Source organism: Eutrigla gurnardus (genome assembly GCF_963514095.1).
Source record: "Eutrigla gurnardus genome assembly, chromosome: 6".
Taxonomy (NCBI): Eukaryota; Metazoa; Chordata; class Actinopteri; order Perciformes; family Triglidae; genus Eutrigla; species Eutrigla gurnardus.
In genome coordinates this window covers 13,090,010-13,234,188 of record NC_139920.1, presented here as the reverse complement: position 1 = coordinate 13,234,188, position 144,179 = coordinate 13,090,010, and the positions used below count along the sequence as shown (strand labels likewise).

Here is a 144,179-nt window from a genome sequence, read left to right as displayed (position 1 = left end):
TCACGCTGCATGAAGCTTTAACGTCAGCACACAGCAGCATACACGACACACACACACGCACGCACGCACACACACACACACACACACACACACACACACACACACACACACACACACACACACACACACACACACACACACACACACACACACACACACACACACACACACACACACACACCAACAATTGGAACAACTGACTATGTCTAAGACAGAACAGGGTCTCTCCCAAGGTCCTGCTTATAAAGGGGATAACAGCTATAACATTAACAGACGTTGCACTCACTTGCATTGTATTGCTTTGGTGTGAGAAAAGGTAATTTTAATTTGATGTATGTGTTCAAATGTAATCTTGTAAAACTTTGTTTTTGGCAACAACAAAAAAACTTGGATAAATACAGTTATTTGATGGAGACGTTTTCACAGAAATATCAAATGGATATTATGGGAATTATGACCTGTTAACTTCCTAACACTTACTTTGAACATTTAAACTACTAATGACATGTTTTTGAGTCAAAGCAAACATCTAAACAAAAATACAATTATTTATTTCCTAATGTGTGCTTTTATTGAAATTGCAACAAGTGATGATTGTCAGGTTACTATTAAGGCACTCTTTTAATCAACCGGGTAGTCTCCCTAAAACTGTACCCCTTTCAAATTCTACCACAATATACAACTCTATAGCACAGACACAATATTAACTACAGATACAGACGAGAAACATGTCTGGTCTGAAACTACTTTCCCGCATGTGTCAGAAAATGTGCCCCCGCCTCCATTTTGCAGAGAGAACTTTTTTGCTGAAAGCAGGTTGGACTGAAGCACCGTGAGGCTGATTGCAGGTGAAGAGGCCTCTTGGTATGCTGGGTAATTTACAAGACATGATTACTTCAGCAGCCCGTTCTTTGTGTGTGTGTGTGTGTGTGTGTGTGTGTGTGTGTGTGTGCGTGCGTGTGTGTGTGTGTGTGTGTGTGTAAGTGTGCGTGTGTGTGTTAGTGGAAGATAGAGAGAGAAAAAAACATGTAGGAGAACAGAGTTTAGTGGTAATATGGTGCTAAACATCTGTGAGCTTGATGACACTCACTTAAAACAACGAGAGGAAAGGTGGGAGGGAGTCATGATTGAAGGGGAAAAAAGGAGGAGGACGGGAAGTAGGAAGGGAGGGAGAAGAGGGTTGCAAAGAGAACGATGAAGACGGGAGGAAATGAAAAACAGCAACATTTCGAAGAAAGAGGGAGCAAAGATGAAAAGTAGCATGACATTCATCAGACGCCCCCAAGATACCGAAGCTAAATGTACAAACATCAAAGACAGAGAGAGAGAGACTGTGCGTGCGTGCGTGCCTGCGTGTGTGTGTGTGTGTGTGTGTGTGTGTGTGTGTAGGGGGCAGACAGGGCAGGCTGCATGGTCTAACTTGCTGTAAAAAGCACCTGAAGAAACAACACAAGACTGGCACGATAACATCTACCCTGACTGCCCCTCCAGCTGTGTGTCTGTGTGTGTGTGTGTGTGTGTGTGTGTGTGTGTGTGTGTGTGTGTGTGTGTGTGTGTAGGTGTGCTCAGATTTATGTGGTTTTGTCATATCGTGCACTGCAATGTTGTAACCTTTTAAACCCAGTTTTCTTTTCTTAGATTTCAGCTTTAAGTTACTTTAAAGTAAATAAAATTAACCCCACGTCTTGATATATAACACTATATTCTGCATTTGCTTATTTCGTTGGAGTTTATAGTGAGTGTAATACACATTAGTATCCCTGTTTGGAGTATCTGGTTTTGAAACAGCGTGCATGATTCCATAATTAGGAGTTTTTGATCATCTGCGTGCATACGTGTCTTTGATCTTTGATTGAAGGAGCTGCCTGAGTAAATATAGCTTCCTCTGCATTACTTTGAAAAGACTTTCACTTTAATGTCAGCATGTGGGACACCGTTATACCATTCAGCATCATTTTAATAGAGTCGAGGTTTCAACTTTGATGACTGTGATCGCAAATCCAGTATAGTGTTTACATGCCACAGTATCCCAGTGTTTGCTGGAGTTCTCCAGCTAGCAGTGGTTTTTAAAACCAGGATATAATGTCAACATGTGCACATTAATATGTCAACAGCCAGGTTTCTATTTGGCGGTCAAAGCGTTTTATGGAGTAAATTATTAAAATGTATCATTACATCACAAAAAATGTTTTACGCCCCATTTGCATGTGTTTTTCAAGTGTGGCATATCTCATTTACATTTAGTCATGTCATTGGGTGGGTGTGTGTGTGTGTGTGTGTGTGTGTGTGTGGGGTGGGGGGGGGGGGGGGGGGGGGGTTCATGCATGCACATGCCCGGGTGCGCAATGTGGACATGACGTTGGCTTTAATCGATGGGCTGTCACTCAACTTATCGCTCAGTGTTCAACTCAGATCTCCCCCCGCTATCGAGTCTAGGCTTCAGACCCGTGGTGTGAGCGGTACCAGAGCAGATCCGGATCAGTACTTTTACAATAAAAACGCCGCTGTGTGTCTCCGTCTAAAATCGTGCTGCACTCGCGCTCACATGCGCCGATACAGGCCGAGTGTACACTAGAAATATGTGCAGACACGACATGTCAGTAAAGTTTCAGTCATGTTCTCTGTGTTGTTCGCTATTGTGATGAATTTGAGACAGCGCTTTTTGAAAACATCAAGCCTGTCGTAATACGACACACGCATGTGATGTATGGGCTGCAGCAGTGTGAGTGCAAACCGGCTGGGGACCCCCTGTGGGGGGGCAATCGTGCTGAGGCACGGCACGGATCGAATGGCCCTGGTGTGAGTGCGCCCTAAAAAGCTAAACAGAGGGAGGGAGTAACATACATCTCATTTCTGCATGTGCAAATAATGCTTAATTGCACAAAATAAATTGGTAGTGACGTGTCATTTAGTGCCATTTTTGTGTTTGAGGGAAAAAACACTTCTTCACTTCACATTACTGTTTTATCTTCCCTTCTTGCTCTCTCTCCCAGGCAGAGGTGGATTAGCAGAGTTCTGCTCCGTTTACCTCCACCTGTCAACGCTACAAGGCCTCGTGTGCGTGTGTGTATGTGTGTGTGTGTGTGTGTGTCCTGTGCATTCAGCCATGAGAAGCTAGCGCTAAGACCCTGCATCATGGGTTCTATGTAGGTGACAGCTAAACAGTCCCACCCAGAACACACACACACACACACACACACACACACACACACACACACACACACACACACACACACACACACACACACACACACACACACACACACACACACACACACACACACACACACACTTAGAGTGATGCTTTTAGACAGTTAAGCCACGTAAATGCTCTGGGTATCAAGTACCATTAGCGGCAATGCACTCAGAATATGAAAACCTGACGCTGCTTTTAACTTTCTGTTTCCACTTTTGGCAGCTGAGAAGAAAACACGGTGAGACTCGGAGATGGAGAGGGAGAAAGAGAAGAGAGAGAGAGGGTTTGTTGTCTTGTTGTGTGGTCCCGTGGGACTGTGCGGGAGCTGCACCTCCACGCCTCACTGCCATCCTCCTCATCCTCCTCCTCCTCCGCCTCTCCCCCCAAGCTCTTAGAGCCTGCTCTGGCCTGTTAGCAGGAAGTGTCCTTCCAGCTGACACACACACGCACACTCACACACACACTTTTCAAAATGTTGGCAAAATTCCCCCGGACAAGACCACAAAATGCAAACATCTCCCTGAAACTTCACCACTCACAGATGTGTCTGAATTCGTTCTTGTAAGACGGCCTGAATGAGTAATACGCAAAAGCTTTTTTTTTTTACAAATCAGTAGCTGTTATCTGGCAACACTCAGTAAGTATTTGATTGCGACAGATGTCAAACAGGAAAAACGTGTTTGGAAAATGTCAGTGTCTGAATAGATATGAGGAGATGGCCCTACAGATGCAGAAATATTTTGTGGCAATAGAACCTTTCACAGTTTGAAGCATTTAATGGATGTGGAGGATATTCATTATCTAAACATTCTCAAGCTTCTCAAGAGTGGTTTTCCAGTCAAGAGTTTGTTATTTGTATTCTCACATTATTTTTAAAAGAGTTGAAGATTTTTGCTTTTAACCTGCAGGAAGTTATTGTTTTTTTTTCATTGAATTACTCTATAAAGCAAAAGGAGTCATAAATATTTTTGGACGCACGATGCATCAACTAACTCTTTACGAACCTTTTATCATCTTTTCGCTCATTATATTGAGTTTCACTGCACTTATCAACACACTCAGCCAAACAGGCTCATTTTGTCCAAAAAGAGTCAAAGATAAGCAGTTGGTGAAGAAGCTCCACCATCTACTGACATCGACAAACTTTTTATCAAACCACAACGTGCTGTTAGTGTCTAAGCATAAAAAAGGTTTGATGAGTGGGTATTCTATTGGTGGAAGCCAAATAAAAATCATTATCAATGTACATTTAACTGAAGTGACAACATTGTTGCAGCTTGCCAAGTGCATACATTTTCTTGTTATATGTCCTATAAAACATACCAGATTATCTATTTTCACTTACACTACTAAATATTTTTGCCACAAAGCTTTCTGGCAAACATATAACATATATAGTTATATTAGTAGCAGTATAAAGAGACGGTGTACATGTGGAGAGTAGGTTGTGGTTGATGAATGGGTCAAACTCAGGACGTTCACCCAAGAGACCAGGGTTTTAGGTAGAGCCCGACCGATATATCGGCGGGCCGATATTATCGGCCGATATTAGGCATTTTCCAAACTATTGGTTACTAATCGGTATAGGCATTTATAATGGCCGATAAATGAATATTTTAAAAATAAAATAAAAACGGACGAAACACCCTTATAGAACAGAATTTGTCTCCAGTCTTGTTTGAAGTTATATTTATGAAACTTACAAAGTCTTTTAATACTGGTAACTTTGTGTTTGGTTGTTGTTGTTCTGTTTTTGTTCAAAGGACTTTAAGTTTTATATCTAAAGTTTGTATTTTTATACATTTTATTTTTCAGAACTAATATGTTTTGATGTTCCTCTGTGACAATAAAATAAGCAAGTTTATTTTTAAACTGCATTATCATATAATTTTAGTGAAGACTCATAAATAACTACAAATAACTAATGTTTTGTTACGCGTTTCTGAAATTAAAAAAAATATGGGCCGATATATTGGAATATCGGTATCGGCCTCCAAAATCCTTTATAGGTCGGGCTTTAGTTTTAGGCAAACTACTTGGTTATGTTTATGAAAAACATACATAGCCAACAGCGGGCTACATACATATCTAATGTGTAGATAGACACAGGTCGGGTGCAAACAGCATTGTTGTCTATGGACATGTGGGTGTTTGTCTCTGCCACGTTACACTTTCCACCCTGTAGCCCTCATTGCCTTCTGATACCTGGGTGCTAATAGCATTTGCCAAAACATAATCCGTCCGGCTTTGCATTTCCTTGTAAACGTATTTGCTGTTGCAAGTTACTGTAATTGTCTGTAGACATTATTTTTAGGTAGGAGACAGAGTTGTACTGCTACACCTGGACAGGAACATTTCTTCCAATCTCTAAATAAAAATGTTAACTTTTTATTTTTCAAATAAATTGCACAACTCTAAACCCCTTTCACCCTCTACATATACAACTCGTATTCCAATTTCATGTTTCAAGTCACAATGGGAAATCAAAGAATGGGACACTTCCCTTTTAATATTTCAGAGAATTTCCTGACTCATTTCGATCAAGACGGTTGAAGCTCTGAATGACACAAAATAAATACATGTCTCAATCTGGGAGGTGCGATCATGTTTCAGCAGACTCTGAGGTTCTTACGCCAAAGCTGTTTTTGTTTTTGAAAGATTTCTACTAACATGAAGAGCGATGGGGAGACGGGGAAAACAAACAAGCACCAGATTTTCTGCATTGCCAGCAACTAGTATAGTGTTGTCATGATACCAACATTTTGGTACCGGTACCAACATGTATTTCGGTACTTTTCGATACTTTTTCAAATAAAAAGCAATGCAAATAATGTAATTACTGACTTTATTTTAATAGAAAATTTTAGAACAATAACATATTAATCAGTAAATAAAATAAAATACCACAAAGACAAGCTTTTCTAAAATAATGCATGTATGCATTTTACAGCTCTGGAAAAAATTAAGGGACCACTTCAGATTTATTGTAAATCAGCATGGCTACATGTATGGCAAAAAGTTTAAAAATCATTATTATGCTTCGGCGTTAATTGCCTCGTCTTGCGCATTCGTTTTTAAGCTAAAGTACGGCCATATCGCACTTCGCGCCCCTGGTTTGTCCACAAGTTGCGGTGTGGTGACGGTTGCAGCAGCCATTCATCTCTCCGTGCTCCTCTCTTTTCCCCCCTTCCTCTCTCTCTTTCAGTCTCTCTCTCTCTCTCTCTCTCTCTCTCTCTCTCTCTCTCTCTCTCTCTCTCTCAGGAGTTTTCCTCCTGCTCCGTTTGTTGCTCCAGTCCACGCTGCTCGCTAACTTGCTAGCTGTTTCCTCCGGCTTGCTTGCTTTTTCTTTTTATCTCCCCAAGCTGCGGCTCGCTCCTCGTCCTCTCAGCTGTAGTTACAACGCAGTGACGTCACATGGCGAGTTCGCCGCGCTGTTGCGGGCGCTGCCGGCGGCGCTGCAAGTACCGGTCCCGTCCAAATGCAATATAGTACCGTTTAAAATGCCTCAGTACCCCGGTACCAAATTAGTACCGGTATACCGTGCAACCCTAGCAACTAGTGCCATTAGCATAACAGAAGATAAAATCAAAAAGTATCACACGTTAATAGTTTCTCATGTTATTATTAATCCATGATATTTATTTCTGCATGAAATGTTGAATAATTCCATCAAACCATACTATAACATCATCACTAATAGAACATGTTGTATCTGATTTGTGGTTATGACAGATTATTCAATCATCATATATAATATTATATTGTTTGAATCTGCTGCATCAAGTTTGAAGCTGAAGTGCTCTAGGATGTGCAGTTGTCAAGTTAGAAATAAACGGTAGGCATGGAGCCATAAAAGGACCTTCCACAATTACTATTATTATTCTACCAGTATTCCTCCTTTCATTAACAGTGTTATTTTGTGCTATAATCATTAATAAATATTTTTCATTGGTGGAAGCAGGCGACATGCGATCAGTTCAGTCGAATAACGCACCAAATACCGTTCTTTTGTGGGAACAAGCATAGAACCTGTAGAAGAAACTGGGTCGACAAAGCAAGTTGATGACCACCATCCACCGTAATCTCTGATTTAAGATTTGTCAAACGAGCTAAGGTGACGGAAGCCTGGCTCTTTCAAACCTGCTTCACGGTACACCCATGAGGTCAACGGAGTTTATGGGCCCTAGTTTCGTGGCGCAGCACAGGGCGGCGCAGGGTGGCGGAGCCGGTGCAAGTTTCGACCCGCGCAGCCTTGCGCACGGTCAGTTTGGTGGATCGCCTGCGCCAAGATGGGTGTGGCGGCGCAGCAGGGGGAGGCGTCACAGATTCAGCTTGGTGCAGCGGAAGTTTCGTGGCAAAAAGCCTCGCCGAGACTGCGCTGAAAGCTCGCCAGCTCCAACCTGGTCTACTCTCGGCGCAAGGCGCAAATAAAGTCCATTCATTCAATACAAATCACAGCTGGCGAAGTTTGGCTGACCGGCGCGCAGTGTGCACACGTCACCGAGACCTCACAGGCAGGTTTCCACAGTTCCAGGCACATTTAAATGCAATAAACAATCACAACAAACAATATTTAATGCAACTAATTGAATCAACACGTGAATTTATATCTATATAGATTGTCCTGTCACATCTGACGTCAGATCAAAGGCGGATGGCACGCGTAACGGAAACTCAGCCTCTAGGACCAAAACATCTCCCTCTCTCTCTCGCGTGTGGTGGGAGCGGCGGCGCTGCTTCTGTCATCGGGTTGTCAAGTGACGGATCTTACACTGAACCTCCCCTAACGCATTAAAGGAGAGGAGAGGAGGTCATTTGATTGGTGAAGATCTGAATCGGCTGTATTAATCCCAGTCCACGCATCGTCTCCTCCTCGTCTCCCACTCACGCCTTCTTCTCCTCCCTCTTTCCCACTTGCGCGGGTGGGAGTGACGGGAGGTGTGCCTGCGCGAGCCTGCGCGGTGCACGAAACTTGCAAAGTCCAGGCGGACACACCCCGTCAGCGTGGCGCACGTGCGCTGAGAGCTGACTGCGCCTGGTCTACGAAACTAGGGCCCAAAGTGTTTAACTGTAACTTTTCCCCTGTAAATTCAGTGACGGGTGGTTTGTCTAAGTACCTGAATTAGAGAGAGACATAGAGAAGAGACAGAAAGAGAAAGCGACAGGGAGGGAGGGAGGGGCGGTAATTAGAATCCAGTGATTAATGTTCTAATGAGTTTATTCTCCAAGGGGATTAACATGAAGGCTAATAGCAGCTGTGCTAAAAACATCCCAAAAAACCCAAAACACAAGAGACAAAAAAACAGGCGCAGGATTTACTGGTCCAAGAGAAGAAAACATTAGTTTGTTGTTGTTGTTGTTGTTTTTAGAGAGTTCAATCAGTTAGTTTCCCTTCGACTGATGCAACCTTGGAACGACCTTAGCTCAACCGGAGGAGTTTATCTTCAACGCGGTTCCAGCATGAAGGCAGCGATGAAGCAGAGGGTAAAGCTCTACTTTTCACATTCATCCACATTTTATGCGTGTAGAAATAAGTCTGATGAGAAGTAACTGACATTCGGTTTCTTCCCTGATGTGGAAAAACAATGGTTCAAGCAAATCAGACTCAATCTGGTGCAATGTCTCCTGCAATTCTGATAAATGATTAGATGTTTTAGATTGGTGTTTAAAAAAAGGGGGTGAGACCTTGACGTGAGAGGTAGGAGAAACAGATATGGAGGCAAAGAGAAGAGGAAAGAAAATATACCCATGTAACCATTTGGTTTTTGGAATGATAGGGAGAGTGACATTCGGGTTGGCTTAGCTCTTTTCTGAAGGAAAAGGAGAGATTAAGACAATCCGCAGCGAGCCACCTTCGCTACGCCAAGGTGCTTAGGGACCTAGGGAGCAAAGAAGATTGGGGGGGGGGGGGGGGGGGGGGGGGGCTTCTGGGATAGCATTGCAGGGATCTTAGAGGGCATTAGCAGTACCCTACTCTACCTGAGATCCACAGAGAGGAGAACACACCACCACCAGCACTGGACCCTTTTGTTGACTGGCTTAGTGGTCCTATCCCACACACACAGCGACAGACACACAAACACGCACACTCAATCCTTGTCTAATAAAGACGGACATGAATGCACACACACTCTGCATACTACATAAATACTGCCTCATAAGATTCACACTTAAACATACTGCACTGTATGCAAGGCTGACCCAAATGTTTTTACCGTTGCCACGGCAATCAGGGGAGGGAGGGGGTGTTATTGCATTATCCAAGAAATCCACAAAAGCCCATGAAATAAGGAATAGTAATCTCACATTATGTATTATACATCAACATCATTATGAGTTATTCTCAGATGGACAGCGCCGTTTGTCGTGAAGGCTGATGGTGTTATATATTGGATGTGTTATTGCACATTTTGAAGCCATTTTCATTTCAATAAAAGGAGAACTCCTTGAAGCCTGTATGGAAGAGAGGGTTCACAACAGGATGCTCTGAACGTAAAGACATAACAGCAGCGAGGGTTTTTACTCCGACACACGAGAGAAAAGCATCTGTATATCTGCATCTCTACATCTCTATTTCGATTAACCTAACAATTTATTTTTCAGTTATCGATTATTTCACAGGGCTCCAGACTAACTTTTTGCATTGGTTGCACTGGTGCGCCTAACTTTTTTTTTTAGGTGCACCAGCACAAAATTTAGGTGCACCCACATTTTTCATCGCGTCGCCTTTAACGCCAAAAAGTCACCTTTTTATCGCTCTCCTTTTACATAATGACACCCCTTATGGCCTAGGTTAACTGCAGCACCATCAGCACCCAGAGGAACCGTTTTCTCCAGCCAATCTGCACACTGATGCCCAAGCGCAGTAAATGCTTGCTTTGTGGCAGCATAAATTCCTCAAGAATAAAAAGAACATACAGGTCACTAGTCTATAGATTGCAAATGGAAAACTGTTTATGTGATCTTAGCCTAGCCTAATTATATTTTTACTTAGGCTATTCATTTTTAATAATAATATTAGGAATAGGCTACTATACAGTTTCCTATTCATGATCTCTCATGCTGTAATGTGGGCCTTCAAACACTGTGTGTGTCCATGCTCCACCGGACATGTCCAATTAACATGTTGACCGGCCTCCCTTTATGCAAAATGCGGCGGTAGACAATAACGCACTCCTTCGTAGAGACGTCTGTGTCGCCGTCAATCATGAATGACGTGTACGTGGCGTTTCCAACCTCAGCAGCTGTCTTGTTCTTTAGTGTGTCGGCATTTTTTTCATCAGAATAATTTCGGACTTAAATTTAGTGAACGGCAACTCCTCCTTTGCAATATTGTATGCGACGTTGAATTTTATAATCATTTCAGATTCCTCAGCGGACGTGATTGATAGCCTACAGCCTGACGCTGAAATGCAGCTGGATGAGGGGCCACTTTATTAACACACTTATCACGGCATGTAGTATGCTTTTTGGACATATTGCGCTTTTTCAACGTCTCGATGCGAAATGTTGTTGACTCCTCCACAAACGCACTATTACTGGCCAAATGATGACCGCACTCCCGACAATAAATGCAGTGCATTGAGTCCCTTTCTTTATCGTACATCAGCCAGGGAAATTGCTTCAACCAGTCCTGTCTGAAGGCATATTTTTGGGCTTTTTAATTAGTCTCGGGGCGAGGCTTTCTGACTCTCTTCACTTTCAAAGAAAATCGAAGCGCTCAGCGTCGAACTGACACAATTTACAGCAGTGAAAAGGACCACAGCCAATCAGAGGCAAGGACCCGCCCGAGCTCTGTCTCTTATTGGTTTAGACCACGATACCGTCAGGAGAACATAAAGAGATGCTGCGCTTATGATTTTTTTTTTCACCCGAGCAGCGTTAGGTGCACCAGTGCGACCTACAATTTTTTTCAGTCGCACTCATAAAAATTTTGGTCGCATATGCGACCAAAATGGTCGCACTCTGGAGCCCTGTTTCACATTACTTGATCAATATTACTATTCACACAATATGGATATCAAAACATTTCTCGTTAACATTTCAATATTTAAACATTTCTTTAACATGGCACTTGGCACAAACTAATGAGACCAACATCTGTGTAGTGCAATGTACTGTTATGAACCTCAAATAAAACAGGTACACATTAAAGAGGGAGACATCAAAACAGTTTCCTTTTCTGATGCTTCTTATTTTTTATATTATTATTATTATTATTATTATTATTAATAATCAAAAGGTATGGCATACGACTATGAAGGATTGGGTCTTATGCAAATCAACACATTCATTTCCTATAAATTATTCACAATAGCAGTACCCCCTTACTTTGTTATTTTAAAGCTTTTATTGTGAAGCGGCAGAAACCGTAAATGTCCGGTTTCCATGAGCGGTTAATTAACACAAGTCCTTTTCAGCTGAAAGAACACGAAATGGTAAAAAATAGACGTTTTCTGAAAGTACTAACAGAGAAACTAAACTTCAGAGTTTCAGTTAGAAGCTACGAAAGACCTGAGAGCAGAACAGAGAGACTTTTAAAACGTCTTTGCTGCTCAGACGTTATGAGTCTCTCACAGAGGGGAGAAGGGGGGCTGTCCTGGGACGCAGTCGCCAGGCCGCTGTCACTCAGGCCCACAGGACCTGCTGCTGACCGACGGGCAGAGACGCTACGAGTCGGTTTGGATTTAATGATCTCTATGATGGTAACTTTCGCATATTACTTCACTTCCTACAAGTCCTTTATATTTTAACACACTACCCAACACACTACTCAAACTTCCAGGCAATCATTGCTTTCCATTGATTCCACTTCACTATAAAAATCAATTTGAGACCGTTGAAGAAACACACTGCATTAGAATACACATTGTTGCCTTTATTATTTGTATGATTGTTTTAGTGTGCTTACACAGCTTGGAGTATAAGCGACTCGGGGTTAATTGGCTAAAATGTGAACTTCCAGGAAAGTCCGTTATCCACATCCACAACACAAACATCCTTAAGAGCTGCAAATAAAATGTTTGCTGAAAATATCCAGATAATATTAAGTCATCTATAGCACTTGGAGGTGCTGTATTTGTGAACGAACTCTTCATTAACATACTCCCAGGCTGTAGCAAAATCTCTCTGCTGAGCATCAAACCGGTAAACTTGATTTGTTTGCTAAAGAACTTACAGTCTATTTGTGCTGTCTGGTACTTTTCTTTGCATGCAGAAAATATCACATTACATCCCTGACACTGTGTAATCACGTCGGATTTACTTGCAAATCTGATGCAAACGGTTGACTCAATATTTGGATTTCTTCTTTTTTTTCTGTACGTTGGTATTTTTTAGCTGTGCCACGTTGTCAGAATACAGCCTTAATCTAATCTGGGTTCTGCTGGCTTGTACCTTTGCCTGAGACATTGAGGAATTAAGGAGGAGATTAAGGTGTGTGTGGTAATCTATAAGGATGTGTTGATTTGTAACGTGGAAATAGGGATAAGCGCGTGCATGTGTGTGTGTGTGGATTTGAGAGTTACTTAAGAGTTTGACTTTAGGAAGCGATCCATTCCTTCTGAGTCAAGTTATGTTTCTGACTGACACTGCACACACACACACACACACACACACACACTGTACGTACACATACATGCATATTAATACACACAGATGCTCACTAGTGCACTGCCACACAGTGAGCTGTCTCGTTCATTAAGATTAGTTGTCACTATCTTTGTTAAGAAAGTGATTTATGTGTTAGTTGTGAGGTCTAATTGCCCCGCCTTTTGTGTGTGTGTGTGTGTGTGTGTGTGTGCGTGTGTGTGTATGTGTGTGTGTGTGTGTGTGTGTGTGTGTGTGTGTAGCCTCGGGGTAGAGCAACACGCCAGCTGCAAGAGGCCTCAAAACGATCCATCCTTCCTTCTTTTCTCTCTATCAGCCTCTCTCATCCTCTCAGTCCAACATGGCAGCGTGATGATAATGGAGGCCTATGAAATCTGCTGCTCTGTTTAAAAGCGTCTGGTTTCAATTACATCAATTCTCTGAGTTTTATACAACTTAACAAGGAGACCTCCGTCTTCAATTATTATTATTATCTTTAAAAAAAAGGAGAAAAAAAAGAATGTCACTGTCCACGGTGCTGATTCTGGAGCTATCCAAGATAACCTATGTGGTGGCCAGGTGAACTGTGAACACTTTTGCTTCCCACTGTTAAACCACAAGGTGATTTTTTAATACTTCAATTTTTCTGCAGATTAAACAAACAAGATGTAACATGTTAATGAGTGACCTTTAAATTTGCTGGCAGGGTGATTCTGCCCTTTAGTTTGAAGGAATTGTCCACATCCTGGACAGGTTATTGACTTTTTAAAGACCCCTGCGCTAAGCAATGGCCGTTTCAATCAGTGGCGCTTCTGTGTCCCTATACATTTCTCTTATTGTCGACTTCCTCCCTGCAGGCTTCATGCTGCTCTAACCCTTTCTCACTTCTTCCTTTTCTTTATGTACCGGTCTGTATTGTCCTACCACTGTCTTTCCTCCGACATGTTATTTCCCCTACCCTCCCCTCAACTGTCTCCTCCCCTCTACAATCATGTTTTATGTTTATGTTCGCTACATCCAAAAATGACAGCCTCAAAGCAAAACCTTTCAGCCACAACTCCCTAGAAATTATCTATGGTGTACTGCACAAAATGTGGACCAAACCCCAGTATGAAAAGTCCCAAAACATTTATTTTACAGCGATGAGAAGTAAAAAAGAAAGGACGCTAAAACCTGATTCAGACAGAACAGACAAGACCATGTACACATCCTCATGTGCTGGTAAAACAATGCAGACACTTATAAAAAAAAATGTCTCTACAGCACCACTGGAATTAAAAAACTCCACATCTTGAAATCCTTATGGACTGTAAAGCAAAACTGTATCTTTTCCACAATGTTTGTTTCTAGAGAGTTTTCAGTTATTTACATGCTGTTATATCCACTCTTATTTAACTGTAACAGGTGGGCATGAAAGGGGTCCCCACAGGGAGAGAGAAACTAGTATGATGGATTGATAGTGGGTACAACTGATGCCAACCTCTCTGTGACAAGAGGAGGCAGCTGAAACAGACGCCCCCCTCCCCTTTATTTATTTGTGTGTGTGTGTGTGTGTGTGTGTGTGTGTGTGTGTGTGTGTGTGTGTGTGTGTGTGTGCGTGTCTGTGTGTGTGTCTGTTGTCACGCTGCTTTGGCAGGGGTGGTACAACCATCTGCCTGGTCAGGGCGGTGTGTGAGTGTATGTGTCTGGAGGAAGACAGGCCGAGATAAACGGGTGATTGAGTGTTCGATGGTGCCTCGTGTAACTGAATGGACCACTGGCACTGCCAGCAGAACACACACACACACACACACACACACACTGTCAGCTGTATGCACAAGACATTAGGCTACAGTTGACCTGCTTGGAGACAGACTGGGCACAATGTTTGTTTACAACTCGGTGTGTGTGTGTGTGTGTGTGTGTGTGTGTGTGTGTGTGTGTGTGTGTGTGTGTGTGATATTGTTCTTGCTACTGTACATGCATCTCTTCCCAGTTTATGTGAATATTGTGCATGTGTTTTTTGTGTAAAACTACTACAATATTTTACTCTGGACCTAGTAGAGATGTAGCCCAAGTACATTAAAATGACTTGTAAAATAAAAGTAGGTCAGTTAAAATTAGTAGTATTGATGTACTGAGTGGAGGGTAAAGGTGTGTGTGTGTGTGTATATATATGTGAGATGCAATTGGTAAAGAACTTATTTTAGGCTACAAGATAGAGAGCATTTACATGACAATGTACACACATCACAGTCCAAACAACCACATCGCTAGTCCTTTTCTATAAACACTTTGCAGCCTGTGCACGCAGGAGGACCGACCATACAACCACGTCACCACGGCACACAACAGAGATAAACAATCAACTCCCGGCTGCAGCACACATATCACAGCTAAAAAGGGAGCCGCAGTGTTTGTGCACGCAAGCGAAATTTCGCCACGTTACCTAGCAACGTTGACGACCGTCACACAATTAGTATGATGATGCACTCACCAGTTTGAGCGGCCTTCTGCGAGTCCTTGCTCCAGGTTCAACTTCCCTGACGTTCATTTCCGATAGAAGTCTCTGTTCCACTCCTGGACGTGGTTATCACAGCAGAATCACAGCGGGGCTCATTGCCACGAACAGCAGGAAGTCCTCACACATCTGACCGGACGTAAACTTTTCTCCGTGGACGCAGACATGACCGTGAAGCTGCCGCGAGGATTTTAGCATGTTAGCCAAACATTACACATTAGCATGCACCTGCGTCACGCAATGTTTGATTTGGGTCACTTGCCTGCTCGCGCATGAAACCAGTTATTAATTAAGGAGGCATTAATTGTATGAGGTACTTTTTCCATCCAGTGCCAAGATACTGCTCACATAAACCCGTATTAAGTACATTATTTATCGTTTCGTCTTGCTTTTTGTTGACATAGCCCCATTGGCTAGTTGTGAGCAACTGAACCCCCCAGAAGGACGTTATTTTCGGTCCCGCCCTACTGTGCTGTGATTGGCTCATACTTGCTCGAAGCTTCATTGTGATTGGATGCTAGCTCCAAAGCGCGGCAAGACCCGGTCCACTGTTCTGGCGTTTACGCCTGTAAACTCAGGTATTTGGATGCCTGTGGCCGGATGGTCGTCTCGGTCCTCTGAAAGAGAAAAAACCTTGAGACTAAGCTTAATACTAACAGCAAAAATATGATTATAAATAATTTGATCAAAAATAAAATAGTCTCCAATGCATTTTACAGTTGAACTTCACTTCCTATCTGTCCTTGAATGTGCCCATAGTGATCCAGGTGGTCCCAAACCTGTGGATTAATGCTTGAATATTCTATTCTCTTTTTATTAGGAAATAGGAAAGATATTATGAGTCAATAGACACTAATAGTCCTGAGGGGCCTACATTAAGGTAACAAGCAAAGCTTATTCACAAGATAATATAATACATGTTATTTTAAATTAAATCCTTTCATTTTTAATAATTATTAATTACTACAATAAATACAATTATTATCTTATACAGTTCTGTGATCCTTTTTTTCAATGGCAGCAGATGGTTGAAGATTGAGTGTAATATGTAATAAGTTCACTGAATAAAGTTGGTTATGAATACATGATTAGCTGAGAAGTGAACAAGGGGTTAAATTGCATAGTTACATTGAGTTGCATTCCCTCTGTGTAATACCTTATTAACAACTGAAACACAGCCAGAACTAGTAGTCTTGAGGTTGTAAACTATGTGCGTGTGTTAGGTGTTGTGTGTGTGTGTGTGTGTGTGTGTGTGTGTGTGTGTGTGTAGGAGAGAGAACGAGAGATCGTCCAACAGGCCAAAGGCAAAATGTGGGAATGTGCCTCGAATCTTTATCGCTTTTATCAAATCCAATCAGCGCCTGGAACACATAAAGAAGTCAACTGATGTTATTTTCTTAAGACCTTGAGTGGAAAACAAGTAATGGTGTTTGATTGGAATTGATAAATGTTTGCTTTTTCTTATATTATTAACTATGATTACTTGACTATTAGTATTTTGAGGTATCAAGGAAAACATTTATCAAGGTGCATATTTTACCATCAACATGATAAATGGATCAAATAGTGACACAATGGATTAAACTGGACACAAATTACAAGGACAGGACAACCGATTTATCTGTAGTGGCTCCAACTAATTCCAAATATGAGGAAATAAAAAAAGAGGAGTTTTTGAACATTCAAATTCAGTTTGACAAAAAAAAGTCATGGCTTTTGAAGTAACTGTAGTTTTCACACGTATAACAAAATGACCTGTAAGTAGACCTGTACCACACTTCGATGGAGCACAGTCACAGTAGGGCCATTTTTGTTGTGCATCGCATGCTCTTTTTAATACCCTCTTGCTCATAATGGGTTTTTCTACCTGTTCAACATTAAAAACTCTGGAAAAGTATGCTTTTCTCATTGTTTCTGAGCAACATTGAAATTTGCCTTGAGAAATCTCAGGGTGAAAATTGTTTCAACAGGAAGAAGACTAATACTTTACTCCACCATGAGTGTGTTGATAAACCTTTTCTTCAGGAGGCTTTAATACTTTGCATTGGAGTGATTATGTGTCTAAAGATCAGAGAGACACTTAACAGCAAGTCTGATGTTTGACATTGTTCTGTAAGTTGACAGCTCACTAGAGACACGCCGACCGAAGAGCACAAACAACTAGACTGTTCTGTCTCTTCCTCTCTCTTTCTCCCTCCCTCATCCTTTCGCTCTCCCTCTGTCCCTCTATCCCTAAGAGAGAGAGAGAGAGAGAGAGAGAGAGAGAGAGAGAGAGACCACTGAGCAGTGAGAGCAACAGTATCTGCTGTAATCACACTTGTCTGTCTGCAGCCTATTGACTCTCTGGTTAACTGAGACCCAATCTGTGTGTGTGTGTGTGTGTGTGTGTGTGTGTGTGTGTGTGTGTGTGTGTGTGTGCGTGTGCGTGTGTGTGTGTGTGTGTGTGTGTGTGTGTGCGTGTGTGTGTGTGTGTGTGTGTGTGTGTGTGTGTGTGTGTGTGTGTGTTTGAATGTCTACAAGTCTATAAAGAGAAACAATATAGGGACAGTTTATTTTCTGGTATTCATGACATTATATTATTTTATTTCTTAAGGCCTCCTAACAGTATATTGTATTACAGTTATTGTAGACATTACTGCTGAACACTTTCATCATGCTAAAACCATATTAGTTATACTCATAAGTGTCACTGACACATTGGTGATCATAGCTCCACTTTGATTAATACTTTCTGTTCACTTTAGTATATATTTCATAATATCATATTCCTACTTTTATTTAACTATATCTTGTCAATATTTTGTTGATGGGATTACCTATTATCACCTTCTTCACATTTTTCCAAACAAATGTATTGCAGTAATACAGATGTAGCTATATGACTTGAGAAACTTCCTGGCCTCTGTCCCCTCATCCCCTCTACTCACTTCACCTATCAACCCATTCCCCCCCCCCCCCCCCCCCCCCTCTCTCTCTCTCTTTGTCCGACCTCGCTCACTTATCTCCTTCCTGACTCCCTCCTTCCCTCCCTCCCTCTCTTCCTACCTGCCAGCTGCTGCTCAGGGCCTCCTGGCTCTTACAGTTCCCCCCTCAGACAAAAGAATGGATAGAACTACAAAAAAAGAAAGCGATTGACAGCTATGAGCCCCTTTGTTCCCTGTACTGTCTCCCACCATTACCTTGTTCCAGACTAGCCCCCCCCCCCCCCCTTCTCTCTCTCTCTCCCTCTCTCTCTCTCTCTGTTTATCCCTGAGGGAGTCTTCATGGTCTCTGGTGCCCCAGTCTTGTGTAACGGTCACTCAGACCATCTTGTCTGCAGAACTTGAACTACAATGAGTCCTTCTCTAACGCAGGGCCAAACACATCGCCAGCTGGGGCTTCATCTTCAGTCTCGTTGCCACTACAGGGCTCAAACAAGGCTTCAGGGTTTATCCCTTATAAGCCTGGTTTCCATTACAGGGCCAAACAGGGCTAGCCAGGGCCAGGTCCACTTCAACTTCCTCCAATGACGCTTTATCTCATTTCACTCTCATTTTCAAATTATGTTTAGGTTTGCTCTATTAACTTGAAGCCTGATCAAATTGGTAGCATGTTAACATATTTTTAGGAGACAGGGTGGTTTATCCATGTATAATGTATAATAGTTTACTTTTTTCCACTATGATTTCACTGATATAAATCAACTGACAATATATATATATATATATGAAAATATAGCTTATATTACAGTCAGAAGCAGATTTTGAAAATGTTCAATGATGTAGTAAAATATTAAATTAAGACTTGCATTGTCTCGTCATCATTTCCATTTAATTCTATCTTCTGATTAGTGGACGAGCCACAGCTGCCCAAAACAAGGCCGCTATTCAAAATACAGCTGTAAAATGTAGCGTCCGTATGATTAGCTAATTATTTTGGCAATTAATTGTTTGAATTGTGTGTTTATGATTGACAGAATCAGTCTGATATGATACAGTACAATACTGAATGTCAACATTTTTTGTTTTTGTTTCGTTTGTATGCAGCAACATAGACACTAAGTTGCATGCCGTCTTATCACACTTTTCTTCCACAGTAGGCTAATGGCCTCCTCTGTCCCTGTTGAGAGAAATCAAATGTTAGACCCGACCGGCTGTCTGATTTTGGTTTTAACACATAGTCAGAGTAAAAGAAAATGTCTGTGCAGTGCTGATGTTACATCTTTTTGTCACAACAAATCACGACAGTCCAGACTCAAATATCTAAACAACTATTGGATGGGTGGCCATTAAAGTGTTCTCTCTACACAAATATAAATGTGTGTGATAAGTCTATATTTTTTTACAGCCCATGAGAATGTTTTCTTCCCGACTTCACACCACCTCGAGTGAATCCACATCCGTTTGCATCCACTTGCACAGCCGTATCACATACTGCCTGATTAACAATGCTTATTAACCCGATGACTTTAATAATATATCACAGCCTTCATCTCCGTGTAATCAGATTAATGGAATGAAATCCCACTGTACGCGTAATCAGCTTCACATGTCTGTCTGACAGGCCGATGTGCTATATGTATGAACAAACAGGGTGCTTTGTGACAAAGTATTTAGAGGCAGGGATAAGTGGTGTGTCTGTGAGCGCCTGTGTGTTTTGTCAGCCCTCCACCAAGGGACATCTGACTGCATTCCTCACAGGTGAGATGAAGTGCATTATGGGAAGTGTTAATGTTTAACAGTGTGTACATATGAGGCAACACTGAGGTAAGAGAGGAAAGAATGAAGATAGATCTACCTATTTATCTGTCTGCCCGTCTGTCTGTCCGTCCACCCATCTATTTATCTATTGTTACAGAGTTCCTCTTATTAACCTGTTGCCCTCAGGGACGTTAATAATACAGGAGGAACTAATTTTGAATTTGACACCAAGGATTGCTGGCCTTTAGCTTGACAAAATACCGCCTCCATCAATTATTGAGAGAGCAAATCCAATATGGGAGGGCAGGCCTCACTGACGGGCTGGCAGAGGGACAGAATGAAAGATGGACTGATGTGGAAATAGGCCGACGCTCAAAGAGGCAGACAGGCAGGTAAAGGGAACACGGACTGAAGGGATTTTCATGAATTTTATCAAATCAATGACACATGTGTATGTATCTACTCTGAATATTAAGTACGTGGAGTGGTGCTTATTCTCCAGTCGCGTACCATTAAACCGTCTAGAAAACATGACAGAAATATGGCTAAATCATTTCACTTCGCTTTTTTTTTTTTTTTTTGTATCTATACGCCAACCTACTTCTCTTGAATTTGTTCCCCCTAATTGTTGCATCTCTACTCTTCTAGCATGTACTTCACTTGCATGGGTTTGGATTGAAGAGCCCACTCTGCTTCAAAGGAGTAAGAATGAATGTTACTCAGCAGGAAACGTACACATGTTCCTGCAGCCAGTGTTCCTCTTTTCTGCCTGACATTGACAAAGTCTAACTGTGACCTGCTGAACCTGACCCACCCAAACGAAAACACACTACATGCAAAATACAGGGAGCAAAAGCAACCACAAAAATCTGCCCCATTCAAAAACGTGTGCGATTTGTTGTCTAACATCAGTAGTGGAACTTCTGTACGGGTGATTTACTTGAGTACAACCAGTTCCTGCACATTTCATGTGACTTGACGTTCTTTTTTCACATTGCGGTATTTCTACTTTTACCGGGCCTATTTCTTCCATCGCGGTCTATCTATCATGGCTGCCAGCAAGAACACGTTGTGAAACACTTCGAGGCAGGACAGTGGTGGAGCTGAATGTGATCTGCATGGCACTGGTGCGTGAGTATGATGTGGTAGGAGGATTACTGGTGCTAATACCAGGTGTTAGGGAGCAATCACCCGACCAACACACACACACATACACACATACACGTCACAGCCCGTCTCCAAGCACCTCCAGCTCTCCATCAGCACACAGATAAGACAAACACAACACCCACACACAACTGTGTGACTCACCGCACACAAACACACTCACACAGGTGTGCACGAAGAATATGCACACCTGCGCAGAACCGCGCTCGGAGAGGAAAAACATGTATACGTTGTCCTCACACACACACACACACACACACATATCACACACACATATCACAGTGCATTTACAGAGCTGGCTGGCTGCCTAAGCTGCTAATTACAGCTGTGTGTGTGTGTGTGTGTGTGTGTGTGTGTGTGTGTGTGTGTGTGTGTGTGTGTGAACTCACTCTCACTGACTGAAGGACCCAATATTAAACACCAGAGAGAGAGAGAGAGAGAGAGAGAGAGAGAACCTCAGGGTAGTTCCTCCATAATCCATATTTAATGGGTTATTATTATGGTATAGCCTGTGGTTGTGTTCTGCTTGTGTTTTCATTAGTCCGATTAAAGGGATATTTACAGAAACCATCTGTTCTGTAAATAGTGTGTGTGTGTGTGTGTGTGTGTGTGTGTGTGTGTGTGTGTGCGCGTGAAGATGCTCCTCTCATACAGTCTTTGACCTTCATGGCCTTTTCCTTGTTATACAGAGTCAAGAAGCAAGTTATTTGCTGCTAAAAGCCCTTAAGCCACAAAGTACAGCAGAGCAGCTCAGAAGGCTTGTGGAGACACATTTGATTCTCTGGATTATGCAGCGTGCACAAATAATTCAATTTAACCTTTCATTCCCGTCAGTGACCAGTCATTTGTAAATGAAGGTTGGGATCAATTATAAAGTGAGAAGCATAATAGTGAACTAATTTAAGATTTCTAGTCAAGTGTTTGATGGTATAACAGCAGATAAGCAGCCCTCATCAACCATACCACAACCTCTAAAATTATCTGTGTACTACCTGTTTTATTCTTGAAAGCACAGGTCTCAAACTGGCGGCCCGTGCCACATCCGGCCCATCCCCCCTCTCTATCGGCACACGGATGTAAAAAGTTTTTACATTCAACTATTTTATTATTTAATACGTCTTGTAATAAAAACCCAATTATATTTGTTTAAAAAAGTATTTTGTTCACGCAATGCAATGGCAAAGGTCAGAGGTCGTGGTGCTGCGCATGTCCAGCCTTGACTTTCTCCAAAGAAGCGCGTGGGGCTGTCGATTACTTTGTTTTGCAAACAAACAGCAAAGATGTCGCTTTCCAAGTAAAAAAGAAAGGTGGACTGGGAACACAGACTGTTTCAATAAAGTCGGACGTTGTAGTATTCTTTTGTGGAGTTCAGTGGAAATGCTACATGCCTGATATGTTAGGGAAAAGTCGCAGTTCTAAAGGAATACAACATAAAACGAAGTATTAGCGACGCAGAATGTTGACATGGCCCTCCTATGAGATGACAATACCATCAGCGGCCCTAAGCCAATTTGAGTTTGAGACCCCTGCCTTCAAGCGTCGTTTTGCTCAGTGTGTTACACCCAATAGGTCTTGATTTCTTTTTCTCATTCTTTCCTGTATTTCCTGTATTATCAGGATGATAATGGTGATGTGGACAAACGCAGATGCCTCTTAATGATAAAACTTCTGAGCTGCTTCCCCCAAACCCTGACTCTTGATAATTAAATGTCTTTTCCGTCCAACCTGTGTGACCTCCATTGTGGAAACAGGCTTTCATGAGGAATCATCAGAAAATGGGCAGATGTTGAAAAGCAGAGGAGAGAGAGAGAGTACAAAAAGTGGAGTAGGCTAATTAAATGTGGAGCAGGAGAGAGGTTTATCCTTGAAGTCGAGACACAATAGCAGCCCGTGCCTCTTCTGACACCGCGGTGCTCAATAGGCAGTCGGTTCAGGCAGTTCTAAACTATTTCCCCTGTATTCTGTTAAATTCATCAAATCAAAGCTGAAAGCGTTTTGGACTTTACTCGCAGTGTTTAGCCACGTTTGAAATTCTCACATTAGGGCTGCACAACTAATCCGATATTTATCGCAGTCACGATTTTGTCCTCCCACAATCAAACCAACATGAACGAGAGCGACGGAAGTTTCGGCTGTGTGCTCCTCTCGTAGAAAAACTGCTTCACAGTAAAATCAAGTGCCTCCTTAACTAACAGCCAGCCACAAGGGGGTGATCAAGATGTTTAGGCTTCACTCAGTGGCTGCGCCAGGGAGGAGCTAGGTGGTGCTGTAGCTCCCCCTATAATAGCCATAGCAGTCGCCCAGCACCCCCAAGAAATGTCTGTAATTTTTTAATATTTATATTTTAATGTCATGTTTGAATAGTCTTTTTCATTCACATATATGCTTATAGTCGCGGAACGAGTATAGTTAATGCGGGCGTGTACGCGTGTGTAGCTATATATACCAAGGGTGGTCCGATGTGACCGCAATAATGAAATGCCCCGAAATTCAAAGCACCTTCTCTTAAGTGTTGAGCATCCCCATAGCACCTGCAACAGAAAATCTCTGGAGCCGCCACTGGCTTCACTATTGGGGGTGATGAGAATTCATTCATTCTCTCTAATTTCTCACAATCCATTCCCGGTGAAATCGCTGGCTGTATTGTCCTCAGTCAGAAAATCTGCCCACATTTCTTGTGTGTTGAGGTTATTATTATTGAATAGAGTTGTGCTCAGACAGCTGTTGTCAAAGTTAGAGAAACAGCTGACCAATCAGAGCTCAGTGGGCAGGATAAAGATGGGGGATGTCATGTTAGCCCATCGCTAGCTAGCCACCTAGCTTTCAATACGTTGCTGTAAGTTGATATAGAAACTAAAACATCACATTTATGTGATCAAAGTGAAACATTTCAAATGAAAATTATGTCTATAGATCCCCAAGTAATTGGTTAGGAAAAGAACAAAACCTTGCTCATAACAGTTCAGTATCATGAACATGTGACACTGAATGAAATGAACAAAATGGTAATTTATCTAAAAGCGCTGTATTTAAATCTAAAAAGAATTCAAACTAATAAATAAAAATAATATACAACATGATTTCTCTCCATACATGACTGGGGAGCTTACCATCAACTTATTATCCATGTGTCACTAATCTGATTGGCCATACGTTTTTAAACAACTGTGGAGATATTTAAAGCAATTTTTCACAAATGATTTGACTTGCAGGAAACTTTTTGAAGCAAACACTTAAGATAATAATGAATTATGTATCTTTGATATGTAAATGTTTCAGGGGATTATGGATTTAAAGCAGCATGGTTTAGCTGTCGTTTGTGTTAGCATAAGTTAGAACCTTACTCAGGAGCACACCTTTAGGTCTGAGTGGAAACTTTGGCTTGCACTCACTCATTCACTCCTCCACTCCAGTATTTCCTAACGACTTAGTCAACACTCAAGCTATCTGCATGCCTCGGTTTGTGTGTGTGTGTGTGTGTGTGTGTGTGTGTGTGTGTGTGTGTGTGTGTGTGTGTGTGCATGTCTTGCTGTGTCCTGGTGAGCCAGCTAAGCCTTCACCTTGCCTCAAACGTGTGGAATTTTCCCTCTTCATGAAAAATTGTCTTGAGGAAAATTAACCAAGAGGAGGTCTCTTTGTGTTGCAACTGTGGCGTTTCTATCGTATCGTAAAAATGATTATGTGATGTGTTACCGCTCCCACAGCTCTTTCAGCAAATTATTTTGGCTTTAATGGCCAGCAGCTTATCTACTTCGAATCATTATTATGTATGTTCTGATAAACCCACTGTATGCCACCTGCTCAGCATCATTGCGCAGACAAGTAGGTAACGTTCATAAGAACAGTGGGGCACTTAGGAGGTGAAGAGTCAGATATTTCCATATGGAGTTGGTGGAAAACAGAGCTAAAAGGAAAGTGAATGTCGGCCTTATATTTGCAATGTCGTCATAAAAAGGACCAAATGGACCGGCCTCAAACCTAACCCCATCTCTAGCCAACACATTCTCAGTCTTACTCGTCGATGGCTGCCGCTCGCTCAGTGCCCCTTGGCATCAGACACCAAGTTCACCTTTAAATTACCTCTATCCATCCCGAATAGTTATTTGGCTGAAATAGGATATAGAAATAGTTTTTGTTCACACTTGTTCACACACATTTATAGAATCGGTCAGAGGCTGGATCCATGTGGGTATGTATTCATGGAAGGACAATAATTAATAACACACTTTTGCAGTGTGATGGAGTGTGTGTTCATATGTGTGAAGGCAGATGTGTCCTCCCTTTTTCTTATACTCCGACCTGTGTGTGTGTGTGTGTGCAAGCATGCATGTCCCCCGATTATGCCTGTCCTGTCTGTTTACGTGTGTGTGTGTGTGTTAGTGTGTGTGTGTGTGTGTGTGTGTGTGTGTGTTAGTGTGCACCCACAATACTGTTAGGTTGAGGTGTTGACAGAGGAGGAAGGTAAGAGTTACAGCATTTTCCAGATGACTGCAGACACTGATGGCTGAGACAGATATAATAATATAATGACCAGACTGAACAGGCCAGACAATGTGGTGGTGTTATCTGCAGTTATGAAAAAGGCGACAGAACTTCTCCATGCAGGTCTGGTTGTTAAAAAATACAGTTTCATTGACCTTGACAGGTTTGAATACATCTGAAGTCTGTTCTGAACACGTGCCTCAACAATTCCAAAGCAGTCTTATTTACATGTTATATCTTGTCACCTGGCAGGCTATTTCCCAATACATCCAGGCATCCTCTACATGAAAACAATTTAACACCATCTTTGTTGTTAAGTGCACTAGACATAGTACGTACATCTTCAGCAAGCTTACCCTGACCGGAGAGAAGGTCTGAACTCTGCTGTGCAGTAAATCTACAAACTGCAATATGTGTCGGTATCACAGGAATTTTCCAACTTCGGAAAAGTGTAACCTGCCAATTAAGGATTGAAGCTTTTGTGTCAAGTCTGGGCCAGCTGCTGTGACTGTGTGTGTGTGTGTGTGTGTGTGTGTGTGTGTGTGTGTGTGTGTACATGAGGAAGTGGTGGAGATGAGGCTCTGTCAGCAGGCTGGATTAGACCCTGTGCAGCTTCAACAAGAAGAACCCTTTCAGTAGTTCTCATCAAAGAACCGCAACACACACACACACACACACACACACACACACACACACAACCCTCCCGTGCAGTTTCACAGTCTGTACCAGCAAATCAGTGTTCACACTGGGTACAACACACCTGTTGGTATGTGTGTGTGTGTGTGTGTGTGTGTGTGTGTGTGTGTGTGTGTGTGTGTGTGTGTGTGTGTGTGTGTGACTGTGTAAACCCTCCTCCAAGCAGCAGGGTTTTAGCGAGTGCATTTAGAGATCAGAGGTTTCTCAGGGCGATAATACAGCAAACTCCACTCCCTCCCTCCCAACCAAACCAAACCAAATACACCTGAAAACACTCACACAGGTGTGTGTGTGTGTGTGTGTGTGTGTGTGTGTGTGTGTGTGTGTGTGTGTGTGTGTGTGTGTGTGTGTGTGCATAACAGGGGAAGAGGAGGAGAAGGGGTGTGGAGGGGAGGGGAAAGTGAACACACAAGCACTTGCTCTAATATATGAAAACAAACACACGTAAGTTTGCTCCCATATCTCATATTCTCTCTCTCTCTCTCTCTCTCTCTCTCACGCACACAGACACACACACACACACACACACACACACACACACACACGGATCCAGGGCTGGCAGGCAAAGGATTACGGCTCTGTGGTGCAGCTTAGCTCTGATGTGAAATGTGAGGAGGCCTTGGATTGAACTTTCAGACTAATTCAATAATTACAGCTGTTATGAGCAAGAAGACCTGACAACCTGTCTGTCTGTCTGTCTGTCTGACTGTACCTGTCTGTCTGCCTGACTGTACCTGTCTGTCAGACGAACCTGTCTAACAACCTGTCCGTCTGTGACTGTACCTGTCTGTATGACAAACCTGTCTAACAACATGTCATCTGTCTGTACCTGTCTCTCTGACGAACCTGTCTAACAACCTGTCTTTCTGTCTATGTCTGTACCTGTCTCTCTGACGAACCTGTCTAACAACCTGTCTTTCTGTCTATGTCTGTACCTGTCTCTCTGACGAACCTGTCTAACAACCTGTCTTTCTGTCTGTGTCTGTACCTGCCCCTGTGACGAACCCGTGTAACAACCTGTCATTTGTCTGTACCTGTCTCTCTGACGAACCTGTCTGTCTGCGTCTGTACCAGTATGTCCTACCTGTCTGTCTGACATGTCTACTGTCTATCTATGCACCTGTCTCTTTGTCCATGTACATGTGTCTGTCTTACCTACCTGTCCATCTATTTGCATCTGTCTGTCTCTTTTGGAACTAGGTATCTGTCTTTGGATGTGTCTGACTTACCTGTCTGTCTCCGTATCCGTTCTTCTCACCCTTTCTGAATGACCTGTCTGTCCTTTCTGTCTCTCTTTGTATCTGTCTGTCTCTGTCGCTGTACCTGTCTGCCTGATCTACCTGTCTTGTACCTGTCTCTCTGACCCCTCTGTATTCATACCTGTCTGACCTACACATGTACCTCTGTATCTTTCTGACCCACCTTTCCATCCTCTCTGTCTATCTGCCTTGTGTATGTTTGTACCTGTCTGTCTTTGTAGCTGTGTGTCTGACTACTCGTCAATCGGCCTGTTGTCCCTTAAAAGTGAATCAGTGAGGAGAACGGAGATCTCTTGGTCGCTAACAGGTCTTTCTTTGTCTTTTCAAACAGCAGATTGCAGCATAGTCTGTGATCTGTACCTAACATATCTGGTTATCACATGTGTGTGTGTGTTACCTGGTTATTATCAGGCCACACAGGCTTTAGTGGTTGGCTGCTAAAAACATAAGCTTACTGTAGTTGCCGTGGTAACATAACATGTAGAGCATGCTGAAGGTTCCCACCTCATTTGATAAAGTTTGCATGAAGATTTCTGGCCGACCAGGTTCAAATAACATTTAAGTATATATATATATATATGTATATATATTTGCAAAGCCACATTCATTTACTACATAGGCAGCACATGCAAGGAAAGCTTTAGACAAACAAAGGAAGCCTTTTAAAATGACGACTGATGGCTGATCTGATAGAGTAAAGGTCGCCCACCTGGAGCCATAAGGGTAGATGTGGGTCCTCCACAGGTCTCACAATATAACTCAGGACTGTAAAAAGGATGAAATGCCTTCAAAAAGCACATAGTCAAATAGTATTATGTAATACAGTCAAGGAACATTTTGTCTCACCCAAAATGACAGCATGAAAGTATAATACTATCAAATAAGTATTACATGAATTAGTAGTACTGCTTTGTCACAGATACAAAGTACATGAAAGGAATACAAACTAGTAAATAATTAACCTTTATTCCACTTTTATTAAGTCAGAAATCACAGTCTCTTTTTTGTTTGACCAGCTCCTTCCTGATAAATGCCTCCACACTGCTGGTATTACAGTTTTTTTCAATCGCTAACAAGCACTTACCCATACTTCAGATACTTTTTCTAAACTCTTAACACAGACTCACACCTACAAAACACAATTGGCCAAATGGATAATTTTCTTCTCAAAAACACATTTTGTTAAATATATGCTAATTCTTCATTTCAAAATAGAACACATCTTTCTCTGCACACACTAACTTTACCAAAACACTGGAAATCTGACTCAAAATGAAATTATTCTGTCAAAGACAAACACTTGTTTTCACTTCACAAGGTACATGCAGTCAATCAAAGTACACCAGGTTTCAAAATACTGGCTATTGTTGACATTACAAAAACTGCATAGACTTTTATGTTTCCGTTTTACAGGTATTTGCATGCAAAACATGCAATCCACCGTTTTTACACTACATTTCTTGGTTGGGAACTGTATGTCTATGTAATGTTCACATTCAAAAGCAAATCAGTTTTTTTCCTTTACTTTTTACTACAGGAGATACAGTAGAAATACTGTTTACAGTATGATAGAACAGAAACAGTTTTACAGTATTGCTTACATTGAACAAAATATCCATGAAACACACAAGAGCATTCTGAACAAAAAAACAACAGCAAAAAGCCCAGATAAAAAGTTTTCTGTTTCTGAAAACATCACTCCTCAAAGTCCTCCTTTCACTGTATAAGTGTCAGTGTAATAGAAAAAATAGCCCCTGCCACTGAGTCTAAACCAGCCCAATTTAGCCAACATAAATCAGCTGTGTGTAAATTATTCAATTGTTTGTTTATTATCAGCTGATATATATTGTTTTTGAACTGATATCATTGCAGAAGCAAAGGTTTTAATACTGTATCTAAGGTTTGGAATATTGTTTTTGCTATTGTGGGATGTTGTGTGTTAACATTCGTAAATAATACAAAAACAATCCATCATTTTGTTGGGAGGTATAGCTTGTCTGTTAAGAAAATGTAAGCACTGTGGAAGTGTGTTCACTGACTGCATATTGTGTGAAAACGACATGAAATGAATGGTATGGCCACAGAAGACCGATGCTGTGCTAATTGTGTTTAGAATTTTGAAAATGTGACAACTGGTTGGACAAACGCTTGTTAGCGACTGAAAAAAACTGTAAACGCATGATGTTGTTTCTATGCCCATGATATGATCCCTCATGACCAGTAAACTGACCTTCACGGGCAAAATGTGTGACGGTGCCCTTTAATATTCAAATGAGCCTGAAACATGCGGTTAAATGTACCTGCAAATGAATGTTATTAAATTTGAAAAATGTTACGTTAAGATTAATTAAAATGAAATTAATTTGCAAGTTAATTATAGCAGCTATTATTTGGCCTGATTTTTGTCAGTGAATTTACATTTTTACACTGAGGCAATAAGCCAGTGGTCTAATCCTGAGTGATTCAGTGCGGCAGTCAAACGGCACTGTCAATACAACAGTACGGCAGAGAAGTTACAGTAGTGGTATTTGAATTATGATTACTATGATTATGAGAATGGATTTTTGTTGTTTTGGGAATTTCTAGTAAAGGTTCTTGCATCGGCGGTCTGATTAATGTAATATAGTTGTGATTATATTCAAATATGGTTTTGTTGCCTGAATAATGGAAACATTTAACACTTTGTATTGAATTGAATATAAGATACTGCAAGATGATGAATCCCAGTCTGTTTGAATGAATTGAATCTAGGACTAAATAATAAATAATATTGACAGTAGTCAGAAAGACGTAGACTTCAGGATGTACAACAGAACCTCCATTAAATAATCTACTCTGCACCCAAAACAGCAGTTAGGACGACTTGAACTGAGGTCATGGAAAACCTTGTACATGAACAGCAACTACAAAAGTAGGATTGAGCTCCCGGTGTTTGTGTTATTACAACAGCTTTGTGGTCGGTGCATCTGTGTTTATGTAAGTGTGTGTGTGAACATGTTCCACGTGCAATTAAGTGCATGGAAATGTGTGCGTGTGTGTGTGTGTGTGTGTGTGTGGCCGTGTGTGTATGAAATCAGATGAGCTCATTGTAGCACTATGAATGGTAATCATACAGCCCCCTCTCAGCAGCCGAGTGTAACCTACTGAAACCCAAACAAGAGATGAAGTGTGATGATACACACGCACGCACACGCGCACACGCGCACACGCGCACACACACACACGCACACACACACACACACACACACACACACACACACACACACACACACACACACACACACACACACACACACGATAGGAGATGCAGGGCTATTGTGGAACTTGAACCCTCATGTCTCACTGCCAGGTGATCTCATGTTTTGGCCCAAATAGGAGCGAGAGAGACAGCGAGACAGGCAGGAAGGAAAGAAGGACACTAATAAATACAGTGATACTGCAGTCTGATATATGCACTTGCTGTTTTGTCAGGCGAATATAATATTTGTCAGGAGAACGGACCACTGATGAAAATCAGGTGTTTCATGCACATCTTTTTTCTGTGACCAACCAGTGGTAATAATAAAATTAATGATTTTAAATATTAAAGACGGATGGAGAAACTCACAGAACGAAATGAGAACTAGAAGCTGAACAGGATCCCCTTGTAAAGATAACTTTGGTTATTAATGTCACTCCTGTTGTCAAGGCAGGACCACTCACACCTTCTCCATAGGTCTCCAATAAGGTGTAAGGAGACGAGCTGGAAACACCTGTGTGGCTGTGTAGAGAACAGCAGCTGAGAGGAAATTATTGTAGTTCATCCATTACCTGCATTTATTTAGCAAAACTCTTTGTGTAAAGAGCAGTTTTATGAAACAAAGCAAAATTATGAATTTCTCGTGGGGGCAAAGCATCTGGCGCAACCTGAAACAAAAAGCGACACACGTTGTTCTTACATAATGCCACATAATGCTTGCAACCACACACACACACACACACACACACACACACACACAAACACTGTGTCCCCTGAGCGCCCCCACAACCCCTCACATTCCCCATCAACCCTTGCCCTCCGACCTTAGGCTGTAAACAGGTGGACGAGTGGCAGTGGCGGGGGGTATTATTTGTTCTAATTAGTTTAGTGGCCTGGAAAAAACAGACTTGTCCTCCTTAATTTCTTTATTCAGTGCCCCCCAGTTGGAAATGTGTGAAAATAGACTTAAACTTCCTAAGACTAAACTTACAAAGATGTAAATATATAATTTATAATATAATTTATGAGTTAAACTTTTGTTTTTTACTCATTCTTAATGTACATAAATGACTTTGAGAAAGAAAGAAAATATGACTGCTGTCTATAAACTCATTCAATGTTCTGGGGTTTGCAGAATTAAGTATATTGTGTTAGTCATAAATTGTTTTGGTCTCTTCAGGCATGCTTTTTTGAAGAAATCTAGCTTAACACAATTCAGTGGATATGTAATGTAATACACTGTTGCCATTAAAGTTTTAATATTTTGTTTCAGACACAATCCTCTGTTATTCTGATTTAAATGCATCAGTAATCACTTTTGACCAGGTGTGATGATTACATGATGTGTCACAATTACCCGGGTGAAATTAATTCATGCATAACATTCGTTTGGCGCTATAAAAGACAAGACATTTGCAAATTATTCCAACTTCATGGGCGACCCTATATAAAAAAGGGAATACTGGCAACATTTTCACTTTGGCCTGAATGGTTCCTTTAAGAAGAGAGAGGTTCTGGGGTGAGAGGGACGGAGGAGGGAAGACTGGAGAAAAAAGAGGGCGGTAGGGCAGGAGGTATGGAGGGTCAGTCACCTGTGGTGTGGGAATGGAGCAGTGCTCGCCATGGGGGTCGGTGGTTTCTCCTGCTCCCCACTTCTCACCCCACTCCACTTACCTCATCCCCATTTTCACCTCCTCCTCTCTTTTGGGTACAGCTGCAGGAGGTGAGGTGTGGGTGGGGATACGTGGGCGAGGTGTATGGGTGCACTGCTAGAGGAGATAAAGCCTTAAGAAAGGATGAGCTGATCAAAGGACGGACTACTATGCGTGCATGTGCCACGCTATTGTTTTGTATGACAAACATTAAAACACACATAAGCTCAATACAGAACGTGGAATAAAGTTTGTTCTGTATTGAACCGTCACAAAGTAAAAGCATCAAACATACCAACTTATTTTTTGGTTTGCTTTGTTATTTGCACTGATCGTTTGTCTGATTTCTACATTTGGATGTTTTGGTTGTGTTACTGCTAAATGTAATGCTTTACGCTTTCTTAAACAAAGTGTATCTGCTGACATGTATTAACATCAATTACAACTTAAACAGCATCATACTGTGCAGACTATAGGTGCTATTTGCTCTTCTATGTTGTTTAATTGGGACACCGTTTGCCATGACATGTCCAGTTAACAATCTTTACACTCGTGAAATATTTCCAATAGCATTTTTAAATCAGCATCCAATTTCCTGTACATATGGAAAACAATTAAAAACGTTAAAAGCTTTACGGCGGAACCTCTCATCGCTCCCGTGTCATTGTGGCTAAATATGTTTTCTGTCACCCAGAATTTGCAGTAAATGTGTCAATTGAAATTTTGCTGACAGCACATCAAACTATACATGGTGACGTACTTATGAGTGCATGTGTGTGTGTGTGCTGCCCTCTGTCCCCTAGGCAGCTGCTTCCAGATGACCCCCAGCAGCGAGCTGTCACTGGACATCTGCATCACACACACACACACACACGCACACACACACACACACACACGGTTTGTGTGCCGGTGCGTGTACATGCAAGAGTGGTGGCCTCTTTTCTGCTTGGTTGGGATTCTGTCACAAGTATTTGAAGCGTCTCGCAGCCACACACACACTGACAATCAATGACACTAACCGCAGGAGACGGACAGACAGATGTAAGTGTGTGTGTGTGTTTGTGTGTTGCTGATGTTAATGATGAGAGAAAGAGTCGTGTTGCTACGGTGCCGCCGAAAATTTTGAGGCGGCTCATGGCCCCCTTGCCGGCGGACACATGCATGCCAAAGCACACATACCGTAAGCGTAAACATCTTTGGTGACGACAGAATGGCATACAGAAGCTGTTTTACTGCAGCAGCTGATTAACTGCACATGGATGTATTGAGCCTCTGTTCTTACTTTATAAAGTGAGTCCTAAAACCAGGAAGTGAGTTAGCACTTCCCTCATACGTTTTGTTCACAATGTTAGAGCAATTACATGTTAAGCAGTTAGCAGTTGTTAACAAGTGGCTAAACGTGCACGTCTAGTCAACTGTCATCACACTGACTCGTCCTCCTTTACAGCCTCCTGGTGTATACTCACCAGTATACGACCGTTGTTTTGTTTATAGCCGTTAGGCTTTTTACTTCTGGCGAATGCATTCACACTTCAAAACTCATAAAAGTTAATGTGATCATAACATAAGCTGGGATCAGCTCCAGCCCCCCCCCCCAACCCTGAATACAGGATAAGCGGTAGATGACGGATGGATCATAACATAAAGTTTTTGTCGAGCGCGATGCTAGTTTCCTCGAACTTCCAGTTTTAGTCGACAAAAATATCTCATCCCTGTTGTGTCAGCAAGTATCAAAAAACTTGTTAATTGAGTGATGAATTGCACACAAAAATGATTATATTTCAGTCAAAAGCAGACTTTGTCTTTGAGACTTTGTTGCATACCATCTAAATATTTTTTAGTTTAATATGAATGTTCTCTCCATCACCTGGTCATACTGCTTCTACCTTGTCATCCCAGTTAGATTTGGTTGTCCAGTTCAATTCTCAACCTGTACAAGAGGAACCAGAAAAGAGAAGACAGAATTACAGAAATATCTGCTTTTCAGCAGATAGAGAAACTTGAGGTGGGCATGGAAATAAAGTAGGAGTAAAAAGCAAGTTAGTCAATATTAACTGTTCCTGTGAATAAGTGTGTTTGTCAAAGGAAAGTGGTAATAAAGAGCCAGACTTGTTTTCAAAACACTGAAGCTTTAAGATTTACTTCCAGGAGCCCAATTAACTAAAACTGTTGCAAACGAGCTGAATTGGTGTAGCTGTAATACAACACAACTTTATCATCTTTATTGGCAAAGATGAAATCTGACAAATTCTAGTTATGGCTCATTACGTGATTCATTACAGAATAGAATATTATCAGAAGAACCGAACGAGCGTCTTTAAAATGTTCATTTCATCAGGATGAAGCTGTCAGTGAGAAAATAAGAGACAGACAGGAAGTGGAAACTTTTCTTCCCAGTCGTCTCTAAATCTTTCTGCTGTGCACACAAGCTGCACGTCTGACAGAGTTTTCCAGCAATCTCCTCTAATCTGTTGAAACAATGTGCTGAGGTGTGTGTGTGTGGGTCTGTGTGAGTAGGGTGAGGTAGGGTATAGTCCCATGCCACTGCGATTGGGGTCAAAGGTCGTCAGGGAACCAGGGAGCTGTCATGCTCCATTAAATTGTGCTTTGGGACAGAACTAAAACCAGAGTGAGGTGCACTGAAAACTTTTTTTAGTCCACTTAACAGCCCCATTTTACACTCATCTGGACACTTATAGGTTATGCATGACCACACATGCACACGCACACGCGCACACATACACACACACACACACACACACACACACACACACACACACACACACACACACACACACACACACACACACACACACATACTGTATGTGAAGAGTTTAATTCAATTTATACAATAGATTTGATAGAGTTATTCACTCTGGTTATATATAGTATGTGTTTGATGCACATAGTTCTTATTTTTATGATTTACTTATATTCTCTCCATATATTGTGTAGCATTATAATTTACATTTTATTTATATTTTTAATCACAGTATATGCCTTTAGACTTACAAGAGCAACTATAATATACCAATTTCCCCCCGGGGATCCATAAAGTATTTCTAATTCTGATTAAAGATGCTGTAAACGATTTTGATCACTAGCTATGACAGGGAATACGATTATGTAAGTTGATATATTTCATGACAGGCATCATGGCTTTTATCGTTTTGTCTTTTATTTATAGATCCTGTTTTGCACTTAGAGCGAATCTAGCCAAATACCCGACAAGTTATGGTAACGCAACATATTCATATAAAAATCAACATTGCCTACAACCACAAAGGGAATACATTGTGATCAATTTGTTTTTGAGAAGGGGGATTTTTTTATTTACTTTTTTTTATCAGCTCAACATCAGTGTCAGTTGACACAGAAGCTGTATCATTGGTTGCTAAGAGCAGCTAACGATGTTTTCATGCTTGTCACCATACTTTCATTTATGGCTAGGTATCGTGTGAACCCTCAATCAGAAACAGCAATGTCAGACCTATTTTAAATGTGTATTCTCACATATAAAACTGTTCCTCCACCAGCCGTTGGTTTCAGTTAAACACATTGTTGCTAATAGCAACCACAGCTGGCACGGTTCCACAGCAGTTTAACTGACGTTGTTACGTCTTTGATCTCGTCCCTCGGTGATCCTGCAACATTATTATAATTACTATGTTGTGTTTGCTAAATGTTGGTCTTTAACTGGAGATAGTTTGCTTCTTCCTGGTTAATTTGACGGAGCATGAATCCATGAATCCAGTTTTCTTGTTTTTTTCATTTATTGGTTTTGTTTGACAGGGACCATGCATAGAATAAGTTCTATACCAGGGTTAGCTAAATGGCTAATTTGCATCTGTAGTCCCTGGGGCAGGATGTTCAAGCACAGTAAAACACTCAAACTAGACATTACAGACAAAATTAAAAGACAACAGGATTAACATTACAAGTAAAAACTAAGTTAAAACAAAGATCAATGATCACAAGATTGATTGTCTTTCAGCCATGTCTTCAGAGACTTTTTAAAACTGTTAAGACTTGTAGAGTCTCTGATCTGGAGTGGAATTGAGTTCAATTTTCCAGTTGCTTGATATGAGAATGCTGATTGGCCAAAGGTGGTCTTCTTAAATTTAGTGTAACAGTCCCCTCTCATTGCAGCCCTGGATACCCTTACATTGTCCCTGCAGTTGTTATGGCGCTCATTCAGTTTCACAATACCGTTGATTTACATCTTATACTGAGATGTATGGTGTGTCATCATGCATGAATACTTAGGTCATTTATTAAACCTGTCTTTGCCATACATCATGGGGAGAGACTAGACTAGAAAATAAATAAATAAATTTATAGACTGCACTGAAAATCAAATCAGAATACCGGCCAAGCATTTCTGACATTCTATCTGACGTAACTTTTTTTCGCTATGTTCCACTATACCTTGAAAATGACCACTGAAGAATGTTGATTTGAAAAGGTTGTAATGGGTGTCCCTTCTATTCTGAGCCAACCGTCCACCGTCCACATACGGACTATTTCCTTGACAGGAAGCTGTTCCCAGCTGTCCACAGCCTATTCATCACTCCAACAGGCTGGCTGACTTAATGTCTGAACAGAGACACATGTGATGATGGAGCTCACGGTTGGCCCAGGCAGCAGGTGTGTGTGTGTGTGTGACGTCGGGAGGTTTTTAGCTTTCATCCTGTCTGGTTGAGTCATGATATGATCGATTGGTTGAATGACGGAATTTAGCAAAAACTACGAGTTCCGAGCTTTACAGTTGAAAGTGTTTTGGATGTCCTGAACTGACTCTGTGTGATGTCACAACTAGACAAAACTACAGCAAGTATATAATTAGCTTTCCTAATTTAGGGTCTGACTAGGTTTCTGCGGTGTATTGGATGTTGAATATTGTTGATCCCCAGAGGTCAAATAACGTGGTCAGTGGTCCTCAGCGTCTGACACCGTCTCATTTAGCGCCTGCTAAGCAGTCACCACGGCATTATGTGTGGAGCAAATGAAAGGTATAAAGAGCGAGATAGTGGGAGGGGAGGTGGATGGGTCAAACAAACACAGGACTTTCATTCAGGAGACCGCTGTTTGTGAAACTAAAAGCAAAGTTATTCAGTCACGTTAGCATCGACAACACTCTTTCCCTAAACCTAGCTTCTTGTGAAGATGAACATTTATTTACTATGCATCACTGATACACAGTGTGTCTGATGCTAGAACGGTACGTGGAGCATCATAGACCAAGACCAAGCTGCGTTATTTGACGCATTGGTGTGGAAAAGCGTTGTGATAAACTCCGGCCTGACTATTCTTCATATCTCCGCATCAGCCAGCAGTCGGATATCTGAGCTTACTGTAAAAAACAAAATATGGGGAACGGCTAGTCTGGCTCTCACCTCAACTGCGACAAAGTCTACCCAACAGCACCTAAAGCTCACTCATCAACCCCGTTTCCACTACTTTACTTGCAACATCCGCATACCTTCTTACTCTCGAACAACATTGCCCTGTTGAGAAACCGGCAAGGGGACACAAAGGTGAGCTGTGAGAACTGCTGGCGATGAGATGATGGGATTTCCAGCTCGCAGGTCGGTGTGAACAGGGTGGTGGCGATGGTGCAAGCTGCTCATGTGTAGTCCCAGACTAGTGGAAAAAAACCTGCCTTACCTGTCCAATACTCCCTCTGCTACGTCAGTGTGTGTGTGTGTGTGTGTGTGTGTGTGGGCTACTTACCTCACTGGGCACTGCAGGAAAAACATCCGAACATTCATCAAAACAACAAAACATAGATGAAGATAAGGCCGTTCTGTTTTTGTATGACATGTCTGTTATTGAGTGTGTTCCCCCCAGAAGAGCGAGAGAGAGAGAGAGAGAGGGGGGGGGGGGGTCTGTATGTGTGTGTTACAAGCCAGGACGTAGAGACAAAGAGCAGGCTACAACTAGTTTTAAAGCCATATGCTGCCACCAAGTCAAATATCTGTCTTTGATTGGAGCTCTCCTGGAGGCCAGATAAGAAAGGCCTAAGCAGTGTTTGTGTTCATGTGGGTTTTCAAGCTGCAGCTTTCAAGACATCTCGTTCGCCCCTGAAGTCTGATAACAGACATTAAAGCAAGCCATAAGCTCCTTTATGAGCAGTGTAGGTGGGCAAAGCATCCTGGCAACGAGAACCTGAATAAGGCAAAATGTGAAAATAGGCCTGGAGGTTAGGCCTCCGCCCCCTGTGAGTATTTGTTTATCTGTCAACCCAGTGGTTCTGGTCTGGTACATTTCAGGCTGCTTTGGTATGTTAGAGAAGGATCACAGTCATGACAGGAGGAATTCACATGTCACATATTTTGTACGCCCTTGTCCAAATATCGACCCGAACCTCCTTGGTGTTGTGGCAGTATGACCACACAACGTCTCCTCATACAGCGGCTACATTACAAAACCTTCACACACACACTCACAGGAAACCACTTTGTTGTGTTCAGGAGACAAAACTCCTTGTTTAGTTTCAGGAAAAGACTGTGATTTGGGTTAAAATAACTACAGAAAATGTTTTACGTCAGTACCGAAATGATGTGACTATAACCGACTAAATAACATTGTGACTTCTGGCTACACACTGGACACGAACAGTGGTCTTCTGGATGAAAGTCCATTTATTCAACCACAGCTGTAATATAATTATTTTTAGGGTCATTTCCTTAAATTCCTGCACAGAATTGAGTAATTCCAGGTAATAATTCATGACGGCAAATGAACACCAGTTAAACAATGTGTTATTCTATACAATATGCTAAAGGTGGATAGGTTAATTGGTGACTCTAAATTGCCCGTAGGTGTGAATGTGAGTGTGAATGGTTGTTTGTCTCTACATGTCGGCCCTGTGATAGACTGGCGTCCTGTCCAGGGTGAACCCTGCCTTCACCCAATGACAGCTGGGATCGGCTCCAGCCCCCCCGCGACCCTGAATACAGGATAAGCGGTAGAAAATGGATGGATGGATGGATGGATGCTAAAGGGGAGTCAGCGATAACACAATACATTCCATTTATGTATATCTGTTCAAAATGAAGGCAAAAATAATAATACAAAAAGTGGCTAATTAAGATTGTTCATGCCCGGAAACAGAGATTTGAGAAGCCAGAAACAGCTGCAATAACGACTCTTAACATCTGCCAGGCTTTACTCTCCAGACTCACTAAGAGAAGTAGGAACCCGTCCCATAAATAAAGTCCCAAGTTGCCCACCATGTATATATGATAAAAGTGCAGCTCCTCAACAATCACAAGCAAATCTACAACATGTTCACGTCGGCAGAGCGTTTCCAGCTATAGAAGAACATTCAGTGAAGTGTGAGCGGGATTTTATATATCTGCATGAAGCCTTCTGTTCTTTTCATTTAAAAACGCTAAACTTACAAGTGAGAGTGTTAAAATGTTTGATGAGGGATGGGCTCGCGACTTTAAAGTGTTTAACTTCTCCCCCGAGTCTTTCATCTCTTCCTCCCGGAGACATTTTAATATGTTACACATTAACTCTACTGATGGTGTCGGAGGCGACAGACCAACGTGTGCGTGGCAGAGGCGTGTAATTGTGCCGTCGCTCGACTCGGCGGTTTGTTTTCCGAGCTGGGAGATGATTGGAGCTGATAAGACGAACCTCTAAATATAAAATTGTGGAATCATTAAAACCATGTAAATATTCCCCTCCAATCCCTTTACACTAATCCTCACCATGGCCAATGAAACCATTCATTAGAAAATCATCAGCTTTGCAACATTCCAGGATTTTTGACTTTATGCCTGCGTGTGTGTGTGTGTGTGTGTGTGTGTGTGTGTGTGTGTGTGTGTGTGTGTGTGTGTGTGTGAGGATACAAGTGAGAGTGTGTTTTATGAAGCGTGTGTATGTGTGCATGCGTTGCCTGGGTGTGCACTGCTTATTTATGCAAATCACTGTACCGTTTTTATTTAGGTATAACTGACAACATTAGGTCTAATCCGGAGCAGATAACGTAAGACTCCGTTGCTGGTCTAAGGGAATCGCTACCTGGCGAACATTTTGTGGCCCAATTTCAAGGTCAAGTAACTATTCCATCCTTTAAAAAGTGTATTTTATTCATATCTCACACATCAGGGTTCAGGCTTCCAATCAACATTGAACCTGAGAATATAAAAGCTGCCTGATGGGCAACTCGACTCCAATATATTTTTTTGCGTTCACTTGGACTATAACCTTGCTTTTCTTTTTAACTTTAAAAAGAAAAGCAACACTAAGTTGACCATGGTCTGATGTGGGGCAACAAGAAACACACAAACTCAGAAACACACACAAGCTACCTGCCAGCAAGATGGAGGAGTGGGCCTCCATTTCAGGCCAAGCAGTGGGTATCGGTGAACCTTCCCCCAGGTGTGTGTGTGTGTGTGTGTGTGTGTGTGTGTGTGTGTCTGTGTGTGAGTGTGTGTGTGTGTGTGTGTGTGAGAGAGAGAGAGAGAGAGAGAGAGTAAGGGAGAGAGAGGCACCCTCCTTGGCAGCCAGTTTGAGGAAAGATTATCTTGACAAATTGGATAAACATCTTGTGTGTGACAGGATGCTGATGGAGGGTCCGCATGCACACACACACACCTACACACACACACACACACACACACACACACACACACACACACACACACACACACACACACACACACACACACACACACACACACACAGTCACACACAGCCACACACAGCCACACACACCTGGGGTTGTTGGTTTGTTTAGCCACAGACTGTGTGTGTATTTGTGTGTATGTGTGTGTGTGTGAACCCAGCCTAAAGGCAGGTAACAACAGGTCTCCCTCCTCAAACAGAGCATGCAGGTTCTCAGGTGTGTCTGCCTGCTTCGCTGCAAATACTGTGTGTGTCCGTGTGTGTGTGTGTGTGTGTGTGTGTGTGTGTGTGTGTGTGTGTGTGTGTGTGTGGTACTCCATAGAGAGTTTAAAGTGACCTCATTGGTGTTTCCATCTTACATAACTTTGGTGATATATGTGTATCATTTCTACAGCTATCTTCTGTGTGTTACTGTAAAACCACACCTTAGTGCCATAATGTATTTGTAGTATTTTTCCTTCCAGCGAAGTGATGAGAACATTTTTATATATTCTCATTAATACCCAGTGTGTTGTATCTGTAAGCATCCATTATTAAATGATTAACACTTAGCTTATCTTGGTGTATGAATCATGGAGGGCAGGGGTCTCCAAGCGTATCATGCCGGGAGCCTTGCCATGCAGAGAAAAGAGAAACAAAGAGACTTTAAGGAGTTTAAAGCACTTTGTGTTGTACTCTTGAATCTGCAGTAAGATGATTTTCTCGGTCATATATTTCACTCATAATGGCAACAGTGATGTTGCCTTGGACTGAAGTATTACTGTCAGGCCAGGTGTGGAGATTCAAAGCACCAGACGTGAATGACTGTCAGTCATGTTGGACCTCAGTCTGTCTTTGTTCAGCATCATGAAAAACCTTTGCTATATAGAGGTAATTAACCTAGCATCCTTTTGTACGTCGTCCTATTCTCGCTCCACACCATCAGTTTGGGAACACGTTAACGTCCTTCTCAATAGCAGCAAAATCACAGTCACAAATGTGGAGACAATTTCCTGCAGAATTGAGGAATGTGCAGCAATGCTGTTAGATGCCTAGAGAAAGGATATTGGTGATACGAGACGATCTTTCTTTTGGTTCAATGTGTTCAGATTTCCAGTTAGATCAGCTAAAAAAGTGAGGTCAGGGTTGCTCAGTTGAACAAGACTAATAGAAAACTTCAAGCTCAATAAATACATTGAATAAAGTAACATTGAAAAGTGTTGTTGACTTCATCACTTCGCTCTGATCTTTGCCTCATAACGGAGTGGCTCAATCATAGAAATAGAATAGGAGTAGATTGGACATTGAACGGGTATTGCTGGTTTAATTCCACTGCTTTAATGTTGCACTTGGACAGAAAATGAGCCAAACTAATTTGCCACTTATCTGACAACAGCAACCTACTTTCCAGTGTGATAAGAGTGCTGATGAAGATTTAAGGTGTTAAATGTTCTCATTAAATTAATCGACTTTCCTGTAAACTAGTCTACTTTATATGGAAATGGTCGACTATGACAACATTAGTTTACCCTTTTGAACCATTTTGTGAGTTTGTTGAAAAATTCATTTTGTTTTGTTTAGGATTTAAAACAATAAAACAAAACAAAATGTAAACTTTACTTGGTAGGGGACTCAGGATTTGTTTTACGATTTGACTGCAAATTCTTCAGACTTGCCGTTGCAACTTCTTACTTTGATAGTTGAATATTGAATATTTTTTTCACCCCCTGTGGTGTTTTGGGTATATTTAATTAGTCATACTTTCAGATACACTGTGGTCTACACACAAGCCTTATAAGACACGACACTTGGAGATAAACATCACACTTCTATTGCACAATTAAATCTCACAACAACAAAATGCTACACACATGACTCTTTCAGAGCAGCTACAACAAACTGATTTATACAAACCACCGTCTTTAACACTTTGTAAACTATACTTCACTTTTTATTTACAGGCTTCTGTGAAAGATTGTTGGAGCTCACTTTCCAAAAGAAATACAAACAGGTTTATTGTGTTTTCACGCTTTTGTGTGGTTGTGTTAGCTGCCATTTCACGGTACGTGTGTGTGTGTGTATATATATATATATTTCTGAATAATTGCACAAGATTTTATTAAATGTGTGTCCCTGATGTAAGAAACAGTGTGCAGTGCTTTGTAAGAAGTGTGTAGTCGAATGGCAAACAAGGGCAAAGCAGAAAATGTGTTTGTATTGTTGGTGCATTTGTTCAAGGTATGGTGACAAAAGATAAGGTTTTGATGCTTTTGACTAAAAATTCTCTTTTATGGTTTATGGTTGTTAGCAATTGCAAAAAACCCAACTGTAAATCCTATCTAAACATGCATGCGGATACTCTACATACCCACAGACACTGGAGTCATGGAGAGGTTAATTCATCCACTCCCAGCCTCTTTAAGTCCCACTTTGATGGGTCCATCTCTTTTTAAATCCAGGATTTGGTGATCTCTTATCGTTCTCCCTCTTCTTCTAACTCTTCCTCATTCGATTTCCTCCCAGCTCCGTGGGGGGCTGAGAGCTCTCACATTTGGAGGATTTTCAGGGCCACTTTTGTCTTAATTAAACCAAAAGCCCATCTCCGAGTTCAACCAGAAGAACAGAACGACGATGGTGCACAGTGGGACACTTCTGTGTGTGTGTGTGAGTGTGTGTGTGTGTGTGTGTGTGTGTGTGTGTGTGTGTGTGGCACAGAGAGGTCACAGGCTTTACTGTTAGCATAGCGGTGCCGTACTTGATGCTCTTACATTCACACTTTCCATTCTAGGCATTTAGCCAATGCTCTTACCCAGAGCGACATATAATAAATAAAATCCAACGTTGCCTATTCCCATCAGGGCCGATAGTGAAGTCTTAAAATACTACAAAGCACAACAAGATCCGCAAAAGCAGCAGGGTGTCGCTCTAAACTTGGGTACACTGTGAAGTTTTTTTTTTAATCACAAAAGCTTTTACAACATCCAATTCTCAAATACAGCAACTTAAATCAGCTTCACTGACAGTGAAGCACAACATTAGTTTTGTTGGCAAAAGAAAACACAACATTACATCAAGAGTGTCAGTAGCAATCACATGTGCTCCATCAAACAATTAGCATTCCATCAACGGAAATTCATGGAACAAATGTAAGAAACATTAGAAATAATTACAACCCGGTGTTTCTTGTTATCATCGCAGCATCAGCAGCTGCTGCAACTCTTTGATCAACAGCAACTATTCATGTTAGCCAACAGGCTACATGCTAGCGATGCCCAAGCCGGTCAAGTAAGCATAAGGATAACAAGGTTCAAGTGTGGGTTCGTTTACAACTGGAGTAATTTAACACAGAATCAATTCAATGGAAAGTTGCAACTGTCTCCATGACTGTTTCAATGTGGCTGCTCCCCATGCTGTGTCAATGCGGCTTCCCTTCCTTTTCCTTGTATAAGTCCTAAAGCACCACCATCTGGCGGTCAGAAAGAATGAAAGAGAACGCGTTACGACTGTAACTAAGGTCGTATGAATCCTGGATGACCGCCAGTGTTGTCTGGTCGCGTCATGACGTTTTGTACGTGCATGGTCACAGGTGACTTTGCTGGTCTCACAACTGTGAATATGCGAGATATGGCGGCCATATTGGATGTAAGGTAGCTCGTGATTATATTTATTCCTTTCCCCACTGTACCTTAAAGTTTTACACCCAATGAACTTTGATTAGTAGGTGCTTTCTGGGATGTGTCAAATCTCAGAGCCATAAGTTGTCACAAAAGTCCTTTTTAGCCAAACTGAGTGGTGTGTTGGTGCGTCAGCGGTGTGGGAGTGTCAGCGGGCCGTGGCGAGGTCACGGCGTGGTGCTGATAGTCACTACAGACCACAGAAAGAGAGTCTGTTCACTGAAATACAGTGCTCACTATTAGGGTTTTGGCAAGCGATGGTCAATGTAGACCCTCAACACGCATATTCAGTAATGAAACCACACATGCGCACACACCTAGTGGACGCTCTTACTCTCTCTACCTCTCTCTCTCTCTCTCTTTCTCAATAACACCACTGTTGTCAAAACCTACTCAATACAATGTTACCAGTCTGTGTTTTGCTAAAAATACTCCGAGCAAACAGCCTCGTCTGTCTAGTCTCTTTGTGTGTGTGTGTGTGTGTGTGTGTGTGTGTGTGTTTGTGTGTGTGTGTGTGTGTGTGTGTTTGTGTGTGTGTGTGTGTGTGTGTGTGTGTGTGTGTGTGTGCAGTGCAAGTGAAAGAAGCCACTAATCAACCAACAAAGAGCTTGTGGAAAAGAGAGGAGAGGAGAGGAGAGGGTCAGAGAAGATAAATGAACAGATGAAGAGCGTGGAGCTCCAACGACCAGAGTCATGACGAGGCAGAATAAATGCCATTTGTACTGAAACACAACTTTCCCCAGTATATCCGTATGAATGGATAGATAGCTGGACGGATGTTTCCTGGTCAGTGAAATGTTGAACAGTTGCAGTTTCAATGATTTCGCCTCCTGGCCGAATTGCAAAAATGTGATCTGCTTTGATCGTCTGATTAAAGATGCTATGATTTAAATGTTGCACCGTCAGGAGAAAACAAGGCGGCAACCTCTGGTACTGAAAAGTGAAGCCAATGCAGAGGTGCCCACTTGATTTATTACACTAGTTTATGGTCTCAATCACTATTTGAAGTCTTCTTCAACACAGGATGATGTTTAGGAAACTACATTCCCTTTAAGAGTAAAATGGACGAAAGGTCACTAACACAACCGTTTCGTCTTATAAACCCTTTCACAGTGTGTCTTCAGTTCATGAGAGAGTGTTCATTTGGTCAGCATACTTCTGCACAAAAATATGTTAGTAATGAACGCACCATTATACATAAACAATCTGCAATGTATTTTGGTGAGTAAAGCTGTTCATCCTTTTCTGCCACAGGAGTTAAGACTATCCCTTCATAGTGTCGTGCTAGTTGTGTACCTTGAGTTCAGCAGGACTGTGGTGTTGCGTCTGTTTCCCCCTGTGGTGCTGCAGGGCTAATTTACAGTTTACCGTCAGGAAACGACCGTAATCCCCTGAGCTTCCCTTAATCTGCAAACTCTTTCTGTTCTTCATGCTCCAAATGATCGGACAACACGCTCACACAGAGTCGTGCACACACATCTACACACTCTCACACAGTCCTGAGCTGCTCAGTGGTCAATGGTAAAGGAGATCCCGTTCAAGGTGATCGAGCCTTCTCTTCAAGGCAACAAAGAAATCTCCGGAAAAAGCCGGCGTTAGGCCCGCTGCAATATGTTAGTGGCTGCTCACTCTTCCACTAAATGAGTGGATGTCTCCAGGAAACCACACATTTGGCTTCTGTCTGCAACTGAGCCGCATGTTGTCCCCAGAGCAAAAAGGGGAGTTCTTCCTGTTTATCAGGCTGCCCTGGAGACATACATATAAAATAATGTTTGGCTCACAGCGACATCCTGCGAACCCCAAACAAACTGCCAACCGGTGAGTCCGAGCCAGCGGATGTTTCCGATGTGGGCCGTCACACCTTGGTGATGATATGGAGGACGGCGTTGGTGCCAGCGACACTTAGCTCTGACTGCTGCCAAGGTAAACGGCGTCCCCCTGTGAAATGCCTTTCAGCCCGTTTCTAAGTGGTTAATGTGGTGTCTGTTGCCAAGGTGATGCAGCGCCTACTAAAATGATGTTTTAGATTTTTTGGCAGCCCCTCACATCCATTTTGACAAAATAAAGCGTAAACAGGTACACAATACACAAATACACAATATTTGCAGTGAAGCGGTTGGATTTTTCACATGGGCACCCTTGTGGAGTTGTGAGAACATAATACACACACACACACACACACACACACACACACACACACACACACACACACACACACACACACACTGTGATGGATCGTCATGTGATTGCAGCTCTTCACTCAGGTATTATGGCCATTACAGCATTTTCACACTTCAGCTAATATGTTTTTCAATGAACAAATGTGCTTTTAATTTACAATAAATTCCTCTTTGCTGGCGTTAATTCATGACACATTTGTGAAAATTCCCTTTTTTGGTGTAATGCCACTCAAACACTTGGCCAGGCTCTCGGTATGGGTCCTGTGATGGAGCATGGGTAGTGACTTGAGGGCTGGACTGTAGTGGATGGATGCCTGGCACGCTGCCATGGCAGTTTAATCACTGTATCTCCTCCTCTCCCCTTTCAGCTTCATATCGTAGACCAGAGACAATTTCACATTTGGCTTAAAAAATATATTTAAAAGACGGGGTGATGTAATGGTCCCTTAGGACAAGTGTCCATATTGGATGATTCTACTCGTTTTCCATCCGATGCCCATATTTGGTGCCAGTGCAGTAAATAGTTTGCCCTTTATGCAGCAAGACGGAGAGTAAGAGTGTGGAGTTTATGTTCCTTCACAGACTTGCAACTAATGTTTGCCTTTTTATCACCCATAGGTGTGATCTCTCCCTGACTGTAGCCAAGAGTGTTTGTTGCTTATATGCTTTTAACAGTAACTTGCTGGCTGAGTGTTTCTCTGCCCTCTCTGTTTCAGTCCTGTTTCACCCCTCGGTTCAGGTACACCTGTACATCTCGGTAGCAAGGTTAAACCACTGAATACGAGTCATCAATACGTTTTTCAAGGGGTGATCATTTACTCTTCAGCTATGCTTTATTTGCATCACGATCATCTCTCCCATACTCGATTGTGTACATAAAATAGGTATTTCTGTATTTCTGCCTTTGACCAACTCTCCCTTCATGAGACCGAAGAAACGCTGAGAGGAACACAGTGGGATCACTACGACTTGTGGTTTGTGTGATACATATTATAGAGAGAACATGAAATAATATCATTGAATTAACGTTAGGTTTGTAGTATCATTTATCCCTCTGTTTCTCATTTGCACGTCTCTTCTTTCACTTCTTACCTTCCTTTTAATACTTCAAGGCTTTAATACACATGAGGTCCCCGTAGTTCAAGAATGAATGAGGACAAATTAGACACATTATACACTAAAATTCCTCATTCCTCCTCCTAAGAAAACAATAATCAATTCAAAAACCTCCCAAAAGTGTCAACGTTGCAAAACGGTACTTCATTTGCATACACATTTGATGATGAAACTGAAAATAATGAGCCTTACATGTAGTAAATAAAAGGCCCGGGACTGGAGATGGGAGGAGAAGCCGAGAGAGAGAGAAAGGAAGGAAGGAAGAAAGACGTGTCTGTGAGTCTTTCCTGTTGTGATGAGGAGAAAAGAGTCTTTTCTGCCGTTGTCTCTCACACTGAGGCGGCATTGTGTTCTGTGTTTGTGACAATCAACGCCATCAACTCCAGTCGCCGCCTGCACTTCATTAGGACTCTGTTCTGCTGCTCGTTCAGGGACGGGCGAGGATGAAATGCCACGGAGCAGTTTGACACCAAATGACGAGGAGTTGCATTATTTGACATTAGGTTTTAAGACGAGGGAAGAGCTGGAACCATCACAAACGTAACGGTCATATCTCTAGCTTAAACACAATCCTTTACACGTTATTCATTACAGCACGCATCATCCTTTACTTTATGGAATATGTTGTTTGGTTTTAATTATTTTTGTTTCTACAATCAAATATGTCAAAGTAGTTGAAAGTAAACTCAAAAGTCACCACACTGTCAAAATATCAGGAAGTTATTTTCCTGTTGATTTCCTCTGACATTTTTGATTGAAATATCACAGGCTATGCACGACTGTAGTTGAGAGGAGAAAAAAAAAGAAAAAGGATGTGTGACATCATTGTCTGCAGAGGGTCGATTTTGTAGAGATTTTAAGAACCGGAGGCTGAGTGTTTGGCACCGACTCACTCTCTGGCCGTCAGCCGATTCAAAGGACAAACTGATGACTTACAAACACACATTTTCCATTTACACTGGCAGAAGAAGTGTTTTAATACTTGCGTTGAAGTAGCTAGACCACTCCATTAGAAGTAGATTAGAAATTATGTATTCAAAATATTCTTATGTAAAAGTGAATACGTTACTTTACCAAATGTACTGAAAGTATCAAAAGTAAAAGTACTAAAAATAAGCCTATAACATATTATTATTGCTGGATTATTATTATATTAAGTAGATCTTGTATGTAAAATCTTTAACTAGTAAAGTAAGTAGTAACTCAAGCTGTGAAAATATTTAGCGAATGTATACATGTATTTAAACTTCACCATGCTGCTCCTATCTTTCATATTTGAGCCTCATTTGAGACATTACAGCCCGACACACGCATACAGAAGTCCATATGCAGAGAACAGTCCATATGTAGCTCCAACTGAAACAAGCAGACATGTACACCATTGTCACAATGTTTATAAAAATAATATTTAAGTGTTAATATTAAGAGGCAAAATATGAGTTTATTATTAAGACTACTGAGCTCAATACAGTCGCTTCAGAGAAGAGACAGTTTCTCTGTATTATGTCACCTGCCTGTCGTCTGCCTGTCGTTGTAGACCAAGAGCCTGGCCAAGTGTTTTCTACAAATCTAATGATTAGCAGAAGTAGTAAACATGTAGTTTTCTGTTTTATACAGTGGCAGCTCGATGCCACAGCATAACAGTGGAGTGAGAATGACGGATGCCTCTTCGTTGACCTTGCAGCTGAACTCTAATGATGTTAAACCATCTCTCTTTCTCCTTGTGCTGCGTGTGAGGACGGTGTGAGGAAGACAGTATCCCAGAGGCCTTAAAGGCATTTCACAATGTTAAAGGGGTAAGTTCTCAGTTACCGTGTGTGCGTGTGTGTGTGTGTGTGTGTGTGTTCACGCTGTATGATCCACCTCCCTGCCACTTCAGTAGCTGCCATGCATGCAGTAACATACACATTTTATAATAACATAACTGACAGGATAATAGATACTCCACGTTTATTTGTTTTTTCTACCTGAGCTGTGTGTATGTTGAGACATCACTGTGATAACAGTAAATACAGGCTTCACACATTTCACATCCAGTGTCTCCAGGTTGTAGAAATCAGATGATTCAACAGAGAATGTCCTCGGAACGGAGAACCAACAGCATTAGTCGTTTGTTCAAATGTCTAAAATGATCAGTGTTTATATTTATGCGTTTAAAGTGAACCAGATCTAAACTAGAGCGTCAGATCAGAAAACTGCCATATGAATCATTGTTGGAACCATTTCAAGTGACTGTTTGTGGCTTTTGTTGTAGTTTTTGACAAACAGTGTCATTCTGGTGAGGTTAGCTATTTTAACCTTTAGTTTGGAGGACTTGTTGGTTTTATAGTATACTCTGATATCCTTTTAGATGTGCTGTCATTACCTGTAGCCCAGGGTCTGAAGAGTTGAACCCCACCAAACCAAACCATGGGATTGTCACATGCTAAGCCGAAGTAGAGCCAGCATCATGATGTTTTCAGCATGAACTATTCTTGCGCTCTTCAGGAACTCCATAGCAGTGGCCAGCTGAAAACATGAATAACATTAAATATCAACAATCCATCAACAAAACTGTGACACAACATTTACTTTTTTTTTCAGAATGAAAAATCCTGTTTTCAAAATCCTCTATTTATGATTTAAGAAGATGCATTTTGATGGAAATTCCCACAGTAATTACATGTATTTAAGCCTTGATCCGTTGTTTGAGACGCTACAATGACATTTGTGTTACAACATGTATTACCAAAACATACCTGTTGTACTCTGGGGCGTATCTGCTTTAAGTCAATGGACTTAAACCGTCGCCTCTGCAGGAGTTCATACAGACGGAGCTTCTTAAACTAGTGACAACCGTTGTAGGTGAGGAACTCATCCAGATGATGATGCTGAACTTTCATCCATTTCAGGATCACCACCTGTTGTATGACATGTTAGAGACAGGTTTGATGTGAATACAAGGCATGTTTGAATCATTCAATGTCACTCTGGCTTTTCAGGATTTTTAAAGCCAACGTTTCATTGGTGCCCAACTTCCTTCTAAGACACTTACCAGACGACCGAAGTTGACTTGATGCCAAGTGGTTGTTAAGTGAATCTCAGTGTATTATAACTGAATTAAACCCAGTGTATAATAACGGAATTGCTTCTAAGTGTAGAATAACTGTTGGTGATCAAAAATGTGCAAGGTTATCTTCAAGTTAACGAGCCAAGGAACGCGATCGAAGTGACTGAAATAAGGTGAATACCTGGATATCTAGAATCTCTGTCATTCTGTCACACTTGAAGTTCCATCGTGATGTCATCATTCCAGAACATGTGTAGACCTTCACTTCAACCTTCAGAAAGAATATCATCATCAGGTTTTGTTGGAACTTAATCGGAGACAGTGGTGGAAGAAGTATGTTTGGTTACTAACACCACAGTGTAGAAATACTCTGTTACAAGTAAAAGTATTGTATTCAAATTCTTACTTTAAGTATAAAAGTATTAGCATCAAAATGCACTTCGAAAGTAAAGGTAAATGTGGTTAAGTAGAAGTATAAAGTAGTATAACATGCAAATACTCAAGTAAAGTACAAATACATGGAAATTGTATTTTAGTGGAGTACTTGTGTAAATGTCCAATACTTGAGTAAATGTACAGATAAACGAAATGCTGATTTAACTGAATGCTAATTATGAAATGATCATTTCTTTAATGATGATATTAATAAACCATCATTTTGGTTTGTGTTACCAATGTTACTTGTCTGTGTTATTCTGATCATAAAAGTCCAGGTAATACTTAGCAGAAAATAAATAAACAATTTTATTTTATTTTTGAAACATTTATGGTTAAAAAAAAAAAAAATGGTTCTGCAGAAAAAGGTAGTGTTTTCCCCCTCACAGCTATGATAGGGCCATTGTCACTATATGTTTGTTTGCTCATGCTCTCACTGATTAAGTCCATCCATCAATATCAACTCATCTCCGCCCCGCAAACACAGATGTCGGTGATGGATCACCAGGATTTGTATCGACAGATGAGACCTAATCAATAAGGTTAAACACTCACTTAGGTGGTTGTAGAGGATGGGCAAACAAATGTGTGTGAGTGTGTAGAAGGGTGGAGGGGAAGACGGGCTGGGGGTGTTGGTGTGATACAGCAGAGTCAGTTTCATCACCCGAGGCATCGACGACGATGAGGAGGAGGAAGACGAGAAGAAACAGAAGGGAAGCGACATGAAGAGTCTAAAATGACTCTCTGTCTCTCTGTCACACACACACACACACACACACACACACACACACACACACACACACACACACACACGGGTGTCAGCTTCCATCAGTTGCCTGTATTACTGTGAGTTATAACCGCAGCTATGTGATAATTTACACTCAGTGCTGCAGAAAGCCAGAGGCTACTGTCCTCTGTGTGTGTGTGTGTGTAGTTGATTGAGTGTGTTGGTGTGTCTGAAACACAGCTGAAGAAGAACCCAAACAGAAATATATCTCATATGTTTGACGTCCCAGATACAAAGTAATAAAAGACACACAGTGAAGGCAAATACAGGCTTTAACTGCAGGCATTTCATCTTTATTAAATGAATAGAAAACGACACAGGGTTTTATTCTAACTATCCAGTACAGTAGGATTCACATTCAGCTGCCAACATGGACACGTTTTACTTTAAAGGTTAAGTAGGTCATTCTATTCAGAAACACTTTGTTATATTACTTGAAATCCTTGTAATGTGATCATACTGATAGCAATGAATACAACAATTCGCTTAGACAAAACATTTAAAAAATATGTCATCTGTGGCCGTAGCAGGACTGTGAAAACCCCGTCCAATCAAAAAAGTCGGTCCGGAGAGTATAATTGGACGGTCAATACTTACTTCCTGATTGTTCACACTCAAGCACTCGTCTGGCGTTCTGGGCTTTGAACAGAGGTCTGAACGAAGGGGGCGGGACTTTGTCTGTTCGGTGATGCGTTCAAAGTCAAAATCTCTTTGGTTTTTACAAATGACCTACTCAAGCTTTAATTATTTAAACCTGCAATAAAATTTTGTTTTTTACAGCTTGCAGAAGGAAAGTTTGGTTGCTAACACATTATTTACATTGAATCAGCTTTGAAGTTGATGAACTTGTGGGGAAACAGTTGCTGAATTACACTTCCAGCTGTTAATGATGGAGTCACGTTTGTGCCGGCCTGATGAATTAATGTCAGCTGCTGAGAGAATATCAGTCTCTTGATCTGCTTACTGCTCCAGTAAAACAGCTGAAAACGATGCTGTGAGAGCTGAGAGAGTGAATCAAAACAGTGTATGTTGGACAGCTTAAATGAGCTGGAAGTCGCTATAAAACACTGTAAAGTCAAAACAAACGCAGATTCAGGCGATCATTTTAAATTGTCACACTATTTTCACATCGTCATTTGATACGTTATTATAAAACTATTGATTATAAAAGCTTTGACATTCAAATAATTGTTAACATTTGATAGAAACACATTCAAATATTAATATCACAATACCTCCGAAATGTCAACTTTTCCAAAGCTATGATCAACAATCTTGTGTCTGGCTGGGTGGCGATGCATTTATGAGGCGGATTTATGGATTTGGAATCCTCCAACTTAACTGAATCTTTTTTTTTTTAATCACCAAACCATTGCTAGTTTTTTTTTGTGTGTGATGTGTGAGAGTCTGCCAGAAAAACATAACATGTAGCTTCAGCTGTATGTCCAGCTGGTTTTAGATATATCTGTGTATGTACACATAACGGAGTGGTTGGGGGTGTTAAGTGCTGGGACCACGCACATCTTCTAACCCCCGTTTCTGAACACACCTGCACCGTTTCTTGACGGCATCTTGCAGACAAATAAAGAGCTGGCAAAGTCCTCCAAACCGCTTCAGTGCTGCTTCCTCAAAGAGCACATCTGCCACAGTGACTCATACACCAGGCTATCCCGGCGGGTAACAAGCTCTGGAGAAAACAAAGATGATATGGACACAAGAGAAAGCTGACACTGTACAGTGTCAAAGTTCATTCAGGTTTCATGTCACAGAGGATAATATCAATGGGAATAAATGGGAAATCCATCAAGAAAAGCTCCCAGAAACAACACCAACGGCGGAGGGTTTTCATTCAAATGAAGATGTGTCCCAAAACCTCAGAGGTCTGCGTTTCCTGTCCAGCTGAAGCTGCCGTTTCACTTCAGTTCATTCCAGTTTGGCTTGATTCAATTTCATTCCGTTGGCTTCACCTGGGAATTGCTCACGCTAAGGCAACTTCTCATTTACTCTCCATCTCTTGTCCTCCTACTGGCTTGATGTTTCACCTGCAGGGAGACAGAGTAGCAGCGTCAGTGTGTGTGTGTGTGTGTGTGCGTGTGTTGTTGAGAGGAAGACATGCACCGTGTGTGTAAATGCAATCCCTCGAGTGTAAGCAGACTGCCGTTACATGAGAATCCTACATATTCAGGAAGTCTTAAGACTTTTCCTTTTCTGTAAAACTGAATTTGGGAAAATATCAAATTGTTTTTTGTTTACTGCAATAAATAACTGCTTTAGATTGATAATGCATTATCAATTAAACTGACGACAGAAGCACATTACAAATCAATTTACATACAGCAACATGATGAGGTTTCTGTCAAATCAACGTCCCCCCTCTCTCTCTCTCTTTCTCTGTCACTCACACACACACACACACACACACACACACACACACACACACACACACACACACACACACACACACACACACACACACACACACACACAAAATGCAATCATGTCTCTGCTGCTGCCTGGGGGAATCAGTGTGGAAGCCTCACTATAGTGGAAAATCACCTTTTCCATGTTATTTTACACAGCAGCACCTACACTAAACACACACACACACACACACACACACACACACACACACACACACACACACACACACACACACACACACACAGTCTGGCTGCATTTGCACCAGGAACCAAGGCATCTGATTTTTTTTTTAACTCTTTGTGGTGCAGATCTCACACCGTCATGGCTGTCTCAGCCAGAAGGAGTCAGTCAGGAAAAAAAGTGATTTTTAAACAACCGTGAAAAAAATCTGTGCCTCAAAGAGCTAATGTGATCTCGTGACAATAGTGGGTTCGGTGCTGCAAGCTTTCTTTGTGACGTTTTTATCATCGTGACACCTGACTTGACTGCAAAAATGTGTCCATATGAGAACTATTATTGATATTAAGTGCGTTTATGGCTGACTGTAGCTTCCCAAACAGACATAAACATGCTGTCGAACTATGCATTTTACTCCTGGCAAGAAAATACGCCTGTGCATTACAGGCGTATTTTCTAGAGCGTTGAAATATCTCAAATTGAGGAGGGTTTGTCAAAATGATTGAATTTGTCCGAGGGAACATTCAAACTAAAGTTCAAAGCTTAAAAGTAATCAACATGGATCTAAAGCACATGTTGCAGAAAAGGACTAGTGGTCGGCCGCTGGATAAATATCATACGGACAAAATAAGGAGATATGAATCAGCAGTGAGTGAGGCTATGTGTTGTTCTGCTAACGTGACAACCATTCCAGGTCTGTGCTGTGATTCAAAGTGTCCAAGAGGAGGGAAATAACATGTCGAGCATCTCATCAAATAGCTGCGGCTTTAAACGGCCTCTCTCCAGAGCGTGTTTAGGAAATTAAAGGCCAGGGATTTTTTTCATAATTGTCTATTTTATCATTTTATTACAGCTAGCTTTCCTCTGATGGGCTCCCTTTATGATTTATCAAATACAATTACTGCGTGACTTATTTCAGGAGCCTCTCCATGGCTGAGGACCATTAATGTGTGTGTGTGTGTGTGTGTGTGTGTGTGTCAGCTCTGGTGTATTAAAATAGCATTAAGTAATTAGAAAAACAGGAAAAGAGGATGGAAAAGACAAATTGTCTTTGTGGATTTATACCGCCATCGAACCAATTTTTCTCTTTTCCTCCGTTGCTCGTTTTAAATACACTAGAAGCTCCTACTTTCGAGGTAAAAAAGGAAGAAATCTTGTTTTACCTGATACCGAGAAACTCATTTGCAAAAGTGTAATTTTTCTGCTGTGAAGATATTTCGGCGGTAAAGAAGAAAAAGTGGGATAGAGAGATAGAGGGAAGGAGAGGAACAGACACGCGGAGAAGAAGGTTAATTCCATACCTTCACCACCCTGTTAATGAAGTGTAGGTGGCGTCCCGGTCACTGCAGCTAATTGAACAGCGGAGATTACAGCAGCCACTGCTCCGCTGTGAAAAGAAGGCCGTGTTCATTAGTCGTTGCAATGTAATATTCATTCTCTGTAGAAATGTGGAGATAGTAATCTATGCAAAGAGCCGCTGGGATGATTCTAAAGCTCTCAACATGCACCGCGGTAGCAATAACTCAAACATTCCTGGGCTGCACTCCTGCCTGTGTTCATCATATCTACTGTCCTGTTTCAGAATGCATTTATGGAGCGGTTCTGCTCGTAGCCTCTACTCTTTGATGCCTACACCGACTCCACCGAGCTGTGGCACAAGCCGGCGCTGTTGAAGGATTCATACGTAGGATCAAGTTCAAATCACGCTCTGTCCTGTCCCGTGTCAGCGCTGTACTCTGAAAATGACCAACACTGCAGTGTAAAAATACCCGGGTTCAAGCAAAAGTATAAGTACATGAAGTTTGTATGTCAAGTGAAACTCATTGTGCAGTACGACCCTTTTCAGAATAATATACAACATAACTGGGTTGTAATTAGTCATGCATTATAATAATAAGAAGAATAACTATTTTATTCATGGGCGCCTTTAAAACACTCAAGGTCACTGTACAAAATCAAACAATAAGAACAATTAGCGCATCAATCATATATTCATAAGAGCGGGCAAAACTAGTTCTAATGACTTAAGTGACTGCTGGGTTCATTCATAATAAAACGTCAGCATTTATTAGTTGATTTATATTTTGTATTAATGATCCAAATCTGCAAAGTAAACATTGTCAAATGAATGTTGTGTTAGAAAAAGTGAGATTGAAATGGAAATAATGGAAATGATACTTAAGTACTTGAGTAAAGTTACTTAGTTACTTTCCACCGTTGCCCAGCATAGATATGATGCACCTTTAAAATAAAATGTATAAAGCATTCCTGCACCCGTATGGACTCATATTATTGGATGAATTCTCTTCTTTAAATAGAGATTATTGCAAAATATCAGTTTCAATATTTTGATACGACTTAGTGGCTTCAGAGACAAACCTACACACACATGGGCTTACAAAGGCTGACGTCAACGTCTTGCCAAAGGTATCTACATATTTTATTTCTCTGCTATTCTTTTCTATTCTATTCTCATGTCTCTATAGAACATGAATTCTGTGGAATTAAAGTGATTCATGCCGTCGCTGTCTGGCAATGTTCTGCCAATTTTTAAGCAAATGAGTGTGAAAACAAGATTACGTAATTAAAAGAAGCACCAGTAACCGTGGCGATGCATTGCTGCTTCTGGCAGGTCGTCTTATTTGGATACATTTAATTTGTGACAAACATGTCTGCTGCTGCTTCTACCCGTTTTATGTGGTGGGGGGGGGGGTTTGTTGTGAAGTAATGTACTAATGGCGCTAAGATGACATCTTTTGTAGCCATAATAAGAAAAGGTTGGGACATTGTTTCTGCAAATAATCTGCATCCCCGTCTTCAATGCATCTCCCGTCTGTTCGATGTTGTGTGGTTTAACATCTGGGGTTTCCGGTTGGATTTGTGTTTCAGAACAGGTGGATGGGAGCCTAGAAGGGACACGGGACGGGGAGCAGGCAGCCGTGACGCTGACCTATTCATCCGGTTTCCTGATGCTGCAATCACTGCAAATAGAACTCAGTAGAAACCAGCACGTCTTTATCGGGACAAAAACAAAATTTCTCTCTGCTTCTGTCACTTTTCTAACCCCACGAACCCTGTCCTCTCCTCTCCTACCCTCCCCCCTTTTTGAGTTGCCCGTCCAGCCCAGTGGGACAGCCCCCCCCCCCCCCCCCCCCCCCCCCCCTCTCCCAGTCTCTCACTGTCTCTCTGCCTCTCTCGCCCCCTCCCTTTAGGGCAGAAGTAAACCACGCCTTGAGGCCCTGCTCCCATTGTGTGTCCTCTGCTACTTCTGTTTGGGGCCTTTGTGTGCCGCTAATCAGCCGTGGGGCCATGCTCAGCCCCGAGTGTGTGTCTGCGAGTGTGTGTGTGTGTGTGTGTGTGTGTCCCTTGCCCTCATTACGTAGCCACACTGGGAGGCCAGCATGGGAAGTTTCTGCTGCACTATACACCTCCCTCCATCCCCCCTTCTCTCTTTCCCTCCCTATAGCTGTCCATCACTCCCTTCCTCCCCCGTCTCATCTTGCCACCCTAAGACTTAAAGCTGCATTAGCCATGATTTATAAATAAAACCACACCTGTTTCAGCCTAAATCTAGTTTCCTTCTTCAATGACAAAACTTCTCAGAGTCCTCAAGGTGCTCAAAATAGTATCCATTTTATTATGATTTCCACCAACTTAAAATACTGAATGTTTTACATGTGAATTGATACTCAAAAAGTATTTTACTCAGCATTTAATGAGCCTTAAGAGGACTTCTCTACCTCAACACATGGTATGACACCACTTCATTACATTTAGCCTACACTTAAAAGCCAAACGGATCAACAATGGGAATATGACATATACATTACATTACAGGAAAACCTCCAGTAAGGACTTTCTGAAACCTTATTTCCAGGGTCAATAAACCTGAAGATCTACTGATTGAAGAAAATGTATGTAATTTTGGACAATAAAGTAGAGTTATACCAGGCTCAGTATCAACAGTACAACCGTACACAACACACTGTTTGTTTGACAGGTGGTTCAACAGTAAAGAGAGCTCAGTTCAATCATGAAAAGTGAAAACCCAAGGACAGATTCCTCACTGAGACCGTTACTTAAATACAGGGAGAAGACGGACTAAGTGAACTGTCCGTTGCTCTTTATTGCTCCCCTCTGTCACCAGCTGGGTGCTCCCTCACCCTCCTGTTCCCCCGACCACTCCTCCTCCTCCTCCTCCTCCTCCTCCTCCTCCTCCTCCTCCTCCTCCACTTCACCTCCTTCTCATCTGTCCATCCCTTCTTTTCACTCTCTCCCTGCCCGGTTTCCCCTCCTCCTTCTCACATCCATGATGTATCACCTGTCTCGGTGCCCGATGGGTTTTTAGCCACTGGAGCTCTTTGACTTGAGGACAAGCGTTGTCTGTTCATCGCTCATCTAACACACACACACACACACACACACACACACACACACACACACACACACACACACACACACACACACACACACCCTCTCTCTCTCTCTCTTCAGTCAACAGTTACACTATCTCAAATTTCAGTGTGGGACCAAGAACATCTCTTTCTTTCTCTCCCTCTACCTCCTCCCTCATTACTTCCTTCATCTGAGTTGTCACGCGGGTTTCCAATTTACTGACCCACATAAAGGGGTTGTTACTTATGTTTATTTACAGTTTCCAGAGAGAGCGCTTAGACTCTAATCTAAAAAGGAGATTTCTTCACTTTAGTCTGTCTACTGTCCCGTGACGGCCGATGCTTTTTAGGACTTCCTGGTCAAATTACTAGACCTGTTAGGACATCACTTCCCTGTTTTAAGAGATCCACTGTTAAAGTGCATTTGATCACGGTACCCAACACTCATCAGTCCAGGTGGTGCTGCAGATGCCAACAACAACCACCCCTGAATGAGAAGGATCTGCTCCGAGGTCTTTCCGGATGGCCACACCTTCGGCGAATCAAACTCATTTCAGCTGCTTGAATCTGTGATCTCACGGTTTTGGTCACAACCCCAAACTCAAACACAAAACACAGGCCAACCGGTAAATCAAGAGATTTTCCCCTCTCCTGTGTACCTATGGATATTGCACTAATCCACCTGTCAATCTTCAGCTCCATCTCTCCCTCAGTCGTGAACACATTATATAGAATCTAGCATCTCACTCCTGATCCTGAAGGGGAAACCCACCGTGTTTCAGGCAGAGAACTGTCCCTGAGACTTGACGGTGCAGACTCTGATACCAACTGCTTCACTCGCCATGAAGCCAACAGAACTGCATCGTCTGCAAAAGGTAGCGATGCAACAGAATCAACTACAAGTAACAGCCAGGGTAAAGCCCTACACCCACCTAGAACATACCTTATGGCCGATGAAAGGGCAATATCACTGCAGGGGCTTTCCCAGGGGGCAGACAACCTTTCAGGAACTTCAAGTGGAGGAACTAGAAACTAAATTTAATTACAGTTAAAGTAGTGGCCTACTTTGAAGAGGTTCAAGCAGTATCAGGGTAGGTTTTTCATAATTTAACATCATTGATTGATCAAACAAAGACTTTGCAGATGCTCTAATTTCTGTACTGCTTAATTTAAAAATTAGAACAACTTTGTTTTAAACACTGCTATTGTTTCTTTAAAAAATAATTCCTAGTTTAGTTCTTGAGTGTAGTTAAAAAACTCCTATGACTCCACCAGCGAGTATAGTCTCCTTTCAAGAAGCCTTGTATTAACTTTGCCAAGAAGACAAAACTATACTCAAACATGTATAGAAGTAAATACAAGGTTTATGCAAAAACACCTGAAAATACAAAAGCTTTAACATGAATGTCTGCACTGGAAATCCAACCCCACCCTCTCCTTAAAACACCTAAAGGATGTCCATGGCTAAAGATGACAAGAATGCTATGAAATCAAAGCATCTATTAAATCTCATGAGTTTGGTACAGGGAGGGCAATAATGGAACTCTGTGTGAGTGTAGAAATAGATTAAGTGACTCAAAGCTAGCACTCTCGCCTCACAGCAAGAGGGTCCTGGGTTCGATTCCCGGGTCGGCCCGGGTTCCTTCTGTGTGGAGTTTGCATGTTCTCCCCGTGTAAGCGTGGGTTCTCTCCGGGTTCTCCGGCTTCCTCCCACAGTCCAAAGACATGCAGGATGGGGATAGGTTCATTGGTGACTCTAAATTGTCCGTAGGTGTGAATGTGAGCGTGAATGGTTGTTTGTCTCTACATGTCTCCCTGTGATAGACTGGCGTCCTGTCCAGGGTGTACCCTGCCTTCGCCCAATGACAGCTGGGATCAGCTCCAGCCCCCCCGTGACCCTAAATACAGGATAAGCGGTAGAAAATGGATGGATGGATGACTCAAAGCTTCCCTGACCATAATCCCCTGAACAATCACACTCATACAGGTGTTCACTAAAACCAATTACAAACAGAAGAGGAAGAGAGTATGGTTATAAATGATTGTTGTAAGTATCAAATAACAGCTAAACCTCCTTTTTTTAGTTGCTTCAGTAGGGCACATCGCCTTTTACAGCTCATACTGGACAGGAAGTGTGACAAATGTGGGAGTATTAGTCAGAGTCAGGTGTTGCTATTGTGTCTTTTACATCAACTAGTGCTTCAGTGTTTTGTAGAGTAGAAATCACTTACAACGTGTAGCTTATCAAAAGAAAAAGTATAATATAGTGGACCTGCTGCTCTGACAAAACATGACATTGCATTTCAAAAGCTACCTGTTGATGCCAGGCCAGCTCATGCTCTTAGAAATAGTAATTGAGCTTTTGGTTCAATTTAACCCCCGTAAGACCGTCACTGCTCTTTTGTATTCGCCTGTGTATCGGTTTTAATATGTCAGTCCACATATTGTGTACAATACATCCACTATGTGCCACTGTGGTTTTGTGCAGACCTGCATCCTCTGATCCCCTGTATGGTTGATCACAGATCACATTGCCCTATATGCCATGTGAGCTTCTGTTAGCTGAGCTTATATTGGCTTGTATGTGAAGATCTAGTCTATAACTAGACAAGAGTAGTATCAGATGCAGTCCCCCCCCCCATTCCCATGTTTGTAGAATGATATATGATTTGGAAAAGTTCCAAAAACACCAATGTGAACCTAACTTTTTTGTTGCTTAACCTAACTACGTAGTCAGCCTAACCTGGCTATTTTCCTCAACCTACCAATGTGGGGTATTTTGCCTAAACATAACAGAGCAGGCACGAACCATTCTACCAACTGAAATAGATCAGCTTTAGTCGTGGAGAGCGACAGGAAAAAAGTGGGCAATTTATGTCCCAGTACCTGAATCCGTAGTTTTCAATTCCTTTACTATTTCAATAACTGCTGGGAGACCGTGTTGCATATCCTAATGTGCAGGTTGTCATGACATTTGCTTCAAGTCCCAGAGGTGCACACACCTTTAACCATACATGCTTTGCAGGAGCTGGGAAACATGCAGATTTTAGTTGTGACCGGCTGACACAACTTCCACAAAAGTTGTTCAAGCTTCTGTAACAATTCATGCAACTTCCAGGCTTGTTGAAGTAACATCACGGGCACCGCTGTGAAAGCTTCTAAGTCTGTAACATCATGTTTGTCTACAGTGTTTTAGTTCTTTGTGATCAAAGTCCTGAGAAATAAAAAGATACTTTTTTTTAATAATTAGATAAACATTATATCCATGTTTCTTTGTTTTGACACGATTCTGGCATTACATGTGACCAAGTCAGTGGTATATCTTGAGCATGTGGCGGCTGGAGTTACACTTTGTCACGTAACACACTGTTGGAGACGGAGGAGAGTTCTGCTGAACGTGGAGGAAGATGAAGGAGACTGAAGTGAGCAGAAAGAGGGGGAAGAGACGCAGACTCGAGTCTCCTGCTTCATTCCCTCCAAAGTTGTAATGGTGGTTTGATTAGCAAGCATGTAATGTACTTTACCCCCACGGGGGGAGACAGGGGGGGAGGAGGGTGAAAAGAGGCGAGGGATGGAGGGAGAGGTATAGCAGGAAGGAGGAGGAGTGTATATAGGCTGCCCTCTCAGCAGGTCTCCCCTCCTCCCTCCACCGTCTCCTCCTCCACTTTATTCCTCAACTCTCAACTCTCTCAGACCAGGATATGAGTCCCCCCCCAAAAAAAAGCCTAGCATCACCTCCTCTGCCTACACACACACACACACACACACACACACACACACACACACACACACACACACTAAAGCCTAACGCCATCTCTCCACCCCCCTATAGCTGCACCATGCTGTGTAAGCGGTGGGTGTGGGCAGGGTAGTATGGGGTTGGAGGTCAGAAGCAGGAAGAGTTTTTTTTTTTATTTTAGGGGGGGGGGTCCTCGCCCCCGTTAACAAGCACGTCTGCATGCAGGAAGTTGTTTGTGCACAGACACAATGCAAGTTTATTTGGATCCAGCAGGGAAAAGTCAGCTGTGTTGTCACTCGGCCGGTTTTAGGGTTAAAGGCTACAGAAAATGTTGAGGTAGCATCCATCAGTGTGTTGAAAAGATCAGGAACTAAGTCATCAGAAAGTGTGTGTGTGGGGGGGGTGGCATACACATCCTAACTGCTACTTAAAATGTTTTTGTTTTTGCATTTTTATCTAAAAGCACATTTATTTTGGAAGATGGTGTAGTTTCAATGATTAAAAATAATAATATCACCAAAGATTATTAAAATGTACACTGTTTGAAAGCTAGACTTTTAGCTTATTTAGAAGATTATTTAGATTTCTGACCAATCGTGTTTTCTAGCTTTTGCATAACTTTTAACTCTAGTATGTCCCAGCTACTGTCCTGTTGTTCTTTAAATTATGGAGGAAAGATGCAATTAAAAAGCAGATCTCAAGTCTAAATAAGTCACCGGTTGTTATGTCATGTTGTTTCCTTTCCTCCAAGGCTAAAGAAACAACACCATGTATCTTAATACAAACTCAAAGATCACTTATTTCTAAGTCTGATTTCATTTGAACAATACAGTTGTGTGTGCCTCCCACCACGCCAGATCACTGTTCCTCTTCCCCCCTCTGCCTCGCTGTGCTGTCGGCTCAGGGTGTGAGCAGAACAACGTTAATGTGTGGAGACACCTGACAAGCCCGCTGGCCTTTAGGGCTCAGCCTAATCACTCTGGACCCAAACCCATCGGGAATTAAACCTGCAAAACCAAACAGTCACTGTGGGAGCTGGCTGGCATCTGCTGCAGCCACTCGAACGGCTGCTGAGGGAAAGGACGTTGGTGAAAGCGGGTCCTTTCAACGGAACAAAAATAAGCCGATTTATATGCAAACATGCAAATAATTAGATTAGATTTTTTTTTTGTTGTAATGTACATGTGTGTAAATGTATATAACAAATTAAAGCATTTGGTTTGTGTCACTCTTCCTGCCACATGTAAATGGAAATAATCCAAATTATTGCAAGGGAAGTTTTGTAGCAGAATCCGTCATGGGGGAACTTCTACATCTTCCATCCTTGCTGTGTGGATGTACATTGCTTTTTAACTGGGATGGTAAATCTGATGGCATTATGGTCTCTGGGTTGAATCCTGCACACATGCAAAAACATATTCATGTTATCAAAAAAATGTCCAGAATGTAATAATTCTGTGTGACCAGGCAGAGTGTGATAAATGCGGGTTTACACCCACATAAAGGAGGCTTGACAGCCAGAGGTCAAGAGTCAGTCTGAAGACGTTGCTGTAATATGTTAGAGCTAACATTAAAGCTCTGCCAGCGTTCAGAGTACAGTAGTGTGTTGACTTTAAAATTAATGGGGATTTTCCAGTGTTTAAAGTACAGTAGCTTGTTAACGCCGTATCTGTTAAGCCACGCGGGGGCCCTCTCCACTCCCACTCTCTCTCTCCAGATGCCCTCATTAATTTTAGATTGGCTCTAAATGAGTCTCCTTCATCGTCGCAGAGGTTTTCTAAATTAGATTCATTTATATTTAAATTGTGAAACAGGCGTGGTTAATGAGAGAATCATTATTTTTGGGGTTATTTCAGATGCACTGATAGTTGGGCAGCTCAGTGCTGTGTGACCTGAAGCCACCAGAGGAGGCACACATGATGGGACGAGCAGGGCATTTGGGTTTTTCATTTTCTCTGGCTAACACTGAAAATCACCTTTCCCCGAGATTTCAAAATAAAAGCATTCTCGGCTAAGTTATATGAGCAGCAAATTAGGAAAATTAGGAAAACAAATAAAGGACGGCAGAATGTTGAGATTTTATAAAACCTAAAATATTCTATGTAAGAAACAAAAACATTAAAAGGAGTGTCTTTGAAGAAGATGAATGTGTAAGTGTTCTACATCTCATGTGTAATACACCTGACTGTCACGCCACATATCCTTGTTTGTTTCCTTTGCTAACACCTTATTTAACACTCTTAAAACTAATGTGCCGTTTTCAACACATGGGTGCCATTTTCGGCACCACATGTGCCAAAAAACGCATTACAAGACACACATGTTGACTTAACAGGTGCTTCTACCGACACATGATGCCCCGACAAAGCAGCAGGACGCCTCTCGACTAAAATTGGAGTGTTGGAAATGTCACATCTGAGGAAAAGAGGTCCTGAGGTGCAACAACAGAGCTCCCCCCCCCCCGTCCCCACCAACCCATCCATCCTTCTCATACAAAACACAAATCGCACAGCGTTTACAGCTGTACGTCTCCTTACAAGGCGTCTCACAGCTCACGGCGTCCTATAGCAACCCCCGGCTTCTCCCCGCCAGGAATTTGACTGTTAGGAATCTAAGTGCCAGGCGTTTAAAACCCGAGGAATGCTATTGTTCTGGTCACAGCTGCACTAGCATTGGCCGGGCTACTGCTGCCACTGTGTGAGTGTGGGGAGGAGGGGGGAGGAGAGGGGAGGTGGAGGGAGGGAGGGAGGGAGGAAGGAGTCGAAGGTGTGAAAAAGGCAACTTTATGTGTTTCCAGTGCTCTGCGGTTTCATGACAAAGCAGCACATAGTTGACAGCGAGTTGACACATTCCTGAGGCCTGGATGGTTGCAAAGCTCTCTCCTCCCTCCCTCATCTTCTATCTTCCTCCAGCAGCGTATGTCCCACTTTATACGTCTCGCTTCTTTTTTTTCAATCAGATAAATATATACACAACAAGGCTCAGAGTTGCAGAAAACACTGAGTTAATTTATGTTGAAAAACATCTGAGGAGTCACCGGTGCAGCTTCGTTCATTGTAAATGTGCTGCAGTTCAGGTTCTTTAAGCAAAATACAAATTAAGGCTTCTTTGACCATGTTATATAATTTAGTCTATAATGCAAACATGCCGTTTTGTTTGTTCATGTTTTTTCATTTCTTAGATACATCTTTCTTGACATTGTGAGTGTCTTTTGTCTAGCAAATCAAACTGGAGGCCCACTGCAGATAAATCTTTGTTGAAAAACAACAGATTTGATCACATTGGACAGTTCTCAGATGACAAAATGTCACTTCTTGTCTTGTTGTACATCTTAGGTCATCTAATAAAGGCAGTAAAAAGGTTCAATCAGACATTGGTGAAGCTGCTTTTACTCATTTAATGGTCCAATAACTTGATAGATTACATTAAATGTGCTCTTAAAATAACATTAAAAAGGAAAATGACAAAACGTAAATTGTATCTTGATCATGGAAAAAATACTTTAACTAAAAATGAATCTTTACTCCACTTTCAACCACAGTCTTTCAGCCGATTGCCCTGTTGTCATGGAGGAGGCTCAGTTGTATACTCCACAGTCACATGATGAGGGCGAATGCATCTCCATGACAACTGAGCAAACTTTTTTTTTTTAAATGACAAACCGCATCTGGTTGTTTAATTGTTTGTCTATGAAATGTTATATATTGTAAATTAACTTCTACTTTATTGTATCATTTAGGTCCAGTTTTACGGAGTTAATAAACCTTGGGCTTTCTTGTCCATCGTCCTGCAGTAACATTATAGATTTTTATGTTTATGTCCTTTTCATGGTTTTAAAAAAACCTCCAAGTCGTCTGTGTATCACTGACTGGAGCCTTCATGTCCTTTTGATGCACGACTACACCACGGATCCTTGTACATGTAAGGAGAGTGTTCTCTGTTGTTCACAGGACTCCCATACAGTATATTCCAGTAGGATTCATGCATCAGGAGAGGAAGCAGGAGCAACAGTAGTGAGGTGGCAGGGCTCCCCTCTCTCTCTCTCTCTCTTTCTCTCCCTCTCTCTCTCTCTTTCTAGTAATTACCATCCAGCTGCTCAGAGGAACAATGCTTGGCTCTCTTCCAGACGGCTGACTTCATACACTCTGTGCCACGCTCAATTTGGAGCACAGCGGAAGCTGGGCATGACTGGCACCCTCCAGGGCATAGCTGTGTCTCTCTATGGGACTCACTGTGTGTGTGTGTGTGTGTGTGTGTGTGTGTGTGTGTGTGCGTGTGTGTGCGTGTGTTCCCCAAACCTACCAGCCTCCACTTGCCATCCGGTTCATACATTGGCCCCGCCTCTTGATCGAGTCTTCATTCTCCTGCTGCGTCACTGAAGAGACGAAATAAAATACAAATAAAGAGTATTAAGTGATGATCAGTGATCTGTTGTTGTTGCAGGTTGTGATTCGTGAAATCCTCATGCATATATGGAATGATGTGTTCGATTTTTCTGCTTACATAAAAAAAAATGTGGGGCAGACACAAACAATTTCTAATTAAATCCATTAAAGTTGTGGTGAGCAACAAGAGAAAAGAGTAAACCACGTCCCTGTACATGAATCAGTAGACTGCACATGAGACCGCGTTGATCTAGTAGAACGGATGTGTTTGAAGATTTCGCTCAGCCTTAATGAAAAGCTGCACTTTGAATCCTCGCATCAGTGTGGACTGCTTTCTGGTACAAAGTTGGGTTACCGGGCAACAAGTACCGTTCAGGCCAGTAACCCGCTGACTTTCTTCCCTTAATGCACTGCAGGAAAGTTCGGTTGCAGAAAGTTAAAGTTGTCTCTTCTGTTGAACTGTTGTGAAGCTTTGGCTAAAAGTAATGTGGCAGCAAATCTACAAGCAGCCATTTGAATATGTAGAACTCCCTCATTATATGGGACCAAAACACACACACACACACACACACACACACACACACACACACACACACACACACACACTTGGCTGAATAGGGTGCAGTACAACCCGGCTCTTCCTCCTGCAGCACAATGAGGACCTGTTTTGGTCCAGTATGCCCAGTTACCCCAATCCCACTGCCCAAAAAAGAAACACACACACACACACACACACACACACACACACACACACACACACACACACACACACACACACACACACACACACACACACACACACACTATCAGTCCCAGCCTCCTATTGCTTTGGACAGAAGGGCATTTAAAGAGTAGAGATAAACAGCAACAGTTGCTAATTGTTGTGTAACAGTTGGACGAGGAGACGCAGCATTAAGACAGAAAGCCTCACAGTTCTCTCAGATCGTCCCCATCCAGCTGACATGGTGCGATCCGACAACACGCCATGTTACACAAACGTCTCGAGACAACGAGAGTGCCGTCTCTCACGTTTTATTCACACACAATCGAGCACACGAAAGTTAATGTTTTGATATTTTTGTTATAATTTGCGCCGATAAATAAATAACAATTATCAAACAATTCTACAAAACTTCACTTGTTGCTTTCAGTGATGGAAGTTGGAAGTGAATTTTCCATTCATCTGTTTTTAGGGCATTTTTAATCTGAGAGAGAATGGGTACGATGGAAATTTGAATTGAAAAAATACAAAAAAACATGTTTCTGCTTGTGTGAGTTGGAAAACGTTTGATATTGTGATAAAGTGCGATGAAAGGAGACGTAGCGAGTAAACCATGATGAACATGAAGCATGTGTATTATTTGTCCCTCCTTCGTCCTCTAATACGTCTAGACTATGACGAGTGGCAGAGATACACTTACGTTCCTCATATTAATACGTCAAGCAAACATATGCCATATTTCCATCATGCCTTCCACATGGTTTCCCCCATTTGCTCTTATAAGGTTATCAACTATTTGCGCTCTCTTCTGCAATGGCTAAAGGCAGCATTAGCACCACCAGCGCCCGACTCCTCATATCAGTAGTGGATTATTTGCATTTTGTTTTGCTAATACTCTGGAAATTCAGAAGCGGTCGACATCTTGTCGTCGTCGTGTTTAGCATCTCTGAGTATTCTGCCCTATCAGTTCTTTTCCTGCCTCTTTGGGCCCTTAAGATAAGTGTTTCCGTGTTATAACATGTTATCATCTCTACATTAACGTCTGCTTCCATACAGCCGCAGCATGTTCATAGGAACTCCACCATGAAGACAATAACAGTAATGTCAATCCCCATTTGCAAGGCCTGTGGCCGAGGCTGTGCAGAGTGGCAGAGGGCCAGCCCAAAGCAAACAGAGGTGTGTTTCTCATTTGACTGCTCACTCTCTGCTGTTACAGAGTTAATACAGCGACGGTGGCGGGACCAACCGATGCTTGGATTTTAGGAACTGACTGAATGTCTTACCCACACTGAAGTGTGTGTCTGTTTTACTTTTAAGAACATTGAAATATTTAACAGTTGGTTTTTATTTCCTCAAAGGTACTTTATAGTTGGTTTTCTTCAGAGGAATTATTTTCCAAAAAGTATTTTTTGATTACTTTCCTAAACAAAAGTACTTCACTTTTGGTTTTACTTTCAACAAATGTAACTTACAGTTGGTTTTAGTTCCGTAGAAGAAGTTTATTGTTGGTTTGTTTTCCAGGATGGATGAAACCAAATAACCCAGATTTAGTGCGGTGTCAATGAGGAAACACTGATGATGACCAGTGTATTCTACATGTATATGAGTGTACTGATACTATCATACATTTGACCTGACAAATATGAGTAACTGAGTACTTGGATGTAAATACAGTACAGATGTGCATGACTTTATTCTGCCTATATGAATGAATGTTTACCGACCTTGTGAACACAACTGCATCTGTGTTCATTTCTGTGCATCTGTGAGCTTGTGTTATCACGTGTGTGTGTGTGTGTGTGTGTGTGTTTGTTAATGGCAGCGGGCCCCCAGGCGGGCCCCCCACAGTGTCCAGGGGGATTGTGGGTAGCCGGGAGAGGGTTTGGATTCTGGCTTTGTTTGTCTCTGTGTGCTGACATCACTGTGCTGATGGCACCAAATCCCCTGTTCTACTGCACACAGCACATTCTATACAAAACACCAACACACACACACACACACACACACACACACACACACACACACACACAGTAACACAAATGGTGCAAGTAATGCCAACTTGGCCAAAAAAAAAGCTCTTTCTCTTTTCAACACACATGCAGACATCCATGTATGCATATATGGCTGCACCCCCCCCCCCCCCCCACACACATACACACACACAGGGGGTGCAGTGTGATCATCATATTCGCGGCTATCTTTGGCCGATTGACAAACATACTACACATTCTTCCACCTGTTGATAATGTTGATCATGTCCATGACGCCTTGTCCTACCAACATCAACAACTAGACAAACAATTCATCACTAAATTGAGTAAATCCAACAATAGTTGTTTTGTTGGTAATACAGTACGACTGATACGACGTGGTGACATCCCCACGTTAAACATGCAATACTTCAGTACATTGAGTCCGATGTTTCTTTTTTTGGAGTATTTCTACATGTCTGCCATTAAAAGGATTGCTGTATATATCACACACACACACACACACACACACACACACACACACACACACACACACACACACACACACACACACACACACACACACACAGCGTATTTGCTCATAAGCTCAGCTATCTGAATCTGTCTTTACATAGCCTGGTTAAACATTAATGGGGAGCCTTTCTCTTCCCTCCGGGGCCGTCTTTGGTATGTATGGAGCTGTGGAGAGAAGGGCGGGAGGCGTCCAGTAATTGGGTTGATGACACTTCCTCTCAAGCCTGCTGGGCAGCCATCTTTTCTTTATTACTGACTTGTTTATTGGTTGCATTTGCAAAGAAAGGATGTCTTGTTCGTGCTTGCAAATGTTAATATGCACAAAAATCAATACATTGGAGTCACGAGTCCTCAGTGATCCTTGTGTGAAACTGTCCTTTTTGTGTCTTGCTCAAGGGAACTTCAATTGCTCCTAGCCGAGCTTCAACCTGCATCAATTAGTGGAATTGCAGTCTCCGAAAACCACTGAGCGCCCCTGATGCCCTGGTGGATTTGTAGTTTTTAGGGCATACAGGGACTCAATATGATCTTACAGACATATCTGCACGTAGGAATGGTGAGAGGCACAGAAAGACAGTGAGAGAGACACAAAAGGCACGGCGGCATGCACACATACACAAACACACAAACCCCAGTGGTCCTAAGGACCCTGGGAAGAGGTTGGGACGGACCCAGCACTCAGAGTCACTCAAAGCCAATCAAAGCTGATGATAGCTCAGACATTCACACCATCCATCCACCGGCTCTCTCACTGTCACACACACAGGGGAAAAAATGTCTTCAGGTGATTGCCATCATCATTACCACATCACTCACACGAGGAGGGAGAGAAAAACAGAGAGGGAAGGGCGCGCGGACGGAAAAGAGTGGCGAAAATGGAGATGTCTGCGCTGAGTTGTGTAAGGAACACACTATTGATGCGGCGAACAAATCATTTGGGAGATGTAGAGGAGAAACCAACACTCTGGCTGGTTGAGGTTGCTTCACAGAATTCTAAAAACACTCAGGATTATACGTTTCACTTCTCTTTCCTCTGATGTGCAAAGACACTTTGTTGTTTATAATCTATTCAATCAAGTACATCATTACCACACATTTATATTATGATGTTGAGAAAGTACACCAAAAACAGTTTTCAATCAATAACTGGTAGAAGCATGGGGTTTCATAACCTGGAAATTACGCATGCAGAATCATATTATCACAATTTATCACTTAATTCTCATCTGACTGATGAGAATGAAGTGATAAATTGTTACAGTAACAGTTACAGTCATGTGTTTGGTGGTGATCTTTTAGTAACAAATGGATCCAAAAAGAAAACAAAGGAATATCTGGGCACTCAAGGACACCTTACAGTTAAAACCACCATGTAAGGTGTTCAGTTTTTAAGTGCAATGTGACTTTATTACAACCTCACTACATTTCCCACAAAGCCTCTTGACAACTTGCGTTGAGCAGCAAAGCGGTGCGTCAGAATAATTACATGGAGACAGAGAGTGAGTTTGTTTGTTTGTTTAAATAAAATTATGGATGGAAATGAGAAATGACATCACAGCGGTGAGACATGATGTATTATGGGAGTAGTTGTAGTCATGAGTGTAGCCTCTCTCTCTCTCCCTCACACACACTACGCACCCTTGCCACAACTGATACTTAAACACATTTTCCCAACGGTTGAAGACTTTTTAATAAACTTTTAATGACCACTCAAAGAATACAGCCTGTCCTCTGAGTACTGCTTCTCTCTCTCACACACACACACACACACACACACACACACACACACACACACACACACACACACACACACAGGATCCTGTCAGGGCTAACTAAGCGGAGTGGCGGGTAGGGCAGCGTTTGGATTGGCTGGACAGGGGTTGCCGGGGGTTACGGTGGATTTGTTGGACCACCTGCTGAGACTCAGCCGCCAACTGACTGAAAACATTTACATCAGAAACCACCCAGGATAGAGACACGGAGAGGAAATAAGGAAGTTAAGAAAGTTTGTACAAGGTGTTGTGATGACCTCCGTGTTGTCTTCCTGTCGCCCAGACATGAAACTGGCCTCGCTGGCCTTTATACACAAAGTAATTCATATTTGCTGCCAGAAGAATAGACATTAAATTGATGATCCGATTATTGCCTCATCCACCCCACAGTAACATGTTAGATTTATTGCTATGTTTTTGTAGCACAGAGTGAGATTCTGGTGAATCACAGATATGAGCTTACAGTCGGACGGCATGTACGTTGCTCCTGCAGCGGAGTGGAGGGTAAAACCACTTCCCAGTGTTCAAGGTGTTCGTGTGTCTGACTTGTTTATTTGTGTGGAGAGAGTTTGGCCCACAGTCAAGGCAACAACAAAGTGTAACTGACTACAGCACAATTACTTTGGTGAGCGACCAGAATGCATGTTTTCTGGGGGGCTGGTTTTTTGCTTGTGTTGTATCGCCATTTTTGAGGCAAATATGAAACCATATATGTCAGCCTGTAGACAGTAACTCTAAAAACATGATTAGAAGATATAACTGAGAAGTATACTGTACTTTTGCTTAAGTAAAAATGTGCCCTGCAGTATTTCCTTGAACTTTTAAAGTGTGTTGTTGCTACTTTCACTTGCATAAAAGATCTCATCAGATTCTAATCCCAAAACCAACTGTAAATTATTTTCTCGGAGAGCTAAATCCAACTTAGAGTCAAATCAACTTACTTTAACTTGTAGTATTTTACATTGTGGTATTGATTTGTGTACTTTACTGTCTGGTGAATGCTCAGGTGTTCTTCTGTTTTCCAAAAATGGATTAAGATCCTGTCAGCCCTGCGATAGACTGGTGAACCCTGCCTTCACCCAATGTCAGCTGGGATCGGCTCCGGGCCCCCGCGACCCTGAATATAGTGGGAGACGATGGATGGATGGATGGATTGAAAGATAGTTTGAAACGGCCATTAAGTATGAATATGAGCATAAAGCATCGCCACCCTACAGGAATGGAAATGAAAACGAAGGTAACTGAACTGCAAAAAAAGAAAAAAAAGAAAATCCAATTACAACAAAGACTAATTCAGAGACACTCATTCAAACACTCATAATCAGCTTAATTTCACTCCCAGAGATTGAAAAAGTTCTGGTACCAAAACTGTTGGATGTGGAGCTTTGCAGCGGCCCCCCGCCCTCCAAAAACATCCACTCCCCCTCCTCCCCACTCATGTATAAGGACCAGGGCCCACATGGGGGTCTGGGCCTGCACTCTCTCGGGTCCTGTGTGTGTGTGTGTGTGTGTGTGTGTGTGTGTGTGTATGTGTGTGTGTGTGTGTGTGTGTGACCCGCAAACTGACCTCCTCAAACTTCAAACTGAATACTTCTGGCAGTTACCACGACTACAGAGCTCTCCAAGCCTTATCCTACTTACTGAGACGAGACGAGTGGCGAGGAAGGGGGGGGCAGGAGCGAGAAAGTAAAGAAAGAAGAGAAAGACAGAACGGTGTGGACAGAGAGAGAGAGAGAGAGAGAGAGAGAGAGAGAGAGAGAGAGAGAGAGAGAGAGAGAGAGAGACATACTGGTAAAGAGAGAGAGGCAGAGGGGGGAGGCGGGGGGGGGGCAGAGGGAGGGCAGCCTGACAGAAAGCGAGACTTGCTGCTGTTGCATCTGTGTTTTTCATGAGTAGACAGTTTACTGGGAGATTATTCACAGTCTGGTATTTAGCCTTATTAGGCCACTGCTCCCAATAGACACGTCCCCTCTCATCATCCACCGGCCACATCAACGCTGTTTTGTTTGACTGTTTCCAGGTTGGATGGTTTGATTTCATAAGGCATAGATATGTGGTTTTGATTAACAGACTATGGGACAATATAGAATTTTAAGGGGAAAAAATACATCAATCGTGGTGAATATTCATTATTGGGGTGTTTGTATGTATTTCCACAAGCGACTTGAAAAGCTTGCTATTGTAGTAGTGAAATACAGAGCCTGGATAAAAAAAATACAGGATACAAAATACATTTTAAAAATGACCTTATTATGATCATCTTATTGGAAATGATTTGATTGTTCTTCACTAAAAATGATGTTCATTAGAACAATGGTCTACCATGTTAAGGTGTTTGTGAATCCATCCAACCCATCTGTGGACTCACTCTTTAATATCGTCACACTTTTCTGTAACCCCTAAAAGCTGCTCGAGGACTTTGTCGCTTGAATTGAATAAATGTTGTTCGCTTTTCTCTGAACACGCGTCTGTCTTCCTTGCGACGACAGTCTCATCGCGGTCTACTTTGGCAACTTTGTTGCAGGTTTTCTTCAAAACTGTTGACAAATAGAGTGTTTTGAATTCGTACAGCTCTGATTCTGGCTTCTCCTCCACAGCAACCTCATCCAAGGCTGATGGGTATTGTAGTATTTAGAGCTGCTGTCCAAACTGTCAAATACAGACAAACACTTCTCAGAAACAGAGTTGAAATACCTACAGTTGTTATCCGGACGACTCCCAAGTTTCTATGTTGAGGAACATTTTAGGAAAACATCCAGTTGAGCTTCACGTTCCAGATTTCCTTGATTGCACATTTCAACTTCTCGCATTTATAGAAGTGATGTTTGTTAGATCATTTACAGCTTGCTGTGATTTCAACAAGTTTGAACTTTTTCAGGCTGCACTTCTTCACAAGCTGTAAACTACTTAGTATATGACATTTTATTGCTAACAGCTTCCTTCAAGTGTCAGAGAGACCTCCCTCCATGCTGCTAAATATCTTGTAGGCCTGTTAGAAAACATGGCCAGAGGGTCATTCCTGCTAGCAGACGTTCACGCGCAGCCAAGAGTCCCATCGAGAACCAACGGAGCGCGTCGCGAGACGCAGACCGGGTGACGAGAAGACAGACGAGAGTTTAACAAACGAGGTCTAAATGTTTGCCAGTGTGCACGAGCCTTGAGACGAGCAATTCACGGGAGATCTGATGGAAGCAGACTCAAAATCAATATGTTTGTGTCCCCCGGGCTAGCTGTCACTCGGCGGCCCAGAGACTGAAGTGATTGGTCCATCTCTGCTTTAATCTGTGCTCAACAGCCTCACCTGGCTCGTTCCCAAGGCCACGCACTCCACGAGCACACAATGAGCCAGAACCTCTCCGTACTGGGACAGCTGTCGGCGGTGCACGTCCCGTCTGTCCCGGTGCTGCCGGTGGTGTTGACTCACCGCACACATAGGGGCATCACACACCCGGTCCTATCTGTCCCATCATGCCCTGTCCTGTCCTATCACAGCCAGCAGTCCCCTCCTGTAATGTCCTGCTCTATAATGTCCTAAGTGGATCTATCATTCATATACAGTCCCACCCTGATCGCCCAGCTTTCTCTTGTCCTGTCCAGTTTGAGCACGTCTTGTCTTGTCCTATCATCACAATCTATTTCATGTCCTGCCTTGTCCAGATTTATATTATTATATGTCTTCTGTTATCGCATTATATCGCTGTTCTGTCCTATTACGTAAGTCCACTCTTGTCTGGTCCTGTCCTGATCCGTGCTGTATGTTCTGTATATCATGTTCTTACCCTGTATGTTTGCACTGACAATACAAGCCGATTTACTTGGAATAGAAGGAATTGTGCTTTTAAGATCAAGGATGCTAATGCATACTTTTTTGTATAAATAAAAAATCTTTTCTCCTTCAACAAGAAGGCGAGAGCAGACAGGCTGCTAAAGAGCTCTGAATCAAACTTCGTCTCCCACAATAACCTTCTACTCATTCAAATGACTATAAACATTTGTGTGTAGCTTTTAATATGTGGAGCTTTTCACACTCTCACTAGGCTTTTTTAACACCATTTTTGTGTGTGATTTGTTGGATAAAATCCTTTATGTAAGTTGGCATCAAACAATTTCGACTATAATAGTTTTAATGTTGTTTTTGATGTATCTGTCAGTTTCATTTTGCTCAAACAAATTTCATGATATTCAAGTCATGTTTTATTACATTTTTTTGGCACAATGTTGCTCTATTCTGAATACTAAAAGAAAAAAAGAAGAATTTCACCCTAATAAATATGGGAGAGTTTCTCTACTATTGTATTAAAACTATGATAAAAAGTTAGCAGCCGTTGTTGCCATAATTTCACAGCAATAAATACATTTCGGTCCAACTCCAACCTTTTCAACTATTACAGTGAACGTAAATGAATACTGCTGACTTTAAGGTTAAGATTGTTCAATTCCATATTTTATCATAAAATATACATTTTTACCCTTGTATTTTTTCAGCTTTGGTCTGTTCTGACATATTCTTCTCTAATATTAATATTTTGTTATAATATATTTTCTTTAAGCTTACCAAAGGCTCTGCAGGTTAACACATGTTTTTGAGTTTATTTTTAAATATATTTTACCATTAACGACTGTTTCAACAACCTGAATCTTATTTGGTAGTTCTGGCCATCTTTTCTAACCATTACGGTACAATTTTGTAACGTTTTACTGCTCAGATCTGTGATGCAGTAAAACTGACTTCAGTATTCAGGCATGAAGGCCCAAACCAAACATACTACACATCAAATATGTGTATTACCGTGTGCCCCGGGCCGTCACAGTGGGATGGAGGTGATGATCTGATGGTAAAGCGCAGGCTGTCCAGGCTAACAGTCCTGATCGCTCCCTCAGGGCTGCGTCTCACGTTTGAGCTCCGTCAGTCGGTAAATCGGTAAATGATCCTGGCTGTCATTTAATCAATATGAACAGGCAGCAGCTGTCACACATCATCGTCTCCCCCGGGGGTCGTTGTCAAGACACACCATGTTTGTGTGTGTGAATGTGTGTGTGTGTGTCTCCTTTTGTGCTTTATTTGAGCCATTTTTCATCGGCCTTTATTGAGACTAAATGAAGAGCACAATCTGGATGAGTGTTATGGTGACAGCGGAGGGGAATATTTGTTATAAGTCAAAAGGCACTGCTTATTTCGTTTAGATCTGATTCGCTGATTAATCAATCAACATAAAGTTAATTGTCATCTATTTTGAAAACAAGTAATTTATCGAGGCACCAAAACAAATTCTGAAATGTGAGGATACTCTATATATAAATATTTTTGTATTATATCATTGTATCGTTGGGGTTTGGACAGTTGGTTTGAAAATAAAAGCTATTTGAAGAAATAATCCTTTGGAAACCGTTTAGATGTTTTATAGATTAATCAAATAACTGAAAACATAACTGACGGATGAATCAGTGGCGAATATAAGAGCTCAGTTTACTTAGAAGACTAAATTGCTTTATGCTCGAGTCTATTAAGCACAGTGTTCAAACCTCAAGAAAAACAGTGGGATAAATAATAATGTGTGGCTTTGAATGGGGTGGAACACATGCATGTGTAATATCGTAACGTTTTCCTGCAGTAATTCTGACAGCGGACCCAGCCAACGGCAGCAAGGGCTTTCAGGATGCTACTGCAGGGGGTACTCTCCTCTTTCCTCACCTCCTAACGTGAGACAGTGAAATCTCATCCAGCCACTCTGCCGGCCCTTATAGCCAGCAGGGAGGGACATGTCATTTCACTTGTGTGCATGTGTGTGTGTGTGTGTGTGTGTGTGTGTGTGTGTGTGTGTCCCTTACTGCCGACACACAATGACGAGAGCAGAGGGAGGAGGCAGGTGGGGGGTGACAGGGCTCTGATCTCTCAGATAGGGAGATAGCCACCTGATTCAAATGGCTCGCTTGTTCCCGGCAGTCACTTGATCGGCGTGTGAACTGACTCCTCTCTTATTTACAATCAAATGCTGCTGCACTGACCTGCCCAACCCAGGCCAGACCTCTCTCTCTCCCTCTCTGCCCTATATTTTCCATGTCTCTCTCTCACTCCATCCCTCAGACACACACACACACACACACACACACACACACAGGTGTACTCTTGTGTTGTGATGGAAACTTCCACAGATGAGGCCAGTTATGATCACGCAATCTTTTGAAATGTGAGCTCCAGTAAAGCTCAAGTTCATTGTGTTCACGTTGATAAATGTGGAGCTTCCTCTGGTACAGAGTTAAAGATCTCTAAGTTCCAGTTACATTCAAGTTACATTATCATTGGCGACAGAAAATGATCTGTTATGGGATTTAAGTGAGATTTTTTTTTTCTGATGAGTTTTTGTTGATGGATGATGATGAAACACTACAGCTGTGTTTTTGGGAAGGCAGCCTGTTTTTTTCTGGCATGTTTTATTTGTTTGCTAATTTAATGTATGATGTGTTCATGCAAAGGAGGTGTCTTATAAGACCTTGTGGGCATGACACAATAAACGTATTTATTTGAGCATTATGCTACTTAAAGTATCATGCTGTGACTTTCTAACACAGTTTTAAAGGTTCATACGTGCTCTTATGATGATAGAGAAGATTTTGCCAAGACCTACTGTGCTACACCGATTTACAGACAATATTATCCTCCCTGCTAATGAGATTTACGCAATTCATTGTTGACTTTAAAGGAGGGGGGGGGGGGAAATATGTAAATAACATACTTTCAAAAATCAAAAGCGAGTTCCTAACTTGTGTAAATAACAAGCGCTCCTCTAAAATCCTCCCCTATGTGCCCGGGTCTGAGTCAGGGAGGGACGACTTCAGTCTGCTGCATCTGTCTGTCTGCCTGTAACTGTCCTGTCTGATTATCTCTCCCAGTTGGCCCCGAGGGGACACCCACACTGAAAGAGGCCACTCTTCCATTCAACAACAGCTTCTGTCAGGGAGTCGGCGAGAGGGAGAGGGAGACACCAGCACCAGAATAGCCTGATAGTGACTGATGCAATCAATCGAAATCTACACTACAGTCAACACCATCGACTGGGAACGAGGTTATACGCTAGTAGAAGAAAAATGGCTCATGTATGCATACAGGGTTCTTCCAAATTCACGTTTCACTCGGAGCGATGAGATGCCGTAGCTGCCTTATATACTGTATGAGCAAACTGCTGTCTGGCTCACATCTTAATCACCGTTTACGTCAAAACAAACTCATGTATGGATGTTTAATGTGCTTTTACAGACGGGACAGACTGTATAATCTGTAGGATGACGAGCTGTCTGATTGCATTACAGCACTAATTATGACATTATTGCCATCTTAAAGATTAGTGGTGCCAGTAAATCGATCACGTGATGTTAAATGGTAAATAATGAAGTGGAGATTCCTTCTCGACAACAAGTGGAACCTCCTACTGATATGGTGCGGCTTTGAGAAATGTGTTTTATGCGTATTTTTCTGGAAGAGAGGACAGGAAACAGGAAGAGGATGTGAAGACATGCAGTAACCTGTGATGGACAACAAACAGCGATTCATGAGGCCAACGTGTAGAATGCCTTGTAAGTAAAGCAGCAGAGGTCCGCGGGTCGGATGAATAATTCACCACTGAAACAGATATGACATTTCCCCACGGAGGAATGTAATCTGGGCTGATGTTGTGTGTGTCAACATGACTCGTTATAACAGCCCGGCAGTGAAGGGTCCAACTTCATCAGCATGTGACACAAAAACATTCGGCAAATGACATTTAGAGGATGCAGTCATCATCCTGGGAGCGCGGCGGCGTTTATCCCATTCTTCAAGAAGGGAAATAAGTGAGAGTGTTGTCTGAAGGATGAGCTTGGCCTACGTGTGTGTGTGTGTGTGTGTGTGTGTGTGTGTGTGTGTGTGTAGCTGAGAGGGCTGTCATGTTGATGTCACTGACAAAGCCTTTGAACAACTCCAGTATCTCTGTAACATGTTGGATTGTAAGCCTGCCCTTAACACCTCGTCCTCGGGTACAGTCGACCGATGATATGTGGACATGAATTTGTACTTCTAATAGCAAACTAATTTTAATTTGCATTAATTGTTTATTTAACATAACAGATATACTGGCTGGCCTTAAAGTCTCAGTGGGCACATTATTATAAGCAGTTTCTATGTTGTAAAGTAATCTGAATCGTGTGACAAATAAAGTTGTACAAATAATGTTTCCTTTTTGGTTAAAATCTGTTAATTATTGGCAAAGAATTAAACTTTTGGCAATGGTGTCCATTGTGACACACGCTCAACATCGTTTTAACATTATTTACCATCTTGATACTCATCGCCTTTTCTATTATTTCATGAGAATTGCTAATAACCATGATTATTTTTCTTAACTAAAGACATGTCTCAGAATGTATTAAAATTACACATTATTTCTTCTTCATGGTTATGTTATTTAGTGACTTTCATTCAAAAGAAAAAATAAATAAGCAAAATACGGTTACCACTTCAATACTTTTCATATTGGGGATGTATTAAGGTGCGAAAGAAAAGAAATGGAAATATCTGAAGTCGAAAAAAAAGGTTGCTTTGTTATTATTATTATTATTGTTTATAAATTACATACACAGCAACCAACAAAAAGGTTAGGCCTCTCACTACTGTTTTCTTTAATTTGTCAAATAGGCCTACAGTTTTTGCATAATGCCATTTGCAGCAGCTAATTTGGATTATAAGAATTACAAATATGGAAATTCATACTGTAGTTTTAATTCATTATAGTCAAAAACCCCAGATGGTAAAAATATTTTTTTAAATAGAAAGATTTGACGCATATATAGATAGTCTTATTGTAAAGACACACTAACACGCAAACAATCAGTTTCTCATCCATTCAGAAGGCTCGCGCTGCGTCGCGCATGTCCCCGAGGGCTCGAAAGGCACGCGGGTCCCCCCCCCCCCCTTCTTTTTATCCCGACTCTACGCTATTTCTAAAGCTTTTATTCTGAAAGCAACACACGCAGCACAAGACCCGCCGATTGAACAACATGGGTCTGCTGAAATAATACGATTTTAAACATGATTGTATTAAAACATTTAAACTAAGTCACTTTTTCAAAACTCGTATGTTATTTGAAATTAACGGGTTTTTTTCCAGGACTACTTTATTTGATTATTTTTCAGTTTTTCCCCCAACACTTTCCCCCAAACATTTCTGGATGTGTGATATTCTAAAATAGGACATCCCCCCTCCCAGTTTAATGTGCGAGGGGAGTTGTTGGTCAACAGTTGGGTCTGCGGGGCCAGGCAGAGGGAGGGTGGGGGACGACAATGGATGGTGCTGTTGTGTGGAGGGGAGAGAGAGAGAGAGAGAGAGAGAGAGAGAGAGAGAGAGAGAGAGAGAGAGAGAGAGAGAGAGAGAGAGAGAGAGAGAGTCCGGCTGATGACAGAGTGAAAGAGGTTAGTGTCTATGCTGGGAAATGAGACCAGAGGAGGGGGGGTCCTGTCTGTTGGCTTGTTAATGATGATTCAGTCCCATCAGCTCAACAGCCTTCTCTATCAAGGAATCTGTGAATGCCTATAAACCAGCTCAGCGGTGCCACCACGACAAGCACATTTCTCACAGTCGCTTAAATACAGCCAAATAAAAGAAACGCACGCACGCGCAGACAAGTCAAATCAAACCGTGCACGCGCAAAATGAATCGGAATTCCTCCGATTTATACACGGAATAAAATAAAATCACCTTAATTTCAGATGATAAATAGTTATCTATCACGTGTCGTGTGCAATTTCGTTGGCAAAATGTTGGGTGAGGCGAAAAAACAACACAACGGTTTTGTAGAAAACGAGCGATTCCAGAAGAGGCGGAGAAAAAAGGGCCCGATTCAACAAGTGACGGCGCCGGATGTGAAGGCCGAGCGTGGGCCGGACAGGAGCGCCGTCCGCTCACTGCGGCGGTTACAGACGAATCCCGCAGCGATGTCGGTGTCTCCAGAAGGCCAAGAACAAGGAGTTTGACTTAGATACATTCTGGTTTTCACGCTATATTTTTTATCCCAAATTTGCATAGATTTTTCCCGACAAAATATATGAAGAAGGTGTCAGATTTGGTATTTTTATTCCGGCTTCCTTCACCGAGAGTGCAAACTATCGGCCTAGCCCCCTCCTTAGCCCCCTCCTCTTCCTCCCTCCTCCTCCTCCTCCTCCTCCCCAGGCCCGAGGAGGAGAATCAGTAAACACAGTGTGCACATTGGTGCACAACAAAGGACCAGCGGTCCGTGCGCCACTTTCACTTGTAGCTGCGGCGATGGGCCGGTCCCATCCAGCCAGTCACCTGTTGCCCGAATGAGCTAAAGAGCTGGAAATACACGCGGAAATAATAATTAAATTCTTAATAACTGCATTCATTTTTTCGATTTGATTTAAACACTGTTTGAACCCAGCTCCTGCCTTTTCCACACTGTTCAGATTTAGTGCTGCAAAGCCTCGGTCCTCTGCCCTCTCTGTGTGTTTGTGTGGTCGGTAACCATATAGGTCGTGAGCGGAGCTGCTGAATTGGAGCTGCATTGTCCTCCTCGTCCCAACAGCAGCCAGCAGCACAGCCAGCCAAGCGTTTGACGTTATTAAATAATAAAGAGACGCTGATCCGGTAGCGATGTTGTGAAAGAAGAAAGGGCAATTAGCGTGTCGTTATACCGTCATTATGGCTGTATTAACCCGAATTAGTTATAAGACAATGTGCACACTGACACTTGCATTTTGTATATATATTTTTGGACTATATGAAAAATGAGTCTGCACAACGAAATGGGCCTAATAGCACGCGGACATCCCTGATTCTAACAGCACTGATCACTTTTCACAATCTTTCATCCGTTTAGGACCGAGACATAAAAACAGATTATATATATTGAGAAATAAACAGCTATTTCTCAGCTAATATTTTGGACTAAAGTAACAAACAAGCTGATTTAATATCAACATTCTGAATATGAGTTTGAAGTAGGAGTTGATTTATGGGGTTTATAATTCAGAAGAAGAAGAAGCACACTAAGTGGCCTCTAGAAGTATACTGTTAGTACTTAAAAATCGTGGAGCAGCTTTTGTGAGCTCAGCTGATGTATTCAGGAGGGTTTGAGACGGCCAGCTGAAGGGTTTCCCTGGCAGGACTACAGTACAACAGGCCTCATATTGTTGTTGGTCGGCTCTTCTCAGAACCCCCCCTCCTCTTCCTCCCCTCTGTTGCACTTTCTCCCGGCCAATCGCTTCAAGAAGCAAAGGACTGAAAACAACAAACTATTAGAACTTGAGGTGTAATCGAGAGACACTGCCTCGCAGCACATAGTCCCCCTCTAACTTTATTAAACCAGAACGACGTGTGATAAATTGGTGGGAGCCACAATAGTAAACACTATTACAAAGGGCAACATCTCAAGGCTTGAAGCAGCCATGTGAGTGACACATCAGTGTCTCCGGCATGTTTCCAATATTAATCATGACATGACGCAGAGTTAGTAATGACTGAGCTGGTGATGGTAAGGCCACTGTTTAGAGAGTGAATGCCCAAAGGGAAGAAAAAGAAAATGACTCAATTGAAATATGGAAGCAGCTGGAAATGTAGCCAAAAAAACATGTAGTGTTTGAATATTGAAGCTGGTGCAGTTGGTGCTGATCAAACTGTTGCATATAGTTTTTATTTAGCCTGAATGACACATTAATCATGTATCTGTGGCCTAGAGCATCCATCTAGAAGAAGTAGAAAAACTCAGGTCACATAGAAACAAGCCCATGTAGACTAGGAGTACGCTCCACTGTTATACTCCACCGCTTAAGTTACAGTGACATTAAATGTGGAGACACAAAACTGTTGGTTGTTGTTGATTCGCTGCAAACCCTACATTCCTTCAATGATGGCGCTCTATAAAGCTGTCAGCATCAATGAGCAGAAATGAGAAACGGAGCTGGAGCTGCTGGTGACGTGGTGGGGGAGGAAGGGGAGAGGAAGGGGGGAGGGAGGGGGGAGGGAGGGTGTGGAAGGGGGGATGTCGTGGAGGCCTCGAGCCTCTGAGAATGCAGGCCGAGAGCAGCGCGAGGCTGATGGCATGCTGGTCTGTGTCAGTGTGTGGTCCTATTCAATGGAAGTGTGTGCGTGTGTGTCTGTGTGTGTGTGTGTGTGCGTGCTTGTGGGGGTGAGTGTGTGTGAGAGAGAGAGAGAGAGAGAGAGAGAGACCTACACACACACACACACCGCCCGCTTCCCTTCCCTGCACCTGCGCTTGATCAGCAGGCTACTGGCTGCCATTCAGTCCCTCTGCGCTCCAGATACACACACACACACACACATACACACACACACACACACACACACACACACACACACACGCACACACCAGCGCTCTGCTCTGACAGTTTTGCTATTCTCCCACTCTCACGGTCTTTCTGAAGTCAGAGATGTTGAGCAGTCTTTAACAAAATTCTTCTGGGTTTCTGAATAAAAGATAAACATCTTTTGGTTGATGATTATCATCATTATGCTTATTTTGAAATGTTCAGTTGTATTTCCTATGAAAAGCACTGTGAGATGGTTAGATTCACTTTACTAACTTTTCTTTCCTGTGTTTTACAGATCCATCCGGAAAAAACATCCTCCATCAGGCACATTAAAAACCCAAGCTGCATTTCTTTGGTTACAAAAATCAGACACAAGCTTTCTTCATATAACGGAAGCATTACTAAAAAAATACGAAAAACACCACAAAAATATTGCATAGTTACGCAAATACATGCCTGAGTGTGTTTTCATGTTGTAAAAACATATCTAAAAATATATTGATTTGTTGTCTTACTATTAAAATACAATCCTGTGTTTTGAAAATATATTTGGGGAAAGGGTTGCGTCTCTACGCCGATGGCATAAAATGCATACATGATTGATTTTGAAACATAACTTTTTTCTGTACTGTTGTCATGACAATTGGGGTGATAATAGTGCAGAAACTGGCTAACATCGACCAGTTCATACAAGCTTTTAAATATATTTTTGGTTTTCCTTATGACGATTATTACTGCCGCAGAAGACAAATACTGCTGTCTGGTTATATCATTTCGGCTACTAAAGTAAAGTAACCAACGGAAACGCGCATCAACACCATTGGACCGCTTCATATGTGGATGACGTCACGCCCCCTCCTTATTATGCGCAAAGCGGTTAAAAAGGAAAGTGGCTCTCGTGGGATTACAGGCCACAAAACTCGTTTGTATTTGTGTGTGTGAGCGTGTGTGCGCGCGCGGACGAGGAGGTCATTTGACCCAATTTTAAAAATCATATAATCTCAACAACAAACATGGGATTAGGAAAGCAGCATTAAGTGCAGACAGACACGCCTAGCTATGATCTCACATTGTGAACTAATATCTTTTTTAAAAAACAAACAAATTGTATCCATTTATTCCATTTGGCCTGCCTCGGAGCCAGATCCTATAATAAATAGCATCAGATGCTATCCTATGCCTGTTATAACTACAATAATAACGGTTTCCTGCTACAATACCGAGAAAAGTGGAACACTTCAACGTTGTGATAAAAGGCCACGAAAAAAGAGCCCGAGCTCTACACGCGCCATGTTATCAGAGATAACATCTGGGAGCTTTTTTGTTTTGTTTTGTTTTTTAAAGCGGGGGCAAAAAAAAAAAAAGCAGAGGCGCGCGCTTACCACCTGTTGCAGTCCAAATATCCTCGAGCTGCGACAGCCAGACGCTGCACGCGAGCACCAGAAGGGGAGACGGGTGGATGAACGGGCGGAGGGACGGAGGGATGAAAGGGGGGGAAGGACACCTTGATCGGGCCTCTGTGTCGCACAAAACACACCTGGTCGTCTAGAGGAACATGGCACGTTTGATAACTATTCGGAGCCCCTTTATTTGAGGTGTAACGTTTGAGACGGCTCTTCGATTATTTAATGTTTGAACAGCAGCGCCACCGAGATTCAATCACATCTCGGAAAAGCACGCGGTCTAAAAGCGGGCTAATATTTTCCCAGTGAGATAGCGCGATATGTCCGTGTTTCCAGAGCCAACATTCACCGTGCCCTACTTTGTGTGGCCCTCACTCGCACGAGGACACCCTCGTGTTTAGCCCATAAAAAAAATAAAATGCAGCGAACGTTTAAAGCATTAAAAAAAAACCTGCTCCACAAATTAAAAGCACCGTTTTTCGACTGTGAATGGAGCCCGGGGCCTGGCGGCGTGGAGCCCGACCGTGTGCAATCTTTACAAATAAGCTGCAGCTTTTTATTTTACGACACTCCACTGGAAATACAAGTGAACCATCGAACACACCAAGCGGCCCATCCTCCATCCAGAGAGCCTTTTCCACCATCAGAAGGGGGAAAGAATGGCGTCGCGGGGCCTCCGGGCCTGCAGGGGCCCGGCTGCTCGTGGAACCACAGAATGGGACTTTAATGCGTACTCGTCCGACCTTTGAAAAACAACTTGTTTATCACCGGCTTGCGCGGCTATTACAAGCAATTCAGCTGCGCGGATCAATAATTAATGGGACGAGCAACGATCCCCTGACCTCTTGAAGGTCCAGAGAGAGAGAGAGAGAGAGAGAGAGAGAGAGAGAGAGAGAGAGAGAGAGAGAGAGAGAGAGAGAGAAGTGGACGGATAAATACCGAGGGGCCTCTTCAAATATTCATCTGCCGGTTAATGTGAGCTCCACTCCCCGGGGACCCGGTCTGCAAGAGACAACGGCCCTAATCTACCTCGCTGTACACACACACACACACACACACACACACACACACACACACACACACACACACACACACACACACACACACACACACACACACACAGAGCAGATTTAAAACCGTTAGTTAAATTCAGAGCGGGCGGTTAGCTCATCATAAGGATTATTATTAGAGGAGGGGCCGGCGGAGAGGAGCATGGGAACCTTTTGGAGCCGGTTCCGTGTTTTCTTTACGGCGGGAGGGGTGGGGAGCTTGAACCGTGAGAACCGGGGTCAACGGGGAAACAGCGGGGCCCGTTTGATTAAACATTACATTAAAATGGCCACACTCGAGACTCTACACACGGTGCCTTTTCCATGGCGGGAGAGAAGAAAAAAACTCTTCAATTTAGAGCTAACTCAATGTTTTGGCTGATAACAGGCAGCACCGCGACGTGGAGAAAATAGAAAGCGCAAAAAAGGAAGAAGGTATCACACCTTATTAGTAAAACCAGACATCAAGCCGTTACAACGTGGAATAAACGTCCTGCTGTCACAGTCAAGTCTCATTAGAAAATCAAAATCCACCAATGACAGAAATCCTCCTGTCAGTTTACACAAATCTAGAACAACTCTGATTTAATTACCCCTCATGTCCCATTCAAGAGCAGCTCCACAACAGCAAGTCCACATCATGTTAGAGAAAGCATGCATTCATTCAGTTCAAGGCGTGAAAAAGTAGCTTGCGCCTCAACAGCGATGCTTATTGATCATGTATTTTTTTATTGATGGTAGAAGAGGAGAAATGACAGTCTATACCTGGGGATGTTGGGCATTTTGTGGTGGAAAAATCTTCCCCCTTTTTAGGAAACAGGCAACAAAGTTTGGCTTGATGCTTCCGTCCGCAGGCTCTAGAAAATAGAAACCACGACGCACAAGCTGAGTTATTTGATCAGCGGAGTTTGAAAGAAGCAAAGTACCCCCCAAAAACGGTTAGCTTTGTTAGCTGAAGTATAATATTTATATTCATAAAAGATGTTAAAAGTCAGCGTTACAATTACAGTAAACAATTAACATCAGGAAAGGAGAACAGAAATAAAAATACCACAGACAGGTGACAATTTGTTTTAACCTGCACACATAAAATGACAGAGAAATAAAATCAAAACTCAAACAATATCAAGTATCCAAATTTCCAAAATTTATTCATTTCAAACTGCATATTGAAAAAAAATATACTCAGCTGAAATCGTAACTGTTATAAGGATGGTATTAGTTCCGGTATATATATACATGGAGTGGTTGGCTTCTGCGTACAGGCCACAATTTTTAAAATACAACTACGGCAATGAATTTTTTCTTGAAATAAAAACTTAAAATATCACAGTAAATATACAGAAATTGTACAAATCAATTAGAAAATAAAGAGCACAAGCGTCATACCTCTAACAGATGAAAAGTGGGAGACGGAAATATAAATTAACAACCTATATTTAAGCTGTATGAGAGGAGAAAAAAAGTGTCATGTTTTTTTTTCAAAGAAATAAACTGTTTAGTAAAATTGACCTCAAATGGAAAATGAAACTGTTTTACCTGCTTCGTTTTTTATGTCCCTTTTCTTTCCAATATTTGCAGTAATAAAGGAGCATAACTGATCGCTCCCATATAATTTCAGTTCTGACATCTTCACTTTTAATATTTTCTGCAGAACTGGCGTTGCTTTATAGATATATATATATATATATTTATATATATATATATGAAAAAAAAAGAAAAGGAAAATGCAACCTCTTGCAGTTTAACAAACAATTTCATCTGATTGTAGTGTTTCTTTGATAAATACTGTACAAAAAGGTGATTGCAATAATAAAACATTTGATTGCGACTCCCACTTTCTAGTCTTCCAAACTTCCTCCACCAGTGAAGAGGGGATCTCCTACCGTTCCTCTAGAGCTTCCTTACAATAAAATGAAAGGAGAAAAAAAGAAAAAGAGTCGTGTGTCCTTTTCCTGGAGACTTTATACAACTTTTCCCACCCCGAAATTTTTCTGTACAAAAATAGTCCAACGTTAATAGTCCACAGTTTCTCTTATAAAAGTTCATTTTTTTCTCTCTCTCTCTCGCTCTCTCTCTCTCTGCGTTGTGTCTCTTACATGTGCGTCAGCGGCAGCGTGCCGTTGATCGTCGTCCCGGGCACGGCGCTCTGGTAGTGGCCGGACATGTGTAGCCTGGTCTGGGCGCTCTGCTCGCTGACCTCCGCCCCGGGCAGGTACATGCTGATCATGTCCCTCAGGTCTCCGCTTTGGCAGCCCGGGCCGGCCCGGTGGGAGGACGAGGTGACGACGGGCGGGCTGGAGCTGCTGGACTCGGACTTCACCACCGAGGAGGGCCCCATGGAGCCCAGGGCGGTCATCCCCGGCGTGCTTTGCTGGGAATAGGACATGGAGTAAGTCGGGGAGCCGTTCATGTAGCTCTGGGAGCCGGCCATGGTGTTGTACTGGAGGGCGCTCATGTCGTAGCGGTGCATGGACTGCATCTGGCTCGTGTTGTGCGCGTTCAGACCCGGGTGCTGGTAGCTCAGCTGGTCCTGCATCATGCCGTAGCCGCCGTTGGTCCAGCCGTTCATGTGCGCCGCGTAGCTGTCCATCCGCTGGTTCACCCCGCCGCTCAGGCCGGCCCCCACGCCCACGCCGGCTCCCATCCCGTTCCCTCCCGGAGCCAGCAGCCCGCCGGGCAAGGTGTACTTGTCCTTCTTCATGAGGGTCTTGGTTTTCCGCCGGGGCCGGTATTTGTAATCCGGATGCTCCTTCATGTGCAGGGCCCGCAGCCTCTTGGCTTCGTCGATGAAAGGTCTCTTCTCGCTCTCCGACAGAAGTTTCCACTCCGCGCCCAGCCTCTTGCTTATCTCCGAGTTGTGCATCTTGGGGTTCTCCTGCGCCATCTTCCTCCTCTGGCCCCGGGACCACACCATGAACGCGTTCATGGGTCTCTTGACCCGCTCCGGACTGTTCTTCTGGTTGGGGCCGGTGCCGGACGTGTTGGTGTTGCCCGAGCCCCCCGTGTTGGTCTGGGGAGCCGGGGGCTTCAGTTCAGTCTCCATCATGTTATACATCAGGAACAGCGTTTCGGTCGGAGCTTCCCGAACGGAGGCCGAAACAGAAAAAGAAAAAAAAAACACAGAGACAAACTCCAGAAGCCGGAGGCAGCGCGGTGAGCAGCGGCGGCGGCGGCGGCGGCGGGAGAAAGTTACCTGTCGGTTTCTCTCCGCAACTTTTTCTCTGGACAAAAACAACAAGCCGCGTCTCCACACACTCTCTCTCCCTCTCCCTCTGGGTGAGTGTGTTTCAGAGCGTGTGTGTGTGTGTATGTGTGTGTGTGTGTGTGGGTGACAAAGAGCCTTCTCCCAATAGGTCCCGGCTATGTTGTGTCCACAAAACTTCTCCCGTCGCTTCTCCGAAAAAGCATCAACAAACTGCACTTTTCCGCCTGCGTGTCCGCCCGAGCCTTGACAACTCCAGATACTTTTTGAACAAGTTAATAGACAACCATTCATGTGACGGGGCTGTCAGCGAATAAATGGCTTCGACCTGGCCAATCAGAGACGGCCCGCTCCCCTGACACACCAATGGAGGGAGGGGGGGTTAATTAGCATAAATGGGCGGGGTGTGCTCTGCCCCCGACACGCACGCACACTGAGACCTGCCCATATGAGCCAATATAAAGTACATATTTACTATCTCCGGTTTAAGGAGGTATATATACACGGAGCCTCTCCATGAACACTTTCTAATGTTACACAGGGCAGAGAAGCTTGCTGCCTAGTTTGGAATTAAAGTGTCGACTTTAGAAGTAAATTCAAACAAAACTTTACTCATAAATTATAATAAAAATAAAAAATATGTCTGAGAATTTCTACAAAAAAAAATAAAATAAATGTTTTTCTTTATTAATCATTCAAACTAAATTCTAACAACACATCAGAAGTCCAAATGCTGACATGTTGTGAAATACATGTTTTAAAAGGTGTGAAATGAACTCTCATCTCATCTCCAGCGCCATTGTTCTGACATTAAGTACCGGCCCGTGACACCGCTCTTGTTCGGAATCACAAAGTCACTAATGCCCCCACTTACGGCCCCAATAACATAACAACACTTAAATAAACTTTGTTAGTTAACTCAAAGCATTGCATGTGTGTGTGTGTGTGTGTGTGTGGGAGAGAGAGGGGGGAGCCACGACTGGGTTTAAGCGTTGAAAAGAGGAAAGGTAATCCAAGATGTCCCCCCCCCTCCCTAGACCTTTTGTTTAGTGAAGTTGAATGCCAACACACAGAAGGCAGACGGGCTCATCTCAGCACAAATAAGCGGTTTTTGTTTGGGATGTTGTCGCTACATCTGTCCGGACAAAGACCCAACTCCACTCCACTTCCACCGCTACAGTGCTGCTGTTGTTGTTGGGGCTTTGGTGGGGGCGGTGGTGTGTGTGTGTGTGTGTGTGACCATCCGGCCTACCGGGGACACGAGGGGAGGAGAAATAAAGGTGAGGAATATTTTAAGATAAAGTGTGTTTTGAACAAAAGGCGCAGCTCATTCATATAAGACCGAACAAGCGTGTCAGCCAATTAGCGCGAATGGGGGGGGGGGGGGGGGCAGCCTCCACCTGCTTTCACTTGGTCCTGGATCAAACCGACCACCGAGATTATCACATCAATCCGGCTCCGTCGCGTTTAACGCGGAATTATTCACTCATAGTTGAAATGTCCAAAAAAAAAAAAAAAAAAAAAAACCCGCTAAAGTTTCTGTTTTGTTTTGAGGTGGAAGAGTTGGTGCCACTCGCTTTGCTTCTTTCCCTGGATCTCCATCTAAAGACGAGGCGTCCTGCTGCGTGACACCAGTGCCGCCTACTGGACAGAGAGGGAACTACAAGCACCTCCAGAAAAAAAAAGAAAAAAAGCCCGGGCAGTTTTTTCCCTCAAAGTAGAGAGAGGGAATAGAGGATGACTATTTTTTTTTTAATTTTTTTTTTAGAAGTTCAGCTAAATACACAGGAAATACTTTAACATATACGTTTAAAAATATATCCATCATCCAACAACGCAAAATAAATAACTGACAACCACAGCCAGTCTGAATCCGCAAATGGATAAAGTACACACACCTGGAATAATTTAATTTAAATGCGTGTGTCTAGATTAAATCATAATTGAAAGTGAATAGATCAAGCCTTATTATTTTGTTTTAGTCATTTGATAATAAATGGAGGAGCGGCGCCCCCGTGCTCTCATTATGCCGGCCCCGGCAACCTTACATAAGATTCATCTTGCGCTTAATAGGCTGCGAGAGGCGACACATGCAGCTCGGCCCATTATAATGCAAGGTTGAAATGGGCCGCTCGGCTGCTATCTGCATCTGAGTGTGTTCCCCGCTACCTCTAATCTGCTTATGATAATAAAGGAACAGCGGGGCCCTGCAGCTCCCTGAAAGCAGGCCCCATCCAGCCGGGAATGGCCCTGCATCCACAATCATCCGGAATTAAAGCCGTTGTTTGACAAAAACCAGGAGAAACTAGCGGGGCGGCTCCCTCGGACCACTTGTAAGTCCCCCTGCTACACACCGGGTCGGAACGGTGGATACAGCAAACAGCGCGCTGTGAAATATCAAAATACTGTTTTGTGGTTGCACACATTTAGGTGACGGGTTCAACGAAAAACAAGCCAGAAAATAGAGCAAACATATAACAAATATAACAAAATAAAAATATTCTAGCAACAGCCGCGCATGAAGGATGCCTCAAGAAGTATAACTACATCCAAAATACAATTTAGGAGCATGATGGCTGTGATGCTGGTACATGTCAGTTCATGCAAATAAGATGCATGTAAAACATACACATGACAAAATCTATTAAAAAAATATTAATTCTGTCAACGGGAGAAAAAAACCCTGATATTGTTTTAGCCTGTGGGGCAATGACAGAGACAGATTTCAGGTGAAAGGGAAATAAACTCTTGCCACTAGGGGCCGTACCAGCAGCTGGAGACGCAGCCAAGATCAAACACTTTATGGGAACATTAATCCTACTTGGAAATAATTGTGTAAAACTTATATAAAGATATGCCTTTAAAAATGACACCAGTGGTTTGTTTTAATGTTACAACTGTCTTCCCGAAAGAAATTCACGCACACATTTATGTTATTCACGGCGAAGATTAACTAAAAATGTAACGGATTATACAATAAAGCATAAACATCTTGCAGGTTGTATATTTGACACGCTCGATCGACACATTAAGTTATAATAAATCCGGATATGAAGCGAGCATATATAGTGAAATATAAAGTGAGAATACATTTAAAATGTGATATTCGGAAGAATTAAATAAAATATTATTATATTCTTTTCAAAGCGTATAAATGTAGCAATAATTAAAAAATGTAACTAAAAGTCAGACGGGGCGTCGTGCTCGAATTGTTATTAAACCCTTGTGTTATTTAAAAATAAATACTGAAATATGAGAATATACATAATTAAATGAGGCTCCGTTAAGGGAAGACCGGTGAGCTCAGATGATCTCTGTGTACGTTGAAAACCAAAGCGGCAAACAGCAACTCAGGCAGTCAAGATCACGATGCCATGCGGTGCCATGTCATTCCACAACACTGCGTGTTTTACGCACACACACACACCGACTCTCACACAAACACACACACACACAAACACACACACGCTACACACCGATACACACACGCACACACACACACACACGGCTTCTCCTCTCCGCCGCACTCCAACTTACTGCCAGTTTGGGAGTTGTCTTCCTCTCGTCTTGATTGGCACAAATGAAACAAGATGCCATTTTCGTTCAAACTCCTCCGTGTCTCCCTCCCGCTGCACCCGCGGAGGAAGCTTCAACTCGTCCGGGACAGAGCTCCCGACGGCGGCCGCGAAAAAACCGCCCGACCGGCACCCTCCGCGAGTCCCCCCACAATCCCCGGTAGTCCACGCGGTTTCCATCCGACGGCCGGCTCGCTCTGTCCGGCGCGCAGCCTCGCGGAGCCCCGCTGCCTGTCTGGAGCTCCGCTGTCTTCTTTCCGCTCGCCCTGCAACAAGAAAAGCCGTTTATGGCGACACACAATGTGAAAAGGGGGCCGATTTAAAAAGGAGAAGAATGCAAGCAAGAACAACAAAAGTCAGTTATAGCAAAGTCTATGCCTCTCCTCTCCTATCTTCCACCCCCTAGCTTAGCCCACATAATGAGCAGGAAAAAGCTTTATATTTTGTTCAGTGGGTATTCACAGATAATTTGAAGCCATTGTTTCTGCCACAGATGGTTCTTTTTAATACAATAACGGTGCTCTTTGTGAATAGCGAGCCCACAATAAAAATCTAAAGCGTCCTCCTGAATAACCATTTTGTTCTCTCTTGTATAGGCCGAACAAAAGCGCCAGTGAGGTAATGGCCTGCCTTATTGAAAGCCTCAGAATGGGGATTTGATAAAGATTTTTTTTCGCTCCTTTTTCCTTTTGCACAAAGTACATGGCAATGTCAAAAAGAAACTGACACGGAATGAAAAGGAAAGAGGCTAAAAAAGAAAGAAAAGAAGATGCATGATGTTGCAGGTTGCAAAATCATTATTATTAAGACTATTCTGATTAGTATTCTTGTTATTAATTTGCATTTCCTAACTTTTTTTTTTTTGCAAAAGTCAGAGGTGAGAGGTTGTTTTTCTTTTTTGTGTGTGTGTGTGGGGGGGGGGGAGGGGGGTGTAGCAGAGCAGGTCAGGTGCAGGCGTGTTATGGATTTTACAATGGAACTTAAATCCAGAATACATTAGCCTCCAAAGGTCTTCTGTGGATTTGGCACAGTCTCATAATTTTGCATTGGGTGAGTCAAGTTTTGCTCGATAGAATTAAGTATTCAGGGTGCATACCATCGGTGTCTTGCACAAACCTCCTGTTTCTAATGCTACCCTTTTCACTACAATGGCCCGGAATATATTGCATGCCCTTAAAGCGTTGATAAGGCACTGTGAAATGTCATAAATGCATGGATGTTAATGGGGGGGGGGGGGGGGGGGTCAGGTAGCCGAATGTAACCTGCTGCTGAGATGCACACCTGCAGGCGTGTGCAGTCAGCATGTATTAGGTTTTGCAGGATGGATCCTGCAGCCATGTAAGCCACCTCTCTGCCCACGGTTGATGTAATTTGTAATTAACTCACGGCTAATCAATAAAGCGTTTAACAGAAAGCACAATGGACACACGGGGGGATGATCCCAAGCCAAACATATTGGAATGTCACTGATCGTTACAAGGAGAGGACACCCTGTCTATCACAGAGGTGTTGGGTGGGCGGGCGGGGTGCAGCGGGAGAAGATAGGGGCACGAGATGAGGGGACGAGGGGTGAGGATGAGAGAGAGGGATGAATGGAGGGAAGGAGAGAAGGGCAGAGAGGGGATGAAGGGGGGGGGATGGAGGACAGGAGAGGTGAGAAAGAATCCTATTTCAATGCATCACATGTATCGACGCTCACTCACACACACACACACACACACACACACACACACACACACACACACACACACACACACACACACACACACGGTGGAGCAAGTACAAGGCCTTGCATTACAACATGCGGCATTGCGCTAAAAAAAAAATCTGTGACGTGTATTTGGGATTGTTTGCTGATCTTTCTTCAGTTCATATATTAAGAATTTTATCCAAAATGTGGCAAAAAGGTTAAAGTTTCAATCACACCACAATTGACATGTTTTGGTTAGTGTGCCGGCAATTTATCTTCCTGTCATATCGAAAGTTTTACTTCTGAGTTTAAGAGCACAAACCCTTTCACATCTGTGTTTAAAATCCACTTACACACAGACTAAGTGATGCATTAAGATTTCTTGAATGTCGTTTTCAACAGCACCAGCCGTGCTGGCTGAACGAACACAACAGAACATGCCAGAGACCCTGTGTGTGTGTGTTTATATGCAACATAATGCCCACACATCACTGAGCTTATGAGGGAATCATCTACATCAAACAACATCCATCCGCGCTGACGGGGGATCTGTGAAGGTGCAGTCTGGAGACACACCACAGCAAAGACCAGAGTCCGTTAGACAGGCTGAGGGAAGGAGAGGAGAGGGAAAGCAGCAGAATCAGCGGCAGATTTAAAGACTCGGATGCAAACAGAGGCAGAGAGAGAGAGAGAGAGAGAGAGAGAGAGAGGGGGGGAGAGAAAGAGAGAGGGAGAGAGAGAGAGAGAGGGAGGGAGAGAGAGAAGGCCTAGCAGAAATGTGTCTTTGGCTCTATATATATATATCTGATCATCTGTGTGGTATAGTCTAAATCACAGACTGGAGCGTATTTAATTATAAACCCATCCACAGAGACCCAATGGGAAAGCATCAGTCCGGTGGCACCATGAGAGCCTTTAGAAACACCAGCATCATCACTGAATGCTCAGACTTTTACATTAAATCTGTCTATTGACATGTGCACACACACACACACACACACACACACACACACACACACACACACACACACGCGTTATCATTTCCATATGCATGAGAGCGGACACATTTGCTGCATCTGTTTTGTGCGTTTTCTCGCACCTTGGCCTGATGGGAAATCCACAGTGGGCTCCCTTTGTGCATAGTGTTGCATTTGTGTGTGTGTGAAGTAATCAGTGAGGGGGGGGGGGGGGGCACTGAGGGAGTGGCCGACCAACTGTGAATCATGTCCCACGCACAAACATTACCACACATCCTTTTATAATGTTATAGTTGCCCTTAGAAATAGTTAATAATAATAGTTTAAGGCTAATGCTGGGATGATGGTTGGGTTCACAACATATGTTATGTTCACTCCTGGGTTCAAGTCTGGATCACCCTCACCCACAAGGTTTCAGCAGATATGGGCTATTAAATGCTTTAGAACCATTATTTTCTTCTTCAAAAATAACCACTAGTCATTTAGAGTATGTGTATAAGATACATTCATCATTATTCTGGCGTTGCCCCACGGACAAATTCACTTCCACTAAAAGCTACTGCATAAATAAAAATACAGGAACATGTCCACATCACAACAATAATATTCATTTAATACTCAAGTTTTAAACCTTGATGAAATAATGTTCAAGGTACTCCAACTTTGTTCAAAACGGTTGTTTCCAGACTATAACAGATCTTTTGTTCAAACAAAACTGGACGGGACTGAATGCATTCATCTGGTCTCATGTCTTATTTGAAATAGGATAAATGGCCGTATAAGCCAGCAGACAGACAAGGCCATCAAATTCCTGTTTCATGTTCGTTTACTTGTCCGACAACAGTAAAATATGTTAATGTGGCTTTAAGGAAACAGTAAGCAGGTTGTGACTTCGTTACGCTTCCAGATGATGTAACGCCAGCTTTGGACGTGGAAGGACAACTTCTCAAAGAAGTCGTGAAAATGCTAGTCTGGACATAATATTTCTGTATGTAAACAGCATTTTTAAAACTTTATCTGCTGTAGAATGGCGACTCTGAGAGGTGCAGGACGGACACTGTGAGCTTGAGGATTAGAGCTTCAAAGATAGTAAAACTGCTGACCACCAGAAGGGAGGCGGCCGGACACTCCTGCAGCGGTTTGTTCAGGAACCAAAGACACGCAGACACAGCAGCTGTCAGATATTTACAGGACAACTCTTTACCAGCATCTCATTAATGAAGAACACAGCACAGGTTTACATGCAGCAGATAGAGATTGTTACCATGCTTCTCAGATACGGCAGTGATACAGAAGTTGCGTGGCTCTTAACATCGATATTCATGGTTTCCACAGGATGAATCCTACTGACTTTGTGATCCACAGCTATGACAGCACCTCTGTAAATAAATCACACTAAAATCACAGCTACTTCATATACAGCTGCAGCTGAACAGTAGCATGATAGCGGATAGCAAAAGCTCAAAAGCTCTCTCTACAATCTGTATTCTTTAATCTGAGGAAGGCTTGTTGGGCGAGATGCATCAAAGTAACACAAGAGTGATTAAAAACTCCGTCTTGCAATAACCAGAAACATTTAACGGCACATTTCATCCAGAAAATACACTGAAAACAACTAACAAGAAAATATGGGTGTAGCGTTTTCTTCATACAGAATTCAGATATACCGTAATAATAAAACCAAAAATGCCAATTAAAGATCACAAATCATAAATACATATGAAATACCTCAGGATGGATGAGATGGATGAGACTACAGATTTAGATTATGAGGATGAAAATGACGTTTTAGGTGGATGGATAGTATTTATAGAGTTTAAATACTTGATTACCGGCTAACTTTGCACCATTTAAGGACCATTTCATGACAGCCAAGCCATAATCGTTGACTGATGACTTTACAAACGATGATCATCATCATGATATTGGAGTGGTCTGGATGAAACCACGGCAAGCCTGCTCATCAGATCAGCTAAATGTTCCTCTGACATCATATTAAAATGATGATTTATATAATAGCCAACTCCATCAGCTGGTAATGACCAAAACCAATGATAAGAGATTATTTATGAAATTGACGAGCATCAGAAAAGTTGATTGATGGCCAATATGCCATTTGAGCGTTTGGTGGAGTTTCAGTGGCGAATTAAAGCCAAAAACCTCTAATCGAAACATCAGATCAGTCAGATGAAGAAGTCTACGTGACCATAACTTACTCGCTGAGCTGATTGATGGTTATTAATGATCAAGTCAGATTAGCCGACCGTCTGAAAGGACAACTCTCATCATTTGAGTGACTTTTAAAATATGTTTCTGCAGAGCCTGAGAACTGAAGAGAGCAGAACATGGAAAAAAACCCATCTTAATCCAGTGTACAGCCGTCTGTCACGCGATAGGAAGAAGCCAGTGATCTGACAGGCGTGTGACCACGTGGACACATACACCAACGTACAGCACACAGCTGCTTTAATCGGTGCAGGTAAGGATACATGAATGAATGGTAGTATATTTTCCCAGGTTTGGAGACGTCCGGGTGAGATGTGTGCCGTGACCCGAATACAATAGAAGTGACTGTATGTTTGGCTGTGGAGCTCACAACATTGAAAAATAAAATGTGTTATACTGGATCAGAAAATGATGTGGATTTAAACATTGAACAACTTCTTTTAAAGCTGTGTTCCAATAACTGCTGGAAGACAACGATTATAACGTTACTCGTTCAACCTCTTCCTGCTTGGTTTTAGTCAAAACCCCTGCTGTGAAAAATGTATTTGAGTCTGATTCATTTGAAAACAATAATCAGAAAGCTAAATTTGATCACTGAATGAAACAGGATTTGTTTCCTATCCCAGCTGCAAAAGTTGAGAATGACTGAGAAAAGAAGATCCAAACATCTACGTTTTCTCTTGACATTGAACATTGATTCTAGAAAAAAATGTTGCTGATGAATTTTGCAAATATACTTTCATGTAATAAGGTTGAATTCCTGCACACTGTCAGCAAATTCATGAGAGCTTTGCAGCATTTCAGCTACGGACCTTCAACCTATCCACAAACAAATGGAACGGGAGACAAATCTCAAACACCAGCGACAAATAATGCAATAACAACTAAAAAAAAGACTTAAATGTAATTTTGTCTTAGAGCACATGTGCCTTTTCATTATTTAAATATACAGCAGGCTCAAATTCAAAATCTATGAGCATTTCTGTACCTCTGTCTGATTCTGAAACATCTACACACACACACACACACACACACACACACACACACACACACACACACCGCAGCTACATGACACATGTATACATACAAGATATTTCACACTCGCTCCATGGTACACTCATCTCTCTCTCCTCTCTCATCTCTCTCCCGGCCACCGCTGGTTTTGTTTACTGGCCAATTTGAATGAGAATGAATCTCTCTCGGATTTTTCTAGAAAGCGCTCTAATCCACGCAGGCCGCTGCGAGGCCCCGGCCCTTTGTTTGGGATTACTGCAGCTTAGCGCTAGCTAACAATGAGGAGATGAGCAGCTCACCTCATCGCCGCTAATGAAGTGTGGAGAGTCATTTAGCTGCTAGCTAGCTGCTGCCGAGCCGAGATGATACCTTCACAGACACACACGCGTGTTTGTATTGCTGTACATGTGAGGACATTCATTTCTGAACTTCTTATCCCTCAGTTACACACTGAGCCACTTGAACTCAAGTGTTGCCCTTAAATTTCCTTCCAAGTAGCTTCAAAGTTGCAGACTGCACAACATGGTCCCAGTCGTAGTCCCAGCTTCAGTTACTGCTGTGATCCCATCGACAAAATTATTTGTCACCGTCATAACCCTACAGATTTGCAAAATCCTGTCCTACACCACTATATACTACGGTGTTGTGATTTCCAGTCTATTAACGATTGATAAATAATTTAAGTAGATTTAGGGACTGGTTTGAATTTCATATTCTGACCAGGAGTTGTAGCAACATGCCCACATTAATGAAAATGTGTGTTTTCAGTCTAAATGCACATCTTTAAAAAAAAAAGTGTTGAAACAAAAGCAAAAGCGAGTAGAAAAAAAATACATACATTGGTGTTCATGCCGACTGGTGTGTGTGTGTGTGTGTGTATAGGGGGGTATATAAAGTATAAGCCATGGTCACCGGGGTAAAAAGGCACCAAGGCAACAGGAGAAGCAGGAAGATTTAAGCTTGGCAGAAACACACACAGATAGAGTGGTCCACACTGAGAGTATGTTGGCTGGTCTTCTGACAACGGGACTGAGCCTGGCATCTGATTAGCAAAGACTGGAGAGAGGAGAGGATTTTGATGTTTATCCAGGTCTAGGGATGATCACGTCAGGTTCAGACCTCCGAGGTGGGCTTGGATGGTTAGCAAGGGAATGACAGTGCTTTGGTAATAAACCAGGACATTTCCTTGGCTCGCTCTCACACACACAAACACACACACACACACACACACACACACACACACCCAAAGGAATTTTGCATAAACTGCAACAAGCAAAAGAAAACTGCAGATGCAAAGCAAAATCAAAACATAATCCTTGTGTTTGCACTAAACACAGTCACCTGTCAGCCTTAGTTGTCTGTTAACGTGTCTGTAAACATTCACAGACCAGAAGGAGATCATCTTGAGAAACGTACATTCCTTACAGACATAGAAATGTTTCAGGAGCGCTCCCTGTTCCACCTTTTCACCGTCTTTTTAACAGCCAATTTACTGAACAAGTTAAAGGGAAGAGAGATTCCTCTGCATGGACAGAATAATACAAATATCATTACAAATAAATTGAAAACAACAAATTAACTTCAATGTGCTGTTTTTTAAAAAATCTCAGATGTTTATCTTTGCATTTCGGTTTTATGGTATCAATCAATGGCCCTATTTTTGTTCAGGTATAAGCAATATTCATGATGACGATAACTTCAACTATCCATCCAGACCTTTACATAAAGGTGTTGGATACCTGAGGTCACACTGGAGCCCATTAGTCTCATAGAACAATGCAGGGTGTGATGTTTTAGGAAAACTTCGAGAGGTCTATTGGCTAAGTTACTGATTGAGTGGGAATGTTTGCCTTTTTTTGTTGCAACACCCTGCTGCATGTGCTCACACACACACACACACACACACACACACACACACACACACACACAAACACACACACACACACACACACACCAAGTTATTTCAGTCTACAGTGTCTCCGGCAGGTTTACAGGACGTCAGAATCACAGAGTCAACAAGCTGTAAAGTGAAGAAGTCATAAATGTTCAGTGTTTATCTTCGGGCCGAGAAACCTAGCACCTCGCCGATAATGTGTGTGTGTGTGTGTTTCAGGAAGGCCTCAAACTCTGTGGTCAGAGCAAGACGTGACTTAACACACACACACACACACACACACACACACACTCGTCTCCGTCCCATTTAAACAGCGGCTGTTGAATTTCACAACCAGCTCATAAAGGACGCAGAAAAGCATTGAGGTCCACGGGAAAATAAATCAAGGCTGTTTGCGTCACTCAGTCTGTGTTTGTGTGTTCGTGTGTGAAAGGTAAAGAAAGTGTGACATGGGAGAGCCAATGAGAATATTCACTCCGAGGCATAATGTTGTGGCCGCGTGTGAAAGCTGTGTCTTTTTGTCTGAGATACATATAATTATCAGAAAGAAGTGAGAGGCTGTAAACATGTTTACATCCACCTGTGTTTGGAATGTGTGCATTCAAAACCAGACATTCTTGAGCTAAAACTCCACATATCGCAAAAATAGTTTGCACAGATTGACTGAGACGGAAGACAAGATGCAGTTAAAAGTGATTTCAATAATAACGCTGGAGGAGATGCTTTCTCTTCCACCGTAGACGTGGAATCGGTGCGTTACTACCACCCTCCATTAAAGGCCTCCACCAGCAAGAAAACACAAACATTAAAGATAAATAGGGTAGCTGGCAAACGTGGTGGAGCAATTTCAATTCATTAAAATCACATAAATACATCTTTGGTAGAAAACAGCAATTAGATTCTGTTGTATGTAAGAGTTGCGAGGCCTTTTTCACAGCAGGCGTTCTGACACGCCACAGTAGGAAAAACACAGGTGAAAATAGAAAAGGGAAGATGGCTGGATTCCATTTAGCTGCTTCACGTGGTTCAGGGTCTTGTTATTGTGCATGCCGGCTCACTGTTACTCAGTCAGGACTTACTAGGACACACTGGGAACAGAGCTGAGCTGCCTGCTGTGAAAACTGCCTGTTATTTCACCCTGTGACACTCACAAGAATATTTGCTTTGCAATATGATTCATTTGCTTTTGCCAACTTTTTTTTTAGATTTTACTTAACATTTTTATAACATCCGAATGGTAAATAGACGTGCAAAGAGAGTAAGTAGTATGTAACTTTTTGCATTATAATTTCCCATGAGATAATTAAATAAAACGTGGTCTTACAGACATTTACTTTTGAATACGTTTGGTACAGCTACTTTTACTTAAGCATGAGTACCTGTTCCTTCCATGTGGTAACATCCGTGTATGTGGTATAAATGCGGTGTGTGTGTGTGTATGTGTGCGCCCGAGTGTCACGTGTTCCTACTTGTGAGCTGCTGCCATGTTTGCTTGTATTATTTCACGAGTGCATTCCTGCGATTATCATCACATACGAATGAGAAAGTGTGTCTCTCCCGCTTCTCCCTCTGTGTGCGTGTGTGTGTGTGTGTGTGTGTGTGTGTGTGTGTGAGTGTGCACACGTGTGCGTGTGTGTTTGCCCTCCACCAAAGAGCTCCAAGCTGTCATGTTTTAGCCTCCTACGGTTAACATCTGCTGCATTTAGTGCTGCCATGTCGCTCTGTGATATACACACCGTCTAATAGAATCAAAATCACACACGCGGACACGGTTAATCATGAGGCGCGCACACACACACACACACACACACACACACACACACACACACACACACACACACACACACACACACACACACACACACACACACACACACACACACAGTCAGCCACTGCACCAACCAGTTGCTTATATTATTTATTATTTACCACTGAAACCTGTCCTGAACAACAACAAACATTAACCATTTAATGACTGTAGTCACGATGTCATTTATATAAGGTTATATTGTCCACTGCCAACTGGATGTTTCTCCACTATTCTTTGCATTAAGTGAGTCTGACATGAGAGCAACAAATACCTTTTATTGAGACTGACAACAAGGCTCCACAAACTTAGCTTTGTGGAAGACTTTGGCTTTTCTTTATGTGGACACTCTGAATGGACGGAATACTTCAGTACTTTCAAAGTACCTAAAAACCTGCCTGCTCTCTCCTTCTCGCACACAGACCACCGTGGAAGTCCAATCTCCATCACGGCTTTCCACCTATGAGCTTTGATGTGGAAAAACTAGATGAGTCCACTGACGACATTAGCCCCAATACCAAATATATTTCTGGGCTCCCGAACCCAAACAATGCCGGCATCTGCTGCCAGACCACTTCTTTAATGGAAAGCCCTCTCTCTCTCTCCCCCTTCGTTCCTTCGCTCGCCCATCCAGGCACTAATGTAAATGAAAAGCAGTGGGACAGTGTGTGTTGGAAATGTGTGGACAGGGACAAAAAGCCCGGGTCTGGGGGTATTGTGTTGGCCCTGTGACACACATCCCAACGTCCACACACACACACACACACACACACACACACACACACACACACACACACACACACACACACACACACACACACACACACACACACACACACACACACAGCACCTCCTCCTCCTATTCCCTCTGCTCTATTGACCGCCCCTCAAAATCAATAAAAATGATCTTGGAGTCCATCCACCATTTGGCTGCATCATCTTGGAAGTGCCTTCTTTAGGATATAGCGGCCATACTGTACAATGGGCCAGCCGAGTGCGCGTAATTTGCCATTGATTTCCCTCCTCACCCCCCTCTCTTTCCTGACTCCTTAGCCGCTAGTCACTGCACACAACACAAAAAACTAACTTCATCATACACCATGTTAATGCACATGCACAATAACCCTCTTTTCTCCTGCCCTCTGGTAATTTCACTCTCTTTATCTGTTTCGCTTTCCCTCCCATTCCCTCCTTTATCTCCGCCGCCGTCCCCTCGCCTCGTGCTCTGGCCTTATTCCTGGAATCTCTTCACAGGTCACTGTTCCCTCAGTAATGGACAACTTGCACAAATGTTGTTTGCGCTCTGCCTCATTTCTTTTTTCTGAAGTGAATATCCAACATGATGTTGCCAACATCCCGTTTACATCGACTTTATCAAGATTCAACAATTCATCTTTTGATTTAAATTAACATTTTATGGGATAATCTTTATGTTCTGTTTGTGTATGAGATGGTTTTCTGTTGTATAATATGAAAATATAAATACTTAGGTTTTCAATAAGTAACCGTGTTCCATTTGAAAATACTATTCTCATCACTACTTGGGGGCAGAGGTAGAACGAGTCGTCCTCCAATCGGGAGATCGGCGGTTCGATACCAGGCTCCACCAGTGCACATGTCGACGTGTCCTTGGACAAGACAACTGAACCCCAGAATGCCACCGAAGGCCGTCGGTGCAGGAAAGTATTCAGACTGGAATACAATGGATACATTTTCAATTTACACAAAAATGGTAAAAGAGTTTCTCATTGTTCATTTGCATAGTTGTGCCGATGATGTTTCCACTCAGTGGTGAGATTTTCATCACAGTGATGACCTTTCTAAACTTGGTAATGATGGTTCTGCTCACAGCCAAGAAATTCCTTTACTTGGTTACGATGTCTCTAAAGTTCACTAAAAGTTTTACTCGCCTGGTTGGAGGCCCCTCTCGGCTGGGTGATGACATCATTAACCTCAGTGAGGAACGCTGCCTGTAAAACCTGGTGACTATCACGACAAAGACGTGCAACGACACGTGTTCAACATAGTGCTGGATATGAAGGGCTTGTTGCACTTCATGCAACACTCATGTAGGCTCTCTCTCACACACACAGACACACACACACACACACACACACACACAGACAGACAACTGTCAGTCAGTCTTTGAAAGCAGTGTGTTGTTTGTTAAGTCTGACACTTTGCCTCTGCCGCTCTAAGCCTATTACTGTATTCTTTCTCTGCTGTTCACAACACACACACGTACACACACGTACACACACACACACAAACACACACGGTGGTGCTATCGCTAAGACCTAATTCAATAAGCCTATAGCATATCCTCCAGCCCTATCACACATCTCCCTACAAACACACCCTCCGTGTCTCACACACACACACAGACACACACACACACACAGACAGACACACACACACACACACACGCACAGACACACACGCAGACACACACAGGATATCTGAATCTTTCTTCCGGAGTGTTGTTGTCGTCGCTGTTTGTTGAGAGTATCATTTACAGCCAAGGTGTTTGAAAAAAGACACCTCTCCCGTGGCGTGGTGTGTGTGTCTCTTTAGAGTGGGGCTTTGCTGCTCCTGACACCGTTATCAGCTCTAGTCGAATGTATTTCTTATCGAGGTGGAGGTGTGGAGGGAGGTGGGGAGGGAGAGGGGTGGATGGGGGGGACGACCGACAATACAAGCTTATCAAACGTCCTCAGCCTCGATTCGGCCTGTCAATCAAGTCCAGCGTGCATGCTCAGACACACACACACAGACACACACACACACAGCAGGGCCTTTTTGATTGATAGATGGCTTTCCCAACAAATAGAAAGCTGGGATCAACATCCTCGTGGCCCTCTTTTACCTTACACACTCATGCAGTGGTTTAACGTATGTATGGTTGTGTGTGTGTGTGTGTGTGTGTGTGTGTGTGTGTGTGAGAGAGAACATTCCAGAGTAACAAAGGTGGGATTAAGGATGCATTAGTTGGCCGTGAAGCGAGAGGCCTGTCAATAACAGCAGCCAGAATAAACCCTGAAACCTCGATAAGAAGACAAAGGACGAGCCAGATAGGAGCAAGCAGAGAGAGAGGGAGAGAGAGAGGGGGGGGGGATCAATAGAGGAAGAGAGGAGGGGTGTGACAGAGAGAGATGGATGGATGGATGGATGGAGAGGCAGAGAGGGGATCAATATCAAGAGAGACAGGAGGAGAGAAAGTTTTCACAAAGACAAGTGAACGGGTGAGGTTGGGTGAGGATAGAGGGGGTGAGGGAGGGGAGGATAATGGAGGAGAAGATGCTGGGAGTCGGGATGTAGGTAAGAAACGGGGTTTGACTTGAAATGGGTCGATGATGTTGTTTAAGATGCTGCTGCAGCCAAAAGTTTGGATTTATTTTGAGTATTTGTATGGAGCAGAGGCAGAGGACACAGCTGTACATCTCTCCGTAAAGTATGTCCGACCGAGCCAGGAGTCGTTCCATCGTCCTGATAGACTTCTGGTTTCGGGTTCAGGAAGCATCATGACTGATCCACATCATTTCTTCTACGCATCTCCCGTCACTTCGCTTCAAATGACGTAAAGAACAAAACAGAGGTAACTAGACTGCTATTTCACATTGTTCTTTGCTTGGTCAAAAACAAGCCCAAGACGATGTTTCCAATCCAGGAGCACAGCAGCATTTGGAATGGAGGAACCAGGGGACACATTGGCCACAAAAAAGTTCCAGGACGGAGTTTGCCATACAGAGCATCACTCACTGGTCAAATCTGAAGGATGCTACAGTGTCTGTAAAGTACACCATGGGTTCCTTCCCTGATTGACTGAAATGGCAGCTTGACATAACTGTGAAAGCCTCGTCTCTTCATTAACTCAGCAGACGTCCTCTAAGGACACTAAAGAGAAACAGCCTTCACTGTCTCATGAATGCTCTACCTTTAGTGCTTCTACCTGAGACGCAGTGGAAATATCAAAGCAGTGAATGCGTGAACCAAGGTTATCATCAGAGGATCCTCAATCAAATGGTGGCGGTCTGTTCCTGCTTCATACCCAACTTTAAATGTGAAATCCCAAATACACAATCAATGAATTCACGGCCCCTCAGACAATTCGTCTCAGTGTGATTTCCCTTTGGTTTAAGTTAACGTAAAAAGTTATGTTGCACATTTCTGTTCTTCTCCAAGACATTAATTCTGATTATAAACGCCTCTGAAACAACATTTAGCAGTTGAGATTTAGTCGAATCAGTCGAAAATCCGAGGGAGTCGAACACAAAAACAGCAATGCAAGAAATCTACACTGCAAATAAGCATTAAGTCCCTGAAATAATACTTTTACATACAAAAATAATGGAAAATTCAACAATTGGGATAAAATAACACCACTTAATTCAAATGCAGTCTTAGTTTAGATAGTCTAGACCAAGACCAAATTTTGATTATGTTGGTTAGGAGCATTTTCTCTACGAAAATCAAGACTTTAAGGCTGATTTCGGTTTGATGTCCTGCAGTGAACAGGATTGTCGATTCCACTTGGTATCATGGCACATTAACAAGATTAACAACACATTAGAAGACTTCAACTTCATCTCAAAAGCAGAATATAGTTGGCATGCGACCCGATGAGCTGCGTTTTAGTGGAAAAGGAGCTAAATAACTCGCCGGCGTACTATTTATCATCCTGCCAAAGACATGCCATCTTGAATTGGCCGTTGAAGAGCGGCGGGCTCTTAGTCACAACAATCCTAGAGAGGCTTGAACTAATGACAGCAGGGCGGCGTGCGGGGAGGGGCGTGTAATTGTTTCACCGGTTTCTCATTAATTAATTTCCCTTCCTTCATTTATGCTGGAGACGCTACATAGGTCTGGGAGGTATAGGCGACGATACAGAGGGAGAGACATGAATACTGAGAGAGCGAGTGAGCGAGAGAGAGAGAGAGAGAGAGAGAGAGCATCCTGTTGCCGTCGGCGTGGCAGCGAGCAGCTAGCTGTCACACAAAGACACAATGAGGCCCGGCAACAAACAGCCACTTAAAAAAAACAGCCTGGCAACAGAGAGCAAATTCAATTAGAGAAGTAATTAGTAGATACAGGGCCAGGCAGCGGGCTGCCGCGACGCCACAACACAGGAATTAATAGGCGCGGATAGGAGGAGGACGCTGTCATAATTAAGAGGCAATCACCTATGTCAATGAACCTAAAAAAACACACACACAGCCCCGCAACGCAAAACTATTAATTCAGTGATCAAAAAATATTTCAGGAGATGATTAATACAGCAAATTCATTTTAAAAGACTAATTTCTGGAAAGATAGCAAGACAATTGCACATAATGTACTCCGCCTGGCATTTATATTGCTAATTAATTTTTTTCTTTCTGATAATTTGTGGAGGGATTGCTCTTGCCTGTCTTGCTCTCCGCTGTGTGTGTGTGTGTGTGTGTGTGTGTGTGTGTGTGTGTTTGCTTCTTCTAGAGTTACGAACCAACGGAGGCAGCAGCATCACAGCAGTAAATACATGGCGGAGGCTGATGAACGGAGCTGTGTCTCTAAACGCCTCCTCGCAAAACTCCTCCATGCGTGGATAAAAAAAACAAAAAAACAAAAGAGGAAAAAAAACCTGACACAAAATAAAAACTTGCCGTTTCTTTCCTTCTTCAACTCTGCAACATCCCTCCACCCTCCCCTTATTTATCTCCCCCTCAACGCCGCCACCGCCTCCCCCATAACTCCACAGATACAAAAGACCCAGCAATTAAATTAGACGATAAGGACGTGAAATAAATCAGCAGGTTATTGATTGATTTGTCTCTCTCTTGGGGTGGGGGTGGAGGGCGGTGGCAGCTATCATTTCACACCAACAGCTCCTCTATCGCCCAACTAATTACTCGGCTTCTAAAATCCCTCAGATGAGACACCAAGGTTTCACATAACAGATAGAGAGGCTTTGCGAAAACATCGAGGCGAAGAGAGACTGAGGGATCTGAAGGATTAGAGAATCATCAGAGAGTGTAAACAACAAGAGAAATGTTTCTTCTCGGCAGCCTTGGTGTCTAACACGCAAATAAGTGACGGGATTGTTTGTCTTTCAGGCCTGATGTTGCCGTCACCCCCATCAGTGTAGGAGTCCTGATGCAGCTGGAAAGTCATTAATTTGAACAATAAGCGGCGTGCTGCCCGGAGACGCCGCCACGTGACTGGAGTCCAAGGTTTCTGGTGCGTCTGAAAGGAATACAGCTGAACGCGACGTGAAACTCGATAATAAACAAGTGTACAAGCCGATGGAGACCCCTCGTCACAGGTACACAAGTCCATGAGTCGTGAGCATTATAAAATATTATAACAATCATCCTATGATCCCTCAGATGTATCTTGTGAGCCATTGGAGGCATCCTGAAGATCTCCCACCAAACAAACTTCTACACCAAATGACTCATGTAGAGCTGCAGACCACTTTGGCTGGATGTACTTTTGTTAGAACCAAACTCTTCACGTTACTCGGGTAAACGGATGGTGAGCGGTTCTCGACAACCCTGCAACAAGCTTTTCCGGGGTCCAACCACTCGGCGTGCCCCGAACAGGCACTAGACTTTTACTCATGAAAGAAATGGACGGCAAGTTAAAGCTCTCGTCGAAATAAATCGTTAAAATGACCAAAAACAGATTGACCTCTAACCCCAGTTCAACCTGAGCCTCCCAAAAGAAAATAAAAGCAATCGAGACATTCTGGAACTATTTGCTGTTACCTCAACAGAGAAGTTCCACAGCAGAGAGACATGCCTTCATATTTTATTTCATCTTCTACGTGGAAATGAAAAGCGAAGGCCACGTTGAGGGAGGGAGGCAGGCTGCGATGATGAGCTGAATTTCCACATCTTTTACATACAGATTTAGTTTCTCTGGCTTGGTTTAAAAAAAAAAAACGGAGGGAGATCTCCATACGCAGAATTTACATATTCATCTGTGACAGTTGGAGGTTATTTGGAGCCCCATTTTGGAGTGATGTGAGAAAAGAAATATCCACTTAGCCATATCATCACCTACGATCGGGACTCATAAGCCTGGCAATAGGCTGAGAGGGGAGGATAACACTAATATGGCCTCAGATTTCTATGCGGGACTAGTTAATGCTATTTACTGAGGAAGGTAGATGATCGACTGGGGAGCAGAGAGGAGAAGGGAGGGAAGGAGATGGACATTAAGTGGCCTTCGGAGTCTGTGGCTGCTGCTTTGAGAGCCAATTACCAGGCTAATGGAGTTAATGCCAGAGATGAGATGTGCTCGGGAGATGAGAGAGGAGCGAGGATAGTGGGGATGCCTGACACAGACAAACTGCGGCGGAGGGAACGATTAGTGTTTGTTAATCTGATGGGCAAATCATTAAGCATCAAACATACTGCAACACATTAGGAAAGAAACCAAAAAACGGGAGTTGGAGGGGCAAGGAAACGCGCCACAAAACACGCACGGGCGAGATCTGTCGCGGGTTTCATGATCCGTCATGTTAGGCTGCAGATTAAAAGTGTGATCTCCGGGCTTATGAACGATTTAGCCAATTACAAACGTTATCGAAAAACGCTTTAATTTGACATTCAGGGCTGCAAACAGGGGCCCTCGGAGCCGTCAATGAGGGTGATTAGAGCCCAGATTGCGGCTTCGGAAAAAGGCCCCAAACATCTGCTGTCAGAGTGACTTGGAGACGTCGACGCAGGAAAATACTGTTCTTCAGAGCCTGGCATCTGATTAGAGAGGAGAGGAGAGGAGGAGGAAGAGAGAGGGAAGGGGAGAAGAGGATGAGATTAGAAAAAAAAAGAGGAAAGAAGAGGTGGAAAGACCTGAGTTGGTCGGCTGCCAGCGAGCTCAGTGTGACAGGGAAGGCCCATCTGCGCTCGGCGACACTCAAGATGGCAGATGTAGAAGCAGATTGATTTTCATTCAGCTGTCATGATGCACAAGTGGGGAAAAAAAAACACCCTCACACGCACAAACACACACACACACACACACACGCTATTCGAGAGCTGTGTGTCAAGTGCCCGGGCTGCTGTTGGCTGTCGGTCTGCCAAGCTGTTTTCTCTCCTTCCTGTAATTTCCTCATTCTCTCTCTCTCCCTCCCTCCCTCTCTCTTCCTCCCTCCGACTCTCTCAACGAGCGCAAGCAGAATCTAAACGCCACATCTGGCGTTCAAATTAAATCATTTACAGTCCATAGAGAGAAGTGCGTTTAGTGACAATACAGCCGGTGGGGGAATCAGCGTGTTTTCTCTAAGCCGTGACACCGCCGTCTCCTCTGGCATTTGATTAGATGTCACCCCCGCCGCTGTTCAGATGTGCGAGACGTGTTTTCTTGCTGCCCGTTATAAATCGGAAGGGTTGAAGATGTCATGGAGGGGCGCCGATCATCTGGTGGCTTCGACGCCGACACCTGCACCCCTCGCGCCCTGTGTCACGACTTCCATCTGCAGGTCTGTTAACTTCAGCAGCTCGTATTTGTGTTTGGGGGGGGGCGAAATTGTGCGAGCGCATCAGGAGAACGGCGGTGTTTTTTCTCTGACTTCCACAAATGTTTACACGGTTTTAGTTTGGTGTTGGTTGGAGATCACAAGTTCAAACGCGTGGAGTAATTCAAAAGGGATGAAAGTGAGTCACTACTCTCCCTGGAAGTCTAGTGCCTTTGAGCAAAGCACAGCTAAGCTGCTGTTGTCCAACTCTGAACGTGAATCAGAGGCTCATTTGGGTTTCATCGTCTATAATAGGACTAGAGTTCATCACGGAGCAAAAATATTAGATGCAATAGGAAACGGACCTCTGGAACATGTGTCCACAGCCAAAGTGCAAAAGAGACCCAAGAACAGAGCGCTGTCCAAATGCATCACAGCAGAAGATCTGATGGAAACCGTGATCAACCCAAGCAGACTGACTCCAATAGAGAACACCAAGAAGAAGCCTTCACTGGAGACCAAGACGGCGGTCCAGACCTGTTTCAAGCTCGATCTAATCACAGCGAAGGTCCAGCAGAGAACAAAAACATGCTATGTATCCGGATGCAGATTTATGGTCGAATTTAAGGGTACGAGTGTTGGTACATGCATCGTCATTGTTTTAAATGATGCCCAGCCCTAAACGTACAAAATAAAAGGTTATCAACAGTCAGAAAAAATCCTCTAGATACAAGTTCTCTTCATACCAGTCGTTTGTGGGGCATTGTTGTCTTCATTGTGATAATGAACAGAGTAGAAGTGACAGGTAATGAGGGAAGAAATCATGTGCAACAAAGGTCTAAACATGACATGGTGCATAATAAGCAGTTTAAAAATGTCAAGAAAGAATGTCGCTTGAAACAAGTTGATTTGAAAGGTAGTCTAATAATATAACCTCATTACCATCTTGAGGACTCAATAACAGACTAAATGACCTGTAAGGTACCGCAGCAACGCAGGGCCATTAAAAGCACATAACACACTTTTTCACCCGTCAGAATTAATATAATAAGATATAATACCCACTGGGCTTCTGTCAATCAGACACTAATAAAACATTCCACTCCCTGCTAATCACATCCAGTTGCCATTAACTGCTGCTCTATCAATGGCTGATTCAAGCCTAATAAGATCATAAAACATTTCTCCTTTTTCTCCAAGATTTCGTAAACATGTCGTCGTGGTGATTTTTGGGAAGCCCCATAGAAGGCCATTGACTTGTGGCTCGGCCTGGGAACGGACTGACTCCTGTGAAATCCCTATAAAATATGAGACTGGTGTTCATCCATCATTACAGTCAGACAGCACAGGCCTTTGTTTGTCCGGCAACGGCCGGCACTGGACTGGGTTGGCTACTGGCGAGACTGTTATGTGTGTGTGTGTGTGTGTGTGTGTGTGTGTGTGTGAGAGAGGGACAGCTGAAACAGAAACAGTGTGAAACAGAAAGCTGTGTGTGTGTGTTTGTGCGTGTGTGTGTGAGAGAGAGAGGGAAGCAGTTGACCTTGTGTCAATTAGGAGAACATATCATTCCATTCCCCAGGGGCGAGGCTGACTCTGAAACATTAAATCATTTCATTCACTTCAAACCGATCCTGCTGTTTCCCCCCCCAACACTCCGCCTGTTTCTGAAAGCTCCCGCAGCCTCGGCCCACATTCTCTCTAAACTGTGGATGGAAGTAGCTCAGAGGCTTTGATGCTGCAGTAATGCCTTGTTTAGCAAGCACAGAGCTAAAACAGCAATCATTCTTCAACGGACGCACAAAACTCTAAATCCAAAATTTGATTTGATCAACTTATTTGGCTCATTTAGAGGACAGCAGGGAGGCAATGGGAAGTAAATCTGCCGTGTAATTTATCCACATAATATACTGACTTCCCTTAAAACACACCCTTTAAACAGTACCAGACATTATGTTTTTTTCACTGTCATTTATTTGTATTCCTTTGTTTTAGTCCTTTGGTGAAGAGTTGGGTTATGTTCCAAGAAGAGACAAAGTAATTCATTGTTGCTGTAGACCCTCAACAACGTTCACACACAAATCAAGATTGTTTGAATTGTTAGGCTACGTTTACACGATGGCGGTCTGAACAGAAGACGCAAAAGTGGCGTCACGTCTTCACTTTTTATTCCGCGTTTAGGCGAGCGTTTTCGGGAGGAAATCTGCATACGGTGACGCAAAAGTGTGTGGAATTCGATTGGCTATGCATACCAAGCGGCTAGGTGATGCTGTGATCCACTATCACACAACATCGCCATGTTTAAGCGCAGAATCTTCCTTCTTCTGTTGTCGGCGCCGCGAAAACCAAAACATGTGATGTAAACGCGTACGCGACGTGAGCAGATCTGAGGAGAGTTTTGCGTCTTGGCAGTGTAGACGGAAACGCTACGGCGGAGTGTTTTCAAGTTTTCCACTCTGGAGAGTGGTTTCAGATTTTTGCGTTTTTAAGCCCCAAAAACGGCGTCACCGTCTAAACGAAAGGCACTTCCGATAAAATATTTTGACGTTTTTACCCGCAAGCGTCCTCGTGTAAACGGGGCCTTAAGTTCATTTATGAACATTTCTGCTTTTTCTCCCCATGCGCTACTGTGATTAGTAGATTTTACATATTTTAGGTGCTCAACATGGAGTTCAGGGCACATCTACTGCCTCCACATGCCTCTCAACGCAGAGACGCCTGAGCCGGCAGCTAACAGCTAACAGTGCTAACAGCACGAATAGTGCAAACAACGGCAACTTTTACAGCAATAATGACCGTATTGCAGTAGAAGGCAGCAACCATTAGCTCGACTCACATGCATGAAAACACACAACCAGCTGTGACTTTAATGGATTCATCCTCAAAATTACTACAACTGAGACTACGTGACATGACTTGCTCTCCTTGAATCATGATCACCAAAAGGCTGCACAAACTGATGTTGTGTGGATTTGATTTTTCATTGCGATCATGTCCAGATGTTGAAGCACAAAAGTGCTAATGGAAAGCCATTTTAAAGTTTAATCAGCAGGAAACACCAACACGGTACTCCCACATCCAAACCAAACTTCTACATGGTTGAAATGTCCTTCCGTTAAGATGTTGATTTAGTTACACTCATTTAGAAAGTATCACACACACTTAGGCATTGTTAAACTTCATGCAAATTTTCAAAACTGATTTAGTAATAAATCCCATATTTCCGATCGTTGTTTGTTGGTGGCAGACTCCAAATCAGCTTTTCCATAAAATCCTCTCCGACAAAATGTGACAAACTATTGTTGTTCTTTGTCTCCATATCACTCTAATCCTCTTTCTCTCTCTCTCTGCCTCTCCATCCCTCCATCCGCACTCCCCAACCGCAAGGAAAGGCCTCAGTACTGACCGGCACACACACACACACACACACACACACACACACACACACACACACACAGAGCTATGGTCGGCTGTGTGGGACTTACTGGGGGGCTAAGCTGTGTGGTCACATTTTACATATGTGTGTGTTTCCGTGTTAAATGGGGAGTTGGCCTGGATGTCACTGGGTTTTGGCATTGTGTGTGTGTGTGTGTGTGTGTGTGTGTGTGTGAGAGACAACAGTAGATGGACTTGGCCGGACTTTGGAGAGGGCTAGCCGGATTTGGCCATTCTGAGTGTGTGTGTGTGTGTGTGTGTGTGTTGGCACATGCTCAGGTTGATTGAGTTGCTGTATGAATACACATGCATGCCTGCATGTGTGTGTGTGTGTGTATTTGGCCGTTGTTGTAGGTATGCTGCAGATCAGTTTAAGCCTTATAAACCTATTGTTGTGCAATAAAACCATCCTCTCTCTTCTTATAACCTCTTTGTTTGATGGTCCATCCATGCTTCCGCTAAAACACACCGAGGCCTAATACTCTTTAATACTGCAAGTAGAATGTGCCTTCATTCTTTTTTATTAAGGTACTAAAAATAAAACAATTCTTTATTTTATCTATGTTTGATTATTTTCAGGGATGAAAAGTAATTGAATTTATTTCACAAAACAATCAACAAGCCATGGGCTCAGTGTTACGTTAAAATGTGCCAACACACACATGTGAGGGGGGGGATGTAAAATGTGTCACACATAACCCGCGTCCCAATTCTGCGGCTGCATCCTCAAAAATGAGAAGGTCATTTTACAGAATATTTCCTTTTTGCGTCACCTTTGTCGCCTAGCAACCAGCTGCGGTTGACAAGAAAGATCATAGGAGATAACTAACGTTGTATGATTCAACTGGAGACATGGCGTTTGAGAGTATGAACATATGATCTTCGGCTCCATTTTGATTGAAATCCAATCGTTACCGGCTGCGCAATGCATCTTGGGATACGTTGGCGTGTGAAAGATCCATTAGTTGGATCCTCCAAACCCAATAAAAAAAATAAGTAGCATTCGCTCTTCACATGTTGAAATATGCGGTCGGTGAATTTGACTTTGATATTCCCAAGAGAAAGTTATGCTATGTCATATCTGTCAAGTCGAGACAGTTTTCCTTTGAGATATTTAATAATATGTTCATGTCGACAGAAAGCTGCACTTTGACCTAACAGGTGATCTCTGAGAATACTGAAAAGAGCCTCGCACCATATGAACAAGCAGCGCCATCTTACATGGTTTAACAGGTCTACTATGACAACTATAATGAGCCATGGAACTTCATAGAGCTGTCGTTCAAACCCTCAAATCCAGATTACAACATTGATCTTCAAAAATTGTTTTCCATGCAACTTTAGCTTCATTAAAGTCTATTAGCGCAAATACAAAAGTGAGAATAAGCGAGTGTTTATTCCCCCAGCTTCTCAGAAAGCTTCCCTGAGCCGCGGTTGTTGTGAAGTCTCCTCGTCGGTAAACTTACGCCGCTCTGATTAAAGTGGATTTAGAGCTTGTTGCATTTGATCAAAGTCCAGCTGATATCAGAATCGCAGACCAGCTAAGCTCTCAGAGCCAAATCCATAATAATACTCTTACACCACCCACAACAAAGGGACAGCCAACACAAGTAAATAAACGTAGGCAGAGAACTATCATTCGAGTACCCCTCCCATCGGAGTAAAATAATACCGCCGAATACAAACCGCCATAATTGGTGGGAGAATTAGGTTGATAATGACGGGAATCGGACAGTAAATCCATTCAGCTTATCTGTTTACTACTGAAGCTTTTGGAGAAAAGATTAGCGTCACACAGAGTTATGGATTTGTAAAATTATTTTTACTTTAGTTTTTTTTTTATTGATCTCTTCACTGCAAGAAAATAAATCAACGATGTTAAAAGCTTTAGTTTGGGACCAAAAACGTCTTCATGATAACAAGTTTGATCGTGTTTGCATATCGGTGGTTTATTAGCTGAGCTGCATCTTCAAAAGTAGTAAAAACATGTAAGCATCTCTTTTGAAGTGCTGCATCCAACTTCACTCTTAATATCAATAACCTCAACCTCAGCCGCACGGCAATAAGGTGTGATGTCTTAACGTACAATAAAAGAGACGCTACCTCTAAAAGAGATGCACACACACACACTCCTCCATCCCGTCCATGCCTTCGCCTCTCGTTCTCTTTGGGAGCGCTAAAGTTTTCTCCATCAGCCTCTAAAGTGTCTAGCCTTCAGCTACATTACCCTCCTTCCCTGGTCCCTCCATCGCATCTTAATGTGTTTGATAAAACATCAGGCACAGAAGGAAGGGCACAAGGCGGATGATGTGCTTTTTCGGCCGAAACCAGGCATCGGCTAAAGCACGAGGATAAAGGACTGAGTCTGCTCTGTCTGTCTCCCCGAGTCCGTCCGTCCACTCACTTAAGAGGCCGCCCGGCTTCTTTTCAAAGCCAGCCACTCTCGTCGGACTGCTGTATCTCAGGGCTTTTGTCCCCCCACCACCACCACCCCCCTCAATCTCCCCATCCCACCGCCGCAGCCACCCACCCCCGCCTCTCAGCCCGGCGCTGAGTGTCTGTAATGGCCCAGACGAGGAAGGGGGGGGGGGGGTAAAAAAAACTAAAGAAGTGAGAGAAACGGAGGAATGGAGTGAGAAAAAGAGAGCGAGCGGGAGGACCTGGAGGGTGAAGGAAGGGGAGGACAAAAGGTGGGGAGAGGAAAGCGAAGGAGAGAGTGACGGCGGAGGAGAGAGAGGAGACATTGGAGCGAGATGCGTGCGGGGGTGGGGTAGGGTGGGTGGGGGGGGGAAAGGAGGCCGAGTCTTTAGGAGGAAGCCAGGCGGCACTAAGCGTCTCTGTCGCGGCGCAGTCAGGCCTGCCTTCCCCCTGGCCACGTAAACCTGCCCTCCTCCCCCGCACCACCTCCCACCCCGACCACGCCGCACTCCTCTCCTCCCCTGTCCACTTCATCCCCTCATCCTCACACACTCGCACTTTCAATTTGAATTTGCTCCACTTATAAGGACTCTTCATCGGATTACTTTAAACCCATTAAACCCGAGGCTGTCTTTCACCCTCTTTATTTGTAGGTCCACGGTGGTCAATACACGTCTCAGCCAGCCAGCCCATATACTGTCTTTATGATGAGGACACGTTACTCTGGGACGCATCATTCAGTGGTACTGAGTGTATGCTCTTGAATACTTTTAACAAAAGTTTGAGAGCAGTTTGAATCATGAGGGTTAAAGGCACTTAATGTCATGTTTTCATTACACTATATTCATTTTGAGGAGTGCAATTCGAGGCAATTTGCGACATTGTTGCTTCATTGTAGTGAGGCATGAGAGCTGTATCTTCATTTTGACATCCTTAACACTCATCCACCAAGTTGATAACAGCAAAATGTATATAAGACCACCCACCCCCGCCTCTCAAATAAGGAACTTCTTTTGTATATAAGTATAAAAGGAACTTCTTCTGTATCTAATCCTCTGTATTTGATTAGAAAGATGGTGGTGTTCTTCAGGTGTACATTGAGCTCAAGTTTCTGATAATTGGAAAAACTTCCCCAAATTCCTCCTCTTCACTGATTCCAGTCAGATGAAAGACATAATACAAGGAAGGAGTGCTATAAGATTTTTTCGGAATCCTCAATTCAAAAACTATAATTGGTGTGAGGCTAAAGAGAATGTTGTCATAATAACATGGTAAAAAAAAATTATAAATCCGACAATGAAATATCGATGTCTCCGAAACACAAAATCTCTATTTGGCTGTAATCAACCTCAGTCTTCCTGTTTGGTCCTCTCAGGGACTGGAACACACACACACACACACACACACACACACACACACACACACACACACACACACACACACACACACACACAACACACACACACACACACACACACACAGAGGGAGAGCCAGTGGCCTCAGGACTAATTGCTAGATTGGAGCAGATTTTCTAGTTCAGTTAAGGGCTGTAATTGTGAGGCGAGCAGGGAGGAATGACAGGGCTTCAAGCTGAGAGGACAAATCACCAGGGGCTGCCGATTAGACTGCACTGATGTTCACGCATGTGTGTGTGCGTGTGTGTGTGTGTGTGTTCGGGGTGAGGGGTTAAGCCAACCATCTCTCAATTCCAGGTTTCCGTGGCACTGACCCCAAACTGCCACACACACACACACACACACGGACACACACACACCACGTTGACCCACTAGAACCCGTTATGCTATTAAGGACAGTTCTAGAAACTACTTGTGTAAAAAAAAAACATCCACTGAGCGTTTTTTCTGAAAGATAATGAGAAATGTGAAGAATCCATGAACTCCACAACACTTGGCATTGGAGATGGCACTAGGTGGTCCTCCAGCGTTAGGCTGGACGTATCGGGACGAGGCGTTGTTATACGCTCATTACATGATAGTGTTCAGCAACTAAAACACTTGGTTAGATTTAGGACAGCATGGGTAGACGTCGACTCTCTGAACACTCACTTCGCTGAGTGACAAACGAGTCATGTGACCAGCAACCCACGTGACTCACGGGTGACAAAATGTCAACATTCACTTTTAGTACAGAGCACCACTCTAGACTCTAATGCACTTAATGCTACGTCACATGCTCTTACCATCATGTGATGATAGACGGTAGTGAAAGTCCTCCATGATAGAAATATCAAACAAAACATTAAAAGTCAGTGCAGACACGTCTTTCAACCACCACTGTTCCAAAGCCCTTAAGCAAGGCATGTGGAACTCTCCTCTGCTCATGCTGGTCAGGTCTCTGTGTGAATATTTGAAGGCACAATTGCTCCGGTGATAAATTGGTTGATTGGCAACACAGATGACACAGTTTAAATCTGCTAGTTTAACATGACGTCCCTCTACGATGACTCGGACATGAACGTGGGTCATCTGAAAGCAGAACCACTACGGTCTCCACAGCCGCTTCGCCTCCCTTCCTCTAACTGCAGGAGCCTCATCACACACAGCGGGACAGGAAGGAGATGCACGGAGGGAGAACACACACACACACACACACACACACACATACACACACTTCTCACTCTTGGTATCCGATAAATCGGTAAACGGCGCCCGTGTGGAAACGTTTCACGGCCTCTGACAGATATCCCTCACACTCTCTGCATCTGCAGCCACACCTGGACTCTACAGCTTGTTTGGAGGAGAGTGAGGGACACAGCTGAGAAAGAAAGAGGCAGGAGAGGAAGAGGGAAAAAATCACAAGGTCAAGACAGCCAATCAAACTATTCTGACGGCAGCGCGGTCAGAGTCACTCAATCGCTCAGCCAATCTTTCAGTCGGCTTACCTTGCAGTGATGTCACGGTTGTCGTTATGACAAGGCCTGTGGTCCTGTTGCCTGATTGGACGTCGGCCGGTGTCCAGATCAGCATTACATCCATGGCAGGGAACGCAAAAACTCATTCCTTGCCTCTGTGGTCTCTGGTTGTATTACCACCTGTCTCACCTCCAACATAGTCTAGTCATTAAACCTTCAATGCTTTCAGACATCTTCAGCATCCTCTCATGCACTCACACAGCAGCAATGGGATATCTTTCTGTCCATTCCACCCTCGTCTCAGTTGAATACCTGTTTCCTTCACTATCACTTTATATATTTATATATTCCCTACCTGGCTTCCTCCTCCATGTGACACGTTCTCCTCATCTACCCTTCGTCCTGAATGCAGCTAGCATTCCTCTCCCAGCTCTGGCACCTTCATTTGCGGCCTCCCTGTCCCTCACCTGTCTCCCACCTTAGCCCGTGCCCACATTCACACTTTCCCCCCCATAGCCTCCCCTGGCTCGTCATCTCCCTAACCCCCAGTCTCGGAGCTCCTACCCCGGCCTCGGCTCTCCCCGTCCCTGCCTCTCCTCCAGCCTGCCTTCCCCTCTACTCTGCCTCCCTCAGCCCCAGCCTTCTGCTCAGTGTTCAAGGGGAGAGCCAGCTAGGAATGCTGTGGCTCTAGACGTTTTGTCCAAGCCCTAGGTCTCTTTCACTGAGGCAAGATTAGTTCATACAAAAACTCAACAATACACCACTGAAAGCCATTGTTGATATTCAACATTTTTCACATAGCGGAGCAGAATAGACAATGCGGCAGCCGGGAAAGCCCGAAGCGGACTAGCAGGGTTGATGGCTGATGGTATCTCAGCTGAGCGAGGGCCTTAATCCCTTTTATACACACACAAGTACACACACTCTCAACAGCCTGGAGACAGCAAAATCAATACTGGGCTCTCTTTCTATGTCTGTGTGTGGATCAGTGGGTGGGTGTGATAGGGAGAAAAAAAAGAATAGTACTGTTTGTACCTGTGGAACGTGTGTGTGTGTGTGTGTGTGTGTGTGTGTGTGTGTGTGGACTTTCTCGGCACAAAAACGTTAGAACTTAGATCTTTGTATAAATAAGATGCCTTATTCCTGATGTTATGCATTTTACCCATATCATGTTATTGGTTCTCAAAACTGATATTGAAGTTATTGATCGATTGATTGATTATATTACAGAAGTTACAGTTAAGAAAAATATTATAGTAAATGACATGCATTAAAATCTCACGCAGAAGAAGAGAATATCAAAGTATCCATTATGCAGCAGAATAGTCTAACTAATTTATACACTATTGGGATGTTTATTTATCCTATTTTAAAATATCAGTGAGCATTTGATTAATATGTAAAATCTCAAAATGCTGTCAGATGAATGTAACGCAGCAAAAAGTACAAGATAAATAAAATGTGGCACAATAAAAATAAAACAGAAAATGGAAATACTCAAGTAAAGTAAAACTACCTCAAAATTGTACTTAAGCACAGTACCTGACCAAATGTACTTAGTTACATGCATCCCTGCACTTGGAGTAAAACTGAAAAGTCTAGTCAAAAAACTCTAGTCAGTCCAAACAACCACACAAAACTAGAACTATAAAAGGACCCTGAGAAGCAGTTCTGATCTGACACACCTCATCTCAACTGTTACTAATTATTTTCAAACTCCGCAATCTTCCAAAAGTGAGACGTGAATCAGCTTTAGAAATGTTGCCTTGACACACTGGAATGTGCTGCAGAATGTAAATTGCATTCCCAGAAGATTAATAGCCAAGGAAGCGATAAAATGAGAAGTGAATTGATGGGAAAGAAAAAAAAATGTTAATTCTAAATAAACTACTTCTGGAGTTTCAGGCACAAGGACGGAGCAGGATTGTAACTTTGGACCTGGAATCAGTCTGCGGCAGCCTTTATGATTACAGCTGGTTAATGTAATGAACGCCCTGTCATGTAAAACTCATAAATCATGTCACGGCGGCGGAAACATTTCATAAAACATGATTAAAAGTGTCGTGTAACATTGGGAGCGACGTCGTCTGAGTGAGACATGTTAATTGTGCACTAATGATATGTAATGAATGTCATCAGCCCCGAGGCTTTCGGCTAACGAGCTAAATGAACTGGCACTAATGGGCCTGTTAGCTTATCTTAGCGCTAACATTAGCTAGCGTAATAAAGGGTTCATCTTTGGCTGACAGCGGCCGGCGGCTGTGAGTGGCACTGCAAGTTTTCAGAGGTGTCATGTTACAATTATATAAAATGCCGTTTGGCGACAAAAACAAAGACTGAGAGCTTTTCCACACAGAGAGATCATCGTGACGACACACAAACAGATCACATCAGGCTTCTTTCTATGCGTTCGCATCTTTGGTTTTCCCCCCACATCATCCTCCTGCCCTCCACCTGGACTCCAGATCCAGATCTGGATCCAGCTGCCAGGCTTTCCCAGGACCCCCAAGTCGGCTAGGTAGCAGAGGAGAAGAAGAAGAAGAGGCGGACGAGGAGGGAGGGAACAGGGGCCTTCTTTCTCTCTCTCTCTCTCTCTCTCTCTCTCTCTCTTTTCAATTGACCAATTGACAGCTGATTGATGGCTATCTCCTCAGCCCGACAAAGAGCAGCATTAGCATGACTAAAGCAATGTACAGTAGAGTGGGGCAAACAGTAAATTACATGTTACCCCGACTCCCCCCCAACCACCCCCGACTCCCCCCTCCCTCCCTCCTCCACTCACTCACCGAGTCGAACAGGCACGGCAGGCAAACAAAACAAAACAAAGTATGCTTTTTGTCCCTCCTGTGAGCCATTAAACAGTACAGCTTGACAGCTTCTTCAGAAGGAGACGCACAAAAGGCCTGACAGAGAGAGAGAGAGAGAGAGAGAGAGAGAGAGAGAGAGAGAGGAGAGAGAGAGAGAGAGACGTTACATTAACAAACACACACATGCACACAGCCATCCCAAACCACACCACGGCAACCCCAAGGTCAGTGTACCTCTGTGTGTGTGTGTGTTGGGGGTACACCGAAGGACAACAGGGATCAGGGGGCAACAGGAGACACATGACGGGTGTAGACTATAAATAGGGAGAGTGAACGTGTGTTTTTCAGATCTTCATTTGTTGCTCATGTATTTAAAGCAGCACGTCCTCCATCATTAGGAATCCCCTTCCATGTGAGCAGGATGAGACCATTCAACCTCTGTGTTTCGGGTTGAACGTGTCCGCATGCTTCAAACACAGTGTTCTCCAGATTGTCTAGAAACCTGCAGCACTATGGAAGCCTGTGAGTTGAAAACGTCCCCCCTCTCTCCAATCACAAGCCCTTACGCCTGCCATTTGAACCAGCTTACAAATAAATCTGCCTTCAGATATCTGGTCATGCTACCCTGCATTTGCCTTGCAGTGGATGTGCCTTTAACCACAAGGTTGCCAACTGTCTGAATATCCAAGTGTCTTTGAGTGAGACACTGATCCCAACGTTAAATGCAGACGTCAAATTTCATCTCTGTACATGACGATTGTAATGAAGTTTAAAATGTACTATTGATTTTTAGGAAAAAAGACGGTTTATTATATATATTCTCACATTTTTACATTGCTAGAATAAAGGCAGCTCCCGTATTCATTTCAATGAAGGCACTGCTCAACACACAAGGCTCTAGTTTACTACACTTTTACAGTATTTTCATTCTACCTTGATATTGTTATGACCTAAAAAAAACGAATGAATTAAAATATGTGAGCACATTCCCAACGATGTAAATGAAGGGAGTACACAGGGCATCCCTGGATGGACAGAGGGCTGACCGCATACCGGCCTAGGCTCCTCTCGCCCTGCATCTTTTCCGGTCTCTTCTCCCACTCAGGCCAATCTGTTCTCTAATTGTTCATTCATGGTGTGAATCTTTAAATAGGAGGCCCTGGCCTGGCGCTAAGATAATGACTTGCTCTGTGTCGTTAGCTAGCGAGGCTAAATTACCGCTCGGCGCAGAGTTACCATGGAAATAGGCCACAATGAGAGTGATTAGTCTTGTGTCTTTTACACACCGAGACGCTTTGCAGTTCAGCAGGAAACACGGAAACCCTCCTCCGTTCTATCTCTCTGCTCTGCAGCTACTGCAAATTGTATTTTCCCGAGCCGGTCGCATTAATAGCATGCCATGTAGACTTAGGTTGCCTCTTGGGAATTAATGAGAATTAATATTAATTGTACAGCTGTTGCCTGTTTGTTTTTTTATCCTTGGCTTATCTGATGAGTCAGAAAAGGCTGTCAAATACACAGATAGGAATATATTTGTGGCTTAATATATAAAGATATCAGTTTCATCTTCAATTAAGTCTTATTTGCAGAGTCAACAGACACTTTCAGATGCCTTTCTTTCTATGAGTTTCTATGACAACCCTTTTTTCAATTACCAAGTCACAGTGGCTGAACCTTTGATGAGGTTTTTCTTTTGTCTTTACCGAGGCAAGGACTAGATTTGAGCATCTTTATGGAGATGTTACAGCTAAATGTGGTATTTATTTAGAAATTGTAAAATATTTTCATATTTGTTCCTCCCTTTGCACTTTCTCCGTTTGCTGTTGCTCTTGAATCTTTCCTATTCTTCACCAACGATTGTTGCTTCCTTTCCTCAGACTCCTGTTTGTTCCTCTCCCTCAGTGTTTCTCTTCTGTTCCTGCCCTCTGTTGCTCAACATACAACTCTTTCTCTGTGCAGGTGTGTGTGTGTGTGTGTGCTTGCTCATCCACATGTGAGGGTCCTAGGGGTGAGTGTGAGTGGCACGCCGCTGACACACAACAGGACAGTATTCTGCCCACTTCCAAAATGCCTCTCTCCCCAAACAAGGCGACAATGCACAAGTGGAGAGGAGAGGAGATTATCTGTCTCAGTGTGAGGTTGCCAGTCAATGTGAACATCAGGAGTAGAGAAACTGAAATGGCCATCATTACCTGGTCTGCTGCTGCTGGCACCCACTGAGAGGCCTGTGTGTGTGTGTGTGTGTGTGTGTGTGTGTGTGTGTGTGTGTGTGTGTGCCAGTCAAACCAGTGGTCTACAGGAGACCAGTGATCATAACATTTCTCAACAGAGGCGGATGCATGCTAATCAGCGCTGGAGTGATGATTCAGCGCATGAACACGCAGGGTATAAAATGTCCAGCATTGTTTTGAAATATTTTCAAACATATCAAAGTGGTTAAGAGTATAAAAGCGCTCATCTCCATATTGAGATTACCGAATCATTTAGCGACATGCTGTGGTGTTTAGTACGAAAATGGGATTGCTGACGTGCAGTGGAGAAAGAAGTATTGAGATTTTTTACTTGGGTAAAGAGAAAATACTTTAAATGTAATTAAAAAGTACTCATTTTCAGATTTGTGACGATGCATTTTCCAGCTGATCCAAGAGGTTTATAAAACGTTTATTTATCGTAGGAAGTAGGATGAATCGTCTCAAACCACAAAGAAACGCTTCATCCTTCAGTTTATCAGGAAACTTCAAATTCAAAATCACCGAACTTACTTGAGATACGTGGTTTTACTGGAGCAGGTTATGACAAACTGTGGTCTGTAAAGTAACTAAAGCCGTCGGACAAGTAAAAGGTACAATGTTTGCCTCTGAGATGCAGGAGAGAAGAAGTATATAGACACTCAAGTATAGACCTATACCCAAGTACAGTGCTCAATGTTTGTTCAATCGAGGAGAAGTGCGACATGTATTTACTGCAGCAGATTCAAAGGGATGTATTCAGGGTAGATTGTGCGGGTTCAAAGAGTAATTCTACTACATATGGTCAATACAAAGCACCTCATGAATGTTTAGGCATAAATGAGCCCAACGATCTATGGCTCTTTACGGTGCAACTACAGAGAGGAAGATTAAGAAAGACGCAGAAATCGAGGCGCTTCCATTCACTTATCTAAAGCAGTAACGGTGAATCCATCAAGCAGCATTACACGTGTCTCCATTATATGTAGCGTATGTGTTTACAGCAATCAGGCTGATTGCTTCCAAAATGATCTCGACAATCAGTGGGCTCTCCAACGCTGATATCACGTGAAAATGGAAGTTTGACGGCTGAACACAATTAATATATCTCTCTAAATTTTGTCACGGTGGCGCTGGCCTGCATTATGATTAGGACTGATGATGAGGATGCAGAGTGATGATGCCAGAGCAGTGGTGGAGGTGCAGCTGATGAAGATGTGCTGAGTGAGGTGACTGGAGGAGGCAGAGTGTGTCTCGTGTGCTCCGATCATCAGCATATACAATGTACTGCATCTGTCCCTATCAAATAACATTCACCAATCAATAAAGTTGCGTTTTTTTAACCCACAAAAACTAAATAAACTAAAATTGTATTTGGTGATATATAATATTATATATATATAAACTATTTTATGTCTTTTTTTTTTTTTTTTTACCACAGATGATGAGTGCCGGAAACCCAACCGACATTCTCAGCTGTATCCATCTATGATACTGGAGTTCAGATTTTTAACTCTGCATTACACAAAAATGTAATGAACAATTGTAATTTGGTGTCAGATTTGGTTTCCGGATACATTGTGGGTCAGAGTTTAATGTGATTGTGGAAAATCAAGGTGATGCACATCGTTTTTCACTCACAAAACAGATCCAGCTAAGGGTTTTTTAGGTTTCCTATGTGGTCATGTAATGCAAATGATGTCAGTGAACATGTGTTATATACATTATTACATACTAAAGCACTTCCTTTCAATCTGTGGGGTCAACGAGTGCATAGATACATATCATTTTCAAGCCTGATGAGACACATGTTGGCACGTTTTAAAACAACAGTCATCAAAATCTCAGCTGAGTCTGTTAATGACTTCCGTTTCCAGGATTTTGGATAATCTGATAAAGGCCACTTTCCTCTGCTGTTTCACCGGCTCGGACTTCCAAACAAACATGTGACATGCAAACTCCCACAGAACAACTTCCCTTTACACACATGAGTTTTGAGCAAACCTTCCCAGCAGTTTGTTTGGCTCGACCACCTTGATTCAATCCAAGGTAGCTCCTGGTTATTGTCTGACACTTTCTAACAATCTATTACCCACCCAGACCCGAGCTAATGCTCTTAGCACACATTACTAGCACTAATCCTCCAAGCTAAAGCCGTTGTGTCTGGACAAGTGAGTGGGACTGCAGCAGTGACAGCAGGTGCTAAAGCCTGAGCTAACCCTTGCTAACACCGCCTGAGCTCCGTAAGACAGGAAATGCTGGGAGGGATACTTACCTACTTACTGAATTACGTACCGACTCACACACACACATTCATGACACACACTCACTGACTCACTCTGGCACCCACACACACACATGCGTAAAGGGCGGGGACTTAAAACAAAGGTGTCATGCTGAGTGGAGGAGATGATCGTTGGGTCACATCTACATGACAGTGCAGCACTACGGGAAAACGACGGGGCTTCCTAAACCCCTGGAAGGGCTAGCGTTAGCCCTCGGGCCTGTATTCTCACAGTATGTGTGTCTTAGCTAAAGAATAACACATTTAAAATTCTAACTACCTTTACCGTTGAGATTAACGCCGCATAAATCACTGGCATTAGCACCTGGTTAAACTTAAATGTCTGTTTAAAAACAGACGTGATATTAGCTACTTACAGCCGTTAAGCCTCTGACGTCCAGACAGTCACAAAGGCAACACTTTAATGATCATTTAAATCTTCACCAGAATGTGAAATGTGCCTTTTGTGATTCTGAACATACAGAAATTTGTTTTCTGTGTAAACATGCAAGAAATCCAGCTTCAAACAGAGTGGAGGGAGTTTTTGGTTTCATTTAAACAAGCCTGGTTGCTGAAGTTTCTCTATTGTTCCAAAAACTCCTCATAGTCGCACTTATTTTGAAATAAGAACTATTAGTTGAAGTTGGAGCGCTCTGCTGTAGTCAGAGAAGGCATGAAAAGATGAAATTATCTCAGTGTGGAACAAAAAAACCCTCAAATAATAACCTGTGGACATGACAGGAGAATCTACATGACAAAATAAATACCTAAATACCTGAGAACATGAAACATCACCCAAGCTCATGGCCAGACCAGTACAATATAAACCTTCAGCTAACATATCTGGACTACAGTTAGACAACGACTGTCTTCTGGAGAAAGTCTAAATGGACTAGAAATAAGCACCAGAAATATTGAAATATATGACAGTTATTTCTAGGAGACAGGGTTGTTTAAAGTGTTTCTGGTTTAAGAATTAAATTGAACTACTTTCTTGATTCTGGTGAGATCTACAGAAACACAAAACATCACATGAAAGGCTTCCGGCTTATGTTACTTAGAAATACTATGTTTAAGGCGACATCAACGTCAGATATCAGTTACTCCTTGTATGAAGGAAAATATAAAATATAGTATTGGATAGATTGGATCCAGGGAAGAAAAAGAATGGGCTTTGTTTATAACTTTCACAAAATTAGACAAACATAACAAGATAAGGCACTCTTCCATTACAAACAAATTAAAGATGTTAAACCTTTTTTACTGTATTCAGGATAACAATGATGACACAGCTATATTGCACACATTTATCTCGGTTTTAAACACCAATGTTAGTTTTGAAACATGGGATTTAAAAAGAAAAGAGGCCACTTTACTGTACTAATTCCCATTTGAAATATGATAACACAAAGAAGATGTCTGGATAAATAAAGGGGCATTTTGTAATATAAGTCAAAGTCTGTACAATATGATTATAGTTATATAATATTATTTAAATGTGTCTTTCTCAGAAAATAAGACCACAAAAATCACAAAATAAAGGCTTTCTTCACAGAGCTTCCCCATGAGATACAGTCTCGTCATTGATGGAAATCGATGACAGGTTGTTTGTTCGCGGTACAACGATTATCAGACTTTTGTAAAGAATCAGGAGAGAATGTTCTGACCTCTCTTTGTTGGAGGTCGGGCAATTTCTTTGAGCTGAAAACTGTCAATGAACATATTGATTAGCACTAATTAGGATCAATCTCACTGTGTTTAGCTCAGCGGGTGAAGTCTGCGTTGTGTGTTTGAGCGACCATGCATGCATGTGGCTCCATATGTGTGTGTGTATGTTTGCCTGTATACATTCCTCTGAGTGTGAGTGTGAGTGTGTGTGTGTGTGTGTCTATGTGTGTCTTTGTCTCGGCTGTCACCCTGAAGGTTATCTCCGTGGTGGCAGCATCGTCAGGTGACAGCCATCTCCCATGATGCCAAGCGAGACGTCAAACTGTCCTGTCCTTCCAACCACGGTTCCCTTGACGACAAACCTAACACACACACACACACACACACACACAGATGCACGTACACGTACACGCACAAAAACACATACACCAAACTCACCCTCTTATACTAGTAGGTGAAAGAGTGTGTGTGTGTGTGTGTGTGTGTGTGTGTGTGTAAGTGTGCGTGCGCGTATGTGTGCGTGCGTGTTTGTGTGTGCGCTAGAAGGGCTGCTCAGACTTTGATAAGCTATCACATGTCCCAGGTGATGGCCTTTAACAGCACATCAGTCCAAAAGGCACTGCCTGACAACGGAATCAAACGCACCCAGACCAGACATCCTGGCAACCCAAACCAAACAAACCCAAACTGACAATATATATTATACATACATTTCCCTGAAACAAATTCGTAAGAAGGAGAGCCTTTTATTTGTGCCCGTTTACCCAAGAAGGAAACATCCCTGATAAGAGTGAGTATTTTAGGGACACACTGGTGTTACAGTTCACCATGTCGGTCAGGAGAGCCACAGGAGGGCCACATGGTGCAGCAGGCCACAGTGACATTAAGCTTCCACTGCTGCCATGTTTCTGCTCTTTCAAAGATCTTGTGTCAATCAAACTGTATATTCAGCTTTTTGACACAAGGGGATCTTTTCACTGCTTCTGCTAACCATCTTCTTTCTCTATGTTTAATAATATTATAAGCCTTACAGTATTAGTTTTCAAAAAAAGTTTTCCCAAGTTGTAATACATTTTAGTTGTAGGGGTCATGATTCAAATAAGAAACTGTAAAGGCGAGTCCACACCGGACCGAAAATCTGCGTCTTTGAGAGAGTCAGCGTCCGTGACATGAGTCTACTTGGTGTGGTCGCTCGAATCGGCCCACGTCGGCGTTCATTTCAGCCGACTCAAATGTATAATCCGCCATTCGAGTCGGTCATTCTTTTACCATTCTGATTGGTGGAGGCTAGCAGCTTGACTAGCGAATCAGTGAAGCCCGGAAGTGACGATGGTAAACATACCAGATAAACAGTGGAATCGGGTTACATTTTACATTTTAGATTGTTCCGTTCAGAGAGTAATCACAACTACAGTCTACAACCTCACTCTGCTGACAACAGTGACTGGTGAGGACAGCGTGCTCTGTGTTATGGTCTAGAGAGGACCGGCTACTTCCGGTTTTCGTGTTTTTTGGCCCACAATACAGATTAGCGCCTCCTGTTGTTTTGGAGATCTCGCGCAAGCGCGGAACGTATGGCGTCGGCTGTAATTCCGTAGGTGTGAACCGCCCATGTCGTTGTTCGAGTCGGCCATATTAAGTAGCCCGACTTCATTTACCGACGCGAGTCGGGCAGTTCTTCCGGTGTGGACTCGCCTTAACAGAGCTCTTACCAAAAAACTCACACAGACAATAGGATTACTTTTACGATAGAAGTAGTGGTTCCCATTAAATACCATGGATGAGTTTAATTTATATCTCTAAGGGCGCACTCACACCAGGGCCATTCGTACCGTGCCTCGGCACGATTGCCCCCCCACACGGGGTCCTCAGCCGGCTTGCACTCACACTGCTCCACACTGCCTCTTGTACATACATCATCACATCGAAAAACGTCTCAAAGTCAACACTATAGAGAACAACACAGAGAACATGACTGAAACTTAACTGACAAGTCGTGTCTGCACATATTTATAGCGTACACTCGGCCTGCATCAGCGCGTGTGAGCGTGAGCGAGTGGATAGAGCACACAGCGGCAATTTTATTGTAAAAGTACCGGTCCAATCTGCTCTGGTATCGCTCACACCACGAGTCTGAAGCCCAAGCCCGACCCAGAATCCCGCTGTGTCCTACAGTCATCAACAGTATTTTTAGTCATAAATCGGCTCGATATCGGGGGGAGATCTGAGTTGAACACTGAACGATAAGTTGAGTGACGGCCCATCGATTAAAGCCAGTGTCATGTCCACATTGTGTCCTTGTGCATTAGGGGTGTAACGGTACACTGAAGTCACGGTTCGGTATGTACCTCGGTTCAGACATCACGGTTCGGTATGAGCAATGGAGGGGACAGAAAAAAAATGCTTTTTTATTGTGCATGTCTCAGGTTGTACCACCTAGTGTCATACAGTCTCTCCTAGCTAGTTACAACAGCCTGAACTGCGTAATCTAAGATGTAAACAGTAGCCAGGAGGCGGAGCTCTGAATCCACTGAAAATGACTCAGCGCGCTGTAGTACAGGCCCTTATGTGGCGCTGTTTCTGCTCCAAAAATACACCAAAAACGCAGACGAAGAGCCAGAGCTTGACCGGATGTTTGCCGTTGCTATGGCAACACCTAAAAGCTAGGGTTACTTTCCACCCGACCACCCGATCAATATATATCCATAAGATGACAATTTGGCCCGTATAAATAAAACCAACAATAAGCATCAACAGCTGTCACCCTAAGGACATTAACGAGGTGTTGTCACACGTTTTGATGGATTCATTAGAAAAATAAATGCGTTTGTTGTTTGTTAGCATCGTAAAAACGAGATGTCGCAGGGAAGAAGTCAGGCTCGAGGGTCGAGGAGTGGGGCGATGACGTCAGCATAAGCGTTTTTGCCGTCTACAAACACGAAACGGAGGGGTGCCATTTTTTTCTTTTTCACCCTGGGACCTGGTTTCAAAAAAGTGGATACGTATGGACGGCCGAGTTGGCTTGTGCGTTTACCCACAAAAAACATTTCCGTGTGGACGGCCTCTAACAGTAGTTCCGTAATTAATTTGCGCGCCAGTTTAATGTATTTTTTTATCGTGTATTCTCCATGTAAATCCATGCACCGAACCGTAACCCCCGTACCATTTTGGTTCAATACGAATACATGTATCGTTACACCCCTACTGTGCATGTGCTCATGCATGAACCGTACCGTACTCAAATCCACCTCTTCCAAGGTTGCTGGGGCCGAGGAAGCATACCGTTCTTAAGTACGGAATGGAGCATCACACTGTATGGTTGGTGTAGTGTGAGTGCGCCCTAAATTGCCTGTAGCTGTGAGCGTGAATGGTTGTCTGTCTCTATGTGTCCACCCTGTGATAGGCTGGCGTCCTGTCCAGGGTGTACCCTGAGATCTGCTCCAGCCACCCTGGGGCCCTTAACAGGGTAAGCAGTGATTGATAGTGGATGGATGGATGGATGTCCTCAGGGTAAGAAAAAGGAAATCTGATATAATACAGATATTTACATAGTTTTACCATAGCTCTTTTTCTTGTGCCTCTAAATAAAACAAACAGTATGCAGATGATACATTTGCGTTGTTTTTCATTGCTACATAATCAAGGTAAACTACAAGGAATAATTTGCACATAATACCACACACACACCTAATACCACACACACACACACACACACACACACACACACACACACACACACACACACACACACACACACACACACACACACACACACACACACACACACACACACACACACACACACACACACACACACCTCCCATAATGAAGTGTGTTGTAGGTGATGTCAGTGACACAGGTTCCATTACCTGGCCTTTCACAGCGTTGCCCTGGCGATGGGCTGTCAGATACTGTTTGGTTGCCATGGCAAGAGACATTGAAATCGACATGATTCAATAGTGCAAGGCTTTGATTGGTTTAGCTGTTGAAAATTGTTCAGCATAATGTGGTGTGTGTGCAAGGGAGTGAGAGAGTGCGTGCGTGCGTGTGTATGTGTGTGTGTGTGTGTGTGTGTGTGTGTGTGTGTGCTTGTGTGCCTGTGTGTTCTTTTTTACTTGTTGTTAAATGTTGTTGGTCGTTATTTCTCCAGCAGTTCATTTCTATGCAAGTTTGATTTAGGATAAAGACCATGACAAATAAATTAATTAAATATATTATTCCACTAGTGCTAGATGACATCATTCCTAATGGTGATAATGGGAAACCCAGATTACAAGATACCTCATCAACAGATGACTGACAAATCAAGTCTTATGTCAAACCAGCAGCAAACTGCTGGTGCAAAAACCTCTAACCAGTGAGAAGGTGAAAAATCATGCGGGAGAAAAGTTGAAGAGGTCTCAAAAAATGGGAGCAAGAATAATGTTGATGTTGTAAACTTTTTTATCTAGGTCCATTTTGTGTTCAGATAAATGTAAAACAAGATAACCGTTGGCATCACTGTTGCCATGTTGGCTGCAGCTGTCGGCCTCAGTCCATACTGGATGGATTGTAAGGGATTTTGTACAGATATTCTTGGTGCCCACAGGATGATCCCTGTTGACTTTTCCTCTTGCTTCATCTTCAGCTTGACATCTGTGGGTTTTAACTCAAATGATTCACTATTGGACTATTGGAAGGACACGTTCATGTCCCCTACAGGATGAACTGTAATCACTTTGGTGATCCCTTAACGCGTCCTCTAGCACCGCCTTCAGGTCAAATTTCTATTTGTCCGATAATTTCATTCACAATGAAATGAGACAAAGCTGAACTTCATGTTAAGTGTTAAAACGTTTTAGCATGCTAACATGCTAAACCTAGGTGGTGAAAAAAGTCATCAGCATGGAAAAATGGTCGTTGTGAGCATGTTAGCGTGCCAACACGCAAAGCAGTGCTAAAGTACAACATCAGAGAGCATCCAGCATGATTATACACATTTATTTTAGTCCTTTTTTGACACAGAACATTTACTTATTTTTACCTTTGATTGCTAAGCGTATTCAGTCCCATTGGACTGCCAACAGTTTTAATGAAATTTAGATCTGCATGTGCAAGGGCTACACCCTATGAGTGTAGCTAAACAAACACACATGGATTTACTGTATGGATATGTATCGCTGACAAGTGTATACACACACACACACACACACACACACACACACACACACACACACACACACACACACACAGATGATCTCATAACTCGAACCCTGAGCGAGGGGGAGGAGTTTTGGTTCCATTCAGTAGAGCTCCACGGTGGGTCTCGTATGTATTTCTCCACCGTAGGGAGAAAATAAGAACAGATGATTTCAGTGTTTCCTTCTGGTGTCAGATCAGACCGTTTATCATCGTCCAATCTATCGCTCTGTCCTTCTCCCTCTCTCTCTCCTTGTTTGTTCTGCTAATTAACTTTATTACCCTGATAGCTCCCCACTGCCTCTGACGAAAACAATTACCATCTCTCTCTCCATCCCTCGCTCTCTCACTCTCTCTCTCTTCTGGCAGAGGGCAGTAATTAGTCCTGAGGCTTTGCCGTCATTCTCGCTGCATTGGTTTCTACATTCTCATCCAACTATGAGGAGCATTTTTGAAAACTTCTGAGAAACTTCTTGTTTGGTTCAAGCTCATAAATGTCCTTAAATTCGACAAATTCCTCGACAGACATGTGGCACTTTAATATCCAGTCTGATTGAGGTCACTGTGTTACATACATTGTTATTGCATAATCTTACTTAATTGAAACTTTTTTGTAATATTAAGGAAATAAAAAAAAGAAAGTCCATTAAGGTTTCCAAGAAGCTAAATCAATGCAGCGTAATTTGCATAAAAATAATAATTTGCATGAAACCAAACTACTTTCTGTGTCCTTCAGTAGCCGTCTGTTACTCCCCCCCTCTCTGGCTCTCTCTCCCCCTCTCTCTGGCTCTCTCTCTCTCTCGGCAGACAGGACAGCATTACATTGTCAGTGGTAATTTACCTCTCATCTGTCTTCACTAATTATTGTCACATTCATCAGATTCATCAAGGCAAAAGGGGCTCTTGCGGGGATTGTACCATTTGCCGTTAATACAGCATCAACTGCTATTACGCCTGAGAAGCTAAGGTGTGTGTGTGTGTCTGTGTGCGTGCATGTGTGTGTGTGTGACAAGAGGGACAACTCGTATTCATCTCTAATTAGACCAAGCTGTGTGAATAATTATACAGTCCGCCTTTTTTTTACTCTAAGGGCTGAGGATGATGATGTCGATGGGAAGTAAAATAAATATCGAAGAGGAAGGAAAGATGAGGGAGAGAATATGAAGAAAGGGCGATGTGGGAGATGTCGAGGCAATGAAAGGCAGAATGGGAAACAGGACACTGACATCAGGGGGGGAGGCTGAAAAGAGAGTCGGCAAAATCCAGAGGGATGGAGGAGAAGTGAGGGAAGTGAGCAGAGGTGAAGTGTTTTGTCATGTGCTCACAGTGTAATTCCCACCTGACAAAGGGGCCTTGAATCAGGGGGGAAATTGCAACTTGTCACCCAGCAAATAAACTGCCCTGATAACTGATTAATAACGCACACCTGGGACAGCCACACACACACACACACACACACACACACACACACACACACACACAGACAGACTTTTAAACACACAACTTTTTGTACATGTAAACACATGCACACACACTGATGAGGACATCCATCGTCTATCCTGTATTCAGGGTCTGATGAGGACACTGACACACAAATTCTGCTGTCTGGCATTAAAGTCACCAACATCCCGACACCCAGATCTTTATTACTGGCTTCAGCACAAAAACTTTGTACATTTACTCTTGGCATAAATCTTGTGCTGCAGAATTGTCCAAATGTAACCATTAAAAGTTAAATACCAGAATGCTGTCGTCACCACAAGCATTGCAAGCTCAGATATTTTGGCAGAAAACAAATAAAATGCATCGTCATTGAACATTTTATTGATACTTTCTGCAGCAAAATGTTCCTGACATGCTGGATAGGTTAATCAACAGTTCCTCACCTTGATAATAAAATAAAAACATACTTCCTGCGAGGAAGTTGTGTACAAAAGGTTATTTCTAGCAAACAGATTCTGATCCACCCATCAACCTTTTTTTAAGTATTTTTACTACAAGAGGCGTAGTATAAAATGTGAGAGAGACCATGCAGGGCGGATGGGAGGGGAGGTGGATTAGTCAAACAAACACAGGACTTGCAACCAGGAGACCAGTGTTTGAGACCGGTGTTCCATTAGGTTGTTTGGTTCTGTATTTTTGAAGTTCCGTTAGTGACATTAAAGACGTTTGTGAGGTGATTCCCTGTTGTATTATTCTATGTATTTAACCTAATAAAGTAGTTTTATTGCCTAAACCCAAACAGCAATAAACATTTTCTCGACTTAACATAACCATGGCAGTTTCACGGTAATGATATGGCAATAAATGACACACGACGAGTCCAAAATGCTAAAGAATGACACACGGACGCACAGAGCATTGGATCTTTCAGGTCATTGAGTTTGCACCGATCTCATACCAAAAATAAGCAATTTTTTACTTATGTATCTGTAAGGTTTGAACGTAGCAGCTGTAATACAACACCACCTGCAGAAAAAAAAGTCTGACCATCCAGTCCCCAGAGACAAAGACCACAACAATGGGAGAGGGAGAGAATTCAATTACAGACAGATAGAGCTTCTGATAGACGGAGAGGATCAGCTCTGTTCCTTCTTTTTCCTCTCCTGAGATGGTACACACACACACACACACACACACACACACACACACACACACACACACACACACACACACACACACACACACACACACACACACCAAGTCAATATTAGCACACACTGACCCACCCAGGAAAAGCCATTTAGAGTGACATCTACTCTTGGTGTTTATTATACCCTTACACCTCTCTCTCTGCTCCCAGAGTCTCGGCTGTATTTCTAAATGCTGGCACGTACCTGGCCTCTGATCCACGCTGTGATTGGACAACAACAGTGGGACCATGACCAGGCCAGGCCAGGCCACGTACGGTGTGTACCCCCCCCCCCCCCCCCAAACTCTTACACTTCCTTTAACACACACACACATGCAGCAGCGGCATCTCCTCCACACAAAACCTCTTCATCTGCAGCACAATGGAGGCTCTCCTGAAAGCCTATCATTTTCACTGGCACTGGGTCGAACGGTTACGGAGAGGAGGAGGAGGAGGATGAGGAGGAGGAGGAGGAGGAGGGGAAGCAGGGTGGGAGTGAAGAAGGGGACAGTGTCGAAAATTGGATCAGAGCCGAGTGTTGTCGTTGGGAGTTTTATCAGCGGAGCCTGAAGCCCCGAAAGGTCATCTGACATAATGGCTGATGAATTTAAAAACACGCTGAGCAGGATTTTCATTTGCAATTTTCAATTTAGCCAAGCGGAGCCTCTCGCGGCAGCCCTTTCCGATAACCGTCTCCAGCCTGTCAGCGCTATCGCACCGCCTGTCACAAACATCAAGCAGCTGTTGCCACCAGACAGGCACTTCTAGAGAGATACAGGCAGAGAGAGAGAGAGAGACAGCTAAAGAGGACAGAGAGACAACCAGGGTAAAAGAGATATAGAGAGAAATAACAAAGGTGTTATTTAATTGAAAAAATAAAGAGGCAGAAAGGTTGGCAAGGTCAGAAAGGTCAAGTCGAGAGTGCTTCAGTCACTGATATCTCTGCAGCTGTTACTACTTGCATCACAAGTTGGCGTACATTCATACAAGCAATGCTGAATGACCGTACCTTTAAAACAACTAATTTATCACTTATTTTCTTTTACTTGCACTGTTGGGAGGAACAGTAGTGCATGATGTACTTCTTCATTTTCACTAAAAAGGTACTGTCATGTGTCAAAAGAACTGGAAGAGAGCAAATAAAATAAACATGAAAAAGCAAAAACAGAAAAAAAAAACTTCATCTTCTGTTCATTTGTTGTTTGTTTTGTGTTTTTTTTTCAGCGATGTGCTATTAAACATCCAGATCAGGGACCATCATGCATGTTTTAGTTCACCTCATAGGTTTTGAAGGGCATCACAAGGAAGGCAAACTGCTTGACATACGATGAAGACACAGCAGCTCCATAACTATATGTCATGTTTGTTGCTGTCAGCAAGGTGTTAATACAGGAATATCTGAAGCAGCAAAAGCTGTTGCTCTGTTGCAAACAGCAACTGAAGTCATCTATACATCATTTTTCCTAATAAGCTTTCACCGACGTGTTTGTATAGCAATAAATGTCTCTGCTACAGCCTCTATCATGATAATATCTGTGATGTACTAATGTAACTACAGCTGTGCCTTAAACCAGCTCTTATGAGTGACAGACGGGAGAATTTCCCGTCTGGATGCATCATACATGATCAGGTCCTATTGTGCTTTAATTATACAACAAAACTACTGCTGTTTATGGCTGAAATAATTATATTTACATTCTTTCATTCACTTTGGAGGCTTTGATAAATCGCATCATAACTGTTACTGAAAAAGGAAAAAAAATGCTTGATGAGATTGTCACTTTCAACAATTCCACAGTCTTTTCTTGCTGAAGTGATTCCCTGACACCTGATGTCTGATCACCATTTTACAGTTTGTTTGCAAAGGAGAAAGAGGGAATGGATCATTAGCATGAACAGAAACAGTGATCTTATGTGGGAGGACAAAACAAATTAAATAAGTGTTACCACACTAAAAGTTCATAACACTTGAATTAAGTGTTCAAATATTACAGCAATGAGCAGTCAAAGAAGATAAAGTCAAGGCCAAGAACTTTTAAGCATTTAAGCAGCCATATTGGTTTGGTTTATTTAACCCTCTCTGCCAACTCTCTTGTCATTCTATGGTGGCCATTTTGGAGTACTCCAGTTGACCGTGATCTTCCCAGACATCGAGTTTGCATCCATTCAGACTGGAAGATGAAATCATGGCTCTTCAGTGGGCTTGCTGTGCAGAGAACCAGGGCTCAGAGCCAAGGTTTCCAGAGAAAACAGCCGCACATAGCTGCTCCCCATCACTGCCTATTCATCCCTCTACATCCCACCTGACAGAAGGAAGGGGAGACATAGACCGGCAGGGAGAGAGAGAGAGAGAGAGAGAGAGAGAGAGAGGAAGGCTCTTGGCAGTGAATGCAGGCCTTGCTGGGTTCAGGGTTGAACAGCTGTGTCTAATAAAGTGTCTCGGCTCAAAAAAAGGAAGAGGCGGATGAATGATGGAGAGATTTTGTTGAAAAGCTTAAATGACAGGGGCCAATTTCTTCTAACCAGGAGGAAAAGGTACAATGAGTGTACTGATTGGTGGACACTCAGGTTTACAAGACGACTGATTGGCTCGAAGAGGATCCCCCTGTGCCTGTTTAGATCGATAGCGCGTCGAAAATTCCTACTATCAAGTAGCCCGTGTTGGTACTGCAGGATTAACAATAGAAACAATGCTGCTGCATCCTGGAACTCACATGGAAATCTGCTGCAGGATTCTGACAAAATGCAGTGTTGCTTTAGAAGATGGCTTGTTTTACAACACAGATCCTAAGAGAGCTACATACTCTCAACTTGCCCAAAGGTAAGTACTGTATATTAAACTGAGCTAAAAGGAAAATAAATATAACAGACATATAAACACATGTTCCTGCCACAGACTCACAGGCTGAAAACAGCATCGCTGTCGGGCCTGGTAATAAGTTACATTTTACACAGGACACAAACTGTGGTCTCCTGCTTGAAAGTCCTGTGTTTTTTCTAACACTGCAAAAGTGTTCGCGATAAGTCAAAAATAAATGTAATAAGCAACAGAAAATCCCCACGGTTCAATGTGAGGCCCCACAGCACAATATTATCACAATTCAAAAACATATATTGCAATTTATTGTTTTAAATGCAATTTTGAAGCTTGTGAACAAATGTTTTATCTAATAAGATAAAGTTTTTCACTCTGTTCATCTGACTTCAATCTTTTTTAGGAGTACGCAATGGTTGTTAGCAGACACTGATCAATACTTTTATTATTATAATATTAATAGTTTCTATAATTAAAAAAACAATACTTGGCCTGCCTGTAACAATACAATATTGCCACACAAAATATACTTTCCCTCCCCGATCATCAATTGTCTACTAAAGTCTTTCTGTTCATCAACATGTGATGTGATTAATACGTATAGATTGTTTGAGTGTGCTGTAAAAATAAACACAAGTTGCTCCTCTATGCATTCTGACCTGCTCAAGGCCAGCCTCCACTGATGATCCATATGTGTGTGGGAACACAGTGTGATGAACCGTATATATAAATAAAGCCACTGGTTAGTTGTTGAAAGAGATGTATTTAGTCATATTTAATTCAAGTTCACTTTCAGACTCTGGATTTAATTAAAATGGCTACAAGGACACTACGGTAATGAGTTTTCTTTTAACCTTCTACGAGGCTGCCACGGTGATAATTTCTCAGTCCGAGGTCTTTGTCATGCACACGCACTCCTGTAAAAACTCTATGAAATGTACGAGTTGTTTACATGACTAGGGTTGGACTCGGATCATGTTTGTCTTAGTCTTTGACCTGAATAATAGAAACTAAGTTTCTCATTGACGCAAGCCAACTGTGTTCAGACTGCATAGGTTGCTGTAAGCACAGTCACCTTGTAGACTCAAGGTCAAAGTGAGGAGGTCAACGTTATTATACAGCCGAAAAATTGCTCAGTGCTCCACTACTTGTTTCATAGTGACAAATCAGAGAAAAAGAGGGAATGCATGCCATGCTATTATAATGACACAAAAAAACAATTAATATACATTTCAGAAGCAGGCACAAGGTATTATTATTATAATTATTATTATTATTATGACCAAATACCCACAGAAAACCTCAGCATACAGGACCTGCTGAAATCAAGCACACCTATGCAAGCGTTTTACTATTTCAGTTGGATGAACTGAGGAAAAACCTGGGATAAAGTGTGAATAAGAGCCTTTTCATTTTTTTAAAACACTGTATTTATTGAGTTTTCAATTTTTGTTGAGCCTTTTCATTTTAACGTAAAAAGGGGGATGGGGGAGATGCAGGGGGCGGCAGAAGGGGGGAGGTAAAGAGAGGGAGAGAGGGAGAGAACAGCACGTCGGCCTTGAGAATGTGGATCTTTGCTTCCCAACACCTTTGTTTGTCTCAGAGTGCCACAAGAGAGCCCTGCATATGTGTGTGTGTGTGTGTGTGTGTGTGTGTGTGTTTGGGGGATGAGGGGTGAGGGATGGGGGATGCTGGGCTGTGTGACAGAGTCTCTCTCTGCATTAATTGCTTAAATTGAAGCGCTGCCACGTCTCTGTGAGAGACGCTTTGATATGATAATGGCAGCCTTCTCAGCACAGGAGAGGCCTGCTTTGTGTGTGTGTGTGTGTGTGTGTGTGTGTGTGTGTGAGTGAGTGTGTGAGTGTGTGTGTGTGTGTGTGTGCGTGCTTGTGCGTGTGTAGATGGTAATTTGGTGGCATGCACCTGCCAGCACGCCACTGTCTCCTGTCGCCATCAGCACGGCTCGGGAGACAGGCAGAGACAGACAAACAGACTCGGAGAGAGAGGAGGCTCGGCCATGTTGATCAGGTTTGAGTGAAGAGGATGCTCAGGATGAAAACGCAGGTGATGAAGATGAGAATTAGGATGATGTGATCACCTCCTGTGTGTGGTACCAAGTTATCTATGTTTACTCTCTGTTTTCTCAGAAGGTTGTAATGCTCTAATTCAACTGAAAACACGCCTTACATTGCAGTTCAAAGCGTCTTTGTTCAGCTGTTTTAGCTGGCTTCATTGACTGGCATGGTAATGTTTAGAGAGTTAAAAACTAGCATCGCTGATACCAAATATAGACCCAAAACATCAGCTGCCAGCGTCGTAGTGATCAAACAAAAATAATGCAGGGGGGTTGTTACATGTTGCAGTATTTGGCATCCTTGGGGCCTGGGACTAGAAACCTTAAACGCTGTACTCAATGGTCCAAATCAGCTGACAGGAAGTCACAGGTTCATTTCCAATCGGCTCTGATCTTCCCAAACATATTCAACCCCACTGAAGGTGCATCTTGGCTCATTACTCTCATGTAAAGTGTACATTTCTATCTTGCTTGTTATCTCAAACATCACTTGCCGTGCACGTTTCCAACATGAGTGGAAAAGGACTGAGTCAGGAATTGAACAGTCAAATAAAGTCTGCAGTTCCACTGAAGAAATAAGCTCCACTGCGACAACAACAACAACAACAGCAAAATTTTGTTTAATGGATAATATCCCTATCTTTGTGTATGAAGTTGTTGTCACATAAAACTATTCCTCTAATTAAAAAGATTCATCATGTACTACCCATACAACCATCCACACAGTCACTTAATGTCCGTATCGTTCAGCCAGCGTTGAACAGCTGCTGTTCAAGGACTGTAACGTTCCAGAATTAATCGAATTAGCAGTTATTAAAATAGAATAAACCAACGAGCTTATGATTAACAGTGATTTTAGAACCACTTTAATGTTTTTATAACCGTGTGAACGTCACGCTCTATTATGGTTTATGTTCTATATTTAGTCGTCCCTGCTTTTCTTTTCTTCGCCGTCAACTCTTCCTCTTCTACCTGCTTTCATTTCCAGTCATTCCAGTTGACTGTCGTTCCCACAGTTACTGACCCAGTCGCCCCCCTACTAGTTAACGGCAGCCCTGTCATCATGCGTCATGGTCGCTGGAGCACCAATCAACTGTCACTTCCCGTGATGATGTCACAGGTCAGTGGGGCTGCCATTAAAACACAGGGGAATCGCCATGGTAACCCTAATGTTCTGCCATGGCGGTGGTCGTGGTAGTTGTGGGAGAAGGTTTACGGGAAGGGAAGGGAAGAGGGTGTGTGTGTGTCTGTCTGTGTGTGTGTGTGTTATTCAATGTTGTCTGGGACACTGAGTTGAGTCAACCATTACCCAGAAGCCACTGCAGCTTCAGGAGGAGAAAGGAAGCACTGTGTCCCATGAAGGTCTGACACACACACACACACACACACACACACACACACACACACACACACACACACACACACACACACAGAGAGAGAGAGACCTCCTGGTTGCTTGCTAAGCCAGCTGACCTTTACTCAGGCCACCCACAGCTGACCCGTCCTCAACCATGTGACGAGGTGGGAGGCCAAGACTACTACACTGTCCCATGGCTCCACACACCCACGTGCACGCACATCCACACCCACCCACGCACGGACAGAAACTCCTCCCGATATTTCTCGACAGATGGTGAGACAAGGCACCGAGTCAGCTTAGCTTATGGTTGTGATTTGGTTTCAATTAAAACTCCACATATGTATATTGTGCCCTAAAAATCTCCACAGCTCCTGCGTTCAGAGCCTGA

General features: G+C 42.8%; 2 protein-coding genes across 4 annotated transcripts; both read right to left on the bottom strand.

The window, feature by feature from the left end:
• Positions 1-52,604: 52,604 nt before the first annotated feature.
• LOC311014857 (uncharacterized protein) lies at positions 52,605-121,426 on the bottom strand. Of its 3 annotated transcripts, XM_084011725.1 has the most exons (6): positions 120,776-121,426; positions 93,941-94,244; positions 87,964-88,055; positions 67,351-67,423; positions 56,217-56,302; positions 52,605-54,359 (listed from the first exon to the last, which is right to left on the bottom strand). In XM_084011725.1, the coding sequence occupies exons 1-5, from the start codon at positions 120,867-120,869 to the stop codon at positions 56,230-56,232; spliced, it is 636 nt and encodes a 211-aa protein (XP_083867851.1). In that variant the 5' UTR covers positions 120,870-121,426; the 3' UTR covers positions 52,605-54,359; positions 56,217-56,229. The 3 variants fall into 3 exon arrangements, 2 of the variants coding, with proteins under 2 accessions (XP_083867851.1, XP_083867852.1); XR_014597304.1 differs by lacking the exon at positions 87,964-88,055; XM_084011726.1 differs by lacking the exon at positions 56,217-56,302.
• sox2 (SRY-box transcription factor 2) lies at positions 88,324-90,709 on the bottom strand. Its single transcript, XM_084011723.1, has one exon. The coding sequence runs from the start codon at positions 90,695-90,697 to the stop codon at positions 89,294-89,296; it is 1,404 nt and encodes a 467-aa protein (XP_083867849.1). The 5' UTR covers positions 90,698-90,709; the 3' UTR covers positions 88,324-89,293.
• Positions 121,427-144,179: the final 22,753 nt, after the last annotated feature.

Excerpts from the sequence above, each read along its gene's own strand:
- sox2 (XM_084011723.1), bottom strand. The coding sequence starts at position 90,697 with ATGAATGGTTGTCTATTAACTTGTTCAAAAAGTATCTGGAGTTGTCAA.
- LOC311014857 (XM_084011725.1), bottom strand. The coding sequence starts at position 120,869 with ATGGATGTAATGCTGATCTGGACACCGGCCGACGTCCAATCAGGCAAC. Across the intron at positions 88,056-93,940 it reads AGACAACTCCCAAACTGGCA|AGCCTGCGGACGGAAGCATC; the intron begins GTAAGTTGGAGT and ends TCTATTTTCTAG. Across the intron at positions 67,424-87,963 it reads AAAATGCCCAACATCCCCAG|TGACGCAGCAGGAGAATGAA; the intron begins GTATAGACTGTC and ends TCGTCTCTTCAG.